The sequence below is a fragment of the Echeneis naucrates genome, chromosome 15, assembly GCF_900963305.1.
Source record: "Echeneis naucrates chromosome 15, fEcheNa1.1, whole genome shotgun sequence".
NCBI lineage: Eukaryota > Metazoa > Chordata > Actinopteri > Carangiformes > Echeneidae > Echeneis > Echeneis naucrates.
Genome location: NC_042525.1, coordinates 16,669,430 through 16,813,608, shown reverse-complemented (window position 1 = coordinate 16,813,608; position 144,179 = coordinate 16,669,430). Strand labels below are relative to the sequence as shown.

The 144,179-nt window shown below is 40.1% G+C and overlaps 1 protein-coding gene across 4 annotated transcripts; it reads left to right on the top strand.

Moving 5' to 3' along the window:
• Positions 1-63,733: 63,733 nt before the first annotated feature.
• Positions 63,734-141,930, top strand: cdh11 (cadherin 11, type 2, OB-cadherin (osteoblast)). Of its 4 annotated transcripts, none has more exons than XM_029520513.1 (16): positions 63,734-64,217; positions 98,626-98,692; positions 116,044-116,462; positions 117,466-117,605; positions 118,261-118,555; positions 121,338-121,457; positions 122,870-123,037; positions 127,400-127,587; positions 132,555-132,668; positions 132,873-133,012; positions 133,492-133,628; positions 135,540-135,661; positions 135,834-135,951; positions 137,825-138,076; positions 138,656-138,807; positions 139,029-141,930. In XM_029520513.1, exons 3-16 carry the CDS (start codon positions 116,312-116,314, stop codon positions 139,392-139,394), a joined length of 2,463 nt encoding a protein of 820 aa, XP_029376373.1. In that variant the 5' UTR covers positions 63,734-64,217; positions 98,626-98,692; positions 116,044-116,311; the 3' UTR covers positions 139,395-141,930. The 4 variants fall into 4 exon arrangements, with proteins under 4 accessions (XP_029376373.1, XP_029376374.1, XP_029376375.1 ...); XM_029520514.1 differs by having other exon boundaries at positions 63,746-63,801; XM_029520515.1 differs by lacking the exons at positions 63,734-64,217; positions 98,626-98,692 and adding an exon at positions 114,030-114,094.
• The last annotated feature ends 2,249 nt before the right edge of the window (positions 141,931-144,179 follow it).

The following is a 144,179-nucleotide window of genomic DNA, read 5'->3' as shown; positions in this document are numbered from 1 at the left end:
AGAAGTGGAGGTGAAGGAAAGTAAGAGCTTTCTTCCTCCATCAGCCTCTATCATGGTGATGTAATAACATTTATGATAAGTTGATTTTTTCTTCTCTGGTGTTACAGAAGGCAAAAAAATTACTTTAAATCACTAAAATTACTACAGATACCTACTTGTAGACTTCACTCCTCACGTACTTTGTTGTGCACTCCCACGTTGTGGCATGTTTAAAATGACTTGACAATGCCCTTGACAATTCACCAATGGGAAGAGGCATGCCAGTGTTTGAGCGACTCAACAGTTAACACGAGCATCTGACTTCGCTGAGAAAGTGGCTGTCATTTAGAGAATCTGAGTGGCTTCACTCTAAAAAACCCTGTGGTGGCCCAGCGGGCTCAATGCCCTGCAGTGAGTCAAGCTCTCTGCAGTAAGCCATCCTCTCCCTCTTCCTGTATATCTGTCACTACTGAAATAAATAACTTTTAAAAATTGATGAGCCCAAATGGGATGTACTCATATGCATGCATTGTTATAAACGAATCGTAATAAAATACCTCAAAGTCACAAATGATTGAAGGTCCGCATTTACCTCCAGATAAACATATATCTCAAACATAAGAAAGGATAAAGAAATTAATTAAATGAACCATGAAGTTAATAACTGCTTAATAAATCCAACGCAATGCAACGCACATTTCCCAGGTCTAACTAAAATAATTGAACCAATACAGATTTGTCCCTGTTTTCTCAGTAATTAGTGCCAAATTACACAATTGTTTCTGGGACAAAGTCCCTATTAAGACTACCTAAAATAAAGCATGAAGCCTTCATAATTGAATGTGGGCCCGTTCAAGCATTACAAGGTTGTTGAAATGTAATTAGATTTGAAGTTTGCAGTAATATAACAGCAAAAGAGTGGAACAGCTAATGCCCAACTGTTGTCATTTTTTTAATGATCAACATGTCATTGGATTTACCATCGCAGCTACAATGGATATACTAATGCAAACATAGGACTTGGAAATACAGAAAAAGAGAAAGATTTGAGTTGGAGAGGCAGAAATGAATACATGCGTGACGTTTTCCATGAAACTGCTATAAACTGCTTTCATACTTTTGTGGATTTATTGGTAACTCAGATATATTCTAGTTACTCTATTTACAGCTCTGTCTTTTCCTTCCCTCTCACCTCTTCAAATCTTCTCCCCTGCCATCCCACCCCCCCACCCCCCTTTTTCTTTCTACTCTCTATAAATTTTTAACATGAGGAATAGAGGGCCCATTCAGGACATGTAATCTCCATGTTTTAATAATGAGGAGGTTCACAACATACACTTAATTTCAGTATACAGAGAGAAAGAGAGAGTGAGACAGACAGAGGGAGTCAAATACTCAGAGTGACCATGAAATGAACGATTCTTTTAAAATGTCTCCCAGTAACAAACAGATGTCTGCACTGTAGTAAAAAAAATAAATAAATAAAAATAAATAAATAAATACAATGTTGTGGGTCAGATTCTCTGGCCTGGGGCCTGTCTATGTGTAGTCTGCAGGTCCTCCTTGTCTCTGTGGGGGTCCCCCCCGGGTAGTCCCACCCAAATACAGGCATGTTTAGGTGAACGCAGGCGTGAATGTGAATGGCAGTTTGTCTCTCAACATGTCAGCCATGCAGCAGACTGGTGATCTGTCCAGCTCTAGCCCAACGTCAGCTGGGATTGGCTCCAGCCCCCCACAACCCTGATGGATCAATATATGGATGGATGGATTGATGGATGGTTGGATGAATGATGGATGGGCGAATCTTGTAGCAAACTGCATTACAGTACTTACTGCTCCTTCAAATAAAATAATCTCACAACCTCTCACTTGTTCTGACTGCATTACAGGGAGTAGCCTTGTTCCTGAGCCACATCGCTCTGTGATGAAACAGAAGGATGGCAAAAATGTTTCTATCTATCTCATTTCAGCCACCATGGCCACTGGCGGCCTTTGTTGGAGGATGTAGCCTCTAGTCTTCAGTTTAATATCACTATAGTTTAAAAAGGATTCCCTATCCCTATCCCTATCAGCAATTAAAATGTATCATTCACCTTTGGAGGCAGATGATTTCCTTGACTCCTCAGTCAGCGCCTGGGTGTTTTTGTTTTACCCAATTTTGGAAGCATAGCATAGCAGGCAGAGGAAAGGTTGACTCAGTGTATTACAGGTGGAATACATTGCTGTCCTCTACTGCAGCACTGATGTGGCTGCGCAGAGGTGATTTTACATGCTAGTCTGTCCTGGTGCTTCTTCATCTGCATGACTCTTCTCAACAACAGGCAGTGGATACGACAACAGCGGAATGAAAAGTAGTGCTGATAGCAATTATTATCACAGCGGTCCTCTCTTAATCCCTTGTTCTGTCTCTGTTGGTCTTTATCTTCACATCGATATTTCATTCTCCCTCTATTTACCTCAGCCTTACCCAGCATCTCTCCATCATCTGTCCACTGTTTGTTTCTCCTGTATGTGTCTCTCTGCAGACCCCCTGGTACAGCAGAGAGGTTCTCTATCTCTTTGCTCTCAGCTGGACAGAGACACATCAACGCTCCACTGAGCTTCAAGAAAACCCTCTCCTCCCTGGGTCCTGCATTTCTCAGTTTTTCCTCCTTCACCTCCCCTGGTCTCTCTTATAGGTTGTCTCAGTGAGTGGTGTGTCTCAGTGCCCCTGCTGCGGTTACAATCCCCATTCCCGCATGTCTCTTTTTCTCCTCTCTGTGCATCTCTCTGTGTGGCTCTCATTCCTTACATGCGCAATGTGCAAATGGTGACCAAAAGAAGTTAATGCTTTAGCAATCCCATCAAGTAAAAAGGTAAGAAAATCTAATTTAAACAATAACACCTATCAGCTCATCTGTCTGAAGAAGTTGTGAGATATCCACCTCTTAGATATCTTGGGCCACCCAAGTGCAACAGCGGGGAATGCAATTTTATTTGTGGACCTTATGTTAGTGTGAAATTATATTTGAAAGTTCAGCTATTGGAAGAAGGAGATTATCTAAATAACACAATATTAACAAGTCTGGCAGGGATGATTTCTTTAATAGAAAGTAAAAAAAAAAAACAAAAACAAAAAAAAACAATAGGATCAAAACCCAGATTGGATTATTGCCATTATGGATTTTGCTCTGTTTACTGTACTTTATTTATCTTTTTGCCAGGGTTTGGAGTTAATTCTGTTCTGTCCTTGTAACTTCCTGTTTTATTTTGTAGTTCTGGTTCCTTCATGTTCCCCATTACTTTACTTCCTGGTTGTGTCCCATGTTGATTGCCTTCCCTGCCCTAATGTGGATCACCTGTGTCTTGTCTAGCACGGTGTATTTAAGTCCTGTTTTCATTCTAGTCCTTGTCTGATCCTTGTCGCTTATTCCTCGTTGCTTGTCCATGCCCTGTCGTTTTGTCCATGTTTTCTCGTTCAGTTTATGTTGTAGATTTAGTTCAGATTAAAGTCTTTTTCGTCACCTCCCTGGTTTCTGGCTCCTGCAATTGGGTCCTCACCCTGCAAAGCACTTGCACCGCATTTTCCGTCGTGACACTTTTTGATAAAACTTATTTTATATCTGTGTTAATATATACATACCAGGAGTGAATATGGGTTGAACATTTTCATAGCTCAAAGATGAAGCAAATTTGAATGTTTTGGGGTTTTTCAGTTTCATTGAAACTGTGAAAAACTTTCCGAAGTTGATGGGACTGCATGATTAAGATTATTATCATTACTTGTATTTAACAATGTGTCTCCCTCTCTCTACTGTTGTGTGACCGTCCTCCGTGTCCACAAAGAGCCGTATTAGTCAGTCTGAGAGTGTAAGGATGGGGGAGTCAAAGGCAGAGGAAAAGCTAGAGCTCAGTGAAAGGGCTGAGTGACCCTGAAGAAAGGCGAGTAGGAAGATGAAAAAATGAAAGTGGACATCCCATTGTGACAGCTAATATATGTCCAAATATTCATTACATGTTCCTCCCCCTCTCTCCTCACGCCTTGACCGCTCAACCTGGGTGGGATTTAAATTAAATGGTGTGTGCAGGTATGCTTGAGTGAGAAAGACAGCATGAGGGAGAGAAAGAGAATCAAATTTCTGCCTTGTAAAATCCTTATTAAACTTTCTGCTTCATTACACCAGAGCATTTCCACTGACCCATGCATGAGTAACTTTGAGAAACGAGGCTTATACGTATGCATGGAGGCATCGGGGTTGTGTATATTCACATTCCTATGTGAGCAGCTGTAGTTTACATGTTCACCACTGCGTATTTGTTGGATTTGATCCCTGAGAACATGGAGAAACAGCACAATGTTTAGTACTCTGAGGGTTAATACATTTGTAGCATGTTATGTCAGAACAGCTGGAAGTGAAAGTGTGAAAAGAGTGGAAATGTGTTCCTCCACCATAATAACAGAGGGTGGCAACAGGCTACAACTATGGATTAACACATATCAAAGTTATCTGCCAATTTCAGCTGGCAGAGTTTCCTGCTGTGTTTTGATGAATTGAGAGAGTGTTAAGAGTTGAATGTTTAGCAACATATATGATGAGCAAGAAAAAACAATTTGCAGTAAGAGCTTCCCTTCTACTACAAGGTGATAAAAAAAACATAAATGCATTTGCATAAAATAATCTCATTACACTTTCTGCAGCACTGTGTCAATAACAGGACCGAATCTATAGGACCACTACAAGATAGCTGCATAGTGTAAAACCAAATCAAGACAGTATGTAGTCCTTTTAAGTGTTAATCATTCTAAATTTAGTCCTGCACAAGCAGCTCTCCTAGAGCCTATAGATTGTCCGTAAAGCAGCTTATTAGGACTCATAGTAACATTTTAATGTTTTGTGATGTCTAAATGTTGTCTTAATTCTGAGAAATCCCAGGTGAGGAGGAACTGGGGTGGAGAGAAGGGTCAACAAAAACAAATGATCTCACACGGGAAACTGGTTTAACTGTGGTTTATTTTTGCCTGTAAGGATCCAGGGAGTTCAGTTCACCTGATCCTTCTGATTGTGATTTGAATCTACCAGCTAGTACTACCCAGAAAGAGTTAATCTGGATATGGTCTCATTTGGTATCTAAGAGAATTTATCTTTCCAATGGTTGAAAAAAGAAAAGCTGTTGTTTTTCTTTCAAACAGACACAATACTAATGTCCTGGGAGCCCACAACTGTGTTTTCCTTTATCCAGGGAAATATACAGGACTTTGTGACAGCATTTTAAATGGGCCAGTTAATTGAGTTGGATTTTGATCCTAAATGTTAATATTCACATATCCTAAATATTAAATATAGCATTACCACACACACACACACACACACATACACACTGGTAATACTATCCAGTGCTTGGCACAATGCCTTTTCATAGCTAATTACACACAGTGGAGTTACTGTTATGTTTTTAAAAATGAGCATGGAGCAGTGAACCCAAGCCTCTACTTTGATTAGAACAGGCTCCTAAATTTAGAGGCAATAAACAGATATAAAACATTCACAACAAGTACAACGGAAGCTTTTTCAAACTCTGACGCCTCCCTTTCACTCAGTTTGCAGTTGCGAATTAGTTCTTTCTTCACATTCACATTACCCTCATTTCCAATTTCAGATTATAATATATTTGTTCATCAACAGATTACCTTTGCAGTACAGCAGAGGCAGGTGTAAAGCTTAATGTAAGGGAAACCACTTTTCTTCTACTTTCCAGTATACATTCCACTGGCTCACAATGAAAGCTCCAAAAGAGTCTACAACAATGTTTGCTCCACAAACTCAGCAAGTTCAGCTCACATAAAAATCCACCTCACCATCGTTCTTTTGTATTTTATATTGTTTCTAAAACGTAACCAAGCATTACCTGCCTGAATCAGCATGGACAGGGACACAGTTCTCTTACATGTCATGTCTTTAATATCTAAAATCAGGAACTGCAACCAAAGCCGGCGTAAGGAGGGGCTCTATATGATGCATGGTAACAGGATCTCTGTTTAATGGGGCTAGAAACTGCGTCAGTAGCTGGTACTGTGCCATGACCCTATCTTATTGACAATGGCATCAGCACTTTTAAAAACTCATCCTGATTTAAAGTAAACAAGCATAAAAACGGTCCTTGAATGATTCTGTCTGAGTTCACTGCATCTGACTGAAAGCCTCAATAGGACTTTTAGGTTACACTGAGAGAAAACAGTAGGTAAAGGCTTGTTGATCTGAGACTAGGCTCACATTGTCAAAAAGAATGACCTTATATATATGTTTGTAGCAGAGAAGTAAGAGGAAAAAAAAAAAATACCATGCTGTGTGCATCGTGGGCCTTATGCAGTTTAGATAGGAAGCAACCACTTAGACAAGGTTACTGCAGATTCCAGCCTCTTCTTTGTCAAAACTTTGATAATCCTTATCAAGAAATCTGTATCAATAGATAAGCTTTATCCATTGAAAACATCTGGGAACATAATTAAGATAACGGCGTAGTTTGATACATGCCAAATCAAAGTTTAGCTTGATTGCCCATGGTGATATATGATTCCACCCACTGTGGAGAGAGAGAGGGAGGTTTGTGTGTGTTTGAGGCAAGCAGTATGATTCCTTTTCAAAGCCAGGTGGAGAGAGGAACAGAGGAGAGATATGGAGACAGAAAAGTCACAATCACTTTCTACGGAGGAGAGTGAGGGAATGAGATACAAAGGTTGAGAGAGAGCGAGAGAGAGAGAGAGAGGGAGACAAACAGATGAGAGCTTTCCATCCACCGTGTAGTACCTTTAAATCTCTCCTCCTCCTCCATGCTGGTAAATTATTCAGAGATACTGATTTATCACCTCCAACAACAACACATATAACAGTTGTGCGTCTTAATGGGAGCTCCACAGCACAGGAGCTTCTCCAGCCATGGAGACTCTGAAAGCAGTAGGCTCTTAATGCAGCTTAGCAGAGGAAGAGCCACAAACAAAGTACTTTGCAAATGTCTATGATTGATAAATTGTCAGTATTTCAACCGTGGTCTGTTTATACCTGTTGACAGTAAATCTAAATTTAAATCACTTAAGATGATAATATTGATGGTAATAATGAGAAAGAGAGAAAGCAAAAAAAAAAAAAGAAAGAAAGATGGTTTGTTGTGTTGCTGCACAATGTATACATGTATACCTTAATGTTATAGGCTTCAGGGTTTGTTACGCAGAGATGGAACTGGCTGAAAACTCTGGCTATTTTTATCAGTGGGAGACGTTCAACAGTCAACCCTCAAGAGTCAAGTTACTCGACATAGGCCCTGATGTCTAACTGTGAAAGTAGCAGGACAGCCACTTAAGACTGCAGTGGACAACCTGGATTAATGCCTTTTGAATACTAGCATTAGTGGTGAGCCCGGATACTTCGAAAAGAGTACCACTATTAAAATGGCAGTAGGCCTAATAGATCTATTTTTCCTGCTGATTGCTCAGTGTAAGGACCTAATCGCCGCTGAGAAAAAGCTTCAGTTTCAGGCTGTAACAATACTCTGAAGGGTAATATTGTGTACCCATGGATTCTACCCCGAGGAAACCGCAGCTAAATAACTTCGGCCTTAAAAATTTAAAAAGGGCTCAAGGATGTTTTTCCAATTATTAAATAATCACGCTACCCTTCTTTGCTCCAAGAAAGCCAATAATCTATATGATCAAGGCTCAGTATTTATGAGTTTAACTGTATTTAAAATTTCCCCTGTTTGGGTTGCAGAATAGTATATTTTTACCTCTGTCAGACACCTGCAGGGCTAACTGACAATTACAGGACTACAGGGCATAACAGATGACATTGTGCCAGTCTAGTCTGCACAAAGTACTTTTTAGAAATCCCATTCAATGCATCTTGAGCAAGGCCATGTGGGAGTAGTAGTCACTGAGGGCCATTTGGTTCCACACGCAGTGAGTGAGCGCTGCGCTCACATGTTTCGCTCAAGGCCTTGGGTTTTTCAGCATACTCATTAAAGGTATAAATGCACGGCCGAGTCCTGGAGAGCACACACTTCAGAGGAGCAAGGGTGACTTTCTCGTTTACTCATGATATTGTCCTTGTGCAGCACCAGAACTTTACACATTCAGCATTTCTTCCTCGCCTCTGCTTTTTGATTTCTCTGATTGGGCTATGTGTTTTTACATTAGCCTATTATTTCTCACTGCAATACCAACCACTTTTTCCCTTGACTGGTTTTCACTTCCTTTTGCCACCTGATCCTCCTCCCTGCAGGATCAGGGCCCTCTGAGTTGCCCCTCATTAACAATGAGTCTCAGAGGAAATTTATAACTGTGGACTCACTGCCCGACTGAACTATTGCTCTAGTTGTGCCTCTCACTATTGTGGTTCATTGTCTGTTCCATTAGACCATGGGAAATCTCCTTTTCGCTACATTAGACATGTTTGTTGATTAGTATAATTAAATTGGAAGAAGTCTGTCAGATACATACAGTTTGTGTGCTTTCTTGCCTAAACCTTCCTTCTGTGGCTATGCTATAGTTATGGTTTGGCCAGGTATTAGCACAAAAGCAACTGGCCTGGTTTAGGGAAACATTATGGTTCAGGATAAAATGGGGAGAGATCAATTGTTCAATAAGTTGCTGTTGTACTTCTTACATGGGTGACTTTTCCTATAACGATCAAATCAAATCAAATCAAATCAGATTTTTTTGTATAGCACCAAATCATAACAAAGTTACATCAAGGCACTTTACTTCACTTTACATATAGATAGAAAGCTGCCTGACTAACTTGTTTTATGTGAGGGACAAAGGACATGTCCTGGTCAAAAATTACTCCAAGGTTTCTTACAGTGGAGCTGGAAGCCAAAGTGATGCCGTCCAGACTGATGAGATGATTAGATAGTATTTTTCTGAGGTGCTGAGGACCGAGTACAATAACTTCTGTTTTGTCAGAGTTGAGAAGTAAAAAATTTCCAGTCATCCAGACTTTTATGTCTTCAAGACATGCCTGCAGTCTGACTATCTGAGTGACTTCATTTGGCTTCATTGATAGGTACGATACAGCTGAGTATCGTCTGCATAGCAGTGGAAGTTGATGCTGTGTTTCCTGATAATGTTGCCTAGAGGAAGCAGATAAAGCGTAAAGAGGATTGGTCCAAGTACCGAACCCTGTGGGACTCCATGACTGACTACAGTACATGAGGAGGAGCTATTGTTTACATGAACAAACTGATGTCTGTCTGATAAGTAGGATTTGAACCACCTTAGTGCAGTTCCTTTAATTCCAATTTCATGTTCCAGTCTCTGTTGTAAAATATTATGATCTATGGTGTCGAATGCAGCACTGAGATCTAGAAGGAGAAGTATGGAGGCTGACCCATTGTCTGAGGCCATTAGAATGTCATTGTAGACTTTAACCAGCGCTGTTTCTGTGCTATGATGGGCTCTAAATCCTGACTGAAACTCTTCAAACAAACTGTTCCCATCCAGATGCTCGTGTAGTTGTTTTGCTACAGCTTTCTCAATGATTTTAGAAATAAATGGAAGGTTCGATATGGGTCTATAGTTTGATGATGATGATGATGATGATGATGATGAAGCCATGGCCAATTCAGGAAGGTGCCCTACCCCACTTAGCTCTTATAGAGTCTACAGGTCAAAAGACTGATGGGTTTGCCTGACAGTGAAGTGCTGTATGTTGAAATTTAAATGGTACTTTTTCCTGACGCTTATCTACTATCACACGTTTTAAGTAGTGCCCTAAATGGTCTGTATGTTTAAAATGTACAAAATAAAAATGCCATACTACGATTGGTATGATGTTCTCTCTTTTTTTTTTTTTTTTTAAGGTGTTATGTTACCTGAAGTGCATTTACCTTCATTTCATATAAACAACATTCACATGTTTACAGACCTACAGACCTGGAGGCACTCAACAATCTCCAAGGAGTAGAGAAGAGGTCACTATGGAAGCAGAGGTCAAGCTTTCTGGCTTGATGGTAGAAAAACGACAACAACAACTGGACACATAATGGACCAATTTTGTTTTTATCTGTTGGACTCTAGTTTGGTCAGGTGGGTGGACAGTAGCAACACTGCAGGGGTTGCAATTTTGACAAGAGGATTATCCATGAACTGGAGCCAGCTTTTAAGCTTACTCCTCTTTGCTATCTGTGTTGTGTCCTAAAAAGATAATCACTTAATTAAATATTGATGATATTTCAAACCGGAAGCTGGCAATCGGATTTCTGGAAGGGCAGAATGATTAGGCCGCTGTTTACTGAGTCATAGCTGGTGCTTCAAAAGATGATAGAGAGGTGCACATAGGGAGCAATGCCACAGTGGATGAGAAAGGGGCAAACAAACAAAAAGGGTGTAAGATAAAGGTAAAGATATAAATCAAAGAATAAAGAGTGAAACGGCAGACAAATAGGAAAGCTGAGAAAGGGATGGAGAGTAAATGAGAGCTAACTCTCCCATGAAAAGCACTAAACTAGTAAGTAAAAGGAAAAAAAGACACTGACAAAAAAAATTTAAAGCCACTGGCAGACTTATTGAATTCGTTTAAAACCAAATTATTAATTCACAACTGTGTAGATATGGGTTGTGCTTTGTATCATATCCTATCATGCATTTTTCATACAGCAGCAATACCACGATGGGACGACTGACTTTCTCCCCATGGACACATGGGAGCCTGTTGGTCCATTAAAGTGTGTGTGTGTGTGTGTGTGTGTGTGTGTGCGCGAAAGGGATATTTGCTTTTAGGAAGGAAATCCAGGGAGAGAGGGAGGTGCATGGTGCAGAATAAGTTAAAGAAAACAGAGAGGGAGTGAGAGGAAGCAAAATATGACTTACAATACACATAAACACCACACACACACACACACACACACACACACACACACACTGAATAAGTCCATTTCCATCTGGTGATGTTTGTTTTAGACAGTGAGAGCGTCTGCTCCTGCAAGAGCGGAGGCAGGATGTAGGGAGGAATCGGCGGCAGAGGGATAGTGATAACAGAGGGATGAAGCAACAGCTTGATGGAAAAGTGAATATTCCTCTGGTACAAATCTTCAGATTACATGCCTGGTTAGATTTCATCACCCCCATAGGTATTTTGCACTCTGAGTCTGTCTGTGTGTCTCCCTATCTCTGTGTGCATGTTCTCAAGTGGTTTCAGGACAACACAACAACTACTTGGAAAATATAGACACTTTGTAACTAACACCTAGTGTTTATTGCATGTTGGCAACACATGTGACGTTTCGATCAGCGGGCGGTGACATCAAACTACCACATTATCTCTTGTCTGCACACAGGGAGAAACCTTCACAGCATCACAGCAAATTCATAGACCCCCTCCTTAACACGGTAGATTTTCTGTAACTGAGCCTAGGTGGCTTTTTTTTTTTTTTTTTTTTTTTACTTTGGACTGCGAGAAATAAGAACCACACAGGATGAAGTTGAGCTGCTGTGAATTTGTTCATTTGTACCCTAAATCGGTGAGACTGCACATCATGACACCACACATGAAGGAACCATACCACAAATCTATGAAAAAACTGCAGCGAATTCTGCTGTAGTTGCATCAATATTGAAATTCATCTTCAACTAACAACAGGTCAACTCAGTATGTACACTCATTTTCAGCGACACCCTGTTGCACATTTACCCATATTTATACTTTATATGGCAGCTCCAGTGTTGGATTGTTCGTTAATGAGCAGCTGAAGATTGGTTGCCTTGTTGTGACATTTCTCATTCTCTGCATTGGCAAAATCTTTTGAGGTTGTTGTGATATTTAACTGCCCGGTCTGTCTGCTTTGTCTGTAACGTCTGTGTCACAAACTGCCTTCCAAAAAGTTCAAACTGTGACTATGCTGAATTGTGTTTTGACTCTTTTGCCTTTAAGAAATCTTTTTTCCATTTCTTTTACATCTCTCCTTGGCAATGTAAACGAATATTAGGCTTCGGGCTCTACATAAAGCATGTGAATCTAAATACTTCAGTGATGCTAAAAACGCACAGGTACAAACTGAAACGCAGTAATGTAGTCAAAACTTAGGTGTTACCAGATTTCTGCTGAATCACCAGTGCAGTGGCCAAATGAGCATTCAGAAATGGAGACTGCGATAGCAAAGGCTGCAGCCCCCATTTTGCCTTTCTGTGCCTGAGGCGAGTTTCCACCCTCTGCAGGCAACAGTGTCATTCACTTCCCCACTGATGCATTTCTCAAGGTGCCAGGTAATGAATTCACATTTGCAGATTTACATTACATGATCTCAGCTGACATTATTGACTTACAATAAAGTGTACACATTTGTAAGTTGTTTGTAAGTCAGTTTGGTCACTGTGTGCTGTGTGCACATGGTATATATAAACACTGCAAGAATCTGTGGTGGGGTTCTTACGATCTAACTATGTGCACAGCAGATGCAGATATCCAACCAAATGGCCTCTTTCGAGTGTCTATCTGTTGCTTTCAGCAACCTCATGATAAAGATGCATATACCACTTATCCATCAGTCATGGGCCATGCTGGAGCCAATTCCAGACAACTTTCTGAGCAATAACGACGTTCACCCTGGACACGTCACCGGTCTAACAGAGGGGAAACATACAGGGATAAACAACCATTCTCACTCACAACTAAAACTAAAAGAGCTTTTTTTTCCCGTGAGGCAACGGCACTAACCAGAGGATAGCATTAACACTGCTAAGAACACTAGGCACCGTAATAAGCCAGCGTTTTTATCATCCAGTCAAAACAAATAGCTTTGAAAGAAAATAGTACAATTTGCAACAAGAGGGATGTGATAAGAATGAGATTACTGAGGTCAATAAGACAATGTTATAGGCAAGAAACTGAATAAAAGCTTGTTGCCTGAATGATAAGAGAAGCTAATCACAAAACAGACAACAGGCATTTGGCCAAAGCACAATGCAGTATCATACCTCACCATACAAGGGGTGGACACTAATGATAAAGCCCGGTTAAGATGTAAGAGGAATACTCATCCCGACATACTCTCTCTTCCTGACACACACACACACACACACATACACTCCACCCTACCCCCAAGATGGTGCTATGAGTAAAAGCATGCTTTTATGAAGATAAGAGAATTCGCTGGGAGCAAAGCAAGATAAAAGGCTGTGTAAGATAACAGCTGTGTAATATGTGTGACTGTTTCTTAATGGATGTGATGAGTCATCAGGGCTGAGGGAGCGAGGGATTACACGTAAAAGGATTATACGAATCTGATTATAAATAATAATAATAATAATAATAATAATAATAATAATAATAAACCAGTAATCTGTTGCAGTTACTGAAATAAGAACAGCAATCAGATTGTAATTATTTGTTGTGACCTTTGTTTGAAACGATTCAGTGGAAATAATGAGTCATCAACACTGGGAGAGTAACAGATTTAATGTGAGAGGATTGTAACTAATCTGTGACAAAACAGCTTCAAAGGCACAAGATGTCTGATGTAGTTTGATGAGTAATGACCCCCCTGCTACACTTTTGTCACAGGCAGTTTGCAGAGGTGCTTAATTACATGAATTTATTTATATTAAATAGCTTAACTGCTAATCATGAGTGTGATGCAGCCAGTTTCCCCAGAGGCGTAATTATTCTTTAATACTTTTGTTATTTTTATATTTTATGTTTTGAAAAAAGAAAAAGAGTTTTATTCAAATGTCCAGTGTAATATATTATGTCTAAGTCGCGATAAGTGGACCACATATTAAAATAACTGGATTAATCATATGAACTAGTTAAAATGTCAAAGTATGCTATTTGATCATTTTACACTTTTCTTACTTGTTTTCAGTGTGTTGTCAGTGGGTCGTCCATAATTCCAAACAGCATAAGGAGAACTGGGTTGTGCATACACTTTGATGAACAGACAAAGCTTTTCTGATAGTGCCAATTATCATGCAAGTGGTCCATGAAAGCAGAAGTCCAACTGACTGCATTTATCTGGCAGCAAACCAATCGAAAAGACAACACAATAGCAAAACAATGCCAAGAACAATTCCACGTTTGCCTCAAAAAGGAGAAAGAGAATGAGGCTGAGAAAAAAACGATAATATTTGTGCGGCAGGATTGGACCTCACTTAATCCCCATCATGAATTGATGTCACTGTGATGGTGTTGTGCACCGCAATTACCTCCCACTCATACATTGTAGAGACAGACAGGGACAAGAGCAGATGCTGCCGCTATGAAGACGGATCGCTGTGTGTTCAGCATGTCCTCCCTGAGTTGTGGCGCAGGAGTGTACGGATACTTCATGTACGTGTGTGTGTGTGTGTGTGTGTGTGTTAGAGGTGTTACTCACGTTGTTAGGATCTAGACCTCACAGTATGGGGACTTGTTTGCCTCACTGGGAGAAACACCAAGTCCCCATAACCGTTACATTGTGAGCTGGATATACATTTAAAAGGTTAGGCTGAGGCTCAGCTAGCTTCAAGACTAGCCAAGTAGTAGTGATGGTTAAGGTTTGAGAACCAAATGTAAGTCAGTGTTGTGGGGTTGTGGGGGTTTGAGTGAGAAAGAGAATGTTTTTGCTATTGATCAGCCAGTCTGTACACCCATGGCTCCCCTCCATCAGGCTGCCTGTCTTCGAGGTAAGAACACCTCTGCCTGGGGAAACTGTGATCCTCAAGTGTTGAAGCCCTGGAGCTCTACATGTAGGGTTCATTCCTGTTCTGGAAGAAGACTTTAGAAAATCCTTTCACTGACAGTCATACAGATTGCATTAGACCAAATACTGGAGTGGGGAGAAAAAGTCGTGGTGAGAATGTTTGATGTTGTAATTAAATTGATGGAAACATTATATGCTAAAAATAACAAATGTTTCAAATGAACCCAGGCAGGATAATCCATCCTTTTAGTTTAAAGAAAAGGAAGTCTACACTATTCAATGGGTTGAAATTGGATGTTCTCAGCATCAAAGTTGAACATGTCACAGGTCCGTTCCGGACACGCACATTATAAGCCATGTCTCATCATATGAAACTTAACTTGCAGTGTCTATAACAAATATCGGATGTCATTCATTCATTCCTCTTCTACTGCTTATCTGTTTCTGGCACGCACAGGATGCTGGAGCCAATCCCAGCTCACACTGTGTTAGGGTCACCCTGGACAGGTCACCAGTCCATCACAGGGCCAACACACAGAGACAGACAGAGACCGACAACCACTCGCACTCACACACAGACCTACAGACAATTTAGAGTCACCAGTTAACCCAAACATGATGTCTTTGGACGGTGGGAGGAAACCGGAGTAACCGGAGGAAACCCACACAGACACGGGGAAAACATGCAAACCGACTCACATGCTGCGAGGCAACAGTGCAACGAACCATTTTGCTGCAGTGCTGCCCATATTGGATATCCTGCTGATAAAAGGAAAGATGAAGTAGGAGCAGTAGGAGTCCAAAAGGTGAGTGGTGCTAATCCGGGGAGTAAATCATATAATTGTTATTAATTTTGCCAGATCAGAGGTGATACAGGAAAAAATAATTTGTTGTGTGTAAGAGAATCAATTTTACACCCAGCATTGTGGCTATACCATCCGCTGATAGGCCAAAGAGTGTCATCAGCGGCTTTAGGAGGTAAGAAAGGTCTTTTTATATATTAAACATGAAACAATTGTCAGCAGCAGAAATGACAGCAGTGTAACACTCTAACACTCTGAGGCATCAGCAGGCTTTGACCCAAAGCAAGCTTTGCCCCGACTGCAGTGCATCCTGAAATGGTGAGTTTCAGTCACCAAATTGTGGTCTTGCATGTCCCTGGTGAACTGCCCTGTCACTCTCTATTTATGGAGATGGGCTTCGTACCCTACCTGCATTTTTGGGAGCGAATATTGAATCATTTCGACAGTGGAAACAAATACAATCAATCATTTATTTAAAATTCCAACCAGCTTGACATCCGATATTCAATGGAAACAGCATTATCTGTTATTATAGTTTTAAAAGCAGTTCAAAATGCATGAGGCTTTATTTCCATTTAACTACACAAGTAAGCAGGATGTCTCAGCAAATATCCTCTCATGTGTGACTGCTGGGTATTTTTTTTCTGTCCCTATTTCACACCCTTTTGCTCTGTTCCAGAGCCCAGCCATATTTAATTTCATTTATTTAAACACACAAGACCCCCACTTCTTTCCCCCTCTTCTGCATCTGTTGCTTCCATCATTCCTCTTTTCCTTCTTTCACCATGAATGCAAATTTGTCAATGGTGTGAAGGTGAATAGACTGCCCCCCTGTCCCATCCGTCAAAAAATGCCAGATTGATAAAAAATAAATAAATGAATAACAAAAGAAAAGGAAACAGCGCTGTATCATCTGGGCGGAACTAATCCAAGCGTATTTCTTTGCTTTTCACAATAAAAAGACAACAGATTATTTTCCCCTTCTACATTGAGTTCAGGTCCCCCCATACCCCATACCATAATGTTTGGGTTAACTGGTGACTCTAAATTGTCTGTAAGTCTGAGTGTGACTGCTTGTTGGTCTCTGTCTGTCTCTGCGTGTTGGCCCTGTGATGGACTGGTGACCTGTCCAGGCTGACTCCACCCTCACCCAGTATAAATTGGGATTGGCTCCAGCACCCGTATGAAGAAACAGGGAGGTAGAAGATGAATGAATCAATATTTTACTCATCAAACACAATGTTCGCATGGAACCTGTACCCGACAGATTCCATGCAAAAATACGCAACTGAAAAATAAAATAAAATACCCAATGAACAAAATTCTGTGGTGGTGCCACAGTTGACTATGGACACACAGACAATGTAGCAAAAATGTGCTGTGTGAGGTGTTTAGCACTGCTGTGTTGAGTAGTACAGTCAACATGTCAGCTGAGGAAAAGACATAGGCTGAATATTTGGGGACATTAAAGACTGCATGAAAACATGATCTGTTTTCAAACCCAACAATCTCAATATGATAATGTGCATTAAATAAACTAAACCACTTGACACCCAGCTATCAGAGTGCCTTACATAGTTGACCTTTGACATTGAAGTAAGTTGGCTGTTTTGTGGTTTATAGAGGCATTGTGAAGGAGATGTTGTATAGATTTTAAACCACAAAAGGTTAAATTGCCAAGAGCATTGGAGTATTGGTGTTTGATACACAACATTATTTCAGGCAGTAGAGCTGAGGGAGTATCGGCAGCAATTTTGAAGCTCTGCATCTTTGATAGTGTGATATAGCTATAAAAAAAACATTTGGGCAAGCATTTGGAACCAAGGTAATTCTTCACTGGCTGAAAAAAAAAAGCTGCATAAACCAAAGTAGGCGTCATATTAGTGGTGTATCGCATACTGTAACACTCAGTCGAAAATGAGCGCCTCATTCGGGTAATTATCTGGGCTGAAGAATATGACACCTCAGAGATGAAACGCAAATTCAAATACAGAGAAAAACAACAAGGCAAGCTTTTCTAAACTTTCCTCCTGTGACATGAAACATGCATTCACATTAACTGCTGATACAAAAGTGTCTCCAACCTGCTGAGAAAGATAAAGGATGTGAGTCTAAAGGCCTTGAGAGTACACTATCCCTGACATTGTAATGGACAGTCCTCCCGCCTCTTATCGGCAATATTATCACTTCTGTTTCCCATTCAGCATTATAGTATTCGCAACAGTATTTGCTCTTTGTGTGAACTCTTGAACAAAGAATCCAACTATTGAGGAATATAGAATGGGAAGAAGACAGAAATTATGTGGCAGCGGGTGGCCAGCGGTGGATCTCAACTTATATAAATTTCTCCTGTCAGTGAATCCCTTTAAACATTTTCCCATTGCACTGAATTGACTAAAGTGACATCAAATTGTACAGATCTAAGATGATTTGAATTGTACCCACACATGGAGAAAAATACTGTACAGCCTCTTTTTCCCATCATAATAATAACCAGAAGTTTCCATTTGCTGTGTGAAGCTGCTGAAAGAGAAGGATGCCATTTTCCACCCATGTGGTTCCCAGGATGGAACAGACTCATGAATCTTACATACTGCACATTAAGGGTCAAATGTATGTCAAAGTATATTACAAATGTGTGTGTGTGTGTGTGTGTGTGTAACTGGAGGTCATAGAATACGTCAGAGGAGCAGAAATAGAAAAAGAAAACAGACATATGAAGTTAATGAGTGAAGAGTTGGCCTTGACAGAAGTGAAAAAAGATGTCAAGATGGGGGCAAATGCAGGAGGTAGGAAGAGGAGAATGAGATTGTTTCAGTAGGCCCATAAGGGAGTAGAGGGGAAAAGTAAATGTGACATGTGAGAAACAAAACAAGAATTAATTTGACCCATTCGGCGTGTAGACCTCACCCTCAAAGGGGTGGACTGCGTGGACTGCCATGCATTTCTGATTTTATCATGAATGAAAATTCAGCAAAAAAAGTTCAATGCGGCTTCATCCAAGAAGATAGCACATTGGCTAACGAAGTTAGCACACACTGCCTGCAGATTACTTTTTAAAGTCAAAGCTGTATTTCTACTGTTGCTGCGATATCGTTCTGCATTTGTAAAATCCTGTCCTGAGTGTTGTTAATAGATCAAATGAATTTGATTTGGTGTAATACATGTGGGGAGGTGTGTGATGCTAAATGAAAATCTTCTTTGTCACCCTGTCTTAACATTTAATCATCCCCTGTAACACTGATGTTACAACTATAAAAAAAAAAAAAAAATCTATTCTACGGGAATGCAACAGCTATGTACCTGCTTGTTTTTATTTTTACCCATTTTATATACTATCAATCACCTCTATCATAACCTAAGGAGGTAGCCGGACAGAGATAGGGAGCAAAGGACTGGAAGGAGAGAGGAGATTCATCTTTGAAATAAAGTTTCAGCTCTCGTAAAAGTTGGCTGGTTGGTGCAGTAAACCTTTCCAAGTCTGGCTGTAGTGGCTGGAAAATGCAATTTGGTTTTGCAATGCCTTATTTGACGTGACCTACGTCTGAGCAAATTTTACCTCCCACCAACCAATTTTGTATCATGGTTGCCTGCATGTCTATCTATCTGTCTGCCTGTCGCAATGTATCTCATTCTTGTCTCTTGAAGTGCGACAACCCTCCGAGCTGAGGTATCCTTTCTCATTCTGTGCGTTTTTGATGTTTGATAAATAGTCCCGGGTGAGTGGCATGAAGCTTGCTGCAGACAGGTACCTGACATCATTTTCTTCTCTAACTTCTTCTCTATCACCCTCTCTTCTTCCCTTTCCCTGTCACACCCTCAATATTTAGCAGAATTCAGCCTTTTCTCTTTCCTCAGTGTGGCAGATGCACTGGTAGATAGGGTTGAAGAAGAAACACCTCTCTATTCTTTTATTTATTCCACCCTTTCTCTTTTACATCATACTCCTTTTTGCATGTCAGCTACTCTATTATTTGACAGTAAAGCCTTTCTTTTAGTGTTCACAACATGTCAGAGAAATTCAGGTGTAATAAGAGAAGATATGGACCTAATGGCATTGGTTCACAGAAAAAAAAAAAAAAAAACGAGACCAAACAACTCAGGACTCTCCGTGTTTTAAAAAAAGAAACATCATGCTGTCAAGCTATGTGGAAAGTGAATTAGGGAACAAGGAAGAAAAAAAAGGAAAAGAAGGAGGGAAGAGAAGTCAGGGCAATGAAACCAAAAAATTATATCAAAAGAACAAAGCAACAGAGACAGAAGCACAAAGACAAAAGTGAGGGAGGAGAGCAGAAGAGGACAGGACAGTAGAGGCATTCCCGGCGGTGCTAACATGGTGAGGCTCAACTGGGCACCTTCCCTACACATACACATACACGTGCAGACACACAGACACACACACACACACACAGCTGTTCTTCCTAACGAGTGAAAACACTTTGAGCAGAAAAACTGTGATGTCTCTGGTGGCAAGTTGCAAAAAGCTTTCTCTATGCCTCTGTCTCACCCTCCTTCCTCCGCTGCCTATGTAACTCCTTAACCCCTTTCTCTCTGCTGCAGTGCGAACTGCTCCCGTCCTTCAATTCAGAATTGTGTGCACATTTCCATCTTTCCCTGTAATCACCTCCTGCATCCCTGCAGCAATCCCCTGTGTTCCCCATCCATTATTTTTGTCAAAATAACTGGAAAGTCGATGCTAGTTCACTGCTGGGAGCGTGAATTCAATATTAGATCTTATAAACGGTCGAGTGGCAGAGGGGGCTAAATGAGGAGAAAGAAGTCATGAGGATAAGGAGTGGAAAGAAGAATTTAAGAAGTAAAGTAAGTGAGAGTTAAAGTAAGGTTTGAAGCAACACAGAACCGGCAGGGGATAAAGTTATGTCCCTAACTGCATGCATAGTATTCCAAAGGAGGTCTCAAACTAAGTAAGGAGAGTGCTCACAAAATAAAAGTGGCTAAAATAAGTATACTCAAAGAAAAATCACACGTGCATGAAATACACCAATTTATGAGTGGGCTAATGAAAGATACAATTGTCCTGTAAAGCAAAATCCAAAGTAACTAGAGGAGCAAGTCAGAGATGCAGAGTACAGAGTAAATTGACAAAAATTGCAGATGGCAATGATATTTCGAGGGTGGATCATGGAAAGCAAAAAACAGAACTATATTTTTTATTTTTAATATTTTTAATCGTAGAACCAACTCCCAATTTATTCCATCTTATGCCAGTCCATGCCACTACATTCTGGATACTTTTGTTCCCAACCACATCCTGAGGAGGACCTTGTTGTGGTCAAAACCGCTCAGTGCCCCTTTGCCTTTTTTGTTAAATATTTTAACTTGATATGCCCATAAAGGGATTTTCTATTGTTTTTAATTTCACCTCCAAGCTTTTGGTGTTGTTGTGTTTTGAGAAAAAAAAAAAAAAAAAAATATATATATATATATATGTTTCTGTTTTTGTTTTTTTTTTTGCTCACATGGTGTGTTCGTGATGTCACAAACAGGGAGGTCCTCACTTAACTGTGTGATTTCCAAAATCTCCTTCATTACCACCTCAGTAGACAGTTACAATGGGGGTGTAAGCTTTGAAATTCCAGAGTGAACTTTTAATCTGATATATAATATACAATTATTTCATATATAACATAACATCTTTCAATTCAAAATATGGTATTATGCCAGCACTATCTGCCATCTGTCCTCATGCTTGTCATTCCACCAAAGGAAAGAAATAAGGAAATATTTGCAGTCACTGCAGATTTTGTCTCTTGATGTCATCACTCGAAGAATGATGGCCAACAAACATAATAGCAATCGATAGTAGTTCATCCATCACTCCATTCTTCCCTCTTCCTACCTGATGTCCTGAGCCTACCCTTCCTTGATCTCACCTCCCCATGACTTCAGTGACAAAAAAAACATATATATTAAAAAAAAAACAAAAAAAAAAAACAAAACCTAACCATCCCACAAACGTCCCAACACAGAGGTAGTCAGCAAAAGAGAGCGGGACACCATTAAAATCCTTACTTTACCTGCACATATATACATGCAAATTATTGCAATGGTCTCTCAGTTTATGTGCAAGTGTGTCTTGCAGACATGGCAGAAAATACCCAGAAGTACTGACTGAGTTTGAATTGAAAGTTGCACATGTGCTCTCCTTTCAATTTTTAAGATGGAATGACTTTATTTTTAGGGAGCATATATTTGGAAAATGTTGAATCCTGTCTCATAAGAGGACATCCCACTTAAGTGCATTTAGAGTTTCGGTGCATGCATGGACTTCAAGCTGCCCGCAGGGAGGTTAAAAGCGTCTGGGTCTGCTGAGTAACTCACAGTTCAGCTGGTATTTGACTTTGTCCACCCCACTGCTGACTATTTACTATCTGGAGGCTGAAGCAGAGGCAGGAGTATTGGAGCCACAGTGGATCATTTAAACTTCCAAAACAAAACAAAGGCATCATAGTGTTTACTTTGAATACATGAGTATCCATAAAGTATTGGGGTTATATATACAGCAAGTTTGGCTTCGATTGTAATAAATGACTATGAGGGAAACTTTTACTGCGCTAACCTGAGCCAGGCAAGACAGGCAGGTGTTGCATTTCACTGTGTTTAACATTTAACGACAGCTTGAGGGTAATAGTATGCAATCCATGTAATTAAGGGTAGCATACATTAAATGCAGACTGTGAAGACATTAACGGAATTCAAATACGCCAAGCAACAAACAGATGTCTCAGCCTGGAGCTTCCATCAATGAAATGTTAGCCTTTGGGCTGAAAGCATGACAATGAAGCATTATTCTTTGTGTGTTTACAAAACAGGAGCAGAGAGAGGTGACACATCAATTGTGAAGCATAGGTGTATGGTCCCCCAGCTGATTTGACTTTCCCCGATACAACTGAAGCATTTCAGTTCATTCAAACCAGTGCATACACATAATATATCAATTAATAACAGGGATCTCTTCTTTTTAAGATGAGGTGTTAAGCCTAAATGATGGGTGTTTTAGAATGGAAACAAAAAATTAAAAAAAGATTTTCACCTCTGCTGGTTAGCTGTCAACAATCAGAGCTCACCCAACCTTGGTGCGACAAAGTTCAGCAGGTCCATTAATGGCACATTCTATCCATTCACAAGTTTAGGACTGACACAAGCCTTGTGAATGTTTAATTAGGGACACTACTTTGTTCATCGCTCCCCGCAAGCCACATCTCCTGGCTCAGATCCAGTTATGTATATCTCCGCATCTGTTTTCCGTTTAAGATCCAAAATATGTTCACTGGTACAGGTCATCCAATCTAGTAATCGAAACATTGCTCTTTTCATTAGATGGGTGAGTTAGTAGGTAATTATCAGGTTACCGTTCATATGAATCTGGCTGCCTGTGTAACTGTTTCCACTTTATTTAATTTTCCATTTATTTCTACTTTTACATGCCAAACTGATTCTGTTCAATGGAGATGACCTAATCTATAATACATCACAGGCTTAATTACAATGAGACAGTGGTTCTTTTTAGGGTATAAATAATTTGTAAGAACAAAAATTGACCGTAGGTGTGAATGCGAGCATGAGTGGTTGTTTGTCTGTGTTTGTCCTTGTGTGGTGGCCCTGTGATGGACTGGTGACCTGTCCAGGGTGCCCCTCGCCCAATGTGTGCTGGGATTGGCTCCAGCAGCCCCGCAACCCGGAAACGGAAAAAGCGGATGAAGATGAGTGAGTGAGTGAGAAATATGAATTGAAGAAAACACAGAAACATAAAGATGAGACCCAATGTTAATATTAAGGAGGAAATTTGATTTCATTTGCAAGTGGCAAAAATATAAATAGTGGACGTATCACTACAATGTTCTCTGAATACCGCGTTTTCCGCACTATAGGGCGCACTGTCAATGGTCTATTTTCAATCTTTTTTCATATATAAGGCCCACTGGACTATAAGGCGCACTAAGAAAAACAAAACAGTCAGATAAGTCTGAAACTCTGTGTGGTCTTCTTTACTTGGTGCAGGTCATCTTCTTGCTTCCTCCACTTCCGTACCATTGATTCATTCATGTTGAATTCTCTCGCATAGAGATTACTCTGTGATGCTCCTGACTACGGTAGCCGTAATGCTCAAGCGGTGCGGCTTTGAGCGCCATGTACGACACAAAATATAAGGCGCTATGGATTATAAGGCGCACTGACGTTTTTTGAGAAAATTAAAGGCTTTTAAGTGTGCCTTATAGTGCGCAAAATACGGTATATATTTTAGTCCTTTCATTGACTGGATAAAGATGCTCCTTCCTGTGACTTTCCTGGAACCAGTGTGGAGGGATGCTGAGCGGCAGATTTGTAGCCTGTTGCATCATTCTCCTTGTTTCCCTCGTGGAGCTCATGATGAATCAGTTAATTAGCTTACTGTCATGGTTGTTAAACATTTTCGGGGCTTTTTCAGAGTACACTACACTGATTGTTCATGCACCATGCCTGAGCAAATCTCTCAAACACTGACAAGTTCTAAAACATGTTAAACACCATTTTCCTTGTGGGCTATGGAAAAACAGTCTGACCTCTGGAAGAGAATGCGTACCGGCTCAGCAAACCAGTGGATTTTGACACATTTGATGTGCGTGCGGTGGTGTTAAAATACAACCCGAGGACTGTTGTATATTTCGCTCATCCTGATTTTTCACACATTGTGAAGTTGAGCTGAAATCCTATTCATATAATATACACGAGCTATACAAACAGCAGCCTGCACGAGCAGTAATGCATAATGTAATATTTAAATATCACAAAGCGTGCACACATACACATGCACTCACACACAAAAAGCCTTCTCAATTCATAATGGTGTCCTTTTGCCCTATCTGCCGAATGCTAACTTAATGGACCTGAGTGATAAACCACTTCCATTTTCTCCCTAAGCCTGTTTAGAGAAGTCTGAGTGGAATGAGCAACAGGGAGGAGAAAAAGAGAGATTGACACCGAGTAAGAGAAGAAAGGAGAGAAGAGGCAGAGAGTTGGGGATCGAAAGAGGTGAGACATGAGGAAGAAAAACGCATCTTTATATTGCTGAGAGGAGAAGGGATATTAGACACAAATTATTCATGTGCTTACGCCAATCCACATCATGAGCACAGTCCATTTATACATTGAAGACAGCATAGGCTCGTATGGAGAAAAAAGGAGCAGAGAGTGACGAGCTTGCAGAGCAGAAATGCATTAATGAAAATCTTGTAACACGGGACCTAGTCAACTTAGATTATACAACTTTAGACATGAAAGTCGTTGAAATGAGTTGAAATGCGTTTAAAAAGAAAAATCCTAAATGAAGGCACTGGTAGGATTTTTCTCGTGTTCTCTGCACAATCAGGTGTGTGTCTGTCCTCTGGGTGTGCGTGTGTGTCTAAACGCAGTATCCTCCAGACTTGTTATTCATCTTGCCATCACAGGACCAGTACAACTCACCATTCTTCACCAGTTGGCTCTGACACATCCAGTTTAATAACTTCAACAGCCAAGCTCTGTTTGCTTATTTGTCCAGTCCAGTTTTGTCTTCCTGGTTTTTCGTTTGTCCGCCCTGCTCAAGTGGATTCCTGTCTTTCTACAAGTACGCACTTGCAGTAGTTTTTACAAAGAACCTTAAACGGATCCAAACATATAAATCCCCTTTGCAGCTCATTGTTAACAGAAAGCAACACGGCATCTGTGCTTAAGTTTCTGTATATAAGCTAATTAAATGGGGCTGCCTGTAGCATTGTTCAGCTCATCAACACACTTCAGTTTTCTCCCATCTGAAAGACCTCAGCCTGAAACACACCATGTACTTGAAGGATCCTTAAATCAGTCACAAAAAGCATTTTCACAAAATGCCTCGGCAGTAAGGAAACGTCTCTGTTGTATTGTGTGTGTGCACAGTGATGTTTTGTGCCTTTGTGTTGCCTTTTGCTCTGTATCTGTGGCTCTCTTCTGTCACTAAAATGTTCCAGAAAAACTATTATCCCTACAGACAGCAACACGAACTCCAGACTGTGTCTTATCTTCAGTGTTACTCCTAAATGAGGCCCGATCACAGTTTCCCGCTCAGAAGTTTTCTTCTCCAAAACGATCAAAACCTTACACAACATCAACCAAACCGCTTTGCTTAAACAATCGCCTCGCGACCTCCCCACTGCGCAGCCATTCATCATGTTACAAGATGACAGCTGAGGCTTGGAAATCTAGATTTTACCACAATACATTGAAAGCATGGCATCCAGACTTAGCCCACCGTTCGTCCTAAATCCCCATGACTTCTGAAGGTGAAATGATCCAACCAGACAACAACATTTCAACATTTCATTTAGGGGAGCAGCGGACTCCCAACCCAACGATGGTGATCCAGCATTTCCATCACAGTGCCGTGGCCTTTGACTGAGAGTACAGCCACATCTTTTCCCTCTTTTTTGAGCCCTCCTTCCAAACTAAAGCTGTGTTTTGTATTGTTTTTTCTTTTTTTTTTTTTTCAAGCTTTTTTCCAAGCAGCCTTGGATTTTTTTAAACACCCCCTTGGTCTGTGTGTCCGGGCCTCAACAGAGCTTTCCCAAAGAAGCTGCCCACTGAAAGGCGAGGACCTACTGCCTGGGAACACGAGAAGGCAACTTTTGCTCACCTCTGACTTCCTCTGTTATCTTTTATTTTCAGTGCATTTGATTAGAGTGGTTGTTACTGATCTGCATTAATGTAGATTGATACCAACTTTAGACTGGCAATAACTGGTCACACTTACATAATCTTTTTCCATTGTTTGACAACTAAAACAGAAACCATATGGAGATTTGAACAAATTTATGTTAAATTTAGCAGCACCACAGATTACAAGTGACCACAGACTACCATAGAGTAGAGTAATTACATTGTGTTTATATCCAAACAGTGCCAATTTCCAGTCCTGTAGTGTACTGGAAACTCTCTAATCACAACTGTATGATAGACAATACCAACACCGTGATTGTTTCAGACTCAAAGCACCCGTTTTTGGTGGAAACTTGTCTTTTCACATGTTGTAATCAACAAAGTATTTATTCGCAGCCTCTCTTAATGTTTTCATATAAGAATAATAATGGCTATGAGTAAAAGCTGTGAGTTCTGGTTGAGAGCAATGGCGAAAGGCAAACAGGCTTGCTTGTTTGACGAATGTGAAACTGAAACCGTGTTAACATCCATGAAATAGGGAGGTGGAGAGATGGAGGGAGAAAGATGGATGGAAAACCTAAGTTAAGCTGGTGTTGAAGGACAAACGCAGCTGGCCTCTGCTCAATGGGAGATGACAAACCAAGACTCTGATCACATGCAGCATATCAATGTGTGTTTGTGTTAGTTTGCACTGAACATGAAGCCGTCCAACCTGCCAGCGAACACATAGTGCACACCCTGTGTTTGTGTGTGTTTAACATAACCTTACACATTCATGCGGTTCTCTCTCATGGCGAATGAGTAGTTGCTTCTGGAGGACACTGGCTGGCTACAGTGAATCCCATGAAGGAGATATTAGAAATATACACACATGTACTGGATTCCCTCCTCACACACGCATAATACAAATGTACATATGCACAAGACCATAGTTCATGTACACACACACACACACACACACACACAGACACACACACAGACAAATACAAGAGGAAGAAGTGCTCCTGTGGTCCTTCTAGCCTTATAGTGAGTTGAATAATTCAGTACAATTAACGCTGGCTAAGGCCCTAACTGTATTCATCTTCCCTCACTCTCTCCTCCAGTCGTCCTTTATTCCCCTATATTTGACTGACTTCGTCAAAGAATGGTATTTCATGCTCTTTACTAGCCGGGAAACACATAAATAAGAATGCTCACTGCTCTAAATTGTTTTGTTACATGTTGAACATGAATAAAATGGATTTATTCTGAAGAGATATCCTGCATAGATTCAAACCTAACCAACGGCAAAATTAAGAACACGGATATTTAACATAGTTCACAAATCAAATGTCAATATGAGTTCATAAGATGGTATAAAAATGTAAAAATCAAAACTAATGATCTTGTGGATTACATCGAATTGTCTGCAGTGCCAAGAGGTAAAGCGCAAACAGATTACAGATCATTAGAGGTGCAGATTTATGCAGGTCATTCTATTTGTGCAATTTGACTTTAGCAAAGAAATCATTCAGCTTCATTTCTTTCAGTGCTAAGCCAAAACCTCAGACCTATTAAGTGCATCTTTTTTCAGCTCTGAGTAGTGTGATTGATGCCAAGGTCTATTTTTTTTTTTTTTTTTTTTATGTTCTTCAATGGCTTGACTTGGTACAGGGGTCGCAAATTGCATTTTGTACAGGTGAGAGCAAAGGCCAGCTGTCAGACTAAAATCCTAAATTGAAGATACAAGTGAACTGTGGATATCCGTGGCATCAGATCTGTGTTTATTCGTTTTGAGTCACCTTCATCTTCTATCCCTTGCTCGCTCTCTCCGTCTCGGTCTCCATATCTACAGTGGCCCTGAAAGGTCGAACTTTGCCAGACTGTAGTGGCTGGCTGACTGGCTGAAGCGTAATCAAGCGTGCCAGACTATTTCCCCAAACTGAGATGCACACACACATACACACACAGGTTCAGCTAAGCTATTTCCTGGTGTTGACACTTTGTCATTTCTTACACAGACATCTCTTCTCCTTCACCAGCCTAGCTGGACTGTTGCCAGACTTGTTTTGTTGTGCCTGCTGGCTGAATAGCAAAAAAAGATAGGGAGACAGAAAAAATTGCAGAAAAGGTGGTTCGGAGTGGGAAGGAGGAGCGGTGGAAACCAGAAGACTTTCGGAAATTCAGTTGCTTCATGATCTCATGAAGTTGTTTGTGTTTAGAACAAAAATGCATTAAAACATAGTTTAAAACTTTGTCCTATTGTATGGTCTCCTTTGCTACTGGAAGTAAAAACGTCTTGGTGTTTTTCACTTTTCCAGTGTTTCATTTAGTGCTGGTACGGATGATAAGATATATTTTGATTTGAAAAACTATCTTAATTTCTTTTATATCCTCTCTCAGTGAAGCGTTACAGACAGCAAATCTGTTAACCAGTGAAGTAAAAATGAAGCAAATTATAAGTATTCTCAGAGAATCTCAATCCTAAAAGGTCGGACCTGGGGGCCTTTTGGCCAAGGCTCGCTGTACGGGTGAGGGTGGTGACTAATTTCACTATATTGATATCGAACCCATATCTGACTTAGAATAGTAATAATAAAAAAAAATGCACAACTGCCTTACTGTCAGTCATATCATATAATAAGTTCAAGTGATGAAGTTACAGCCAACAAGAGGTATGTTACTTACTTTTTGGTATAATTTGGATCTAATTTGGATGAACTAGTTGGAATCTATTTTATAGTTTGACCTTTTTTATGTGGAAATAATGCACAAGTTTATAGGTGTTTGTGTGTAACGGAAATTGCTAAAATTAAATGTTCAACTGGGATGGATGGACAGATGGATGGATGGATGGATGGATGGATGGGTGGATGGGTGGATGGATGGATGGATGGATGGATGTAATCAGAGTACGTAGAGATGGGATTGATGACATCTTTCTCTATTCTCTATTTTCAGCCACACACATAAAGAGAATGTAATGGAAGAGGTTAATGAAGGCAAGATGTGAGTGAAGGAGATAAAATGGAATTTAGGAAAGAAAAGAAGGGAAGAGAGAGATGAGTGGGCAACTGATGCATGCAGTGAGAACTGGAAAAGGTAAAGGGGAGGGATAGAGAAAGAGGGATGGATGGGGCAGATGAAGTAAATGAGGGAGGGAGAGGAGAGAGGACTGTATGGTAGAAAGAGACAGTCCATCATGCAACCTGTCTCGCTCTGAAAAGAGGAAGGACAAAGTTTAACCAGGATTTATCACCGGTGTCTAGTCACTGGAATAAGGCTTGGGATATAGATCATTATAGAGGACACAAATAGACTCACATGCACCTGAGCTGGGGTCAGTACACTCTCTTTTCACACAGTTCAGAACATCCGACCAGTGGACCTGACTTGGGGGAACTGCGTGTGCAAATAGGAGGTAAGTTGTTAGATAAATCAACCAGTGTCAACAATGTGTCATGTGCTGTTGTAAAGTGAGTACTTATTTAAGTCTTTGTGTATGACATGATCTACAATAATGCACTATGTTATTGTATCAGGTTGCTTTAGTCACATTAAGATAAAGTACTTTGTGCTTTATTAGGAGTCATTATGACAATTCTTGTTTTATAAACTTTGGTGTAAGATACCTAAATTATAACTTAAATTTAAATGGGGACGATAACATCAGCAGAAGTATCAAAACACTGAAAAACCCATGATGGTGAGAAGGTTTAGACCTTTAGATGAAGACCTTATCAGACCTCCCACAGTCTCATAGCCCATCAGATATGTAGGCAGCTAAAGGAACAAGTCAGTGTTTAATCCATCGCTCACAATACTCTAGGACAATTGCTATTCTGCTTCTGTTAAATATTCATTAAAACGATGAAGGGATTATCAGTTAATTTATTTTACTAATCAGAATAAAGTAGAAGTAAAATCATACAAGGAAATAACAACAAGACCAGGTGAAAATGGAACAACTCGACACGCTCCAGAAACATCTGAATAGGGATGGTAAAATCTTTATGCAAAAATTTGCTGGACTAGTGCATTAAATTTATGATAATTACAAATGAAAAAACATCCAAATAAAAAAGAATTTGCTTTAAATCAGGCATTTCTTGGAATAAAACGGTTTAATTCTCATCATTAAATTCGCATTCATCTAATACTGCAGAAATGTTCAAATTTGTTGTCTAAAACTGTAGTCGGCGTGCCCCAAGTTAAACTTAACTGCTGAAAACGCCTAAATTGAGTAGTTTCATGAAATATTTAGGATCTATAAAAGTAACTGTAGGGTAAAAACTAGGCCTGTCGGATTCCTCATGCTTTTGTTTGACACCGAGGCAGAAATTCTAACGTTTACAGCTCAGTATATAATCTAAAACCATTACTATCCACATCTAAATCATCCATGCAATATTTCTGAATTCTTTTGGGATGGCTGACATAAGGTTCAAACAAGTCCATGCAGTCATAATTTGTCCTAATATATATGGAGAATTTTAAAGTACTGTGTCAAAAAACTATTTAAAGATACACTTATGTGGGACGACTGAAAAGATGGGTCTGGAATCAAAATAGTGCTTTTACTGCAACTGAGTAAACGTGAACAAGTGAAATTATTGCATAATCTAAATGGGCACATTATTCTCTTGGTGAACGTGTTGTACTTCATTGCATGGGCAGAAAACGAATCCACAATAGTTGTCACACTCATTGACTGCTGCCCTCCCTCTTATACATATAAGCAGGAGCTTGATTTTGCCATCACCTGCAATCACAAAGTACAACTCGAAATGTCTGATGCTATATATCTCAGTTTTATAGCATCCATTCACTTAAAGCTGATAATATACGGGATGTTTTCGAGGGAAAACTCGTGTTTAATCCAAGAAATCTGTTGCATACTATGTACGTGCGGACTAGATTTAAAAACCAACAATAACTGCACTGTAATCACTTTCCTGCAGCCAACATTGCGCTGCACATTTGCATAAAATTGAATGATCCTCAGCTTTCACGTCCCGTCCCTTGAGTTACTTTAATGTTTGAATTCAATATACTGCAAAGCTGGAAGGTAAACATGATAAGAGACACTAAGGTTTTGCAGAGAAATCCCTTCTTTGGTGACAGAGAAAGCAAGACCTGGTCGAGTGGCACCAAAGCCGAGAGCGCGTGGCAATTTCAGGTGGATGAGGGCCAGTGAATTAAAGAGTAGAAGCCACTGGCTATGAGTTCAATATGTTAAGGAGCGCACATCACACTCTACTTTCATTATGGTGATTCACAACAGATGGCGGGAGTAGAGAAAAGCAGAGAGAGGAGGGACATGCACGGAGACAGAAGAAACATGGAAGTTAAGCAGACACACACAGAGAGAGCCAGAGAGATGAAGGGAAATAGGGGAAACTACAGGGAGTGTGTTTGAGAGAAAGAGGATGCTGAGACTGCAGAGAGTGTGTGTTGTCTCTGTGGGTGGTTTTCTGATTGTAATGACTGCAGCAAGGTTACAGGTCTAATTCGTGGAAGGGCTACACAATCAGATCTCATTGCTGTACAAATGCTTTACTAAGTCAGGAAGGTTAAAAAGTTCTATGTGCCTGACTTGAACTTGAACATTTGAGTGTGGTTTTCATTACGTCTCATTATATTGCTCAGTTTGCTGCTGTGACTGCATGCGTAGAGAGAGACAAAACTTTGCCATATTATATTGGTAAGATCTTACCGTATTTGAGATGTTTGCATGGAATCTGATACCCTGTAAGCAACAATTTGAATAACCCATTTCTGTAAATAAACTAATTAGTAGCTCTCACTTTGAGAAGTCTGTAAGGTTGGTTGAGCATTGAAGGCAAAGAGAAGGGGCCTTTAATCTCTCCACCAGTCAAAGTTTGTTATTTTTCCCCCGTTTTTCCTTTTTGCAGCAGTGGATTAGTGCAGAGTTTTCACAGTGCAGATCACCTTGGCCAAAAACAAACTAAGTCAAACTGAAGAAAAATAAAAAATAACTAAGAACTCTCACACTGACAATAAGAAGGGGGGGGGGGGTAATGAAATGAAGAGAATAAAGTAGAAAATGACTCTGTATGGGTCTTTGGCCCAGTCCAGTTTTGCACCACTGCTTGTTCCAGCACGGACTAACAAAAAATCATTGGAGAATATAAAACTCCCATTTATTTTACTTTTACTCCAGGAAATAACAATTAGACAGTAAAATTACTTTTCACTGATTTATCCAGTCCACAATAGATAGTTGTTGGATATTTACCGTGGAAATGCATGACTACACATAATGTCTAAGGGCCCGAAATCAACATATCCCAAATCTCCCGCTCATTTGTACCACACTTTGGCACAAACTCACTATAAAGGGATTGCTAATGGGCAGGGACTGGTTTGGCAATTCCTGAGTACAAACTAGCAGGTGGACAAGTGCAGTGAGGTGGACAAACACTGTGTTTGGTTTTATTACAGCATGATGATGATGATGATCACACTGATTATCTCAACAGCAATCTTGCAATCCCTGCAACCGATTAACCTCCAATCACCCAAAACAGCATGAATTAAAAAAAAAAAAAAATGAAAAAGACATCAAGATGTGAACTACCTTTGGTTATTCGACGATCTTCATGACTGTCAAATTTTTAATGGTGAACCTGGAAGGAGGTCCTACTGTTTCATGTGCTATAGTTGAGTCCCTTTTATGCAGGGTTATTTGTAGCACTACGAAATGACTAGTAGCGTTTTTTTTGTTTTTTTTTTTATGCAATTATCGGTTTTGTGGTTGAATATCAATTTAGAGAAAATCCATCAATCCACCAAATTTCCCTACTCAATATTAAACAATCTCCGACTTACACCAACTTAAATGTCCTCTTAAATTAGGAATTATTTTTCATCCTGTGCCTGCTGCTGATTTACCACAACACAAAGACCACAAAGAAAACATTCACAGAGGAGGGAGATCCAGTTTGCATTTCTGACAAAAGTTGTCAGTGTTTGAAACATACAAAAATGGCAGTTAGCACAAGTAGCTACAGTTATTGACAAACAATTCAAAAGCATAACGCCACCATAAACTGCTCAATATTCTATTTAGGGTGCACTGCAAAACCGCAGCAATGACTGCTACCAGTGCTTTGGATCACAGCGCCAGGAGGAGTCTCCCAGATTATTAGTTTATGAACAGAAATCTCCAGTGAATGTAAACCCATCCTCTGAGCCTGTGTCTAATTCCTGTATTTCTCTCCCTCTCTCCCTTCCTGTCTTTTTTTTCTCTGCTCCTGCCTCTGCCCTAGTAACCCAACAATCAATCTGAGATTTTTTCAGACAGCCTTTTCTACAAAATTACAGCCTTTCAGGGCAGACAGAGAGGCCCAAGTAATTCCTGCCAAATGAGATGGCCACAGCTGCACATCCTTGGCCCGATTCCCCTTCTGCGCAGGTGAACTCCATTTTGACCGAGGTTACGACCGGCGACCGTAATCGTACATCACTCAGTGGATGTGGGCTGTTTTCAGGGACGCTTGATCGGGGTCATTAGGTCACTGCTGAGAAGTTTAATGAATGCCAAATTATCCCTTCTGCCACCACTACCCTCAGGGAGACAAAAAGTGACCCAAGTTAACAAAGAGACACAGAACACACACCCTCCTGCACGCATACGGGAATGGTAACAATGGCCGTTCCTCGTTGTCCTCTCTGTTCTTTGCCCCGTGGGTGCAAACCTGGTTGCAGCATCCCTGTTTCTAGTTAGAAAGGCTTTGTGTGCTTTTGCGTCTGGTTTTGGTTAGGAAGGGCTCCTGCTCCTGGGTTAGACAGGGTAGGAAGAAGAGCTGCTCTGCATTATGGACAAATCCTAGGAGGTTGAACACATCATGGATATGATAGAATTATATGTTATCACGTGATATAACCATAACATGATCTATAGTTCATAATTTACATGAAAAATAACTCCACAAGCTCTAAAGGGCACTGCCTGTTGTTTTAGTTTAGACATGTTAAAAAGCAACTGCGAGATGGGAGGGGCTGACACAAAATGAAGCATTTTACATGATTAGCTAGATAAGTAAACTACTGTTGGCTTGAAAATGAAGTTTGATAGATTTTTCTGAATCAAATATAATCTGACACTGCAGTGGAAAACCTTTTAATCACTACTGACTTTAATTACTACTACTATTAAATGTATGGAGAAATTAGCTGAAACAAAGGTCTTGTGAACAGAAGTTGCCAGTTACAGAATACAATTATTCATTGATTATATGGAAACCAGCTAATATTGTTATATTGTTCATATGTTGTCGACACGTTTGTCTTATGATAAAAGTTACATTCTACAATGTGGCAAATTATTCCAGTGAAGCTTTACACTGTAAATTAAATGCTTTGCCTGTTTCTTAAATGCATTATAAACAGCCACAGACACTTTTTTTTTTTTTGCACTTGTTGATTCAGATTTTTTGTGCAGTAGATGTGTTAAAAGGGAATGGGGCCCACTTAGGCTGCATACATATCTCAGGAAGTTGCATCATGATCAATCCAAAAAATAAAATTCACTGATACTCTCTTATCATGTGTACGTCTTTGAAAAAATAATTGAAAATCAGAGGATTTTTTTTTTTTTTTTTTTTTTTATGTTCCAGATTTCCTGTTTTTATTCTGAACTGATTATGAATCAAAGCATTCGGCTGGAGAGCAAGGTGGGGATGGTGCGACTTGATCGAATACAGGGATTTGCTGATGATGTAACATGATGTCTGTAGCATGGGAGGAATGAAACAGCGTCCAGGCTAGCTCAGCATATTTCATTATTCACTTCTTATTTCATCATTTTATATTTCAGGAGATTTCAGCAGCAGCAGCACAACAACCATTTCTCTCTGAACAGAAAGCTGTAATACACATCTTTTGGTTTCGTCTCTGTCAGTCGTAGTCTTGTGAGCCAGCATAAATTTGCATTTATTCTTTGTTTTTTTTTTTTTTGGTTTTTTTTTGTTTGTTAGTTTGTTTGTTTTTTGCTCTTGAATCATTTGTACTGTTTGAAATACCAACCTGGAATTTATTTGGTAGTATAAATGTTTTAGTGTATTTGTTATTTTCAAATATGTCCTTGGGGTAGTTTCAGCTTCTAGTCCTGCATAACTCACTAGAGAGGTATGTTTCATTTAAACATTAGAAATGAACACAACTCAGCCTCAAACTAACAAGAACACAGACAAACTAAAGTCACTGAACTCTATTCTGTCAAAATTTGAGACTGGCATAAATCTGTGGGATCCAGACCTATGCACATGATGGTCTGAACCTTAGATCAAACAAATGTGATGCAGATGCAAAGTAATTTACGATTATCTTTAAAAGCCTTGATCACATCTTGAGGGGTTTAAAACAAGTGGACAAAAAAATATCCAGTGGCCTTTTCAGGAGAAAATTTAATCCATAATCGCATAGCTCTTTGTCTAAAAACACAAAAACACCCCCCCCCCCAAAAAAAAACAAAACAAAACAATGGGATCTGTAGTAGCTTTTTAGTTGAAGAGACTTGTTCATCTAGAAGGATCAGTTTATCTATTTTTATGTGTAACCGTCGTTTTCGTTTGAATGTTTCAGGAGGCAGAATATCAATCATCTGCTTTTCATTCTGTATTGATCTGCAACCTTCCACACCTGCTAAGAGCAAAATTGTCCATCACAGAAACCTTAGCCTGGCAAACGCAGTTCACAGACCCAGGACAATTAATTACCTCGCAACTGTGTCTCAGAGAGGAAAACAAAAAATTACAACACTATGAAAAGAGGCACATCTGACCTTTAAAAAAAATTATTTAATTTACTCTCTGCTGCTCTGCTTCACAATTTTTGATTTCATCATGTCACCAAGGCTTTATGAGACATTTCCATTAAGAAGCCACGATACTGGATGTCAGTTGTTGCTAATCGCTGTGCCGCATTCGAAAGTTTCTCCAGGCTGTTAGCAAAGCGCTCGCAGTAAGACGGGTAATTAGATAAGCAGGTGACTTCGCGACAACAGTGTGAACAGGTGCTGTCGTGTCCTGGGCACAGATGTAAGCAGTTAATGACATTCGGATGTCAGATGGGCTCTGTGAGATGTGTAGGGTTCATGCTGAGTATAATCCACAGCTTCTCATTTCCAGGCATTGCAACAGTGCAAACTAAAACCAGCACCTCCAGAGAGTTTGCTAAAGATGATGCAATCAATTAAGAAAAAAAAAGAAAAAAGGCTTGAGAAAGTTGACAAGATTACAGTGTTCATACATGCAAGAGAAATGTCTAAGGACATTACACATGTATTTGTCTGTGAGAACAGGGCACAGTGTTTCCTTCACCTTCAGTGTTGACCACAGGAATTATACAACCCCCATTTTCGATTGTTTGGCTCGTCGGGAAATGCCCAAAAAAAAACACAAAGTGATAGTAAACTGGACTTTTTGTGGTGATTGTTTTTACAATTTCAACATTTTGAAGTAATTTGCGAGTCAAACCTAATAATATGTCATAACACCAACCATGTCTCAGTTTTATTTCATTTTGTGGTCTCATTTCTTTTGAACTGTCAATGAACTGACATTCAAAATAGCATTTCAGCTGCATGTTGTAAAATGGTTGTTAGGAAACCAAATTGTTCTTGTTAAGTCATTCTCCACAACATGACTGTGCCTTCAGCAACCCAGTTCTTCCAGTAATATCGCATGATTCAACTACTTTCTTAGATTTCAGCAAAATAGCCCACGGTTTTCATTTGTAATGGATCTGATGGATAAATGTGTTGTTGTGGGTACAGTCGGGGAATGTCACCGGTGCTGTTGAGCTGACTGGACACCAGTCATTACCACCATCAGGTCAAGTTTCGCCTCGAATTAAGTAATTGGTCAAATCCAGCCTATTCAGGCTTCTTCACAGCTGTTAGGTTGACTGGCATATTGGCTGATTAGTGATGGACTGCAATGGAAGAAAGCTGTAAAATATTTCTGAGCTCCTAACTTGGCTAAATCACCCCTACTGCACAGAATATAACTTTGTTACTTTAGTTAGATGCTTGATTTACATCACTGGAAAACAGCTGAAGGCAACACTATATTCTCCTGACAAATCACCGATATTAACTAGACTTGTTGGAAGAAGAGGGCATGCATGTCAGAGATGCAATTCACGGATAGAAGACAGAAATCCCCATTCAGTCACTCTGACCATTCAATGACGGCCTCACATACCTGCATTTTTAATGTTTCCTGAATTTAAAAACAAATAAATAAATAAACCACCAGTACATTTCCAAATTTGTTATCTTTTATAGTAAAGCTGACATCCCGCATAAGCTGCTCTGGTCAGATCCAGGCTAATCACCATTAAAAGATCATATCAGATCATATGTTTATAGTGATTACAACCGTGCATTTTCCGATAACATGCGCATTATGAAGAAAGACAAAAGAGAAGTCCAATGAGACTGTTTACTGCTGTCTGCACATGTGATTGCAACACAACACACACAAGTAGGGAGGGAGGGAGGGAGGGCTGTCTGTTTGAGTCTGTCCTTCTCCTCCTCCTCCACAGCCACCACGTCTCTTTGTGTCATATTTCTGTGTGTTTCCAATGTGAACAGACAGCCTGGTAGCAAACAGTGGCTTGGTCTAAGCATACCTGCTGCTGCTACCAGCTATTTAACATGACAGCAGGACACAAAGAACAAAAGGTCTTTGTATGCATGTATGCGTGTGTGTGTGTGTGTGTGCGCGTGTGCCTGAAAAGCTACAAGGAGAAGTGTTGGCCTTCAAGGGTAGAATTGTGAGATAAAAGCAGAAGAAAATTGTGTTAAAAGAGTAAATGTTCATGTTTATGAGGGGATGGTGAGCAGTGTGTTTGTGTGTGTGTAGACGGGTGCTTGGTTATAAGCATCTTGAGGCAATTCACATTCAAGCAACTCTTTGTATTGCACATATCATTAAACTTTCTGTGTGTTTGAGCTCTTCAAAGCAGCTTGATTTTCCAGTTAATGACTGTTCACTTCAAAGCCACACACTCACACACACACACACACACACACCGCTGTCAATGTCCCCATCTGTGTTGCATCTCCTGCGCCTTGAAAAGCCACCACGCACTGTTCAACTATCCAAAATCAAAGGTTTTTGTTTACATCTATATTACTGATGTGTGTGTGTGCATGCTGAGCAAACAAGTTAGCGTATGTCATCCCATATATATGTGTGTGCGTGTGTGTGTGTGCTTGTGCGTGTCCAAGCTAAAACGTCAGAGCAAGCAAGACAACTGTGGATGTTGTAAGTCTGCTGAATCCGCAAGCCACGCACACCAACACAAACGCACACACACACACTATTCAAGGAAAACGGTTAGTCATTCAAGGGGACAAAACAGATGTATGGGTGTGTGCGGCTGGTGTGTGTTTAAGTTCATATGTGTTTGAGAGAATACTATGAGCTTCTTTCTGGAGTTTAAACTGTAAATATCCTCATGAGGAATAGTCTCACACACATATATATGGGCACTAGTGCAACTCTCTTCATGATCACGGAATGAGTTACTAACTAAATGTTCTGATTACATCAATGGCATGTGATGCTGCATGTGTCTAGCTTGTTGTCGGGCTAACGTTGCTGCATCAAAGAAGTCTTGAAATTCAATGATGAGCTCACACTCTCTTTGTAGCCTCCCAGTTCCATCTTCAACCTAAAAAAACAGATGCTTTCATGCATGCGAACACATCGGTTTAATGTGAGAAAAAACTATGCTTGAATGCATCAGATTGGAAAAAAAAAAAAGAGGAGAAAATGAATGGTGGGATCTGTCACATCTGAGAGAGGCCGTTCATTTATGATTCTGATAGAAAGAAATTTAGAGAAAACACAAGAAACTTGTGCGACAAAAAATGGACCAGAGTCAGTGATTACCTTCCTAGCAACAAACTTTCGCCCTGCTCTGTGTGCCCTACAGATAATATCCAACTAGGCCGGTAACTATCATGTCTTTGGGGTCGTCAGGTGGGAACCTCCCTTCGTCGGTGTTTCGTCTAGTTCTAGTTCTAGTTCGTCTAATTACCACTTCCGTGTAAACTTGGTTTTGCTTATTATTTTTCCATATAGCAAGCAAATCCGCATGAAATGGTTCCTTCTAGGACTGCAACTAATGATTATTTTATTTTTCAATATTTAAATTTTTTTTTTTATGTATTTCATCCATAACACTACAGTAACTGGAATAAATGAGTGTTAAAGTTTTCCATAGTCCGAGGTGGCATCTTAAAAAATACCATTCCATCTCATCAGTTGGCTGCAATCGAAATATATCCCATTCATTACCTCATATGAAAGAGAACAGCCTCATATGCTCACATCTGAGGACGTGAAATACTTGACGTTTTCACGTTATATAATTAGAAAAGGTAAATGTTTTCCACTGGGTAATCCTCTTGGCAGTTGTACACTTACAGGGGAATGAAGTTGTCCTTCCAGGTCACATGTACATCACCGGTGTCTCTCATTGGCTGTTTCTGCAGAATTAAGTTCCACTACCTGCAGCAAAGCCCATTACGGATATCATTGATGGCCTGCAGGACTCACTTCTGCGAGGGCTGCTTAACTGTTTTACTCATTATCAGTTCAGTGACTTATTAGGTAATCTGATGGGACAGTTAAAGTACCCCCAGAAATGGGAATTAAAGAAGTGGTAAAAGATCTAAAATATTTTGTGATTATATATACGGTAATAATGGTGAACTTTGGATTTCATCTGAAGCATGAATGAATCACATAAACAACTTTTGTCTGCTTTTCTCTCCCAACTGAATCCTGGCTCATTTAGCGAAATATCTATCTCAATATTTGTCCGGCTCAGCTGCGCAGTCACAGTTTTAATAGGCCTATAATATCCGGTCTGTGTATGTACTTACAGTACATTCTTCCACTACATAAAATTATTCAGCAAATTTGACATCCCCTGCTGTTACCAGTGAGACGAGCGAAGGTACAAGTAGGAGATATCAGTACAGGAGCTCGGGGCATCCTCCGCCTGTCCAGCCTCACTGATCCTCCTTGGCTGGGATCTCAGAGTATCCTGGTTCCTCCTTATGAAAAATCCTGTCTGCACTTTCTTTCAGTGGCAGAGTCAGGTTTAAGTACATAAAGTAGACTGCCAAGTGTAGGCCCAAAGACCAGTTCAGGTCTGAGGACATGGCTGATGAGCCATGGCAAGACTCACGACACTTTTAGCTGAGGTTGGCATGTACTTCCCATTTCCCTCATATAGCTGCTCCAACACGTGTCCGGTCTCTAATAATACATTTTGGCTCCCTATATATCTGAGCAGCCAACCTGACGTAAAATGTTTTAGACTGTAATAGTGTATCAGTCACTGGGAGCAATGGATTACTTATTATTAAACTAACTCCACTTCTACCAACACGCAGAGATGACTTTTCTGTCCAAGGGCATGAAGAAACTAAATGCTAAACTATAAAAAACGATTCCTCTGACTGAGTTTTAGTGAAACAAAGATGTGGTTCAGAAAAAGAGAGGAAAGTTCCCTAACAGCAAACAGCTGATTAAGACTCATCGGTGGCCAAGTTTTGATTGATCAGCTGGTTGCCCTTCCACAATATCACAAATATCAAAACAAATGGGACAGTCTGTTCAAGTTATAAAATGTGTCAAGGCAGGAAATCCAACATGTGGGATCATTTCTTGGCCATCAAGGTTAGTTGACCAATGGCTTTGATGCGTAGAAAAAAATACGGAGACTAAAGGTCAAGGGTGAGAGCATGAAGTGCAGGAAACTTGACTGAGGTCTTCGGCTGGACAGTGATTCTACTTCCAAATCACATCACACTAGATCTTAATTTCTTGTACAACTTCCCAGTAAAAGTTAAATAAAATTATATTAATAAGATTGCCAGCCAATGACTGGATCCCATGAGCAGACTCATTAACCCAGCACCCTAGATGATTTTATCGTCTGTCCAGTCTCCTCTTAAGTAACCTGCACTTTTTCTCTCCATTCAGGGGGGCTCTGTGGTTGTTCTTACATCCCACTCTGCATGGAATCATCGAATATCGTCTGCACAGACACTTTGAGCAGAAGATTTAGGCAGAAGTATTCTTGAATACATTGTTCCTTACAGCCCCACTGATTATTTCTATCAGCTGATCAGCTTATGAGTATATAAAAAAAAAAAAAGAAAACCATACACATCTACAGGTCTCTGCTTTCCTCCTCTCCAAACCTCTGTTCTTTCTGCATTCCCTTCTCCTCTGTCTGCCAGACTTTTCATGCATAACAATGAGAGACTGCATTTCTGTTCCCACCACTAGCTCCTTTCTAAAATGTATTCAGACCTTTTTTTTTTTTTTTTCTCCTCGCATCTCATTCACCAAGTCCCCACACTGTATGGGTATTAAAAAATGCAGGGCAAAAGGGGGAGAGGAAAGAGCAAGGGAGAGTTGGTGGGTAAAAGAAAGATGGGGAATGACACAAGAATGTGTGAGTGTATACAAGGGAGACGGAAGATGTTAGTCTGGAAAGGGAGACAGCGTTAGTGTGTGTGTCTGTGTGTGTGTGTGTGTGTGTGTGTGTGTGTGTGTGCTTGTTAGTTTAAGACAACACGTTAGAGAGACAGGATGTTCAAGTGGGGAAGCAAAGGCAGAAGAGGCAGGGAGCAGAATCGAACCGAGCTCAGCATTCCCTGACTTGACATTTGAAAGCCTCCTGCCCTCTCTCCCCCTCCTCCTCCCCCATCAACCAGTATACCCCCCCATCCCCCAGTCACAGTGCACTGATGTGTGTAAATCCAGTGCCACCGCTGAACAGCCTAAACTTCTCCTTGGCTCTAAATCCTTTCTGAAACCTGGCACGGCAACTATTTCTCAGTGGTAATGCTCACCTTGAACAAATGGCTCAGGCTTTACATAGAGGCTATAATACTGTAATAGGGCAAATTATTGGCAATGATATGCAGGTCATTTTTGGACATGAGCAGCGTTGCCTTCCAGCCGAGTGTCCCTTGGAGTTACATTCATCTTGTGGTCTCTGTAGGTAGCTGGGCAGAATAAAATGCTGTGGAAATCAGGGTGGTGGGTGAGAATGTAAGCCATTAACTTTCATTTGTTACAGACCAATAGTTGACTTTATTATTATTATTATTATTATTATTTGCTAATTTTAACATTTTCACATGTATTTCTGAAACCAACAAACCACTTACATTTACATTTACTTACAAACCAACAAACATTTACGCTTACCACTTAGTCACCACCATCCTGACTTCAATCCCACTGCACTGAGTCTGTCCGTCACCGTTTTTGTTTCCACATTCCACACTAACCCTGAATTGATGAAAGTAAGATTTTTCTTTTTGGGTCCAAGGGCAGACAGTTTGTCAGACGATGCCCATGTTAACTTATATTGAACTGCAAGAGGAAGTGAGAAATTGTTATGAGTGCTGTTGAGGCTGCGCATTTCTTCAAAATTATATTTATACACATTACATTTTTTATTTACATTTGTTAATTCATGTATCTGACATCAAAGGTGGTAAAATGTTAATACATCAGTTAAATATTCATTTGCACATTTCATCTTTTCACATACTATATACATCCATCTCGGAGCACGGTTTGTTCTCATAGTGACTACATCATATAGCATTATTAAACCTTTTTCATGGTTATTTTCACCCTCCCACAACACGTGATTAAGGTCAGAGGAAGGTTGTGGTATGGTTCAACAAAAACGTGTCTTCAGACAAACTTTGAACTGTGATTCTTGTATCATTTCCATTACAAGCACATAGAGAAACAAAAGAAAGTTACAGTCGTTCTGGTGTTTAAAAGGGCACCTGCCTATTGTTTTACTAAAGGAAACCACTGACAAATTTGTGAAACTATCCTTTAAGGTTTTAAAAATAAATTTTGTGACTGTGTCTTGGTCTGAGGATGATAAAAACATTTTTATATGTCTATGTCTATGTCTATGTCTTTTTATATGTGGAAGACTATATTGGTTTTCTGTGCCAATACAAACACAATACTGGTATACTAAATTGAAAGTGTGAACTTTGTGCAGAGCTCACATGATGCATTTTCAAGATACACCATAAGTCATCTATGTGGGAAAAAGCAGGAAGGGTTTGTAGGTGAATAGAATTTAAAGAATAGTTGATCAGGATTCAGCTGTAGATTCAATCAGCTCAAAGCTATAAAGTGTTATAAGAAGTGGCAGTCAGATCAAATTGATTCCATAGGGTGTATCTCAGACACTGCAGGTGTCTGTGTGTGTCACTGTGTGTGTGTGTGTGTGTATGTACCACTATTTGATCTTCAACTCACAATGGCCTGGTTACATAACCAAAATAATGATGACTACGGCTGTAGGAAAAACAGACTGAATGTACAGTCCACTCAACTGCAAACACTTGATTGGCTATGTGCATTCACACACACACACACACACACACACACACACACACACACACACACACACACACACGCAGACACACAACAGAGATATGTCAGGTGAAGGACTCTGGACTTCAATCTGTTGCTGAGAAGTCAATCACGTATGGTTGTGGTGTTTTTGAGGGCACCACTCTCTCGTTTTACAGTTGTTTGACAGTATTTGAGGAAAAAGTTTGATTGTGTCAGGTCAAGGATGCCTCCTCTTGCATTTTCCCAGTGAGCAAATATGGGGAAACATGCTCTTCCGTGGCCTGGAGCACTCTTTGTCTTTAGTTTGGCTGTCAGATATGATGTATGAATTGACATTCCTTTTCAGCACCTATCGATTGGAGAGCAACTACTAAGAACACTAACAAAGAACATTGCCCTGTTTTAAAAAAGCTAGAAATCAGTCCATAAATCACATGCATGCTGAACCTGAGTGGTCACAATGCTGATCTTAAGGTTTTTTATGTTCCATTAGTCCATAAACTGAGCTCATCAAATTTGACGTCTTTGGCCACCCTTGGTTTTGTTGTTCATATATATATCAATACTTAACACACTTCAGCATGCCAACAAGTCCATCCTCTATATTTAACAATGGGGAGAAATTCAAACACAAAATAATTTCAGCACCAGTAATGCTGATATTCAGTCACTGCGCAAGTTTCCTTGTCCAAGTATGTGTGTGGTTTATATCTAAGGGAGCTGGATGTTAACTGTCAATCATACAGATAACTGAGCTGATGAGTGACACAAGTACACACACACACGCACACACAAGCACACAAGACCACTCGAGGCAAATCTATGTGTAGGTGAGTGTGTGTGTGAGAGCGAGAGAGAGAAACTAGTTGTTTCTCAACCAGTATACTGTAAGTCACTGGCCCTCACCCTGAACCATCCATCACTGCGCACAGAGAGCCAAACAGAAAAGGGAGAGAGCTGAAGGCTACTAAATGGTTGTGCAGAGGGAGACAGTAACGGACGGGGGAGCAGAGGGGTGTGGGAAGCATGAGGGCGGCAAAGAGTAAGAGCAAGAGTAAGTTAGAGTAAATTAATGTTTAGACAAAGTAAAGTAAAACAAGATATTGATACTGACAGACAGAAAACACTTTGTTAACTCCATCCTCCTTCATTTTCAGGACACACATTTCTTCTAAGGATCATTGTTAGAAAATTGGGCAGCAGAAATGTTTGTGCCAGAGTAAAGATTTAAAATATGAAAAGCCCTTCCAAGGCCAGACTGTAAAACATGCCTTATTTGTGTACTATTTTCCAGTTGGCAGGGAAAAACATGTGATGCTGTAAAAGAGCAAAAACAAACTGTCAACAGCATTTGCAACAATGTGTTACATTTGTTTTCTCGTTTCGCAAGTCATTAACAGTCACTATTTCCATTTCCTGCAAAGAAAACTTAGTTGCGTATCCTTTTCTCACCTACCCTGTATGTCAAAGCTGTTGCCCATAGCCATTGCAACACATCACAAAATCACAGATTTGAATTCAGAGCTCAGACAGATAGCTGGATGACCCTTACGTGACTGTGTTTTTGGTCTCAGATTGGCATATGGCTGGCTGGCTAATAATCTCATTCAAACTCAGCTCAGTTCAACGTGGATCCGATCAGCACGGTAAAAAAACAAGGAATGCTGCGGAAGCCCATGTTTTCAAAATGGACTTGGAGTGTTTGGGTTAAGGAAGACTTCATGCTTGTGAGAAAATGCCTTTCCATGCTTTGGGTTTCTTCCCCAACTATATAAGGTTTTAATGTTCGGAAAGCCAGCAGATGTTTTGTATGTTGTTGTTGTTGTTGTTTTGTTTTGTTTTTTTTGCCTTAATTTCATTTATTGGCATTTCATTTGCAATGGTAGGATTTCTGGTTTTGCTGAATCCAGTCACTCACAATGAAGCATCTTAAAATGCCAGCATGATCATTTAAACATATAGAGAAATTATTAGATAATTTCTTTCTAAATATTGGCGTTTATGAATATGTCTCTATCCATGGTGCTGAAAGGCCAATCTCATTCATACGTTAAAATAGCAGTAACCTCTTGCTGGGTTGTGCATCATCCCAACCCCCAAGTACACGCATGAGGAAAGGACCAGGATTAAGCGGTCACGTTTTATTATATATTATGTAAAAAACTATATTTCCCTCAAAGGCTTGCTGAATGATTTGCTGGATGTTTGCTGATGAGCTGTTCAAGTCATCGGCCCTTCGGCAAAGTAAAGTATGCAATTTCAGTGTCGGATTTTCTTCACCTGCCTGTTGATTGTAAATCTGACAGGTGTGGTTTGAGCAGCATTCAGAAAACTGCTTGCTAAACAGAAACATGAAGCTCATCAGACAAACGCTGATTTCAAATACATGTAATCATAGCAGTTTCCTCTCACCTCAAGAAGCTTGAAAACAATATCAGCCTCTGATTCAATTTTCCAATTGACACCCATGCAATTCTGGCATTTTACCTTTAGCAGTGCCTTTCTGACATTTTCTCACAATCACTGACTGCAGCAAGAGGAATGAATGCTAATCGTTTCAACACAGAGCTGGATTATTCTACGTGCAGAAATTATCTCCACAAAGAGGAATTTTAATGGGATATGAGAAAAAACGGGTGAATTGTTCCTACACACCATTTCTTTTTCACTTTTAATATTTAATTTAGCATTCTAGTGGGTCCAGGCCTTTGTACAGAGGAGGGCTCTAATGATTTTACATTGGCCTGTCATCCGATCAGTCGCCTGTAGCAGGCTCATGTATTCAGCTTCGACATTTTAATTTATATACTTATTTGTCTACACATGCGTGTCAGAGAGAGTGTCCACTTATGGGGATCTACATGGCAGCTTCATAACTCAATCCATTCCACAGTGGGTGGTTGTCTTATGCTGTTGTGTTGCAAACATGACAAATCACTAACTCACTGCTCGCTAATTGTCTCTTGAGCCTCGAATGCAAGGGCTTGTTGTGAGCTAATTGTCACCCACAGGGACTGCACAAATGCACTGATGTGAGCTGAAACAATATGCACACGTTGAAACAGTTATTAAGAGGAAATCCATAATAGATTACTGATCAACTGAAAATTGGAACTCCACAAGGGAGCTAATAAATGTGTTCATAATGTTAGCATATTATTGTGATTTTCTGACCCTCAAAAATATATTCAAGTTGAGGTCAGTTAAACATTAATCCATTCATTCATCTTCTACCGTTTATCTGTTTCCGGGTCGTGGCGGGTGAGAAGCTAATACCAGCTCAATAAGCAGCATCTAAAATAAAAAACAAAAAAAAAAAAAACCCACTTCTTTTCAAGTATTTAATCATTCAGAAACTTTGTTAGCTCAGAGTTGGTTGACAGGAACCAACCAACCCCTCAACTATTTACATGATTATCATTCATTCATTCATCTTCTACCGCTTATCTGTTTCTGGCTCACAGTGGGTGGTGGAGCCAATCCCAGCTCACACTGGGTGAGGGCGGGGTCACCCAGGACAGGTCACCAGTCCATCACAGGGCCAACACACAGAGACAGACAGAGACCAACAATCAGTCACACTCACACTCAGACCTACGGACAATTTAGAGTCATCAGTTAACCCAAACATGATGTCTTTGGACGGTGGGAGGAAACCAGAGCACCCAGAGGAAACCCACGCAGGCACAGGGAGAACATGTTAATTCCAGGGAACTGAACTCGCAACCTTCTTATTGTGGGACAGCAGAGCTAACCACTATGCCGCCGTGCTGCCGGACCAGCTAAATAGTTTCATCTAATTTGTGCTCATTTAAGTTTTTTAAAGTGGCAATTAATTACTTCCCACTGGGACCTGCCTTACTGGGAGTGGGAAAACTTGACTTTTCCACTTTGTAAGCGCCTTACAAACAGAACAGATGCATTTTGTCCTGATCATAACCCTCAATATGATAGGAACATGCATAAATCAGCATATATTCCATTTTGTCCACATCAAATAATAGACTTAATTTAAATTGTATGCAAATGCACAGAATTGAAATTCTTTCACTCATTTAATGCCTTACATAGTTTTGTTATATGATGCTTTGAGTAAAATGACCTATTCCAGGAAACAATGCAAGCGAAATAGTTGCAGCCATTAATATTTCATTAAATCATTTTCATTGCTAAAATATAATGTACTGTAAACTATTTAAGACTTGGAACTTAACTGAAGTTAGACATAAGTTCAAAATTATTTTTAAAATTTTGAAAATATAAAACTGACTAAATTAAATTAACGTCTGTGATTATAGACATACTTTGCGACTGCTCTGTCATTTAATGAGAAGAACGTAAAACTGTAGCTTAGCGTTGCCAGAATGGGAGGGTTTCAGCCCAAATTGGCTCCTTTCGATTAAGTTTGCCAGGGGAGATGAAAATTGGGCTCTTTTTGAAAATATCGTGAGAGCACTTTTACTAAGCAAGCATTACGGTCAATAAACAAATGTTTGATTGACTTGAGTTCTATCCAGTGTTGTTAGCTATTACATAGGGAAGGGAAGGGAGCCAGATCTTGAATAGTCGTTCCTTTCAAAAAGACATTTAAAAGACTGACTCGTTGTTATATTTATTTATATTTATAAAGTCAACAAGTAATATCTAATTATTTAGTCCAGGTAGCAATTATAAGGTAAGATTTGTATTTTAATTTTTTTTTTCCAACTCAGAAACTCAACGACTCGTCGAACGTCACATCTCTCTGGAAGTTGGCTAACATCGTTTCGAAGTGGGGAAATACAAAACAGTGTGAGAGAAGGAATAAGAGAAAGAACCTGAGCCACGAATGTGGATCGCCCCGGTCCCAGAAGATGGCTCTAAAAAGCTCGTTGCATGGTTTGGAACACAGAAACCTGACCGCAATGCAACGATTTGAAATAACATGGTGCCACGAATGAACAAACAAACAAACACAAGTCATGGCGTGTGCAAAGTTCAAGTTAAGGTGACAGGTAAAGGAGTGTCTATAATTTGACTACTGCACTGCGGTTAATTTATTTAATTGTGGCCGATTGCCATCTGCTGATTAATATACACAAAAATGAGTGTGGATGCTATGAGCTTTACAAGCTTCCAAAATTAGGAATAAAAATAAAAGATTAGAGACTTAAATTAGTAATAAATTAATGAATTTGCTATTAAAAGCACTTATTGTAGCCTATTATCTATGCTTGTTTTTAACATTTATGATGCATTTATTCCAATTTTAATTTGTTTATTGAGTAATTACATTCCTTCATTTTTATTTGAGGCACTTTTGATGGTACCTAATCCTGTTGTTGATCAGCGCGTTTTCTGTAGCTCTTATTTCATTTCTTGTGGTCGTCCTGCAGATTAGGTTATCTGACTGTACTTTGTGTTAGTGATGCAGTTAAAAAGCTTTGTGGACTGTTGACATGTTTCCTGTTATGTATGTTGTGGTCTCACTCAGTTTTTGGCCAGTTTAAGATCTGGGCTGGTTATTATTGAATTGGGTGGGTTTTAAATTGTGATTGGGCTGGAAACTGTCAGGCCCATCTGGCAACACTGCTGTTGCTGCTGAAGGCATTTTCTACCAAAGTCAATGCTTAAAAACAACATCCAAGGCAGCTTCCAGTATCTTTGACTTTTAAGTTTAGGCAGTAACTGATTTCAACACTAACTTTTACAAACTAAAAGATAAGAAAAGACAAAACCTTCAAATGTATTAAAGACACACTGCAAGTTTTTTTTTTTTTTTTTCAAACTGCAACTTTGGAGAGTTAAAACTCTACACAAGCATTTCCTAGTTTATACATTCAACTCATCGCTTCAGTTCAAAAAACGGCCTTGTGTTTGTACAACTAAAGTTTGAGAGTAGACAGAAAATTTAAATTAGTCACGAAGTTGAATGAAGTTCAAATTAAAAAAGGGACATATTTACATTCACTTAATGGGAAACGATGGGTTCCCTTCTCTCCTGTAGACCTGGGCTCCAAATGTGGTTAATCTTGGAGATGGCACCTTTCCCACCTTTTCTTTGACTGTTTGCTGATTTGTATTCGCTCGCTTTATCAAAGACGGACAAACTGTCAAATCCACATATTAAATTTTAATCTTCCAATTTTTCCTTGGATGCACCTGATTGGCCACGAGTCACCTTTCTGCACTGAATTATGCATCTATTGGGATTAAAACATGCGTCACATTCAAACATATGAACGACCGCAAGCACCAACTTGTATCAAAAGTAAAATTAAAAATACATTTTATTTATGATGTTTAGATCACTTTAAACAAAAGAATCTTCTTTTTCATTGAATCTTGAAAGTTTTGTTTTTTGTTTTTTTTTTTTATTTCTGTCTCAGTGTTTTCTTCTTCCTCACACTGTCTCTCTCAAACTCGACTTCTCTTTCCCATGAGTGTAAATGTTTATTCTGACCCTGAGATATCTTGCTGTTTGTTATTCTTCATTAGGGCATGCATCCTGCTCTGTGTGTGTGTGTACAAAACGATGGTGTCTTGCTGGTATTTGCTCTAAATGTGCACATAGGAGGATCCATCTGATTCATCACCTCATTAATTATTTGCCTCCATGGCATACCTCTCATGCCAAAGCCCTTCTTGATAAAGGCACAATGTTCTAATTAAAACAAAACCACAGGAATCGTATCGCAGGGATTTTTTTGTTTTTGTTTTCCGTTTGTCTTCTCAACACAAATTCATCCTATTTTCTTAAGCTCAAAGAGATTTTTTTTTCATTATCATTAATCCCCACCTCAACCACCAATGTGCAATCAGTCTCTGATGGTGATGAATCACAATGCTGAGAACATTAAATCCCACTTCCTTTCACTTCGGCTTCACACCTCCTGTAAATGGTTTGTGATGCCCGTGCAGAACCTCTCTGTGATCCAATATCTTCACTGGAGCTCAAGATGGAGCAACGGCAGTGAAAATAAGATGAATAGACTGAATAGTGTTTCCTCTCTCATGCTTGCATGATCAGACTGTAACAGATAGCAACCCGATATGCTCTCCTGTAAGACTGTTATCAGCAATAATGTCATCATGGCTCAGTATGGCACTGAGTTGCTTAAGGGGCCTGAAAATGTATTTTCTCAATCAGCCATTTACTATCATGGTGCAAACTCAAACACATCATCCATTGCCAAAGTCTGTCTCCACTGGTCTGAATTGCAGCCTATGCGCTTGCTCTATTTAGTTTTCATCAACAAATGAATAATGATGGGGCACCATGGTGGTATAGTGGTTAGTGCTGTTAGTGCACCACAATATGAAGATCACAGGTTTGATTCCTGGCCTGGAGTCTTTCTATGTGGAGTTAACATGTTCTCCCCATGCCTGCGTGGGTTTCCTCCAGGTACTCCGGTTTCCTCCCACCGTCCAAAGACATCATGTTTGGGTTAATATGTGACTCTAAATTGCCCATAGGTTTGAGTGTGAGTGTGAGTGGTTGTTGGTCTCTGTCTGTCTCTGTGTGTTGGCCCTGTGATGGACTGGTGACCTGTCCTGGGTGACCCCGCCCTCACCCAGTGTGAGCTGGGATTGGCTCCACCACCCACTGTGAGCCAGAAACAGATAAGCGGTAGAAGATGAATGAATGAATGATAATCATGTAAATAGTTGAGGGGTTGGTTGGTTCCTGTCAACCAACTCTGAGCTAATAAAGTTTCTGAATGATTCAATACTTGAAAAGAAGTGTATATTTTTTTTAGTTTAGATGCTGCTTATTTAGGCTGGTACCGAAATGCAGACATTTTATCTTTTGAATTTAAGATTTCTTGTGCTTTGAAACACTGAAAGCACAGTTTAATCATCCTCAGATCAGTACTGTGATGGATTCTTCAGCAAGATGGAATTTGTGGTTTTCAGTTACAAATGAGATCTAACTGAAATCCTGGAGATTTAAACAGAATGGATGTGGGCACGGATTAGAGAATCCAGCCCCAGACACAGCTGTAGAGAGATAAACTGAGCTACAATGAAAAGCTAAAAAGGTTCTGCTCCAGAAGAAAATTTTACTCAAATTTCCTCTGACAATCACAGCTTTGCTAAGAAATGAGAAACGTACCTTGAAAAAGAATCTCCTGAGGATATTTAGATATCTGTCTGCCCTTATGGATAACTTTTTGCAAAAGTTAAGAGAAGTGTCCTCAGCTATAAATATTAGCCAAGCTTGGAAAATGTGGCTGAGAGTACGGCTGGTTGTTGTGCAGACCTTTGCAATTCAATTCAGTTCTTTAGGTCACTTTCATATTGATTCCTAAATTTTGTGAGACCAGTCATTTATATTCTGTATATCTGTTTTTGCTTACATTTTTATTGTGTTCTCTTCCCTCCTGCTCTTGTTCTCCCTCCGTCTCTCTTTCTCGACCCAACCTGCCGAGGCAGATGGCCATCCACCCATCCACGTTTTCTGCTTCTTAAGGGAAGTTTTTCCCGCTACCATGCGCTTGATCAGGGATTTGTTGGGAATCTTTAAATAGTTCTAGGAAGAGCTTGCTTCAGACCTGCTCTATATCTATATTGCCTCAAAACAGCTGTTATAATATGGTGCTATATAAATTGATTTGATTACCTTTGTTAAATAATTTGTGCATTAGGCTCTTGGTTCAGAGGAGCGGGATTCCAAAATGTATTTTCCATTTTTATTTTATTTTTTTACAATATTACGAATTTTATTATTGTTTAATGAACAGGAAGTAAAACATAAATGGTAAAGTGGGGTTAGGGGTTATAACTACATGGCTACATGGTTCATTGTATTTCTTTTTTGCTGACTAGAAAAAATGTAAACGCAAAATAACTTCTGTCACTTCCCTCTGTACCACTTCACCTGAATCGAAAATGCGTCCAACCATTGGCTTTTAAGGTTTTTGCTGACAACTATAATGAGCTATACTACTACCCATTTCTATTGCCATTGTTTTGAATGAACAGCACATGTTGTATGGTTGAGCGTGTCCTCTGGATAACGTGAATCACACTACAATGGTGCCTAAAATGCTCCCACAGGTGAGGGGATTCATTACAATGGAACTAAACTATTCAAGGATTTTCTGAATGAATATTGAATGAGAAAACAAAATTATACAGCAATGCATTGACAATTTTTTTAACACGGCCCAAGTGGGGATTGTGAACAATTTAAAGTACCTTTTGAGCAAAGCAACAGCAGAGGTAGGAGGTTGTTGTGCAAGAGATGCCAGAGAGAAGAAAATTGCTATTTTCGCCCAATAAACGGCCTTGTAAAAAGGCAAGATATAACCGTACCACAAATTAAAGGTTGATAAAATGACTCTGTAAAGAGAGGAGACAAACAAAGGAGCTGAATGTGTGAAGTGCAGCCATTGTAGTAAGCATTAATGGGGAAAGGGACCAGAATGCCTGCGTTGGCTCACTTATTTTCTTTTGCAGACATCATCAGTTAGGGATAAGATAATGACAAGAGATGGACAAACAGGCATCCTGCTGAGAGAGGAGATGCAGGGAAAACAGTGTGTGTATCTGTGTGTAGGTGGGTGTGTGCGTGTCCTATTTGGCCACAGCTCAGCAGGGCTTACAGCTGAAGAAAAAGTGGTGATTTTCACACATTAGCTGGTAAAATATAGCATACACAGGAAAACATGAGGCTTTCGCACATTAACCAGCCTGATGGAAAACCTGATTAATACCTGATTTAAAGGGATAGTCAGCCAGGTTAAAAAAAAAAAAAAAAGAAGGCTTTCCATTTTTTTAAACACATCACACAATCTTTTGAAAAAAAAAAAAAAAATGTCAGTTATAATCATGATTAAAATCCACCCAAAAAGAACAATTGCATTAGTTCACATTGGTGTGTTTACAGGTGGAAACCAGATTGTCTTTAATTACCTTTAGTGTTTTTAAAAGGGATGTGAAATCTCTTAAAAAAGCAGAACAGTTCACCCCCCACTGAAAACCAAAATACACCTTTCACCCTTTTAATTGATTGACTGAAAGCTTGACACCAGACCTGTGGGTGTGTGGCAGCTGAAATGAGGATCTGCAAGGTTTCAAAGTTGACTTTCCAGTGGATAGAAGAAAAGCTTGAATTTAGCTGCTTATTATTTATTGATGAAGGTAAAATGTGTTTCTTGAAGGGAAAAGTGTCAAGGTCTTAGCCTGAACCTCTTTGTCTCCAGGCTATTTGTGAGGTTGGGGTTCATAAATACTGACTTGCACTTATCTGGAGTGATCTCTTTTGTCAGCTGAATGCCTGAAAAGTGCATTTGCGTAGCATCAGCTGGACTAAAGCACATTCTTAGTAAGAATAGCGTGTGTTTGGTTTGGAGAGTATGGTATGCTGATGCCCAGAAAGCTGCTTTAACGCCACTGAAGAGTGACACAAAATTGTGTAAAATCAGATGGACTGTTTTTTATGACAACATTGCTAGGGCTGTCAAAATGAACGCATTAACTCAGATAAATTCATTTGCATTTTTGATTAATGTGATAACATTTTTTAACGCAGTTCACACATCCCGAAATCCCAAAGTAAAACCCGTCTCTGGTGTTGCATTCCGGGCAGTGCGCTAATCAAGTTTGTCCAAGTGCAGTTGCTGGAAGTCGTTGTCCAAGATGGTTGCTCGCAGTACAGAGCAAAGCCAAGCATTAATATGCAGGACTGTCCCTTTGAGAGGGTGCAACACCCTGGAGTAAGTTACAATAAAAGATTCCACAGTGACACATGCGCTTTTATTTTGCATTTATTAATTGGTATCAATACTTTTATTAGAGTAAACAAGATTCAAATGAGTTGTGTGTATGTATCAAGATATCCATGCCACAGAAACGATACCTCCATCACCAGTGGTCGGCTCTCCTCTCCAAAAAACGAGTAAACAAGTGAGTCTGTCTGAGCAGCTTGCTAAAAGATGAATAGCAGGGCCGCATTAATGTGGATTTTTATTGGTTTACAAAGAAGAAAGAGAGAAACTAAAAGTCTTAAAAAAGCTGATGGTTTATGATGCAGTAGTTTTTTAAGTTTTGTTTTATTTTTTACAAATATATTGCAATCTGGTCACCCCATCTGCCTTTTAGTTTAAATGAACATGTTAAATATTTATATATTGCCTTCTTTAATGATTTTTTTTTTGCCCCCACAAAATGAAAGACAATTGATAATGAATGAATATTAATCATGATTAATCTAAATGAACACAAACTGGCCATGAGATTAATCTGATTAAAAATTGTAATGATTTGACAGCGCATTAGATTGCACACATTCTTCTCACCTTTTGAAAATATAGGTAAAATAAGTTGATTGCTTCCACCTACTATTTTCCAAAAATCAATGGAACACCAGTAACTCCAATACATCATAGCATTCCATTGTTGCCTCCCACCTAGAATGACATTTGCCACATGTACCCTGTGGTGTTTTTATCACCCACTATGGTGATAGAGAGGTGGTGTGATTGAGCGGGGATGTGTCATGCTGCCAGAGCCCCTATTTGGAATCAAATCAGCCATTCTGTTGCAGTAATGGAGTCCTGTGTTGATTAGGGGCGGCAAGACACGAGTGTTTCATTTGCACAAGAGAGAAAAAGGAACAAGTAGCACATCACAGTCATCGCATCACAGTTTTTAGCACTTTTTTGTGTGCTTCTTTCCGATATCCGTTTCCATGCAAAGCAGAATGAATATTCGCGTTTTTATTTATAGGGATAGCCACGCCTTGCAAATGCACTGTGGTGTGTGTTTAGTTGAACGTCATATTAAATGAAGGGAAAAATTATTTGTGCTGACGTATTCGCGTAACAGACATGGGTTTGTGTCTAAGGCTAGCACATCAGCAGGAATTATGAAGCGTCAACTGTGACCCAACCGTTTTGGAAAAAAAAATTTACATCTAGTTTGTAAAAATGTTTTTGGATCCCCATTGACTTGCACCAGAAAAAATACTGGTCTCCTGCAGAAACCCAATGGCTTCAAAATAAGTTAACCTTTGTTAAAGTAATGGAACAATTTAAGAGAAACTAAAGAGCCTAAATTAATCAGCTTGCATGTGGTTTTAAGAGTGAAATATTTTGGTTCCCCACTGACCATGACGACCGAATACAAATGCCACACGGCTGCAAATTTCTTTGCAGGTACAACAGCATGAAAACATTTTGAATGTCTCGAAGAATACTGTGGTTTTATTGATGGAAAAAAAGTGATCATAGTTAGGGTATTTTTCTTATTATTATTGTTTATTTTGTCAGGGCCTTCTAAAGATTCCCCAACCCATTCCTTAACTGCAGTGTGTAGCAGCAAGCCTCTGTCAATATTTTCTAATTTGAATGAATTGAGATAGAAAGCGGTAAAGGGCATGCTGTGTGAGCTCGGAGAACATGCCAAAGACAGTTAGATGGAGAGAAGGACAGAACAAGACAAGTAGGGGAGAGAGAGATTAAAGGAACAGAAAGAGAGTGAGAGAGAGTCTATGCACAGAATGATACTTACACTGTGAAATCCAATAGTCAATATTTTGTCAGAAGTCTAATCTCCTATGTCTGGTGAGAGTGTGAGAATGCCATTTTGTACGATGTGGTGGGTGGTGTGCTTGCTGTGTGTATTTTGTCTTTGCGTGTGTGTGTGTGTTTTGTGCATCCCTCTCCTCTTTGTCTTAGATGTCAGCTGTGTTGCAAGAAAGCCAAAGCTGGTCAGGAAATTTTATGAAACAGTTTGACATCCCTGCAAGAAATTATGTCATTTTGAATAATTAGGCCTCCAAAGTGTTGCGTGTGGTAAATGATGGAAGAGTTGCAAAATACTTTCATCTGTGCTTATATGTGTTTGTGTTATGGTACATTATGGAGATGACTCCTGCTGTTTAAATCAGAAATGTTGGCCTAATCTGCCATAACTTGCTATCAGAGATAGGACGAAGGGAGGGAAGAGAAAAAAAGACGAAAAATGGATTGAGGTGGAAGGGCGGGGGCAAAACAATGAAACATAGCAAGAAACAGTTTTACTGAAAAAAAAAAAAAAAACCCTCTGGAAGCCAGAAGCAGTCTAGTTTGAAGTACTTCTTGCTTTTTACTACCGTTTTAATGAACGAGACATGAAGACAATTTTCAGGCATCCGTTAAGTATCTGAGAGATAGTATGAGGAATGCATACCAGAGTGCAAATTTACAAATTGGACACAGCTTAATTAGTTTAGGGATGTTTTAGATCTTTCCACAAAGAGGGAGGTAGTCTCACTAAGCCATGCTCTCAGTGGCACCATGGAGTGTTTCAGCACTAACAACTTGTTTACCCGGCTGAAGATCGGTTGGAGGTTTGCTAGTAGGCCTACTACATGTAGCACTTAATATCTACACAGCCCTGTAATATCAAAATGGACAACACATAGCATGCCACCACTTCACCAATGGAAAGATTTTAAAGTGAGGCAGAAAGAGCATGAAATGTCCAATTTAGATTTGAGACCAAATGACTCTAGTTATGAAGTAGCTCAGGGTTAGCTGGCACAGCCATGATCTGTAGATACTTGTACTAGTGTGACTAATAAGAAGGCTGTATGATACCGAAGGATGGAGCATATGGGTAGCAGACAACCTTTGTCTGAAAACCAGCCTTAAAACATCTTGAGCTGAGAGTCACAGTGTCTGTGAGTGCAACCAACGGTTTGTCTATTATGAAGTTTAATGAATTATCTAAAACTGGGTCTAACCACTCCTGCTGCGTCCTCTTTCTTTTTGTTTGTTTATTTATTTTTTTGCTTCCTTGGCTTCAAAATCCCAAACAAACAACCCTCACATCTGTTTTCTTTATCTCCACTGCCCCACAACAAGCTGCCCGTCCTTTCTCTTGATTTCCACCTCCCTCTCCTTGTATTGATGGACACGTCTTAATAAAAGGGGGTAGAAGTCAAGCTCCCTTTTTCTCTCACGATCTCTGTGCTTTCTTTCTCAAATCTACAAATTGAAAGCCTACTTCTCCCCCATCCCACCACTGCTGCAGACTATATATAAAAAGGAAACTAATGCACAGAGTTAGGCTTCTGATTAAATGAGCGTGTAGGAGGCAAGCTAATGTTTAGCGTTGTCTGGCTGATTAAAGCATAGCACACAAGTGATTGCTATGCAGCTCTGCTCCTCACTGCTAACTCATACACAAGGCTGCTCTCTGTTCTCTCTCCACGTCTCTTTATCTGTAGATCTCTCTTTACTTCTCTGTCTTTGCCCCTTTGCTTCACCAATTCTCTCCTCTCCATGTCACTCTGGTTTTTCTCCCCTCTCATTTCTAACCTTCCACTCTTGCTTTCCTTTGCTCCGACGACTTCTTGTTCCAGGACGTGGTTTAGCCTCCCATTCAGCATGAAATAGAATAAAAAAGCATGGATGGATGAATGGTCTTTCATCCTCTCCTTTTTGTCAAGCCTTCCAGGCATAATTTCTCTAATTTTCAGTTTCTCCCTGTATATCTGCTTATCTGCATTTCCACAGTCTATCTCCAGAAACCCAATCCGGCTGCCATTCTCTTCCCCTCTGAGATGGTCCCAGGTTCGCTGACATCCCCCTGCTCAGTTACAGTGCCAACAGCCGAAATTCAATTACTGAAGACTGTGATAACCTCAGGCCATTGATTGGTCACTGCAGCCATACAGTCAGTGAACACAGCGGGAGAGGACAGCGGACAGAGAGGGTTAATACGTAAAAATAATAAGGTAAAATGTTAAGTATGATGGAGAATGAAAGAAGGACAAAATGAGAAAGTTAAGACATAGGTTAAAGACCTAAAATGAAGCACATGCCCCTATCTTTTCATCCCCTTAAAGCCCCTGGTAGCCTTCAGGCTCAAGCTAAAACAAACAACCTTGGCCTTAAAAGCCCGGTCCATAATCCCTGTGTAATCATTCAGGCAGCCTCACCGCACATAACCAAAACAGTGTACTAAACAAAGAATGTAGGAAGAGATGTGTGCATGTTTTTTTTCTTTTCTTTTTCTTTTTATTTAAAACTAATTGGTTAAATTCCACATCAAATAACCAAAGCTTGACCTCGTATATTATCCTATAGCATCCGATGACAACATGGCTTGAAAGCTAGTAGTTTGTTTCTCTCTACAGCGTTTGCAGAAATCAAAGGAGAACTGATCTGGAACAGATTGTTTAAACTCTGACAATTTAGGAGAACTCCATAAAAGCTTATTTTCTGTCTTGTGGAAAACCTAACCGATAGTATAGCAGATCATTTGAGGTCACATGATGAAGTGAGCCTGTGTCATTCGCAACCATCAGGAGCTGGTCATCCTTCACACAACAGAACATTGACCTATTAGGTTTTTATCAAAAACACAAACTGTGAAAAAGACAACCACCATGGTGTCAATGGAGGACAGACAGCTTTCTCACCTTGTGTCCTATGGGCTGAAAACTGAGCACATGTGAATTGTGAGTGTGAGGGCAATATATTGCAATGATGTGTCTGAAAACTGTATATTCAAGATTCTTGTCTTTCTAGTCTGTCTCTTTGAATCTCTTCAAAGGGCACAGCAGTAAGGTTGTATACAAATTCCTTTTTCACCAATGAATAAATGCAATTTTCTCATATTTTCAAAAGGAAAACATCAGTGCTTTCAAAGCTCTTTAAATGCCTTTTGTAAACAACAACGGCCCATTGAGCATTTTGTGTGTACATTTTATTTCTCTTATGATGAAAAGATCATTTTGCCGTGAAACTTAGGTTGCTTGTTTTATGAACCACTAATCATTGTTCTGCCTTCCTCATTGGATGGCGGGCTCTTTAAGCAAATAAACCAGAAAGACACCAACTTCTGAAACAGTAATCAGCCCAGGAAAAAAAAAAGGGTGGGGGTAGAAAACAACCAGTGAATCAAAGAGATAAAATTGCCCTTACACTCCAAGGAGAGACATCATTCAAGAGACGTCAAAGTTAAATGACAAATTCAAACATAAATCCGCAGCTTGATGGGACTATTGAACAAGCAGCCAATTGATTGGAATCAATTGGATTCCAATCAGTGTTCAACATCTTTTGTGGTCAATAGGTCACAAGATCAACAGATCAACAGCTATGATGCTGTTCAGTCACATTAGGATAACTCTCAGTTCAATTCAAAAGTGCAAACAGGTTCAGTTGCATGGCAAAAAAAAAAAAAATCTGCATTCTGAGTTATCCCAATGTAAATATATGCATATATATGCCAATGCACACACATACTTGTGTACATTCATATGTTTACAAAATTAGAGGATAAAGAGCACTCAGTGTGGTTGTACAGGAGTATTTCTGTGAATCGGCTGGGTGTTCTGTCACTCTTGTAATAATCATCAGTAAGACAGTTAATTCCAGGCTGCCAGACTTAAATATGTTTTGTCGAGTCTGAAACATTTCTACAACACACCTACACACATATACATTCACACAAGGAAATGGGGACAAAATATCAGTTTTTTAAATTGATGGCTTTTTATGATCTCTCTGAACATTTGCATTGATTTTTTTTTGGCTTCTGTTTCTGCTGTTTTCAACCTGTGCCTCTGTTTGTGTCTACTTTGCGTCCTTGTGTCCATATATACTGCGTATGTATGTGCAGCCTGTGGGTGGCCCGGCCTGTGGCTGTGTATGTCCTTTCTGTTCATGGGTTTGTGGGTCATCATGTACAGCAATAGAATCGTCTTTCATCGCCAGACCTCTCTGGGCTGCTGTCTCAGCCAACAATGTGAGATTGCAGGCTCTTGTTGTGGTCACCACATACAGCAGTACAGAACTTCTCTCCAATGTGCCATGTTTCAGTTTCAAACGGTTTTCTTGACATATATTAGTAAGCACGTTTACATGCACAGTTAGGCCGAGCTATGGTTGTAGCTCGATGAAAGCCATCTCATCAGACTTCTGTCCTTGTCCCAGTATACATGCACTGGAGTGAAAAAAATGTATTAGTTGAAATCGTGTCGCCTCCGCTACGATAGGTGGCGATATGCACTCTTTCGGCATGTGGGTAATGGGCCACTACCTAGTGACCTATGACGTCACAGACCAGAACAGGGGTGGAAAGAAAAAAAGACTGGTGAGCTAGCGAGTTAGCCTCTGCATCCGTCCAAAAATGAGCTTTTGCTGCAGACTGCTGTTTGACGCGTTAGCAGTTAGCAGGTCTTTTTGTCTGACCTCCTACGTTTCCATTTTAAATGCCGTTCGACTTCTGGGTCATAGCTTGGTGGGAAACTAGCACATGCGCAGATCACCCCCTCCAGCCCCAGTCTGACTGTCACAGCAGTAGGCCGACTTTCAAATGCATTATCTGGGTGTGTTAGTCCGACAACTTTAAGTTCGATTTCAGTCAAGCTAACATGCTTACATGTACTTAAAAACTCCAGTTTTGGTCGGACTAAAACAGTAATTTGTTTTTTGCTGTGTCACGTGAATGTGCTTAGTGTAAATGCCACGCCTGCTTTGAGCCAATGATCACTAAATGGTTTAAGGAGGAAACTCATGGTCTCAAGAGAAATCAGAACAGTGATGCCCTGTTGTTTCATTTCATTCATTCAGGTTACCCATGACTAAGTCTCATTGAAGGCAGACTTTCAGCAGTTTGTGAAAGGCATGACACCATTTCACATACATGTCTCGTGGCAGGGTGAACATGTGTGCTTAAAAATTGATTAATCAGTGATTGTGACCAATGATTTTGATGGATAGGGACCGTTGGAAATAGCCACGGCTAAAAATACATGGAATGACATTTTAAGTTCCTTTGATCATATCAATCCCTGAAAACCTAAACCACCAAAAGATTAAAAAGAATGTCCCTCAGTTGTCGTGTACATTCAACTGGTCAACTTTACATGCTCTCTTTGACCAGAGTGACATCTCAGCTCATTTCATTGTCACACTCCAAGACCTCTGGCTATGGACCTTTCTGTACCAAACAAACCATTTACTGGTTTATTTGAGAGAATCAAGATGCCCCAGACCATTTCAGGAGCTTTGCACAGCAATTAAACTCAAACATAGTTTCAGAATGGTTCTGCGGGGATGCTAAAGTGACTGTTTGGTGTGGTCCAGAGAAACTGATATCCCTTCAGTTTTGGTTTACTCGTCTTTTCCTCTTCCAATGAGTTCGACTACAAACAGTGCAGCTGCTCACTTGACATTAAAGCTAAATAATAATACACAAACGGGAGTGCCTGGAGCTGCTGTCATCTAACAGAAGAGCAGAGTAGTCTTCTGGCCTATTATAAGTTTTATTAGATGTTGAACCGATTATTCAGAATTTGAAAGAAACAAAAGAAGCTTTGGAATTGTGTTGATATATGTATTCCCATCTAAAGAAACAAAAAATCTAAATAAATACAGGGTCTCAAAAAGGATATTTTCAAATCTAGATGTTTTCTGAGGTTAAAATTGGTGGGCCAGTCAACACAGAGAAAGGTGGGTATACCTATAACCTTTAAAATAATGATTTTGTTGGTTCTAATGTATGTATGTATATACAGTATGTATGTATGCTTAAATACATACATAAATAAGAAAGGACCTAATTACAGACTTTGAGACTGTGTGCATTAAAAATGCATGTGTTTAAACATATGCAAATGGACACTAATTCATTGAAATACAGTTTTTTAACTGTCTGCAAACTGAAATAAAATGACTGTGCACCTGTTCATTCATTATGGCCTAATATAGTTTGTATATTTTATCATGTACTGTTCCCCATTGGATGAAAACCCCTGCCCTCTTGCAAATGAGCACTATTTCAGAGTTTTTAATCTTTGCAATTAACACCTTAAATATACCTGAGAATTTCCGAGAGGTATTTTGTTGGCTTTGAGCCAACTGAAAATGTTTTGGGTTTGAAAATTTGGTTCCCAGAAATTTCTGTGTATCACAGAGTTAAGTTAAGGTTGTTAACAGCAATGCAAAATATAACACTAGTCACGGCACAAGTCAAGCTCCAATGTGTAACTTGACTCACAATTAAAGCACAATACCCAATGCAAAGCTAAGCTAGCATCACCCCAATATTAAATATCGCTCTTGACCGTGCCCATTTTCACAGTCTTTTTATGGTGTTGGTTTGGGTTTGGTCTGGTTTGATCTGGTTTATTAATAAAAACAAGGTTTACAGTAGCAATGTCTTCTCCCCTGAGTTCTGTTGTTGGTGTTGGTGTTATTCCACCTTTGCCTGCTAGAGTATCAGCTACTTCGCTCATTTGTTTAAAAAAAAAAAAAAAAAAAAAAGCTCGAGTTCTCAGGTTGGATAATGTGCACAGGATCGAGTTGTAATGGGATATATTTAGAAATCTTAGATCAGTGAAAAGCAGTGTAACTCAATTGAAAGCATCACTTTGTTACGTGGAAAAATCTGTTTCACCTTTCAGAAGTTTTTTGTTTTTTGTTTTTTTTTTTTTTTCCCAACCTCCCTCTCTTTTTCACTGGCCTGTGGATATTTTAAATGGGACTTGTATTCAGCGAATCACCTCTCAGGAGCAAGGATCCCCTTGCGCTGCCCCTCCCCTCTCACTCTGTTCCTCTGCTCTCACTGGCTGATGGGGAAATTCTAAATCTGCCCAAGGAACAGTTGGAAGCTGCTCTCAACCAATAGCGAAGGAGCAACTGTTGCATTCATTTACAACCCCCCAAACCCCCACCCCACCCACCGCAGGGCTTCCTCTGCTGCAGCCTTCCAGGCTGGATTTTGATATAAAACATCTTGGCAGTGTTGCAAAGGAGAGGAAATAACGTACTACAGAGATTTCCTCTAGTCTCACTCAATACAACTGCTCCTTACAAAAACTATCAGACACATCTGCATGAATGAAAATGTTGTTTGTTTTTGAGCCAATAGTCTCACAACAGATCCCTTCAAGTTGAAAGTAATTCATTCCTCTGACCTGTTGTGCTTGGATTTGTCTTGTGGTGCCTCAGCAGATCCCTGCTGTCCTGCAGCACGCTGTTTAAATTGAATCCTAATAATACAAACACAATATGGCCACCACAGTCAGGCCTAGAAAGTGAGAAGAGAAAGTGAGAAGACAGAGGGGGTTACTCTAGTTTCCAACGCCCTCCATCGGTAGCGACATCTCTCTCTTTCTCTGTCTCTCTCCCTCTCTCTCTTCCCCCCACCTCTCTCTCTCTCTCTCTCTGCTGCGCTACAGATCAGTTCCCCTCACACCGTTTCCGAGGCTCTTGGAGGGAGGACGGATAAACGGCGCCGACGGTACCGGATTCATAACCGAAGGAGGGAGGAATGCTACGGTGATTTCCCTCTTTTCTCTCCCGATACGCACCTCCCTCTCCCCACCACCGCTCATCACTTCACTTTAGGAACCTTGTCAAGACGCACCACTGCTCAGTTTATCATTTTACCATCCTTAGTTTTTTTTAATCCCCAGCTCCATTGGTTTGGCATATTTTCCTCTGCGCACCGGCGGATAAAAAGAACAGAACTGAACAGAACCAGAGCAGTTTTTTTTCTTTTTTTTCAAAATCCCGCTCTGATCCAAGCGCACACTAAAAAAGACAAAGTGGGGTTTTGATCAGGGGATGTGTCGGACATCAGATGTAAGAAGCAATACTAGTTGAGAGAAGTAAGCGTTTTTCCCCTGGCTTGTATGCATTGGAGAAAATTTCCTCAAACGGACGGGCTGCGCACGGAGTCTCCTACCTCCAAGGTAAGGACCCGCACGAGTTTAAACACCCGGACCTGGCCGGTGTCACCCCAGCACAGTCCCGCTCACCCGCATCTCCTCCCGGCGAATCCTCCTCTCCGCGCGTCTCTCTTTCTCCTGAGCGTAAAAACGGGCGGCAGCGAGCGGAACGAAGTGGCTCGGCTCTCGGGATGCTGGGGGAGATTCGGGTTCGTCTCCGGATGAGTCCAAACACCGGATTGTCACACAATCACGGCATATATATGTGGGGCAAAAAGTTCACTGTGAGAAGATGCAGCACTTGGTTATGTGCGGCCAAATGAGGAGTACGCTGCTCAAAGCCCCCTCGGAGCCGTTGCGCATAAGAGGTGGCAACAGAATATGGAGGCTTCTGTGTGTTTTTGTGTTACTGGCTGTGTCAGTGCACACTTTCTTCGGTCCTAGGGGACCATTGCTGGATGACGGTTGCATCTGTGCGGTTTCCTCACAAACACGGCCAGTAATTTTCAGCCCCTCAGCGCAGTCTCTCTCCAGATTTTGGCGACCGTTTGACGTGAGCTTCTGCGAGTGTGTGCCTGAGAGACAGAGAGAGTGTGCGCGTGTGTGCGTGTATGTATGTATGTATATATGTATGTGTGTGTGTGTGTGAGAGAGAGAGAGAGAGAGAGAGAGAGAGAGTCTGGCCACGTATAGTGGCTAATCGCGGTGCTGGCTCCACTTGGCTGTCTCTGTCAGCGGCTCCGCGTAACGGCGACGCACAACTTTTCTTTGGATCACCGTCACAGCAGGTTTAGTGCGTGTGTGTGTTCACCATTGAAATCACATTATGTACTAGGATTAATAATTTAGTCAACCCTTTCAGCAAATCCAAAGATGCGACCAGTTATTTATTTATTTATTTAAATCTTTTTTTATTTTTATTTTGTGTGTGTGTGTGTGTGTGTGTGTGTGTGTGTGTGTGTGTGTGTGTTGGGGGGGGGGGGGGGGGGGGGGGGGGGGGGGGGGTTGGTGTCATTCTGACAATCAAGCCGAAGCGATATTTTACCTGACTTTCTATCTCCCGTTCAGTCATCATAGCTGAGCCGCTCAGCCACAACCACCCTCTCTCTCCCTGCTGCCTCCCTTCCTGCCTTTTCCAAACACCGCTCTCCGCAGCAGGCGTTATAGCTTTGTGGAATTAGATCTCGAGATGTGGAGCCCTCCAGACTCCGCCGACTTTAGTATTCAGTCCATCTGAATACTTCAAGCTGGAGCTGCGTCCTTGCCCTTTTCCGGGAGCGCCGGTGAAACTGCATTAAAATTTTCGCACAGCTCACTTGCCCTTAGGCTCATTCAAGCTCATTCTGCACTCAATTAGGCCCGTGCGTTTTGGCTTATCGCCCCTGTAGGGCCCCATTAGATCATTTTTAATCGTTTCACAGACATCTAGTGGAACCTGGTGAAAATGTTCTCTTGCTGTATGAAGTCTGTGCGCGCTGCTCTGATGTCTGTAATTATGTGCGGCGGAGCACTGGGCCGCTGCTTTAGTCATTTTCAGTGGAGAGTAAGTGAAATATTGGTGTATAATTTGGGGAGCTGCAATTCCACTGCGTTCTCAGTGGGGGAGCTGAGTGGGGAGGGGGGGCGTAGACTCTAGGGCTGTACAGTCTTTGGTATTCATTGCACAGCTCAAGATTGCTACTCTCAAGCAGGCAATAATCTCTCTCCCTCTCTCTCCTCTGTCTCCCACACTGTTGCGCTATGAAACCCCCCTCCCTTCCCCTAGAAACTCCTCTACCTCTCATTCCCTTTTGCATTTCATCTCCCCTCTTTTCTCCCCGGGCCCTTTCATTGCTCCTCATCCCACTCTCCCCGACTCTCTGCACTCTTTTGTCTTGTGGGAGCCATTGAGAAAATTATTTGCTGTTGTATTTTATTCGATAGGGGGTTCTTACCGGCCAGGCTCTGCTGGTACTCAGAGCTGTTTCTTGAGGTGCTGTTTCATAGAAAAAGTCTGAAGCCACCAAAAAGATGCACACAGAGGTCATTTTCACACTAAAAGAAAGGGTTTGCAACCACTGTTACATTCCCACAGGCAAAAAGTCTTGACAATGGAAGTTTCCAGTGCTGCAACAATGTTGTGGTTTTCGTCCATATTTCCGTACTTTTCAGACAGCATTTTCCTGCATGTTTCTGCCCTCTGGCATTTTACTCATTAGCCTAAAGGCTAGTCGACAGAAAAGAAAGCTGAATTTTACTTTTTTTTCTTTTTTTGTTATTCTGAGAGTTTACATATTGTGGTTCAGTGACCACATCACACGGGAAGAATCACCATATATTTATTTTTATTTATTTATTTTTTGAAGCGATTCAGAATTGAATCGCTCCTTATTCCATTTGGTCTAAGACTGGGTTTAACATCACAGCTTTCTCATTGGCATGCCACAAAAGGATTTATGTAAATAGACCCAAAGTATCGCCTGATTTGTCCTTATGCGCGTTTGTTTAATTCCCTAATTAATTCTTCAGCTCTATAGCATATCAGTCACATAGTTATTCACACTGAGTAGGGGAGAGGAAAAGCAGGAGAAAATGAGGGTGAGAGGATGTGTTCTGCAGAGGAGACGTGGTGGAAAGAAACAACAGGGTGTGCAGTTGGAGGAGCGGTGCTTAGGAGAGGAGAGCATGACTTCTATCAGGATGAGGGGGTGCAGGGCAGCATGACTTCCATCGGCAGCGGATTTGGTCTCGCTTCTCATGAGAGCCACTGCTGTCTGAGCTGAAATAAGACCTGCAGCATGCCTTCATTTTGCTATCACAGGAACCAACATGGCTCCCTTTCCAGTTCCCGCAAAAGTGTGGTTTTATGTCTGGGAAAGTGATTGTATACTTTAAAAGCAGGACAGAAGTGCAGAATTCCCTTGTAGCAGTACGTCTTTGTGCTATTTAGGGTGAGCCGCATAAAGAAAAACCTGGCTTGGATGACAGATGAAAGCAGGGTGGGTGAGGTATCAGATTTTTCACTGATGGTTAGCCAAAAAATTAACTCAGAAACTGACACAGAAACGTCGGCAGATTTGTTGTATTCGCTAAAGCTGCTCCAGGACCAGGCAATGGAAGAATCCTTGTTTGTGGCTTTGTTTCTTACAATACGTAAAAATACAATGAAATGTGTGAGTGAATATGTGAGAGCAGCCAGCAGGGAGAAATATACTCTGATCATCTATTGATTTCAGTTATTTTCTAAATGGTCGGACAATGAAGACAAAACAAAAACCATAATCAAGTGAGAGATGCATTTTTTTTATGGGATAATGTGATGAGTTTTACCCAAGAAGCTGACTTTGAATGGCCACGAGCCACATCTAAAGATTTTGTGAGGAGTGGTGCTGATTTTCCCACACTATTAAAATGCATAGTATTAGATTTACAGAAGGCAACCGAGTGCTGATGTAGCTCACGAGGGAGGCAGTTAGATAAAGGGATTAATTTATTACACTGTAATCGTTATATTCATATTTAATTAAGCACCAGCTGCTCATTCTCATAAGTCGTGGTATTGTAAACTAGTTTCTTCCAAACAGTAAAGGGAGGGCAAAAGAGGCTGGAAAGAGACAGAAAGCGGGAGATGTCACTGCAGACAGGAAGACAGACTTGAAAAAGAAAAGCAAAAGAAACACGAAAAGGGGAACCGATGAGAGGTAAAGAGCTTTTCTACATGACGACAGAGGGAGCTGTTGGGCTTTGCTGCAGAAACAACTGCTCTGCTCTGCTCATTTTTTCTCCATTCTGCTCTTTCTAATTCTTTCCAAATCACAGTTTTCCCCTCTCCCTCCCTCCGTCGCTTCTCTCTCTCTCACAAGGACTCTGAAGCAGAAATATGGAGAGGTAGTTAGGCTCCCCAGGGATGCCAGATTCAATCTACACGCCCCCAAACATACACACACAGATGCAGACACGCACACACACACATACACAGTCTAGTCTGGATAAGTATGTCCACTGTGACTGGCTTCTGTTACCTTCAGATTTGCATTACCTCCTGGAGAGAGGGGAGATGGAGGGCAGGAGACCATACAGGAGGGGAGCAGCAGTAAAGAAGGAGTGGCATGTTGAAAGGGGAGTGCACTTAGCTTCTCTGCTTTGCCTCTGCACTATTTTTTGACTGTGTGACTCGCTCTTCAGGAGAGGTGTGATATAAAGTGGAGACAGTGTAGCTGACAACTAGTTACATTTCAGCCTGCTCTCTCTATTTTAACACCGCAACAGTTTTTCTTTTCATCTTCAGCCACCTTTTTCACGGGCTAGTCAAGACAGGGATGTTGTGCCTTTTATCCCACCTGTACTTTCTGCATCAAGATTTGTTGGTGGTGGTGGGGGGGTAAAACGCCATGCCGTCTAAAATCACAAGAAGAGGGGTGAAAAGATGCATTGGGTTTATTGCAAACAAGGTGGCCGAATAAAAGGGCAATACAACAGGATCTCTGTCTGAAGGGGGCTTTTGTTTACCTGTCCTTCTCTCCCTGTCTATTCAAGACAACATAATGGGAAGTAAGGTAGCTGTTATAGTGATTTATTATTTCCTGTGGCAGTGTGATGGGATTATAACTCTAATCTCCGGTCTCTACCAGATGAAATGACAGAGTCGGTAATTAGTGTTTTTGACCTCTAATCCCTTTACTTGCCCTTTAGAGAGGGAAAAAAAGACAGTGGCTGATTTGTCTGCATTTAACGGAGGGGGGGGTGGAGAAATGTTTTCCTGCGTGAGAGGAGGTTTTAGACAGCACAGGTGGTTCACTGTTGTTGACACAGTTTCCTGGCAATGTAATGGCCCAGGTTCAGTTTTCTCTAAGCGTCGGGTTTGTGTGTGAGTTATCTTTGCTCATGTGTTTTTAATTAGTCCTGGAGTGTTTGACTGCGCCGTGACATGAAAGTTAGAGTGTAGCCACTGGAGATGGTAAATCACAGCAAGTTCAACACCTGACAAACGTAAATGAAAAGGCATATATCGTCACTGCCAACAGTACAATTGTTCTTTTAATCTAAATGTAACTGCAGGCTGGTACTTTAAAGTAATTTTTCGCTTTGCAAACTTATTTATTGGAAGCCTTTAACAACTCAACAGCTGGAAACAGTGTTACTGGTATATTTGAGTCCATACTAGTTTGTTACATTCTAGTCTGTTAGACATTTCAATGTCTCCCAACATTTCTCTGTCCATCTGTCTCGGTTGATGGTGTTTTCCACCCTTCATCACAATACATGCTGAGAATGAGACATTAAGTTGAAGTCAGCAACAAAATAACTTTTCATGTTTGGGCACAGAAACAAACCAGAAGCCAGATGATTCATGAATATGTCCCCTGCTTTCATTGTTTTATGAGCAAAGTCGCACTGAAGTCATTTAAGCTGCACAGGTTTAAGCTCTGTGGATACATAAAAAGACTCAGAGACATGAACCAATGCCAAGAATAATAATAGAAAACAGCAAGGGCACCACTTAGAGCTATTAAACAAAAACAAGTGGGCTCCACAAACACTTCAGCATCAATTAATTCTTGACTTTAAAAACTGATTTACTTTTGATGGCCATTCATCCTGCAAACGTAATGCCAGATGCTGCGGCTGAAATGTGTTGCTTTTTAAAATGAAAGCTTTGCCAGTTGTTCTCCTGGAGTAGTTCTATGCTGCTCTTCAGTTTGTGTGACCTTTTTGTCACAAACGCGAGCGTACGAGGAGCGCATGTGGATTTACGGCCTGACGATGACACTGTGATGTAAATGTGATCGCAGTGGAGTCTGGATCATTGCTGATTCAGGATTAATGAGTGATTTCATCGATATCAATATTGATGATCAGAATACAGCGTTGACAGTGCTATTGATAGGATTAGAATTAGAATTGATTGCTCCAGATAGAGTGATATTGATCAGAGAACTTCATGTTTTTGTGGGAGTGTGTGTGCCCGGCCAAAGCTTTTCAGTTCCATAAACGCAAGGCATGCTTTTATGTCAAAGGAAATGGACTGTTAATGTGATTTTGCAGGTATTAAGTGCATATTTTTATATGTGCATGTGTGCTTGTCAGACAGGACGCATATTTGTGTAATTCAGGGAAATTTGTCTTCTGCGACAGTTGTTAGGTGCAGTCTGGTGATTTGTGGTCTCATGACACCGGTCACACAGGAAAAAGAAAGGAGAGGCTGTTTTACAACAGTCGACTTTAACTGCATTTCTGCTTTAGTAGACAGTATTCAGGAGGGAGAGAGGCTGAACAACAGTGAAGTGGAGGAGGAGAGAGAAAATCAAGCGCAATGGAATGAAGGTCAAGAACTAAGTTCGTTTCACACAAGAGTTGGAGTTGATTTACTTTGCATTCTTGCACAAGTTTAGCACAAAAATGACCGGGTTTGGGGTCATTTAGGATTTTTCCTTTTTCCTTTTGCTTGAATATCAATTAATAATTCACAGCTGAAAAGACTGCTAGTCTGACAGCTTTTGTCTGAGGTACAGAAGAGTCAGTGAGAGAGAAAGGAAGTAGGAAAGAGGGGATAGTAGCTGCATGCGGGTCAAGGGGAGATTTAATGAGTCATTTGCTTCTTATTATTCAGGATAATAATTAACTGTGTGTGTGTGTGTGTGTGTGTAAGTGTCTTTTTGGAGCCACCACTCAAACGGTCAATCAACTGTCTCACCTCACTTACTCTCTGTCTTTCTGCAATCTTTGGCCTGCCGTCCTCTTTCCCATTCCTCTCTCTAATTCATATTAGGATTGATTATTATTATAATTGATTATCACCTTCATTAGAATCACACTAATCATTCATATTTTGTTTGATAAATAACCAATTAATACCACGCGGATGATATTTCCTCCCAGTCAATCGGCTATTGTCTTATCTGTTCCTCTTTCCTCCTCTCAGTCACCTTCATCCGTCTCGCCCCCACTATCGTTTCTTGCCAGTTTCTGCCTCATGCACATTAACACACACGCACACACAGGTTTTAGTGCGCATTTGCAGACGGTGTTCTCGATTTCCATAATTAACATAGTTATGTTAATTGTAGTGCGTTAATTTTGCTGATGAAACACATTTGTAAAGGTGAACTCCGACAGACAGCTATGGCCTCAAGTTTCAATGTGTGTGTGTGCGTGAGAGGGATTATTTTTGTGTGTGTATATGCACAAAATTATACTGCATGTGTGAATATTCGTTTTCTTGTGTGCCTGTGTCTGTGTGAGTTTGGTTTATGTGTGTGTATGTGTGTTGTGTGCATGTTAGCAGGCTGTCAAATCTGTTCCAAACAGGTGTGTATCGCCTGCTAACAGAATTTATTTTACATCACGTGTTAACACACACACACACACACAGATGCCAAAACCAGGAGCTGAGCGCTCTGCAAACTCTGAAAAACGCACACACTCACACATGCACACACACGGCCTTAGTGCACAGCCAGCCAAACACAAATATGGCATGAAGCTTATCTGATTATGAACAGGGTTAGGTAGAGGACTCTGCATCATAGGGGTGGATGAAGAGATATGTAGATAAACAGAGTGATAAATAGCTGAACTGAAGAAGTGGCATCCTGGTGGCTAATAGCCATGTAACTGTGACCCTGTCTGCCCAAGAACATTTTTCATACATCCTTCCCAGCACATTTTTCTTTAGATTTGCCACACTTTAGATCTACATCAAAGTGGGAGAGACTACTGTTAAAGAATAGCCGAGCAACCGCTAAAACTCATGGCTTGGTGGAAGTTGTTATATTATGTGCGGTGTCCCCAGTTGTGGTAAGAAGTGGTGCTCCAGCGCCAATCGGTATAAACCTCTCTGGTAATTAGCATTCTAATTAGACATGCTATTGTCTCCACTTTTTACCTCGCTACATTATTTATGGCGTTATCTGTCGTGTCTATGAAATCCCATTGTGTTGCGTTTCATTTCCTCGCTCCTGGAAGTGATTGCTTTGTCACCATCAGTGTGTTCTGTAATTCTCTCCAATGGAGACACTTATGGCGAAGCGTTTGGACTGGTTTACCGTTACACTCATTTTGCATGTTGAATTATTTTAAGCAATGACACAAAATTCGTGTCACTGCAACAGATTTCCCAAGCAGGAGAATGGCCGTTTATTAGATCCATTGGTGTATGGAGTAGGTCATCAGACTGACTAAGAGCAGTAAAAGCTCAATTCATTAACTTACACCGTGGAATGTTATGGGTGGGAGTCGGGTAATTGGATTTTCAGCCATGATTTACCTGTATTTAATGCAAATGAAAGCCATTGGAAACATGCAATCACAGATCCTGTTTAGACAGCAAGGAGCTCAAACCGGAAGGCGTTAAAAATTCTTACGGTTTATGTCAGTATAACTTGGACACTTATGACTAGCACCTTCTCAGACTCACATATTCTAATGTTTCAAAGTGAGTATCTGCATTTCTAGCACTAACCAGTCAGCAAGGCCTGCTCTTGATGTCAAAGTAACGCTTTGATCAAACTGGGACTTATCTAGTAGTTGTCCTCTCCTGTCTCTTCTTCTCTCATCCTCTCCTTCCCACCATGGCTCCCATTTCCTTGACTTTCCTCCTTGCCTCCCTCCCCTATCGTCTCTTCTAATCTCCCCTCTTTTCTCCTCCTGTCCTCTTCAATATGCCTCTCTTCTTTTCGCCTTTTCTCCCTCTCCTCTGAATTCATCCCAACAGTGCAATAAAAGAATGTTATTTGAAAAAGATCCAAAATAAAAGTACTTTTTTTCTTACTCACAAACATAGATGACATTGATATGAATAGATGCTTTTGTAATATTTTCTATGCACGCCTGATGCTGGCATCCATTCCCCCAAAATGCACATCCTTGCTAATGAGCAGCTTCCTTTAAAACTTTGAACTTTTTGAGTCGTTATTGACTCAACTCTGCGAATATGAAGGTGTGTCAGGAAGATAATGGTGTTTGTCTTCTGTGTACCTTCACACAGAAGATGTCTTGAGTTTATATAACCACACACACACACTTTAAAGCTGTGATGTGATGGCGTTGTGACAGATGACGGCTCCCTCATATACATGCAGATAGGAATAAGCCAACGGTGCACGTGGGAGTCTGACACATAATTCACACACAAAAACACTGTTTTCTGTTCTACAAGACAGAGCATTACTGCAAGCTTGACCTCTTTACCATAATAACCCCCCCCCCCATTTGTCTCCCCCTGTCTCTTACTATTTGTTTGTCAGTGTTTGTTTGCATTTCTTTATTTTTCTCTCTCTCTCCCTCGTTATTACTGTCATTGCCTCCCACACTCCCTTTTTCTGCCCCTCTGACTCCTTTTTCCAATCTTCCTTTCTCTCTGTCCCTTCTCTCTATCCATGCTTCATTGACCGTGACGCTTAAAATTGTGTAATATGATTGAATGTGACTGCTCTTTTTCATTGGACAGTATTAATTTCTCTTTGTTCCCTTCAAATAGCTTGATTCCATGATATTTCTTTGCAGGCTCTCTGCCTCTATCCCCAACATAAGTCAGAGACTTATATAAAACATCTCTTATTATTTTTTTGTTTGTTGTGTCATTTGTCCTCTAAGGTACTGTTAGTATATCTGCTTCTTGCTCTCTTCTCTATCCTTAATCTGTGTCACCATTTCTCATTCTCATTTCACTCTGGTTTTATCTCCCTCTTCCACTGCCTCTTCAGGTTTCAGTTGCAGCTGTGACTGCATTGACCTTTTCAGTGACAAGAGAGGCAATGAATGACAGATATAGCCTCTTCTTGGAGTGGGTAATTGTTATTTCACTGTAGAGGCGCACATGTATATATTAAGAAAGGTGGGAGGAGTCATACAAGGTAGATCATTCACTGTCTACTTCCTCAGACTTGTATTAAAAATAATTAACATGTGAAATTTAAAAAAAGAAACTTCATTATGAGATGCCAGTCGCTTTGTGTTGCAAATACATTTTTTGTCTCATAATGGAAAGTAGTACCATATTGAGCTGATCAGTTAATTTTTTGTTGATGCTTAAAATATTTTAACGACTATAAACAACATAATTTTTATTTAGAGTGCTTATCACCAGATATTGGATATATAGCATATTTCTAATGCACAACAACATTTTCTGTGGCTGTCATTGCTTTTCATATTAAATGTGCAAAGATAATCCGTTGAAGGTTATTTTTAAATCCACTGAAGGAGCAGTAGCTTTGAGCCATTTTCATACATTGTATGTGTTTTCACTGTTTATGTAGAATGACATCAAATTTGTCACAGCCATGTTTATTTTTATTGTGATGTTATGAAAAGCAAGTCCCATCACTGTTATTTATATTCTAGTGGCAAGGTTGAACAACCAAGGTTATGGTTATGTGTGTGTGTGTGTGTGTGTGTCCTTTCCTCTGTCACATACTACTACTAAAGCTGACCATGCAAGATCATTGTGGATTGTGTGTCAGATTGCACATCTCCATTCACCTGATCACGAGCAGCACCAGAACAACAAATAAAAGTCTTTCCACTTAGCCTGTCTGTGTGCGTTTGTTTCACCTAATGGTAAGATATGCAAAGTCACCCCAGGCTTTGTGTGTCTTTGTGTGTGCATGTTTGGGATTCTGAGTCTGTGTGAACACAAGTTTAAGCATCTTATCCAGTGTCCTTATCTTTATGAGAACCAGCTGTCTCTATGAGCACAAAAAGACCTAGGACAACATCCATTGCAGTAAAGACAAAGCTCTACTTTTATATGTGATTCATCTGAGTTATTTTTATTTATTGATTTTTTTTATTTTTTTTTTCACGGTAGATGCATTATGTTGAGTTAAGGTTTGCTGCTGAAGGCTACAGCACGGATCAGGAGTTTTCCAAGTAGATCTTATCTGTGGAAAGCCCTTACAAGTACACTATAAAAACAGAACAAAGATGTATGTATACAAGTGCAGTTATGTGTGCGCATGGGGGCAGGTATAAAGAGGTAAATAGATCATCGCTTGTCTAGACCTTTGACCTTTTCATATCAGAAAATAGCCCTGATGTTTTATTCACAGAGCATGCTAATATTTTATTCAGCAATGCAACGGAACAATCGTTAAGAGTAATTTATAGCAATAAGAGCTGCACGTCACAAGATTTCACTCTCAGGATGAAAAGAAATATGTCAAAGAAAATATCTTGTTGTGACATTAGGAGGTGCAAAAAACTCCTCATTTATGAGAATTTACATGTTGTATTCATCTTTTAGATATAGTATTTATTTGATGCACTTATTCAAAGCAAAGCAAGCCAAGTGGGCAAAAAGCTGCTTGCAGACACTCACTTTTTGTTGACACTGTTGAGTAGTAGTCTAAGATATTTTAAATCTCAATGACAAGCTTCTTTAAGGAGGCTGGAAGTTCTCGCAAAGAGGTTTTGGGCTCCAGAAGGATGTGATGGATCTCCTTAGATCATGAAAAATTAACTATTTCCAAACCAATGCAAACATTTAAACATCAGTTAAATAGAGAAATAATGTTGTGATTTACAGGCATATGATTTATATATGGGTCTTGGGCTATACAGGAAGGCTTGAGAGCCAACGGTGCAGGCTTATTGAAGCATGGGGTTGCTGTTCGTAACAAAGGGCTCTCTGTGTCAACCTGGAGAAAGAAGAGGGGGTACTTGGTTTCAACAACCATGTGGGGGTGAAGGGGGGAGGGCAATTATTATAAAGAACCCAGGGTGTTCATGCATTGGTTTGGAAAACAGAAAATGGAGAGGGAGATGAGAATGGAGGGCAAAGCAGAAGGGATCATTTAGCAGGGGTGGATGTTTTGGCACAATGATCGCTGTGTCCTCCAGCTTCTTAAAAAGTTGAGTGTTTGTTGTTTAGTTTGTGGGTGAGGGGTGGGAGAGGGATATTTAGAGGGGTGATTAGGGTCATTACACATGCATGGTAGGTGTAATGGTCCGAAACACTGCTGATCAATTCCTCCCTCTTACCTCAGTGCCCGCCCCATTCCTGTCAATTCACCATAACCCATTCATCTTCATTGTGCTCATTTCAAATTCAGTCCTTTGACATTTGAAAGAAAGACAACAAACAAAACATCGAGATGCTCAAAAGCGTGTATATTTTCAAGCCAACCCCTCACATACAAATCAATAACATGTTGAAATGAAGCCCTCGACCATTTATTCTACAATGTGTTGTATTTGGATTATAGGCGACAGGATCAAAGTGCAAATCCATTGAGATTTCACAGCAAGAAAAAAAAAAAAAAAAGCCCTCGTAAAAAAAACACAAAATATATTAGCCCCTGTTGGTTTTCCATTTCATTTTAGGTCAACTTCATGGCTGCAGTCCTTATGTTCTCCAGTGTCAGTCCATGCATTTTTGTGAATGTAATATCTCAATAAGATGTTTAGGTAACATCTTCAAATCTAACACCACGTTGTGCACATTTCAAGGAAAAAACTAATAGGATTGTAGTGGTCAAAGGTCAAAGTCACTGCGACCTCAATAGACGCTTAAGTGACGAAACCGTAACCGTATGATGCAATTTAATACAAATGTATAATTTTCCTAATTGCTAGTTTAATATTCAGCACCATGTTAAGGTGTCCAATACTGAACAGCTGTCATGAGAGAGGCGCTCAGTATTAAATATTAATGAAGCTACTAGCTATCCTGAGGCCTTCACTTACAAAGGAATAAAATGTTTGATGACACACTAGCTGCTTTGGAATAAAAACTATCATTGCACTTCATCATCATTATGAATAAAAAGCACTTCAAAGCTATAAAATGGCTTCTTGGGGAATAGATCATGACCTGCCTTTGAGCCTGAATGTTGGGCCTGTAAGGTCCCCCTGGGTTAATGTGAATGTAAACTGTGAGTGTCGGTAACTGGATAAATGGGATGGTGGGGGTGTACATCCAAGGCTGAAGGGTGGTCTTTAAAGGCTTAGTGGCATCTACTAAGGCCTTGTGTTCTGCCCCTTGCCTCCTCAATAGAGCAAAGCTAATCTGGATCTGCTTAGGGGTGCTTCTTTCGTCTCATGGGCGACTGTCTCCATCCCTCCGTCTGTCTCTTTTTCTCTCTCTTTTCCGTCCCAACTTAGGCATCTCACTGTCTCGCTCAAGGACACGCTTGCTGATGCACATTTATTTCAGAGAAAAAAAAAAGAGGTGACCTTTCAGCTAGATATTTGTCCACTTGAAGCAAGCCTGCTGCCAGTATCTCCATGTCAGTGATCTCCATGCAACTCCATTTATCTGAATGTAACCTAAGTGCCTAAGTGTCTCTACATTTTTTTTTTCCAATGCAACAAAGCCAAAGCGTGTTTCCTTGAAATTATACCTTCTTTTAAGTGTTTCCACTTGAATTGAGTATAGGTTAATCTAAACAAATACATTTTGTGTCTCCATCTCACTATCTCTTTTTTTCAGCAAACTCACTGGCTCCCAAGGGTCATGGTGTCAGCTGTTGGACAGTGGGACAGCTGTATCCAGATCAGTCAAAGACCTACAAACCCCCAGGGGTGGGATTAAGCCAATTAGTAGCTGTCAGTCACTGTGACATATCATGGACAGCTAGATCGATACTTGGAGGGATGGGTGAGAGAGAAGGTGGGACAAATAGATGGAGGCTGACAGTGAGAAAGAATTGGCAACAAAGACAGATTGAGCAGCAAGTGTGGCAAGAATAAAGGATAAAAAATATGGTTAAAAAAAAAAGACGAATGGTTGAAGTGGAAAAGGAAGAGAACACACATGGGCAAAGATCACGTACTGATAAACGGATGCAGGAAATTTCACTTTGCCAAACCAATGCTGAATGACTTTTTTCCAGCTTGAACTGATGATTCTGAAAAAAAAAGAGAGATGTTAAAATACAGCATAAGTCAGTTCTTGTCATGACATAGTGGCTATGAAGTACTGTGAAGGAATAAAATAGTCCGGAGAAATGCAAAAGTGAAAGAAAAAAAATTGACTCGGAAGGGGAAAATGCGCCCTTCACTCTCTTCCCCATTTCACTTTCGTGATCGTCTTTCTCTGTCTCCCATCTGTTTCGTATTTGTGCACATGTGGGTGTAGGTTCTCTATCTCAAAGACTCTAGCAGGAGGAAAAAAATGTCTATCAGGGTTGGGCACATCAGAAGATCCCATCTCCAACTGACAGCTGAGAGTGGGGGAAAAAACCCCAGCAGAATCAATAGGCCTCAGAGAGAATGGCATTGGGGGCGCAGGAGGAGGATGTTGGAGACTTTGGAGCGAAGGGAAGAAAGAAACGATGCAGAAAAAAGGGAGGAAATGAGAAAAACGAAGGGGGGATGGGGGACAAATGGTAAATAAAGAAACACGTCACCAATTCCAAGTAAGCAAGATAGATAGGGTTGGAAAAAGATGTGAAAGCTGCAATAAAGTCTGAAGTCACTTAAACTTAAGACTGCAAAAATAACAAAAGATTGAATAGTAAGAAGGGTTTGACATTGAGTAGAGTGGAAAGGGAAGGATGAAGAGTTTAAAAAAACGGAACATCTGGCATATCCAGATTATTAGGAAATATTTGGGAATGAATATGTCTCCAATAGCCAAAAGCTACTGTTCCTTTTAATGATTTTTGAGATGCTTGAGCTGATAGGGAACGTATGCAGAGCCACACCGGCAGCAAAGAAATGGGGTGAGAGAAGAAGGGGAGGGGAAGTGAGGAGAAGAGGGAAAGGGAAGGGGAAAGTGAAAAGAAAGGAGAGGAAGAGATGATTGAGAATGAATATCCACACAAATGAAGAGAAGAGGAGAAAGGGGAAGGATGTGATTGACAGAGTATAAAATCAGAAATGGAACAAAATGGCAGGGGGATAAATAAGACGGAAAAAATGTTTTAAAAGAATAAAGTTGAATAAAAGACTCAGAGAGGGAAATTGTGAAATGATGAGGAGGGAAGAGGACTCTATAAAAATTGACAAAATGAATAAAAGACGAGCAAGAAAAAAGGAGGAAATTGAAGAAAACACCAGAAAATGGAGACGGAGACGAAAAATGAGAAGGAGGTTGTTGCAGGAATTTGAAGTTTGGAACATCTGGCGTGACTCTTGAAAGGTTTGGCCTTTTAAATTTGGATATTTGTGTGTGCGTAATGAGGGGATAAGGGTGAGGGTTTGTTAGACTAAAGCAGTGATGCACAAAGACACACCATCCAGGCCTGCCACACTCACTTGTATACGCCTGGATGGATACGGAAAGAGAGATCGAAGGTTTGAGGAAGAGAGGGATCGAGACAAAAAGGATGGAGAGAGGCTAGGAGAAAGACAGATTGAGGGGAGGGGTGGGGAGAATGCAAGAGCGAAACATGGAGGGAAGGAGTCGGAGGAGAGATTTGTTTTTGATTGATTTACCTCATTCTCCAAGGCCACTGAGTCATGTAATCATCAGGAGGATTTTTGATCTGCACTCTTTATGGAAGGGATGTGTCATTTCTTCAGCTCATTTATGTCTGCTTGGAGACGGCACACATGAAGTAGAATTTCTCTCTTGTAAATAGTAATCATGATTCTCAGATATAAATAGAAATACTTCTTTGTATTTCTGACTTTCTTTTAATTTTTTTTTTCGTCACCCCTGTCATTAAGGACATGTGGGTTCTTTAAATCTAAAAGAAATTGACCCTTTAAGGGTCCCTTTAGTTTTTTGCTGCTGTTCTTTCAAAAACTCACAATTTTCCTTCCTTTTTGACTCTCAGCATCTTAGAATAATTATTTTCTTATTTTGCTGCAATCTCTTTAAAACTTTAAATCTGTATCCATCACAGACATTCCAATCAATATATTTACTTTGACTGATGAGAGAAAACTTTTAATATTTAATACTTCCATGTTCCTCTCTCCTATATTGTTGTGTTTTATCTTTTTTTCTCTGTATAAGTTTATTCTGTCTGCTCTTTGAGATCTTAGCAAGCATATTTTCTGCCTGTTTTAACCCTTAAGGAGGCCCTGAATAATTCATTGGGGTGTGCTCCCACTAGTTTGGCTAATGGGTCAGTCACAAAGCCATACATTTGTAAATGAGGGTAATCCACCTTTATTAGCCCTGTGTATATTGGCTGGTGTGTGTGTCTACGTGTGGTTTGTGTTTTGTGTGTATAGACCTGTTAGTCCTCAGGTTTTAAGACAAAGAACATTTTGTCCAACAAGAATTCTGTGTTTTCTGTGTGTGTGTGTGTGTGTTTGTGTGTGTGTGTGTGTGTATGTGTTAACTGTCGAGTGCTGAGTGCTGCCAGGATTTGTAGCTGTGGTAGCACAATGACCCTTTCATGCTAAGAACCATCTGATTGTGTGCATGGGTGTGCACACATCCACGTGTGTCTATGTGCCTCCATGTGTGTGTAAGTGATTTTGTGGACCTCCTTTCTGTGAGACCAAATCTCTTTATCTGTCCAGGACAATAAGAGATGGAGGCCTAAAGGCATAGACGCAAACGGATGGACACAAAGACGGAGACAGACAGCAGAGGGACACTCACACATAGACAAACAGCTGTATAATTCAGGTCAGCTTTTTGAGCCTCCAGATGGACTGTATGTCCTGCTGAATACTCAAAAACTGATCCCTTGTCCAAATGGGTATGTCTGCCTTTTATACATGCACACTGACACTCTTATAGCAATGGCAGAATATGGTAAAATTCCTAGATTACAAACATCAGCAGCATGCTGAAGTGAGAAACTGGCAGGCAGAGCCGGTGGAGAAAAATGATAGCAAAGCACTGAAGTAGAAAAGCTTTTTAGCTGCAAGATAACAGCATATTAAGCCAAGTACAGGTGGGAAAAGACAGGGGGAGACCTGAAACACTTTCTATTAGTTTTTGATGAGAAAGGTTTTCAGCCACCAAGAATGTATAATGAAGACTAGAGTGAATAGATGGGTTTTGAATTTGAAAGCTTGTTTCCAGGTCAAAGACAAACCAGATTTTGATAATGCACAGACGTGTTGGAGCTTTAGTCAGTGCTTCTTCTGTGACAGTAGTCAGCATTTTACCGACTTCTGTAATCACTGAATATAGCACGCGAGAAAAAGATTTAAGGGGAAGAGGATGAGAAACAATAATGGAGACGAGATGAGGAAGGAAACATTGAGGAGTAAGATGAGGAAGGAAAGATAGGGGAGTACAAAAATGGAGATGGAAAAGATAAAGAATAGAAAGAAAATATGAGGCAAAAGAGGAAGAAGAAATGGAAAATGTGTTGCTCGGTTACTTGTTCATAGCAGTAGAGACATCTGATGATGACGGTTCCCCAGCTGTTAAAATCTCTGAGACAATCCTAGTTTGACAGCAAACGTACATGCACTCAAAAATACCTGCTTTGAGGCGATTGCCATTTCATTTTCTTTCTTTCTGTCTTTACTTCTTCACAGATGTGTTTTTTGGCCTCTTCAGGCTCCTAATTTGATGACTTTTCCATAGCTGGGGCCCTTGGTCCTTCAGTGTGCAGGAGCTTGCGTGTGGTTTTGGCAAAAGCTTTGAGTTATTTCTGGCCTTCGTGATTGGTTGGACACGCTAAGCAAAACCTGGCTTTATTTCCCACCACCATTTCTCATATTACGCACACATTCTCTTGAAAAATAATGTACCCCGAGAAGAAACCTTCTTTCTTTTGCTCATGTACACTTAAAATCTCTCTTGCCTCATTCCAACTGTGTTCACTGTGTGACACTCACCAGTTCGTGGACTCACCTGTTTCTCAAATACGTTTGTTTTGTCACAAGTAGAATGGTCATACTGTTTGCACTGCAGTGAAAGAAGTTTCCTCTGTTGAACAGAGCCCAACACAGTCTGATGAGAGCTAAAATGTTTTGGCATGAAGGACTAATGAGGGATTAGGGCTACTTTAAATTCATATAAGATGTTGTCAAATAATTTCCATTACAAATCCACAAACTGTATACTTATAGGTTTCCTTGGTTAGCTGGTACTAGTATCAAAAGTCCCATCATGCAATGTTATGAAGAGAAGGAGGAGCTTTCATTAATGTTTGGAGTGAAATTAAAGTCTGGGTGGTCCTTGGGGTGTGGGACGAGGCCGTTGTTACAGAAACAATAGTTGGTAAAAACTTTCTACCTTACTTTTCAGTGGATGTCACAAGATAATGTGGCAAAGCAGTAAAAAGTGGTGAGAGAAAGAACCTCTGTAATATCAGTCATTTACATAACAGTGAAGTGAATTCCCGTAAAAGGGACACTTATTTAAATGGAGTGTGTGCCAGACCTGCAGGGAGACACAGTAGGAGGTTTGAAAACACACACACACATACACACACACGCACACACCCACACACACAGTAAATGGCTTACAAATTGAGCTGAATGTGATGTAAATGGTTAGTCCTTTCATGTCTGTTGTTTGTTCCTGTTAACAGTCAAAGGCAGCTCCCACTGCTCCCTCTGCCATTCGACCTTTTCACCCTTAACTTTAAACTGCAGTGGAATAAGTGTCTAAATATGAATAGTCTTTGCTGCCTGTTTTAATTTGCTTCCTGTTTACTTCGCATGATGTGGCACATCAGGAAATTCTTCATCTTGGTCTGTCACAATGCATACAAATGCTAATTTGAATGGAGGTGGACTGAGTCAGAGCAAATCCAGAAAAGTACACAGTTGCTAGACAGCAGACACATCGCTACATCAGCCTACAAAGGCCTACCTCCAGTCTGTTAAGAGCTGAATCTCAAGCAGTTCATGTTCTTGTGTCTGCTCATGATTTTCTGTTAAACAACGAACAAACTCACCTGATGATCGACAAATCCTCTTAGTGTTCTTGGCTTTTTTTTAAAGGCAGATTTATATGCTCTCAATATATAAATTACTATTCAATGTAGAGATGGAGCTCAGGCGAGAGGCAGCCAGCGGGATAGGTTGGATTTTGAATGTCTAGATGTTGCAAACGGATGTCATCATACAGTCTTGTGCTTGCAGGTAATGATGCCTCTCCCTTTATCTTTTCCTTTGTGTAGCGGTGTCTCTGCGTGTCAGGGAAATACGAGAGGCAGACAAAGTAGCCTTGTGCTACACATATTAAAAAACATTTCATAAAGTGATTTGAATCATATAAAAAAGTAAATGTCTCATTACTGCGCCCTTGAAAGGCCAGTTTATATCTCTCTATGTCTCACTTCCCTCCAGCTTTCCATACATGTATCGCACCTGGTTTTATAGTAGCCAACAAAACAGGAGGTTAGCTTTAAGTTCCAGTTGTTTCTCATCTCAAGTTCAAAAGATGTTGAAAACAAGGAAGAAAATATTAGCAATGAAATCAAATTTAGGAAATGTTCACTGTTACTCATTCCCCAGTGGTTGAATCAGTTTGGTATAAGGTAATTGTAGCCTGGGAAGTTTAAAAAAAAAAGGTTTCATATTATGGAAAGATTGACTCTAGGTGGATTTGTTTTGTATTTGGTTTTTCTCAATTTTCTCACACACTACACAGATCCAACACAAGTCTGAAACACTGGGCATGATCTGACGTTGTTCGCTATCACGGAGCCAAAAAGCTGTCCACTTGCTGGATTGGTAAAGCCAGAGGAGGACCGCCCTCAGCTCTGGATTTCAAAGCAATTGCCAGATTTCCCAGGAAACTGTGGGCTTGGTGAAAAAAAAAGGGGGCTCGAAGTCTGAGAATCTCCAACAATTGCAAACTAAAATCTTCTCCTGAAGACATACCACAAGACCCACTGAGTCAAGTTTTCTTCCTGTTGTTCTAATGGCACTGAAACCATTTTCCTCCCATGGATTTGCATTTCTTTCTGACATTTCTTTTAGGGCACTGCTATTTGTGTTTTATCTGTTATCAGAACTATCCTTCTGAAAGGGTTGGCATATTCAGGGATTATGTGAACAAAAGTTATATTGCTTACAGCAGCAATATTTCCAACACAGAATGCAGCTCTCATGTAAAACAGTCCTCTGATTTGTCCTCAGCTGACCAATTTAAGTTAGCTGAATGGATCAAAGCCTTAATTTCACGGTGCACACTCAAAATGCCCTAACAAGCTTGAACTTCGGTTAGATTGGGTTGACCTCCAGTCATGTCTCTAATCATCCTCCAACACCTCACCTCCTCCAACTGTTAGACAGGCGTCATTTCAAAAGGCTGCAGAGCCACACAAATATTCAGACAGCCGAGAAGCCACTGATAACTCACTAATAGCCTCACGTGTGTCTCCTAAGTCCTGTTGGCTTCACAAATTATTCAGTCTATAGCCAGTTAGTGCTGCAACTGGCTGACAAAAGCACAAAAGAGCTTTGAGATTTGTTTAGATGCATTCTAAAAATAGCAGATTTGCCTGAAAATCTGGGCAAACAGGTGTTTACCCTCCTAGTGTGCTTTGTCCTGCTTTTCATTTCCTCATCATACCCTCTCTATGCTTATCTACAGCCCAGGACACACCTTGCATTTCTGCTGTCTCTCTTTCCCTCTCTCTCCCTTTATCTTTCTCTCCCGGTCCATCCCTGGTTCCCCTGAGGCTGTTTAGAGGGGATCTGTGACAGATTCTGCTGTGTATGTGCATGTAGCACCGGTAGCTCTGGTCGTAATGAAGATGGGAGATGGGGTTATTCATCAGCAGCCGTGTCTTTGCAAGCAAAGCAGCCGCCACCTCCCTAGTCCATCTATTTATGTCCGTCTGCCTTATCTAAATGATGCATCTGAATAATAATAGATAAAACAAAGTCCTCTTTACTACTCTCCTAAGATGTTTATATTCTTTTTCTCCTTTTTCTCTCTTAAATGACCTTCTGCATTGTCAGCCATATTGTCATTTCACCAAAGCTTTTGTCCATTACATTTTGTAATTTGTTGATTGTAATGTTAATTATAAATGAATTAAATATCCCTCAGCTGTTCTCTCATTATAAGTCATTTTGCTAGGAATGGAAAACTGTAAATGAATTAGACCATATGGAAATCCAAATGGTGAGACATTAAGACCTGTTATAGCCTTATTACAGTTCACACTTTTTACATGTTTGCACATGTACATCGACACTCACAGCCACAATTATACTGTCCCTCTCTGTTTCTCACTGTCAAACACACAAACATGGTGCATCCACAAACGTTGTCATCGTTGTAAATAGGTCAAATCTCTTTCAACCATGCAGAGATCCATTTATGCAACGCACCTTAAAGACTACAGCCATGCACACATTATCCTACACAAACTCATATGAAAACACACTGTCCCACACATATGAAGACACACACGGGCATGCTTTGGGGGTTCTACAACTCCATTATATTTCTCTGAAGTGGCTTTTCACTTCCATTGCCTAAGCTTGAGGGTGTGTCTGTCTGTCTGTGCACGTGTGTGTGTGCACATGTGTGTATAATTGTGTGATATTGTGATGGGTGGGGGTGCTTGACAAAGATTGTGACATAAACCATTTATAAGGCTGCCCTGGTGTTTGAGTGCAAGTGTGTGTGTGTGTGTGTGTGTGTGTGTGTGTGTGTGTGTGTGTGTGCGCGTGCGTGCGTGTGAGTGAGATTGCTGCTGACATCAAATACTCCGGTCACACAAGGCACGTGTAATGATGAGAAAAGCTTCTAGTGGAATTGATGGAAAATTATGATTGGTTTGGAACAAGAAACTGAGATGTGAACTGTTTTGCTCTGGACAGCAAAAAAGTGTTTGGCCCATATTTGTTCTTTGGTTTTGTTTTTTTGTAGACACTGAATCTTTTGAGTTACCGATTTCCTGACAAAAAAATCCATTGAAGAATAAAATTACCCAATGAAGAAAATTACACAGCTGTTAAACTATCCCATGACAAAAACAACCACTTTGCATTTTTAATACACAAACAAGTCATGAGCCGAATCAGCTCTGACGTGAAGAGATGAGATGTGAGGTTTTTATGCTCACGCTCACTTATTTAAACACAAATGTCGATTCCACATCTGTTGTGTCAACACAAGGACAAGGCTTCAAGTTTCCATTGAAGGTACTAGTGGTAGCTAAACATCTGGAAAGCAGAGAAACACGACAAAAAGTGTGCGAGAAGAGGCTACGTGTAGACACTGCATAGCAGGCAGCTTGTTAGGCAGAGAAATATGCGACATTTGCGGTGTGTTTGGAACCAGCTTGTAGCTTTGTGATTGCAAATAAGGCAAATCAGAGAAAACAATTAGAAGCAGGGCAGCATAAAAATGAAGGGCACAGAAATGGTGAAGGATTTTACTTTGGACGCAAAGCTTCAATATGCGCCTGGGGCAGTCAAAATGTACAACTATGAATCACTGCCGAGGTTCCACAGTACAAAACGTGTCAGCTGGATAATTGGGTGCAGTAAAAGTGCTCACTGGAATTCATATAATTAAAAAGCAGATTACAAGCTAAAAAGAAAAATTTTAGAAGGCATGAGAGGTGAGAATAGTCAAAAAAAAGTTGTTCAGAGAAAAATGGGTGAAAGACCTAAAATATATATATATATTAATAATAATAAGCATTAAAAAATACAGGGTTAAAGAAAAAAGTTAGTGTGTAAGAGGAAGGGACAGACATTCTCCATCAGCTGTTGTTTGACCATTCAAGCAGCAGTTAAGAGTCTAATTGATTACGACGACCCCTATTTTCTAACTGCAGTCTCCTCATTGATCCGGTTACTGCTGCTGCTGTGTAGTTCTCTTCAAGTGACTCTCCTAGTCATTACTGCCAGGAAGAGGTGGACGTCCCCTGTGGCCTCAAAAATGAATTTTATGCAAAAACTCAGTCAACTCCTCTCCCATTCTGAGTGGTCGACATATACATTAAGATCTGTGGATAGTCTTTAGGTTCAGTTTTAAAGCCAAGCGGCAATTCAACTTAAATCTATTTTTCTAAAACCGACATCATAACCCTTTTTTTCTTTCCTTAAGATACACAAATGTGCAATACAGAAGTCGCACGGTCCACCAGTCACAGCCTCATACGTTCTGCTACTTTACCTTGAAATCAATTTCACGTTAGTTAGTGCGTGTGTGTGTATGTGTGTGAGTCCTCTGGCGGAGGTCATAACCTTTACCTGCTGACTGTGTCTCCTTTACTAAATTAAAAGACTGCATCACATTACCCATAGCACGTACACACATATACACAAAAGCCATGAACACACTAAGCTCAGACACGCACGCACCCACCCATAGCACATCGTATTACCTATATAAGGACAAAGCTATTGCAGCTAGTGCTAAGAAACCCAATAGGCCTTTAACATTCATTTGCCTGGACAGCAAGGCTGACTGTACCTCTACCAAACTACATCTAAAAGCACATGCAGAGAGAGAGAGCGAGTGAGGTGATGGAGACCGATAGAGACTGACTTAACAGCACAGTCCTGTGATGGCATCACGAGAGATGGAGAAAATGCTGATAGTGAGAGAGAGGGATGTAAGCATGGGCAGAGAGAGAGTAAAGGTAGAGAGAAAAGGAGAGTGGAGAAATGGCTAAATATATAACGTGTAGGCTAAAAAAATATAGACTTGAAAAGAGTAGTTGTGTTGTTGGTGTAGATCAATTCAACACTCAGAGCCAAGAAAAGCAGCACTGAGAGGGTCTGACGGCGTAGATTTGTTTCCAGGTTTACTGTATTGTGACACACAGTAAATTGTCTTGTTTAAGGCTTCAGTGGCTGCAGTGTGGGCAGGCCAACTAGCTTAAGTTTTTCTTTTTTCTTTTTCACAGCCTCTTTTAGCGTCTCGCGCTACATCCTCAGTGAAGAGGGGTGTACATGGTATATACTGCAGTAGGTTATTACTTTGTTTTGTTTATGTTTTATTTTATTTTATTTTTTTTTGAGGTCTCACAAAATTATTCTCACTGACTCATATGCGTTTATACAGAACTGGCAAGTAATTTTTGCCCCTGCTGCAACTCCCAAGCTGCTTCATATGGCACAGACGTTATTATTTGGAGATCTGGAGTCAAGATGAAGAGACTGGTCTCCGCCTTACGGCCCTGTATTTGATGGCAGTTTAAGAACATGGCCAATTCAATTTTGTTTGGCATTTACTGTCTGCCCCAGGTAAGGAGAAAGAGAGGGGGGCAGTCACAAAGTTGTGCTGGGGAGGGACGCAGGAAACGGGAGAAAGTAATCGAATCGGGGGAGATAAATGAACGTTCATAAATGCCCCACCAACTCAGGTGTGCTGAAGGACCTCTCATTTCTACTCCTCCAGAAATACATGTGTGTCTGTGTGTGTCAGATCGTAAAGCAATCTTTAACAATTTTACTCGCAAAGAGTTAAGCACAAATTAGAAGATGAGTGAGGAACAAAAGGTTATGTATACATTATAGATGGACACGAAACTATGTGATGGAAATATAAATCGTACTTGGCACGTGCTCAGAACACCATCAGTCAGAGGGCAGCATTACTTTGTCATTACTTTATCTTTCACTTTTCTAATATCGCTGTGATTATGGTTACTGTGGTGAACAGTTCATTTTATTACAATTTAAAACTGCCATGTATCCAGTCACACCTATATCTGTAACCTCTACATCTCCTCTGATGTTATGCAATATTACTATTTATGGATACTCATAGAATGAAAATCTAACAGGATCATCTATTCGGGGGTCACCTCTGTTTTGAGGAAAGCCCCAAGGATCACAAATGTGCACTGTCATCCTCCGAAGGATAATATATGGGGTATCCTGGGTGATAAAAGGAAACATTAAATATTAAAAATTCTTCAGTGTTGCATACCGCTAGAGTATTGAACATTTTATCCCTGGCTTTAAGATGGAAACATGCAAGCGAAACAACACAAACAGGACATTAAAATCGACTAAGCCAAAAAAGATAATTTTTCTCCATCAAAATGACAAGGGTGAAAAAAAGATACAAATTCCCTCTTTCATTGATAGCATTAATACTGCTTACTGTTGCTCAGCTTAGCTTTCCATTACTCAGGCATAAGGTGGATATTTTTTTGCTGATTTATCATGGCCACAGGCTTTCAGTGGATCTTAAAATAAACGGTTAAGACTCTGTGAGCCTTGAAAATCACCAGATGTACAGTAACTTTCATATCAAGCTACTTATTAAGTCTGCATGGTTTTCCACAGTGCCAGCTTAAAACAGAAATCCATATAGTGCTTCTCTCTTCCTCCCATTTACTCTGCTATCCCCAGATGCCTTTTAGAGCTGTCATTGGAGAGTGACCTGTATTATCTATCTCTGACTCACTCTCCCTCAGCTTTGTCTCTTCCTCTGTCTGACCGGAGATTTAGATAAGAGAGTCTGAGCTGCAAGAGAGCAGTCGGCAAATACCAAGAGACAAGCCAAAAGGAAGAGAGAGAGGCCAGAGATGAGCAGGGACTCAGGGCCAGATTTACTGAGCCATTTGTACCTTGTTTCAGACTCTGGAGGTTCCTGCAGCTCCTGTTATTCATTATAGGTGCACAGGGCTCAGAGTGGTCTCTCTCATCTACATCTTCCTTGTCATGAGTGAGCTTCACCTTTCGCCTTTTAACATTTGCTTTTGAGGGAGGATCATGCAAATAACAGGAGGATGTATGACACATGTCATTGTTTCTTCCAGCTGCCTTCTCAAAGGTTAATGAAATTTGTGATGGCCACTACTGCATTAGAATTTCTCCACATCCAAAATGCAAGTAGGTATAAATCACTGTTAAAATGAAGCCATTTAGTAACTCTGTAACTTGCATAAGTATCATTGGCAGTGAGTTGAGTGCACTACAATAAAGTATGCAAAGGAGCTCCTCTGATTTACTTCAAAGGCAAAAACCATCTTATTTGAAGGAGAATAGAGAAGCATTAATACATGAACGCAATATCTCAAGTTTTCATAATAGAGAAGGGGATGGGGAGTTGTAGCTTTATGGTTTAATAAACTTGTTAAAAATAAAAAGTTATAACTTTGTAGCCTCCTGTTCATTCCCTTTGTGTGTACGTGCATATCAGTGTTTCAAATGTCCGTATCTTCTGTTGTTGTTTTTCTTTATGCTTGCATTTGGTATTCTGTGTATGTATGTGTTTCCGAGTGGGAGCTGTTTTAATCTACCAGATTCGGCATGATACAGACACACTCACAAACACACAAACGCACATACACACACACAGTCCACCATTTAAAATGTCCCCAAGGTGATCGATGAGGTGGTGATGGAAATGTCATCTGGTGCTAATACATTTATCACAGCTCATCCAGCCTCATGAATTTCTCCTTTTGGTTTTCAATCATTTTTGCTCTTTTACCACAAGACCATTTGAATTCGATGAATCACTGGATTGCCGGTGGTTTTCTCTGAGGAGGCAGAATGACTGTGTAGACATCCAGCACTCAGGACTCATTAATTAATAGGCAGGACAATGATACCCTATGTTTACATGAGTTTGTGTGATGCGGCGGTAAATACAGAGATGGGCCTGAAATCATATGTACGTAACCTGCATAACCGCAAATCTGTTACACGTCAATCTTTTTGGGCCACAAGATGAAATCCAGATCAAGTTCAGCTACACGTTATGCTATTTGTTACGGGCTGTACTTTAAAAATAGTTGTTTCACTGTAATAAAAGACACTGTAGGGCAGTAATGTAATACATTATTGATCTTTGGAGGGAATGTCTTTTTTCTTGTCCCTTTGCCAAAAAGGTGACAACACTGGGTCAGCAATAGAAAAGGAGTTTCTCAATATTTAGGCCACCGCCCCTCAGAGGGTCACCGGGCCCTTATGTAACTGTTGTCTATGACAACTGAATGATAAATGAAATTCAAACTGTTTTTCAGGCCTCTAAACAGGAGTGTATTGCTGGAGGACAAAATCTACACTTTTGACTTTCCAGACTTTGAATTCTTAATGTGTCCTCCAGTTGAAGGACTTTCTAACTCCTTAACCAACCGGGAGTGCATAAAAATGGAAAGCAACATTTCAAGGTTATTATTCCTCAGATCATAATGATATGTTCTCCTCAATGTGGAATTGATGTTCAGGGAAGTGTCTGTATTGTATATTAATGTGTATGTGATGTGGTGTCGGCAGCAGCTGCAAACTCTAATCTGTTCATTTCCAAGTCAGATGTGAAGTTGGATTTATGCTTTTAAGAGACTTAAAGGAGTAAAGTCACACTGCAAGTGGGGTGATACAGTTTTGAGAGATCATTGCGTGGTGAGTGTACTGCCATGAGTGAGAGAATGTGTCATACAATAACAAACTATGGAAATGAAAATCATCAACAAGTGAGAGGCAACTCATAACTGAGTGTGCATGTACACACGTAAGCAGCCCAGCCATGCAGAACTGAATATGTAAAAAGCATATTTATTTTCTCTCCTCCTCCCGTGTCTCTTGCTCCCTCCTCCTCTCTATCCATCATCTATGTCTCTCCTCGCTCTTTATCCCTCCTCTCCACCCTGTCAGGTAAATGATTGTGGCTCGTTTCTCTCTGTCTCTCTCAGTCACTATGTCAAGTGGAATATATCTCCTCACTGTCCGCTCTTTGACTCTCCGCAAACCTTCACCTGTGACACACATAATCTCTGTTGCTGGTTCCCTTCATTGCTTCTTGCTGCTATACACTAGGTTACATTACCTGTAGAGGCAAATGATGACATGATGCAGTGTGATCATTATGAGGTACGCTAATGGAAGTGTATAAGAACTTGACTTGCTGTCTTCTGGAAACAATCCTAGCAGATGAAAATTTGCCCTGTTACCCCACGAACATTGAATTAGTTTGCCCAAAAAACCTCCTGGCAAGCTGTGCACTGCATCCATCCTTTTTTTTTTTTTTTTTTTTTTTAAGTGGAAGTTAAGTTTTTGGCTTCCTTACTTTATTTGCACAGTGATAACAAGGGAAGCAGGAATTACCGATACAATTGAATGTGAAGAAACAATGAATACACAAGATGCAGACAATGTGTTTGTGCGGATAAGAACCTCAAGGGGCTAATAAAAGCTTCTCGCCTTAAAGCAATAAAGAAGTCTGTGGCTGAGGGAAGGCTGAGGGTGCAGTCTTAAGAGTTTTAAATTACCTCACTAATTTCAAAACATGGGCTGCTTTTTGTAAATGAGCAACACACCTTTCCCCAGGGACAGACCTAATTTAGGAAGAAATCCATGCAGGAAATATGAGCTTCTATTTGTAATAGCATCACTAAAAGACAGCACTGATGGCTCACAGATTTCAGCTACATTTGCTCATCTGCAGTGCGTTATTTTGAAATTCCTAGTGCTCCGTGGACCTGAGATGTAATTACAAAGTCAAGACAATAGAATGAGCTCACACAATCATCCTGCTCGACACGTTAATGTACGACACCGTTCAGCCAGATGACTAAACATCGAGCCACGACTGTTGATTTTGGGATCGTTTCATCTGGCAAAAGAAAAAAAGCATAGTTAAAAAACAAAAAGAAGAATCTAACTCTTCCATCTTGCCACAGCTTTTCAAATCAAAACCTGTTTTAAAAAGGCAAATGGACTCCACATGTCAGCTGTGACCTTCCATCCACACCCACTGCAGACCGCAAACTTAGTTATTGTGTAAATTTATGCCATTCAGTGGATCTAGTTATCTCAAGAGTGAGACAGTACAATTAGTGCGTTCATTAGATAGATTTAGTTGTTGTCTGTCAATTAGTTGAGAAGCTGACACACAGTGATGGAGATATCTGTTCGTTCTGGACGGTCGGTCAAACAAAACAAGCTTTTTGCAGCACTAATCTTCACTTGATGTTCTCCAGCCAGAGAAAGAGCAGAGTCATCAGCAGTGTCAGAATTGCTTTGGCTTTAATTCTTTTGAGTTTTCCATGTCTTCAAGTTGGCCAGCATCGAAACTTGTTGAAGTGAAACCTTCCTTGGGAGTGTTGATAAGTGAGAGGTTTATTTCTCATAGCTGTTTGTGGTCTCATACTAAAAGAAAATAACACATTTCTAAATAGAAGAAAGATTTAAAAGACGCCAGAAAGTTTTTGCTGGCCACTGGGGGGGGGGGGAGCAACCTGTCTTTCATGGTTATCTAACCTTGGTGTGCTATTTCAGAGAATCTGACAGAAAATCAGGGTTATATGTTTAGACGAGGAAGTGGAAAAATACTCAGCTGTCTAGGGCAAATATTCTAGGAATAGCACTATTGTGGGTGCAGGATATGTATGCTCATGGATAAGAAAAAATAAGCCTATAGTTACCAGCCAAGCTGCTGTAAATAAACTGTCCGCCACTTACACCTGCATCTACTGTGTAGCATTTTATTTTAAACTGGGCAATGAGTCAGAGAAGAAATGGAGGGGGGGTGAGAGGAAGACAAAGAGGAGGAGGACTGTTGAAGGAGGATGTTTGCCTGAAGATAAAACATAGGAAAGGAATTGCGCACCAAAAATAAGCTTAAAGAGTTGTAGATAAAGAGGAGTTCATTTGGCATACAGGGGCCAGAGATTCCTGACGCCCTGCAGGGCTCATTCTCAGGTGCCCACTGTCTTTTTTTCCACAGCGCTACGCAGCGCTGTGATTGTGGATGTGAAAGTCATGCAAGGAAACAACTAAACAATGTGTGTGTGTGCAAGTATATGTGCGCATAGAGCACTATATGGTAACACTTTCCAGCTGTTTGTATGTATTCACACAGTATGATGCACTGGTGTCTGTGCATGCTGGCACCAGTTAAGGCATACTGGCTCATGGATACTGCTGACACAGCCAGGGTCTACCAGTGCCTGTCAGCCAAAGTATGTGTGCGTCCATGAGTGTGCATGGACATACATGTTTGTGAGGACCAGCATGTGCTGTAGACCTTACAGAGTGAGGACATATTGACTGGTTGAATTCTAAAGTCCTGTTTGAGCATTAGAACTAGGTTTAGGCTCAACATTCAGCTGTGATGATTTTGTGTTTCGAGAATGTGAATGTGTCTCCACAAAGATAGAACTGTGTGTGTGTGTGTGTGCGCGCGCGAGCATGTGCGCATGCGTCCGTGCGTGTAGCTACCAGCTGTGCCAACTGTGCTGATCCTCAAAGCTGCTATCAAATTCTGCTTGCATGATTTCACCACAGTCATACCGAGAGCATCAAACTCACGAACACGTGCTTACAGTTACACGCCCATATTCACGCATATAATCACTTCCCCAGTTAAACACCAATTCAGTGACATGAGACATTATTATTATTATTATTCCACATCTTGGTTGTTTTCAGGCCGCTTGCAATTAAACATATGATGTAGAAATTTGTACCACATGGCACTCCAGAAAGCTGCAACCAATTGTCATCTGTTAAAAGGAGACATAAAAATAAGCTTTTCTCATCTGCAAAGGCTCATATTAAACTGTCAGATGGTTCATATTGAACTGCTGTGGTCAAATAGTGCTGGGAGGGCTTTTTAGCCCTCAGTGACAGGCACCACCCTATAACCATCTATTATTGTCAAGAAGGGCTGAACAGGCCAAAATGTCTCTTCAAGGATGACTTGAGGGCCCTTGGATGTAGTTCATCAATGAAAAGGTCACGTGTTGTAGTACCCTCAAGCCAGATAGCAGCAGCAATCCAAAGAGCCAAGCTGGAAATTAAAAAAAAAAAAAAAAAACTTCAGGATTGGCAAAATATGAACAACTCCTTTGCTTGTATGGGACTGGAAAAAAAACACTTTAGGTTAATTTGAAGCAGTAATGTTGATATTACAGTTGGCAGCTATCATGGAATTAATCCGGGCATCTTGCTTTACCAACTAGATAAAACATCAGATTTTAATCTAAGAGAGCATAATGTACTTGGATAGAACTGAGCTAGAGGGGTATAATCAGAATAATCATTCTGGTCTCACTCCAGCTTCCGGCCTTTTAGCTAATGACCAACACAAAACTAATGGCTGGATGTGAAGCTGTCTATTTGCATGTGCTCTTTAAATGTATGTGCGAATATCGCGCACGTGTCTGTCTATGTATCTGAGCAGGTTCAAGAGAAATCTGAAAACTTTTCCTCATTTTTCCGCAGGGATGGATATGTAAAGCCAGTTTGTATCCTTAAACGACCTTGTTCCTGGCAGCTGCAGGCCGTATTATTGTGTACCTGCTTTGATACTCCTGTCGAACAGAAGAGCACTCATACAACAGGGTATCACAGTACAACAGAAATATTCAATTTCTTGCATCATGAAATGAAAGCTGAACACTAAGTGCTGTAATGTTTTGCCTCTGGTTGCTTGTTGTGCAGTGAAAGAGAGCAGAATTAAAAAAGAAAAAAAAAAAAAAAAAAGCCTGTGGGGCACTTCTATTCTACCGATTCAATAGTCAATATATTCTGATGCACCTAACATTTCTATCTAGAAGCACACCATTTTGTTTATGTTCATTGTTGCAGTCCACATGTCCAGGACAATGATGGAGTGAAGTCATACATCACATATATCATATTTATTGCTAAAACAAAGCAAGAGCTGCAGGCCCTTCCCATGTTTACAGAGAGGAAAACCACTCTCCACATATGAATTTAAATCATCAAAATAAATCAATGCAAAATATTATCGCTTTGTAAGTCTGTGCGCATGCATTGAAGACATGTAACCAACAGAGGTGTTGAAAGTGGCCAACCAATCAATAAGGGCTTTACTCATGCATTGCACATTTTATATCACGACCAATTTGGACAGTGCTTTATGGTATTGACAGCATTGTCTCAGGGTCCCCTCTTGCAATACCACAACACAGTGAAATCCATTTTCTCTAACATAACAAGCTGTCATTTTGCGGTTGGAATAAGCTCAATCGTCTCTGCATACAAAGTAGACAGATTTACAGTAGCCGTGCAATGATAATGACAATGGCACAATAGTGGCTGGTGTAATTCCATAACATCATTGCTAATATCACAGAATAATGATTGGCGGTGGGTTTAAAAAAAAAAAAAGAAAGAGGAAAATAGGCTTCCTTTTTCAGAAACGTCTGAAGTGTAGTTACTGGCAACACAATGATCTGTTGCTATTCACACCATGTGCTGTGTCAGCACGTAATGCTACAGATACGCTGAAGAGAATCCATTTTTTCTTCTATTTTCCTCAGTTTTAGGAGATTGTGTTCCCTGCATACAAATCAGACTAATGTGCGGCATGATGAGAATGATAGCGTGGTGTTGATCGGTAATGTACAAGGGAGATGTTACCAACACTGAATAATGATGGCTTGGTATAATGTTTTGCTGATGAGGGACTCTTTGGCAATTTCCGTTGTGTTGAAAACCATGACAATGTTGACGGGGCTCTAAGTGTGATTGCACTGCTGGTGTAATACAAACAAGTATAATATGTAACATCCTGGTTAAAATGTCGAACATTTTGTGGAGTTGTGTACTACTATGATTGTTTCTATTAATATCTGTGATATTAGTGATAGTGATAAGCTATTTAATTTGGTTTTATATCAGTGCCATAGTATCCCTGTTGCACATATGTCTGCCAGAGAATCACGCTGAACAAGTGTTAGTGCAGCATTTTTTATGTTTGAATTAATTCAGTGTGTTTCCTCTCTTTGAGTTCTCTATGTTGTGAGGTTTTGTCTAAATCTCTTAGATACACTAAACATATCACACTTGTGAAAAGTGTGAATGTTAAAAACATCTCTATTCTGGTTGTGTGGATGAAAAAAAATTGCACATGAAAGCAGACCCATTAGATGTCTCACAAAATTCTTGCTAAAAGCACTTTTGCTCTTTCGTTGCTGTAAAAGAAAAAAAAAAAAAAAGGTTAATTATTGCAGACTCTTGGTCCTTGACACTGTGTGATATTTCACTGAACATTTAAGATGTGAAGTGAGAAATATAGTACCAAACATAAAGTCAGCTTTTGGCCTTTTGATATTTAGCCATTACAATGTGTTTAAAATATCTGTCTCACAGTATTTTTTTCATCTTGTGTGTGCCATGACACCAACATAATTACTAGATAATCTTTCTTCAACATTCTTCTAGAAAACCTAACGTTGCCAGACTGCCTTGTTCTGTTGTCACACTGTGAAGCCTTGCAAAAATCCCAAATTTCCAGGAGTGCACTGCTCCACACTCACACAGGGGAGCTGCTCTGCACAGCCAACAGCAGCAACACTGAGAGCTGCTCCTCTGGGACAGGCCGCGGATAAGTGGCTTGCTTAAGGGCTTCTGACTGGTAGTTACTGATGGAGGTGCGAACGTGTCCTGTTCATTTTTTCCTGCCCTGATATCACCTCAGGTGATCTGGGGATGTGAGGGAAACACAAAGACAGGGAAAGAAGGTTCTGTTTCTAAAATCCCTTCATGATTTTCCTTCTTCCCGCATTTGATTTCTGACCCAGACGATGACAGGAGCTTTACAGTTGGCTCAACTGCTATCAATCAATCCTGAGTCAGTTTTAAGAACCTGGTCTGCTGCAGATATTGTTACACCATCATAACAGCGGTTACGTGATCATTATGCAATAGTTACTAGTGATTTAAAATTGAGATTTACATGGAATATAACCCGCCCCAATACAATACAGTTTTTATATGTTTATAACCTGTGATTTAGGTTTAATTGGGCTGTTGCTACACAGACAATGTATCATGATATTTGTTAGCTTCAGTTCTATTTTTGAATTTTCAGTAATAAATGAAATGGCGCCACGTTCTTAATACCAAAAGCAATGCCTCATTGTAACATTTAATTTTAATTTATATTTAAAGCTTGAAAGCAACCTGAGACAGCCGTGTGCTCATTGGCCTCAAAGACCTTAGTCCTGACAAAAAGTAATAAAAAAAAATAATAATTAAAAAATGCCAGGAAACTTTGAGGAAAACACTTGGTGAATTTCAAACTGCACTGGCGAAGTCAACGCATGAATTACAGATCTTTTCTTATATTTTACTTGTTCCAATCGTGCCAAACATCACCACAGCAGTTTTGATGTGAGCGAGTGAAATGCAATATATTTTGAAGGCGATATGAACACAGTTTGAAGATCTTGAGCACTTGCAGTATCTCTGTTTGAATGCCATCAGTCTTCTGCTGCCTTTGTTGATGCGCTTATTTAGTGGATTAAAAAAAAAAAAATAAACTCAGATATTCATTATCAGAGCTTAAGAAAGAGGATTAGAGAGAGTATCTGACAGTCTTAGTGAGCATTTGAAGGTTACAAGGGGGTGTTTGTGCAGTTGTGCGTGTTTAGATTTTAAAAAATTTGCATAAGAGTCTCTTAAGTCTTCTGTGTTATGCTTTCTCTGATTCTAAAGCTTAATTTTTATCTACAAGAACAACACCAAACCATTTGTTATAAATATTCCAACATAAAGTGAGTCACACGTGTATCATCTTACTATCTCCTACATAATTGCATGCACACCATTATGAGATCTGCGGTACATTTAATTAACATATGAATAAATACAAAAAGTGAAATGTCATTGAACCCTTTTCTCCTCAATAAATGGCAATGCTAATGAAAATTCACTCTCTTTTTTTCCCCAGGCAGATCTGTCTCACTATACTGAGGAGAAAACCCTCATCATACCAAACCATCAGCAATGAGCTAAAGGTGCGTTGTCTTTTTTTTTTTTTTTTTTCCCCCTATGGCGTGTGCGTGTGTGTGTGTGTGTGCCTGTGTAATCAAAAGGCCTGTGAATTGGCTCTGACACATCAAGCCCCACTAGGCTGTTTAGCATTCTGTTAAACTCGCTCCCTCTTTCAGAAATATACACAGCAAGTGAGAGTGATGGGCAAAAGCACAGCTTTATCTCCATTTCTTTATTTCTGTCTTCAAGTCATTGTTCTGTTCTCACCTCGGTGTTTCACAGTAATGATCTGTCCCTCTGTCCTTTATGGTTAATAGAAAATAATTCAGAATTGTTTAGCTTGTTTTTGCCTACAGCAGCTTGTTGAGGAAGACTTGTGAAAATGCATATTTAATATTATCTTGTGCCTGAAAATATGGCTACAATGCAATTGCCCTCTAGACACGTGTTCTCAAAGTCACCATATCACGAACCTCACATCTACCATACTAGGCATTTTTTTTCCTTTCGCCTGGAAAAAAGTTGAATAGATTAAACGCAGATCTAATCGATCCTGAGTGTGCTTATCAGTAGCTGGCAGGCTGACGAGCAGATTTCAGAACAGCGTAGTGTAATCCTTCAAATGCAGCCTGGAAACTGGGAAAGAGACAAACAGGTAGAGACCTACAGACAGTATATATATTTTGATTGGACCAGGCTCTGGAGTTTAAAATTACTTATAACCCTCATTTAAAGTTTTCTGCAAACTGTGCCACAGTACAATCTGTAGGTCTGCTTATTTAGACCAGATGGGATAGTATTTATTTCTTTAACGCAGTGATGACATACCACTGCTGACCAGGAGCTCCCCAAAACCCTCACAGTCTATGAGAGGCCACCCAGTCAACTGGTCATAGTGACCCGGCCTTTGTCAAAATAATTTTGGGTTTCAATTTTCTTTTCTATTTTTTTTTTTTCTCAGTCCGACACACATACTCCAACAATCGACGGTTCATTTTCTCAAACATATCCGGCTGACACAAAATAATCATTGTCATTCATTTCCTTTGTGAGGAGACTTAATTTTTGAAAACAAATTTACTACAATGCATTTTTACCAAGATTGGATCAATACATAGGTTACCCTGTTTGGACACTATCTGGTACAAAAATCAAACACTTGCCATTCGCACGTAATGCAACAACGTTATGTGATGTTTTTCATAATCAACTCACCAAATTACATGTTATCAATATACAGTTTCAGTAAATGAAAGTTATGGACATTGTAATTACTCTGTTTTCAGCACCACCTATATACATCCATCCACACATCTGTGTGTATCCAATTAACCGCAGCTGCCAGCACGCAATGGCTCAAGGTGAAAATGTTAATTTCCAGCTCTTGCCATCAAAATCTAATTGTTGTTAGGATGTTTATATTTACAGATAGAGAATGCAAAAAAGCATCAGTAATTGCAGGCTTAGATGTTGTCCTCGAAAAAGTCCTATCAGTCAGACATAAATGAAGACTTAAGCTCTTCCTCCATCTGGTTTTGCCTGGATTATGCTTTGTGGGTTGCCTGTGAAATATGTCTTGATTGACTTCTATTGATTCCTCTGATAACCGACTATGATTCATAGATTTAAAGGGTTTTGCTACACTGTGTGCTGATTGGATGTTTAACCTTTTGACCACCACAAACAGGGTTCTGAGCACATATCCCATAATAGCAGGCATTCGTCCAGATGACCTCTTCTGTCAGTGTGACAACTCAATGGCAGGCAAAAACAAAAAGAAATTTGCCGTGCCTGTGATTGGTTGTATTTTAGCTTTGTGGAAAAAGACAAGGAACATAAATGCTTATTTGAACCAGTACCAGGTCACATTTCTGCCTCGCTCTCTCAGATTAGTGGCATCTCCTTCAGGCCAAATGATGCTAAAGGAAAGCAAGAGAGTTATTGTGCTGTGTGTGTTTAAGTGGCACTATGTGAATGCATGCCAGCGTCACACACATTGACAACAAAAGGACATTGGGAAGAGCACTCATTCTCTCCACTCACTTGCTGTATTGTTTTTCATATCCTAAATTATGCTTCAGTTCAGTTTAAAGGCACTTCAGCCACAGAGCTCTTCCTCAGCCAGAGGCTTGAGGCTTGGTAGATTTAATCTTGCCTGGTAGACAAAACTGCAAATTTTATTCAGTATTTGGGCGGCGGGAGACACACACTTGTAACTACTGCAGTCAACACAAAATGCTAAACGTTAGTCCACCCCTCTATTCAGCGTAGGCTAACGACACATGAAAAGCTCTGCTGCAGCTGTCGCGTCGTTTGCATGCAGATCGTGTATATAGCGAATTTACTTGACTAGCATGCTGATTTTGCATTTATTAAGTACAACAAGAGTAATGCTTAGAGCAGCATTATTGCAGATTAAGTGGACCTGCAGTCTGACGATTCGTAAATGAGATACTGAAGTGAGAATTCCCCCGAAACTACACTGTGCCTCTGCTAAACCAACTCACATCAACAAGACAACTCAAAATCCTCAATTTTTTCATTGACTAATGATCTGATTAGTTGTGTATAGGACACTTGTGCCTCAAAAAGGTCAGGTCAAAATAGTTACTCTGTGTATCTGCACTTTATTGCTTTTGTCGTTCATGGATGATCATAATTATTGGTTGATTGTGTTAGCCACTTAAGGAATGACAACAATATAATTTCAACATGCAGGATCATCATAAAAATCAGGTTTTATTTATACAGCAAGTTACTTCAAGGCGCTTAATGTATAGGACAGATTAAGACGGAAGGGCCAAAAGGGCCAAAAGGGGCAAGTAGTGAGATATCAGGTGCTTTTGAAACTAAATGGAAGTCTTGAAGTGTTGTTGTTGTTGCTGTTTAATGTCACACTGTCAGAAAGGATGTCTTTAACCTGCAGCAAAATTACATTTGAAAAACATTATCCACTGAAACGCAACAGTGAAGATCAACACAATGTGCAGTAAACATAAAATGCAGCAGTCTCGTACGTTTTTAACGCATAAAATCAGTGGAGGGTACAACACAGCGCTGATGAACCTTTCTCAGAAGTGTAGATTAAAACAAATGCTGTTAAAACTCATTAACTATCTGGCTAATATATCTTTAAACATGTGACACTGAGAGGTGTCTGGTAGGATAGATAAGGAGGAATGAGGGAGAAGATTCGTTCTCCAGGCGTTTACACAAATACACACTGAGTGAGTTTTAATGCCCTCTACCAGCATTGATCACACAGAAGTCTGACTGATTGAGAGTTAGATATAGAAGAGCGCACATCAATAAAATAATTTTGTTTTAAAGACACTGCCATTTCTACTCATGAACCGAACAAAAACAACCACCATGATGATTCCATAGAGCCAATGGGCTGCATCAGTGACAGCTTGAGATGCAAAAAAAATTAAATAAAATAAACATAAAAGCTTTTCAGATGGTTCAAGGTGTTTCTTGGATACTGGCACTAATGCACACATGCACACATCATCAGCTGAAGGCCTTTGGACAAAAACTAAATGAAGAAAAAAAAAGCAAAAAAAAAAACCAACCTCACTGTCTCTCACAAAGCAAAGATTAGTCTTTTTTAAGAGTCATCCATTTTGTAGTTCAATTATGGATTTTACTCCACTCCCATCAATGTTTGTCTGGCTGCAGAGGCAGTCCATTGTGTGGCCCTTCAAGAATACCAAAAAGGGTTTTAAATTTTATTTTAAACTGGAGATTGGAGGTTTAGTTAGTGATGATCATGGCAGTTGAATGAAAATGACAGTGACAATAGGCAACATACCGACCAACTTTGAAACATCAGTCTTATCATGAAAGCTCCATGGATAAAAACGACTGTGTTTTTTCTTACTGGCTCGCATGCCATCACGTCTTTGGCATCATTCAACAGTAACAAAAGCACGTCACTACGAATGTTGTCTCAACACTGGCGATGGCTTTTCATGTTTTTCGCCCTTTTCTTTAGATTTGTCGTTTTCAATGTCTGGGATGAAGCGGTTTTAAGATGATCGCACTTTTGCATTCAGCCGTTCTCCATTCTCCATGAGCGCAATGTCTAAAAATGAGTGAGAGGTACTGTATGCCAGACCTGAATCAGCTCTTTCAGCTTCAGATCAGTTTCAATGGAACAGAGCGATTCTGAGTCAGGGGGCTCTTTGATTTTACAGGTGTCAGAGGGATGATATAACACAACACGACAGGATCTGTCCAGCAAAGCTAGCGCTCCTTTTTACACAGATGTTCACAGCAATCCAATGTGTATGTAATTCTGCTGCCAAGGTGGAAGGGATACATCCCTCATTCCATGTTCGTGCCTTTTATACAGAAAAGCAAGGTAGCAAAAAGATGCAAAGTTCCTGCCATGACACAACATTGAGAGCCACTTGATGTGGAAGCCCAGCTTTCTCTGAATGGATTTGTGATGGGATGATGTTTACAGATGCAGTTTTGTTGCGCAGTCAAAGTTTCTTATTTTGTTCAGGCAGAGAAGCAAAGATGATTTGACAAACAGGGTGACCATGGAAAGTTGTCAGTTATGTCAAAGATGTTTTCTTAAAAAAAAGAAAGGGAACGATGACAGATGCAATCACCAAAGCTTCAGGAACATTGAATGAGTGAAAAATATTTCATTGTGTATTGTCATTTAAAATCTTTGGAGGTCTCTACTCTCAGGATAAAATGGCATCTCAGAATGGATGGAAATTGCATTTTGGGAATCAAAATGATGCCAGCTGTCCCTCAAAATGAGATTACATGCTTGGCTTGATCAACCAAGCCTGCGCTGCCACAAAGCCACCTGCACTGGATTTCTACAAGAAGTAGAGAAACAATAGTTGCTGACCCAAATTAGATCCTTTTGTTGCTTTTCAAGTGGAAAGAAGGACAGAATGACAGACTGATTGATTTGTAGTTATTTTAAAGGTCAAACAGGACTTTTTCCTTGTCTGTGCATCCAGGCCTCAGATGGATTTCATTGGAATTCTGCTCTGCATTGGCCTTTATGTGTAGTCTTGTGCTCTGAATTTGTATTCACTGCTCTGTTTCGATCCTCCAGTTTCCTTCCTTACTCTGGTCTGTTCTGCATTTGAGTGCTCTGTTTCGTTCTGTTATCACTTCTTCTACTCTTTTGTCAATACATCTCACTCTCCACCCTATGCACCAATCAAATGTAAATATCCTACAAGCATCATCACACAGCTCCAAGCCCTGCTGAGCGAAATGAAAAACTGAAGGCGGAAAGAAAGGAAAAGAATGTAGAGAAATGTGTATGTGGTGAGATTACCATGCCTCGTAAACCCATAAACCCTGCAAGGAATCAAAGGGATGGAGGGGAGCGATGGGGATTCGGGACAGAGGCAACTCAACAAGAGACGGACATGGGGGAGTGGGGGCGGGGGGGTGCAAATATGAATGATGGTTAACAGCAGAGCGACAGATAAAAAACAGAAAAGGAGAAAGATAGGGAGGAAAGTGAATCTCAGGAGGGAGCAGAGAAAATGTCAAAAAGGCAGAGATAGTGAAACACAGACTGATAGACAGAGAAAAAAACAAAACAAAAGAAATGTAAACCCCTGAGATTAACTCTCTCATTTCTTTATGGGGAAGAATGGCAACAAAGAGGATTTCCACCTCCTATCCTCTCAGCATCCCTTTGATATGCCCCCCCCCCCTCTCTTTCTGTCTCATATTCTAATATCTTCCGACTCTATTCATCATGGCTGAGCTCACTAAAGCATGAACACACATAGCTAACCTAGCTGGACACAAATCGCTCTCTGTTGCTCTCTTTCTTCCTCTTTTCTGCCGCCTGCTTCGCAAAATCAGTTGATATCTTCATCGCCTCTGAAAATCAGCCGTCTCATATATTCACTTGTCTTTTGTGGACCTGAAGGTGCCATACATTCTCCTTTACCTGCCTTGTCCTCCTCCATCTGTGGCGGTCTGGCAGCTGTATAACTGTTGCACAGGGCCAATAAGAACACAACAATGCTCATCATTGTTGTGGTCCGTTTAACGAGCTCCGCTAATAAGACGAACAAGCTTCCCACTGATGGGTTAATGGTACATTCTCTGGCCCTCGGCAGCCTCGTAATTCACAGTTTTCACAGCTTACAATGCAGAGACATTCAACTGAAAGTTGAGTGGAGTGTTTACTATTATGGATTGTGACTTGGAAAAAAAAAAAAAAAAAAATCATGCAAAACCCTCGTGCACACCCACAGCCACAATAAAGTTATTAGATTTTTCCAATAAAACACCTGCATTGGGCACACATGGATTTCATGATGCGTCTTTATGTTTGTTTGTTTTTTTGTTTTTTTTGTTACTTTTAAAAGAAAAACATTCCTTACAAATATGTATATCCTTTATATGCAGTCGCATACAATATAAAACAATGGCTATGTCTGAAGGATGGACAGAAGCTTCTTTATTTTTGCCCTGCTACTTTAGCCTTCTTCATGAACAGGACTTCGACCTTCATGCAACGTGCTAATTTAAGGAGTAAACAAATGAAATGTTTCGGGTGGTTCAGAAACCAGCTCTTGTGCAAGAACCACAGTAGCAGTCACAGTTCAAACTTGAATGCTGCTGTTTAAACGTTGGAGAAAACAAACAGTTCTACAGCTGCATTGTGACACACGTTTTAAAGTGAATCCCAGTCCACTGCAGCACAATCTGAAGTTACTATCCATACCTCTTCTCCCTTTTTCCTCATCTCCCCTTCACTCCAGCTGGCCACTGTAGCAGCTGCACTTTCTTTTATTATTCCCTCTCTTTTATTCTTATATCTTTTCTTACCGTCCCTTTTGATTTTTTCCTTCATTCTTTTCTTCCTTCCTTGTCTGAACCTGAATTTTACTTCCGCATGCTGATGCAGCTGTTCTGCAGGAAGTAACTTTAACAAAATGACTAATTAATATTCTTGCATATGGTTCCTTTCATGAAGTCACACCGCCGCAAAACTGGCGCCCAGCTGTTATTTTGGACAACCTCCTGCTTTGAATATAAAGTCCGCTGGTCCCTGGAATCAGTCATCAAATGCTGCTCTCTCTCGGCCAGCAGTCTATGTTCAACACTGAACACGAAGAAAAGGCACACTGACCTAAGGGACTCATCATTTCAGCTAACCTTAGTAGGTCTTTCGGTTGTTGCATTGATGAAGGAGTGCACATAAGACGTAAGACAGACTTTCATGCAACAGTATAAATCCTTTAGCTTTATAGGTTCATTTGTCTTTTCTTTTCTTTTTTTTAATTATTCTTGTGGTTATGTGGCCTCTCTCATTCTCTTTCAGGCCTAACTTTTTTCATTTCTTTGTGGTTGTCTGTCCCTGCTCCCTGAGCCTTCAAGAATCTGAAGTATTTTATTTTTCCTTTAGCCTCAAATCAATTCCAGACGCCACCGTTTCCTGCACCCCCCCCCCCCCCCCAGCTCCATCTTTCTGCACCTCCCTCAGGGGCTATAGACCAAAACCACACACACACAAATGGAGTGAGGGAGACAGAGTGTGCATTAGGTAAAGAGAGTCTCAAGTTTTGCTTGCTTTTCCATACCATAAATTCCTCTAACTTTTTTCCCTCCCATATTTCTATTCCAGGAATTGTGTATTTTTGTGTCTATTTTTATGATTGAACTATGCCATGTCCCAGTGACTATCCCCCTTTTCCCCTTAGGGTTTGTCATGGCAGATCTCTTATCACTGTCATCTGTCTTTCACATTAAAAGGTGCCTCTGCAGATGTCCCCAAAGAGTTATTTTTTGAAGAAGATGATTAGGTGACTGATTGTAAACATATTTGAAGGCACGGCAAAAAAACAAACAAACAAACAAAAAAACGTATTTCTCTTTCAGATGGTCATTACCACTTTTCCAATTTCAGACAAGAAGTGGAAAATGATGAACAAGAATAAAAAAAAAAAAAAATCCGTGATTTTATTTATTTATTTTCTTGCAGCACCATGTGATTATCCATATTCATTTTCAGTCTTGCGCAGTAATTATAGTGTCTCTCTAACTTGTAATGCAAAGCTATAATTGCTGTGAAGGATACTACTGGACTGTGACAGAAAAGAAAGAGAAAAAGGAAAAAGCGGAGGGAAAGAGGAAGACAGTGAAAGCACAAAATGTACAACAACAAATGAGAAATGGAATGACCGTGCAAAATAGAAAGGGCTTTAAATTAAGCGCTGGTTAATTAAAGATACCCTTCAACACTGTGTTCATGAGGTTTCTATTTAAGTCAATAACAAGTCAATTTGAACATGCCCATTAGTGCAAGACTGGGCTGCTTGTTTTTTCTTTTTCTTTCTTTCTTTTTTTTTTTTTTTTTTTTTTTCACAGTTTAAATTCGAGTGCTGGTCATTTTGGAGATTACACATTGCATTTAACTGCTAACATCCCTTATGTGTAGCTCCTCTTTCCAATTGTCAGGAGCGAGCAGCCAAAGAGCTCCAAAATTAAACCCCGTGAACAGGGAACTCCCATGCAAACCAATAACCAATAAACAGCAGTCAGCAGGCTAATTGAAGCTGCGTTGTATTGCCTCAAGCCTACTGTAACTGTGTCTCCTATTGTTTTACTGTTTATTTCTGCTGCTCATTTGGAAGAACACAAAGAGCGGATTGGTTTGGTCATCAACTTGTTTTCAGCCCAGAGCACTTCCTTACAATTTTTAAAGGCCAAATTAGGAACAGCGCAGTGATGCATTCTGCTGAAACATTCTCCCCATTACTAAAATTCTTTTGTGTTTCCAATATGATTCAATCCACTGAACATATATTTTTCTGCCCCAGATTCATTAACTGAGCTTTTAGAAACGGTGCACATTTTTTTGGAGAATGCTACAATTTTGTAGAGCTTTACTTTGTCTTCAATTGGTTTCACGGCATCCTCTAAAACATTCAATATTTAAGCTCTGTGAAATTATAGTTGACTGAAAGATGAAGGTAAACATCTAACCAAGAAAAAACTATAACCACACGATTTTGGCGAGAAATACTGGGTCTATCTTTATGCAAGCTGAGCATTGATGAATACATTATATGAAATTATGAGGCAGCTGTCTGTACTGAAGTGAGCCAAAGCGATATAAAACAGTCTTGGAGGCTGGTCTTGCCTCCAAGTCTAATAGAAGGTGTGACACATGCTTGCTAAATGATTTTAAAAACACATATCTGTCTAATTAGCAGCACAAAAAAAAGTTATGATTGCACATAATTTGCTGCATATTTTCAGTAAATGGGCATCCTACCAATATTGAAATGAGCAAAACAAAAATGTTCTCAAAATACACTTGTGAACGGAATTTGAAACACTTTATTCTGTAAAACTAAACAGAATAATTTAGCTCTGCGTGTGAACAATGGCACAGTTAATTAGGTGCTGGTTATTAGAACGCAATTAATGTTTGTATGCTGTCAGCACATCGGCTGTCTTCCCCATTAAAATATTTTGTTTATCTAGCATTCTTTTCATACAGATTAACAACAGGAAATTTTGTTTGTTGATTGTTGAGAATCACTTGTTCATTTCTTCTTCTAAAATAATGTTACTGCGCTAATAATTACTCGGTAGAAGGTCATTATTTTACCAGTTACTTTTTCATTACACAGATTGGTCTGTATCAACCTTTTTTTTTTTTCTTTTTTTTTTTAAACTGATGACCAGTGAAAAGAGTTGTGATATATAAAGGAGGCAGCCTCCAACAAATATGTGTATATTTATCTATCTATAAAACACGACCTGTGCACAGACATAGACAGGAGCACCGAGCAGGTGTCTGTACTTATTCTCCTCAATGATTGACTCTAAGATCTGTCTCAGCGATACTTTTACACACATATGGCTGTGATGTGACCGGCATCCAGAGCAGAACTGTTACTGAGCCATAAAACAAGGTGAGCAGAGGACACTTCTTCTCCAGATGACAAAGCATTACCTCGTCCTGTCGCTGGACTCATCCTGCATCCAAACATGTATTCAGCTCCTTCCCTGAAATCAGTGGCCTGCTTCCTGCATGTGTTTTCTACTCTCCAAGGCCCGAAGAAACATGCTATTCACCAACTGTGCTCACTCCTTCCAGGCTAAGTGAATCTCATATTCAGGCGCACTTACGCTGCCCCTTCCACACAAGGGAGATGCCTTTGTGCCTCCCATGAGGCAACCGCTCTGCTTCACGCAGGAAACATCCTTTTTAGAGTTCTTGCCATCAAAAACGTATCCAATCAAAGCTCTGTAACACAAAGCGCATTACCTTTGGAGCGATGGATAACAGGCGATTGATGCTCGTCCCTATCAAATCCACTGTTGATGTATGCCTGCACGTTCACTGTGCCATGACTGTGGTGTTGTCACAGTCAGTGATTATGGTCTATCCAGTTGTACCATATGCTTTTGACCGGGCTTTGTACTGTGCCACCTATTCAAGAAAGAAGCATCAAATCCAAATTGATGCAGTTTGTCCCCCCCCCTTTTCATTTTCAGCACATCATTGTCACAGTCAACTGGTTGGCAGAGCCAAAATGAAGGGAAACAAGTAACAACGTGCGTATCAACAGGTTACATAACATCTACATTTCATTAGACCTATTAATTAGCTCCTCATGTTCAGGACCTTAAACTGTAGTCCTTCATTTAGAACTCCACGTAAAACAATACTAATGGAATTAAAGTAAGGTTGATTAGAGATAATAGTACATGAAGAAATTGTGTGTGTGTGTGTGTGTGTGTGTGTGTGTGTGTGTGTGTGTGTGTGTGTGTGTGCATAAACAGCAGATGTGGGGTCTTGTGGGTGGTAATTAGCACTTGAATATCAGTAATCACTTAACAGGAATCAGCAACCTTTACACACAGACACACACACAAACGCTAACACATTTAAGGCACACATAGCAGACACAGATATACAAATGCATTCATATGCACACACACACACACACACACAACCACATATACTGCAAAGGCTAACTTTTCAGTAACTGTGTGACTGGGTTGGAAGGTGAGTCTGTTGGTGTTCCAATAAGCCTCTCATTAATACCCATTTTCACAAATGCTGAGATAGCATTGCTGTTCTTTCTTTGTAATCGCTTCACCACAGACACACACACACACACACTCGCACACAAGTCTATTAGTTCCTCTAATTGAAAGGCAATTAAGCCTCAGGTTTCATGGTGTGAGCTAAACGCTGGGTGTCTGTTTTCAGCACCACTCTGTTTTTAAGCTTTTAACAAACCACAAAGAGGCAGCCACCGAAACAAGGCACTCAAAGTGAACATTAATACACTGACTTTCCTTTCTGTCGATACAGCGTTCTGGGTCCCACTCTGACTTCTGAGTCCATCACTCCTTCGTCCTCCATGTTTTATGTAACCATACTTCCACAATTATGGCTACATTTTATCAGTTATGGTGATTAATTCTTATAAAATTCTTTTACTTTCTCTGATTTTCAAATTGAATCAGACGATGGAAACGAGCACAATTTATAGTTAAGTATTTGCAACATCTTGAGTCTGTAGGAAAAGACTTTCCAGTTGTCTGTGTTAAGTATGAGCACTGTTTCTACAGTTGGGCTTTCCTCTCCTTCTTGCTGTCTTATTGGTTCATTTCAGCAGTTATCATGAAATCTCTCCCTGCAGCACATGAAGAAACCTGATGTATAAAAAAGGGGAAAAAGTACAGTCCACAGCAGAATAGTTCGGGGATTTGTTTGTCAGAGTTGGAGTGTTTTTTTTTTTTTTTTGTTTTAAACCTCAGATGACCCCCTTTCTCTTCCAAGCATAAACAGACAAAGAAAAGTATCACATCTGGTTCAAATAGTTTGTAGGGTTGCAGAAGGGTCCGGTGGTTGCAGACTCTCGTGTGAGTGAACGGTTACAGGTTTTGGCCGGCCAATAGCCAGTCACTTGGTCTCCACAGGCAAGGAGTGAAATTTCAGTTTACTGTAAATAACTGCAGCAAAGAATATTTTAACATCAGAACACAAAAGCACGAAGCAGGGTAAGCAGCCACGCCAATCTTAGAAAAATTATAATCTAATATTTTGAAAAGCTTAAGTTGAGTTGAAGAGTCCATCATCTTTGCCATGCTTTCAAAATATACTGACAGTTTTTCGCCTGAGCTTTGTTATTTCTCTGCTATACCACCATGTAGGTTCATGTCAGAGCAGGTGCCACCATGTTGCCATCATGCCAAATATACATCAATGTGGCAAGAGCAAACGATGCAACAGTAGCAGTGAGAACACAGAAGGGACAAATACTGCCTTCAGGCGGCACCCTGGGAACAAACAACACATTCTCCATCCAATTTCTTGTTCAAGTTAGCCAGCTAACTAAATCTGACATAATCTTTTAGTTTCGTTGCTTGGGGACAGTTGATGTTCACTGTGGGCTGTCCAGGAAAGGAAGAGCAAACTGTTAATTCTGACAGTCTTAGAAGTGTAGGAAGAAAAGTCTCAATTTGTTAAGACTGTGATCATAAATGATCTTTATACTTTTGAAAGTACACCTCAGAGCCATGCTGCCTTTAAAAATCTACGCAAACAACACATAGCCAAATGATGTTTAAAAAGCGTTGTACAATGGGACAGCGGAGGTGTGTGTGTGTTGGGGGGGTGGGGGTAAGACTATCCCTATCTAACTTCCTTTGGCATTTCAATTTTTTGTCTACATAGTGTTTGCCCACAAATTCCTGACAAAAGCGATATGTGGAGACAGAGAAGCGGATTGGGTTGTGAGGGTTATCACACGCACAGGCACTTCCATACTTTAGATAGAAGGGGGTATATATCACATTCATACACGTATGAATCACCTTTATTACTACTGAACCCCCAGAGAGAGAGGCAGAAGGAGAAAGTTAGAACAGAGTGGGACAAAAGTGGGGTCAAGTCAGTTTTTTCTCCTCCAGCTGCATATTTTCCATGTTGTTTTAATGGCTCCCACAAGGACAGAGATAGAGAATGAGTAAAATGAATCATACTAAGAGAAATCATAATCCCAGCTACATGTAGCAAATAGTGTTAAACCAAGTACCACTCTGTGCTGATGTGTCAAAAACTACCACAATGCTCTATTTTCCTAGCAATGATGTCATCAGGATGCGTCTTCTTTTTGAGAAAACACTTTGGGTTTCTTAGAACAGATGGTGTTGAATAGACTTTAATTTTTTCATATTTTTTTTTACACTTTCTGTTGCTGATGATGTGCAGCAAGTTTCAGATTTCAACATAGCTGCAGAAATTCAAACAACAACCTTGGGTAGTGTGAGCTTAAAGGGAAATAATGCGGATGGTCACATGAAAAAATGCATTAGAAATTTCTCTGTTTTCAGCCACAGTTGGGGAAACAATCAGATATGCTTTGGTTTGGTTGTGACGATAATTACTGTGATTGGAGCTGGGCAGCCATTAGAGCTATTCTGACTGAGGAGGCGCAGTATAACACAGGCAAAGAGGGAGGGGAGGAAAGAGAGAAAATCATAATGCAGAACGGCATTCTCTATCCACCATTGATTAACCTGCTCAAACAATATTTCGCTCTAGACCAAGAATTTCTGTGTAACTTGATTAGAGCCACTATTTGCTGAATGTTTTGTTGGATATTGCGATGGATGGTGCTGCAAAGTCAAGGAGTGCAGCGATGACAGATCACAGGACTGACTGAAATGTTCAATCAATCAATGTCACAAATGACCTTTCAACAACACAAACAAAAACAGCCTTTGTTCCATTTGTCACTTTACACAATAAAGGAAGACAAACCATCACACATAAGCACATCCAGACCCTCAAATGGATAGGCAAAGCTGTTGCCTAGAACAAGGACCTTATGTTTCCATGTTTCTGGTTTTGTCAGCAGGATATCTGGAAAGTACTGAGTTTACAAAATTCAGTGAACCTGGTGAAATTATGCTTGCCAGGGAGGGGTATATTCAGTTCTGGCACTGATCCAGTTAAGAAGGAAAAGCTCCAGGAATCACTTGCCTTACCTCTGCGAGGGCATTTTCCAGAATTTTCCCAGGACCTAATGGAACTAATGGAGCTTGATGTAAAAAAAAAACCTACAAAAAAAAAAAAAACAACATAATTGCATTAATGACAAGTTGGAGCAGATCTTGATATAATCTGGCTCTGACAGACATGTGTAGGACTGTTTGGCCTTGGCAAAGGTATGGGCTCTACCAAGTGGCATTCTGCTTCATTTAATCAAATCAAATACGCAGGTGTATTTGGTGAGTTGGTGATGATATGTCAGCCAACGGTGCTTGTCGCGCCACATTTTGATCCAACTGCTCCGACCTCGATGTGACACACACAAACAATGTGTCTCTAATGTTAGATAATGAATCACAGTAGTCCCTTTAGTCATGGATTCACAGCAGCGCTACAAACCCAGGGGAATGTCGCAGGTGTGCATGTACACACGCACAAAGAGGTGTGCTGTTCACTAGTTTAATGTGACTTTTGACTCATGTAGTCAGATGGAGGAAGTGCCCTGGCCAAAAGGCATGCTGGCCCTGGTGAGTCATTATCAGTGTGTTTCTGTGTTGCATTTTTCTCTCCTTTTTTCTTGCTCTCACTGTGTACTTCGCTCAAACAAAGAAATATCGGACATGAATAATGCGTACGATTCCAGATCCATACATACTGATGAGGCTCTTATACGTCTCCTTTCAGTGTTTAAAAAGAACGTGAATGGACAGGAAATGTGACTTATTTGAATTTGACAGCAGGGGCATTTCATTATCATCAAGCATGTCTCATATAATAATATTCATAGTCACATTGAGTATTTCAGAGTGGTCACTGTGCACTGCTATCAATCACTTTCATTATTGTTGTTATTTATGTGTTGGACTTGACACATATCTGACAGCTTTTGAGAAAAATAACACGACTAGCTGCGGGGAATCAGGCTGTTAGTGAAAGCTGTTTCTTTTGGATTAGTTTTATTTTTTACTTGTTAAATAAACCTGACATTTAATTTGACACATAAATGACAGTTTGAGGGTCTGTTAATAAGTTCTGAAGAGAGGATGTCAGATTCATGTACAACAAGTGCACACCTGAGTTTGTAATTGTGTTAGTGTTGTTCTCCATAGTTCTTTCAGGCTGTAACAATTTTTTTCCACCTGCAGGCGACAACTTCCAAGAATAGATCCGCCAGATTTATTTATTTTTGTTGCCCTATTATACATAGTTGACTTTTTTCCAACTCACATTTGGCACGGGACATACAAACACCGAACAGCTCTTCAAAATAATGTATATATCGCATATTCTGTTTTGAAATAACTATAAAGGCTTTTTTATGCCTTTATTTTAGTTAGAAGCCCAAGAGGAAGCAAGAGAGCCTGGACAGGCCAAGCCAGAGACACTCGATTACATGGTATGCACTCTAAATCACTCCATGAAATGACTTTTTTGTTTGTTTGTTTGTTTGTTTTATTTCATGTTTTCAATTTAAGTTTTTGTTCTATCATAAATTTGTAGAGGGGGTCAAAAAAATCACTTTTAGTCCCAGTACATCACATGGAGCAGCCATCTTGCTATAGCAGTGGTGAACATGAAACAGCTTTGAGGCGGATACAAATACATGATAGTCAGGCACAGAAACACATCCACGTACAGATACACACAGAGATCTACACATCCATCATAAGACTCAAGCATAATTAGCCAGATGATGAGCTGCTATGGGATTAGCTGTCAACGCTTCCTGGTTGGCTGATCATTTGGTCAACATGAGCCAATGGGCCTAGAGGGAATTTTCTATCTGCTAACCTACTGAATATTAAACAAACACTCACACAACATCTATTCATATGCTCCAATGAACTTTAAAAAAAAAAAAAAGGAATTGTCTACAAAAATAAATTTATCATTTCAGCTTATGAAGTATAATCAGACCACATTGGCATTGCCCAGATGTCTTGAATGAGCAGCATTAGAGGTCTATGTGGACTACAACATGGAGGATCTGCAGTTACGTTCTAAATCTCCCTTCAACCATGTTGGGTGCCATAATGGGTGTTCACTGGAGAGTCACTTGGGCGGAAATGAAGCGGCAACATGTAATCACTAAAAGGAAAGAAATGTGTGGCCCGTGCGGTGTTATTGTGGATAAATGAATTGATTTTATTTTCTTACATGAAGCACAATTTAAGTGTGTCACTTCCACAATTAGAATCGGTGCAATACAGTTAGCTTTCTTGTCTTTCATCTGACCTAGAATTAGTTTAAAGAGGTGTTTAGTTTAAGAACAACAGCTCATGGATGTCCTGGTGGTCTGGCCTAAGATTGAATTTAGCCAAACACTTTATTACTTGACTTTTCTTTGTTTCGTTTACATCTAAACATCTAAACGTTAGCATAACATAGTCATAAGTACAACAAACAGCTGACTTGAGACTTATTTGTACTAAAAGCTGAACGCAGATGCCAAGAGTGGCTGATCTGTTCCGTTGAAACAGTCAAATTGTTTAGAAAAGCAGCAGATCAGAGCTTACGACCTCCCATATGGCCACTGGAGGCTTAATCATCTTCAGTCCTTTATCTACTGGATCTTGACAACATTTGATTCATTTCTTCATCGCGCTCATCAAATTCATTTTACTACATGCTCAAATGCCAGGACTTCTCATTAAAATTGCACTTAAGGCATTTCACTGACATTGATCTCGAGTTCCATGCAGTGAGCAAGAAATTTCTTGCTTCACAGTGCAGGGCTGTTGATGAACATGTTTGATTTGTGCAAATGAATTTTAGTCTTCTTTCCTGCTGATTCATCCACTTCAGATACATAGATGCTGGAATCACTGTCTGTGCGCTGATCAGTGTGCCGTGAAACAGATTAAACTGAACCGCATGGAAAGGGGGGCTTGTAATTCTAACTCAGTCTTTCATCACTTTCATACATTTCTCAACTTGCTTTAGATTGGTTTCATTACGTTGGAAAAGGCTGGAAATGCGGCAGTGCAGCAACCAAGTGTTGAACATGAGCTGTGCCTTCCACACTGAGTTAGTCTGTGTATAATTGAATTAAAGCTAATGAGTTTACAGACAGCATTGTCTGAGTAATTAGGACAATGTCCTAATCAAGACAACGACCAATTAAGAAGTCAGACATCCAACTGCAGTCAATTAACATTACCCTCTATAACAAATGGGGACAAATGCTTACTAAACTCTGCGTGTTTTTGCTATCTATATTAATTTTGGCAGTTCTATTGAAATGGATGTATTTAGTTAAGTAAATGAAACTTTGGAAAAATGTTACGTTTTCAGTTTCATGATGACAATTACTGACCAAGCTAATTTCGCCTCTCTTTGTTTTAGGCTCAATGATCGGAGGAGAGCGGGAATGAACAAAGTGTGAAGAAGGAAGAAGAAGAAAAAGAACAAATAGGAGAAGAACAGTAGTGACGTGAAAGTTGGTGATGAGTATCAGGAGCAAAAGGCCCCGTCTTAGCTAATGAACTAGAAGTTAATCAACAGCATTTTGTTAGCAAAAACAGGATATCACCTCAGTGGGAGCGGAGCTCCGCTGAGAGGAACCAGAAGGTAGGGGGCAGAGTGAAGTGCACGATTGCTCAGGTTGGACAAAATGGGGATGCTGATGATGAAACGGCAGGGCCTTGGGCTGCTGAGGACCTTTCTGGTGTTGGTGGGAGTCTCCGCACTCTGTAGCGTTGCATTAGGAACCCAGAAAGAAAGCGCTTCCTTGGATCAAAGGAGCCACAGACACAGACATCCAGGTGAGATGAAAGCAGCAATGTTTCTTTTTTTTTTTTTTTTTTTTTTGGCTTTAACATTTAATAGTTTGTTTTGTTTTTTTTTTTATTTGGCTGGATCATAGTCACAGCTATAAACGGTAATGGTAATGCTCTCTAAAATCCAATTTTGCTCTCACCTAACAAGACACGTTGCCTTTTGCTCAGGGTATTTCCACTTTAAAACTGATGGTGATGCCATCTCTGAATGTTACACCTTTATAACCATGACTCATTTTGTTCTCTCCGTAAAGCCCATTCTTTCTCCTGGAACACAACCATTCAAGCCATGAACCAAACATTAACTTTGACATATCTTCTGATGAACATTTGCAAAGAGAAACCACACTTCATGGACATTAATTCACCTTTTTTTGTCAGTAATGTGGTCTCTTACATAAAATACTTTCTTTATAATTAGGTCCCTTAAAAAACCTATTAACACCCCATTTGTATGCATTATATTTCATCTAATAGTGCTTTCATTTTATTTTATTTTTTCTTTTTATTTGTTTATTTTGATCTTTACCCAGCATAATATTTTTTCCCAACAAAACACTGTTCAAAAATGGTGCTGTTCTATACAACCACAGTCTGCTCCTGTTGACCTCCAAGCAGCTGCAGTGAGACATCAGAGGTTAAGTGCCTCCCCACCTAAAGCATTACCAGTAATGCCAGAGCAGGGTAGTTAGTGTATGTGTGGCTCCCGCTGCCCACCCACATTTTCTCAGCTGAGATTTGAACCTGTGATCCCCAATTCAAAAGTGGACCATTCTGTTTAGGAGATGATTACCTCCCACACACTCTTGAGTTCAGTCGCCAGAAAATATTCTTCGAAAATGAGCTGTTGTTGTGGTAATTAATTTGCTCAAAAAGAGTGATCTGAATAAACAATTTATTAATAATTGTTTTATAGATTGTATTGAAAAAAATAATAATTTGGCATTGATTTAAAGCAACATATTGATCTTTGTTTTGGGGCTTGCAGGTCACTTGTCCGTACATAGACACAAACAGAGGGCAGGGAAGGAAGGGCAAGTACTCCACAGGTCCAAACGAGGATGGGTCTGGAATCAGTTCTTCGTCATTGAGGAATACACTGGACCTGATCCAGTTCTGGTGGGCCGGGTGAGTAACATATAGAGTGAGAGAATAAAACACTCTTCCATCAACTCTTCTTCACTTGTCTTTTCTTGAATCAAACACAATTGCTACCCAAAGAAGACTAAAATTGTAGTCGCTGTTTAAGTAAGACCCACACTGCCCTCCAGTACCAGTCAGGGCGGGGGGGATGGAGGGTGGCAGCTACAGCATTTAAACGTGCTTTTGTAATATATCAAGACAAAAGAGAGAGGTCATGTTGATGATTAGTGGCACTGCTCCACAACAGCAACATCACTCAACAAAAGAAACAAATGATGTTTACAATGCATTATATATATTTTTTTTTTTTTTTTTTGGGGGGGGGTAATAAAGGAAGACCAACAGTTTAATTCAGTGTTTTGTTTTGTTTTTTAATGATGGCATTTTAAATCTCTTACATATTACAGCACAGCTACTAGCCTGTCTTGTATTTCTACTCCTTTCATTTGTAAAACTGAGGAAAAGAAGCATGTTACATGTTATGATAACTACCTGTCACTCTGTGTAACCACTATTAGGCCTCTAATACTCTTCAGCTTCAAAAACATCTGAAATCCTGATGCTGTCAGCACCGAAAACGCACTTTATTTGCAATTGTCTTTGTCTCACATTCTTCAACCTTCTTCTCTTGTCTCTTCAGCTCCACTCAGACGTCGACTCAGGCGATGGCAACATCAAATATATCCTTTCTGGAGAAGGTGCAGGAACGATCTTTGTTATTGATGACAAGACTGGCAACATCCATGCCACAAAAACCCTGGACCGTGAGGAGCAGGCCCAGTACACTTTAACAGCCCAGGCAGTGGCCCGAGACACTAATAAACCTCTGGAGCCTCCATCAGAGTTCATTGTCAAAGTTCAGGACATCAATGATAATCCCCCTGAGTTTCTACATGGGCCGTACTATGCCAGGGTGCCTGAGATGTCTAATGTGGGTGAGTAATGAAAAAAAGAGTTAGGGAGGAGGGGAAGCCATGTTTGGTGATGGGGAAAAAAGAAAGTCACCTGTTGAGGAGGTTTTTGATTCAATTATTTATGATGACACTGTAGAAGAATAAAATATTATCTTGAAAGGTGAGATATATCAGCTAATGTCAGCTTACAAGTGTTCTCCACCCGATGTGTAACGCAACTTAGAGATTTTAGAACTTATAGAAATTGAAACTGAAATGCATGCTGAAATTGCCCAACTGCGTTGCTTTCTTTCCAAATAATTGGATAGTAACAGTATGAGTGTAGACATAATGAAATGCCATCTATTTTTATTATTGAAAAGGTCTCCACTGTATGCTGAGTGACATTTGTTAATGGAGTCACTTATGGAGTTGACGTTTCTGTTAAACAGCCTTTTCCATACATTATTGATTAAGCTTGAAATCTGAACATAGGATATGTGACAGAAGTAGACATCAGACAATACCTTCCCCTGATGTACTCTGTCGCAAAAAAGGTAGTTTCATTTCTTTCCCCTCTTTATTTTGTATTATATGTGCATGAAATGAAAAGGTTTCTCAACCAAAAGTAAGTATTTTATATATTTAGCCGTATGTTGGCATGGACAAGAGCGCCTACCATCTCCTTGGAGCCACCTTACTTAGAGCTTATGATCTTGATAGATTTTCCTCCCAAATATTATGTGGTCTTGGAATATATTCAAACCATGAATGCTGACCTGACATGAACCACCCTAGCGGTGGTATTGCCAGGAACTCTGACAGCCAGATAAATTCTCTGAATGGACTGGCCTTCCAAAGAAAGAACTTCTGAAAGGACTTCTGAATGAGCTCAGTTCAGGTTTTTTCTCACATCCGTTTCTAGAGCTGGAACCTGAATACAGAAGTCTTGTAGGGTAGCAGACACAGACAGACATTGGCAGAAGTGGAACACAAAGGAATGGTTTAAATTGACAAACTAGCTCCACGTTCCCTTGTGGATTTCAGAATTAGAACAGATAAAGAAGACAGCCTTTTTCAAATTAACATTCTTGCTAATTTGTCCTCTGCACTTAAGGTAGCTGCCATATTGAGACAAGGCCTGAATTAAACTTGATTACAGTTCAATACACAATAGGTTTCATTTGGAGTAGGACAGCGGTGCTCACATTGGTGCCACTGCAAACTGTCCAGTCATCACATGTGCAACCGAAAATCAACAACCTAATGCTGAGGTCACAAAACTAAAGTGCCAGTCAATACCATGCGGTTACAAAGTCATCACAAGTAGCTTTGGCGTTTAGCCTTTTAGATGTTTTAGTTTTAATCAAATTCTTTTTAACTGAATGCAAAGTGCACAGTTCATACCTGAGTTTTACTGGTTTCCTTGCTTTACACAAAACCTTGAGCTCTACCCAGATTTCATCTGCAAATGAAAAAGAGGGAATCTGAGCTGAAAGCTGAATTGGGGTAAATTAAAAATTTAGCAACATGGACTGACTTTTGAGCAGGTCTGTGAGATACTGTATGCTAAGAAAACTGACAGATACATTCACTAATTCTTTAAAAGTTAGCATGATGATGGCTTCTTTCAGTCACAGCCGAAAAATAATTTAGATATTGACCAACAAACGCTGTGCTTTGTAGGCACAGAATACAATCAACACAGAAACTTTCCATAAATAGTGAAAGTGCAGCAGTAACATTCACTGACTGCAGCTGGTGCACGTTTCAGAGGATGCTATTACTTCTGCTGTGTATATAAGCAACGGCGTGAAAGAGTGAACAGCAAGAGAGGTTAGTTTTGAAAAGGAGAGAGGGATTTGATAAGAGAAGCCGATGTCATGAAATGACACTGGTTAGGTAGTGGGAAGGATTTGGACAGAGCAATCTAATCTAATCCAAGCCAAGTTTGATTTTTGACTGGCTCAAATCCATTGCTCACGTTACTAATTGATTTGGAGATTACCAGTTACACACACACACACTTGACATTTGACAGTAGAAAGCGTCTGGGACACGCCAGGTAAAAGAGAGAGGCGAACAAAGGGCTACTACATGCAGATTTGCCTGCAGATCTTCAGGGCTAACTCTTGACTCCCTTTTCTTTCAAAGAGGCTACTCGTCCAAGACTTCTCCAAATAATAGAGAAGTCATTTTTTTGCTTTTTTCGGGTTAGTTTTATTAGTTGTGTCACATGAAGAAATGCATTTTTAGCCATTGTACAGAGTTGATCAAAATGTATTTGTACACTTGTGCAAATTTAATTCATTTGGCCTATTTGTTCAGTTTAACTGTGTCAAGCTCAGTTAAGTGAGATTTACTAGAAGTAGATTGCTGTTGTCGGTTCAAAAACACCACATCTTCAACATGTCAATTTCTGGCAACTAAGATGAACTGCCTTGGTTTTGAGCCTGCAAGCATATATTTTTCAAATTATCAAATGGGTTTTGAATGGACACAAAAGTCTAAGGGATGTGGGAGTGTCAACGCATTGAGGAAATAAAATGTATTTAAAATATGAAAATCAACAAAATTAGAGCGTGGTTGTTTCAACCCAACAATGATGAAATACAGAGAAATGATAATAAGAGCGGCACAGCGGCAGTGCAGCTGCAGTGCGAGAGAAGGGAGAGTATTTCTCACTCCATTTTCCCACCCAGCCAAAGCAGGCAGGTGAATCTCACACTCTCTGACAAGCTGATTTGTCAAACCATTCTTGAACTGAATCACTGAGGTGCAGTTCTCCTGACTTGTCTGTCATGTCTGTTTGTCTGTCCCATAGGTACATCAGTGATGCAGGTGACAGCTACAGATGCTGATGACCCTACCTACGGCAACAGTGCCAGACTGGTGTACAGCATTCTGCAAGGACAACCGTATTTCTCTGTGGAGCCTCAGACAGGTGAGGCTGAAAACCAAACCTGGTTCTATAACCATCGACTACGCAACCAAATAAAGGCTCATAGCCCCTTCGTGTTGTATCATCCCAATACTGCACACAGAAAGGCCTACAAGATTAATGTAATACACAGAACTAAACTGCACAACCTCCAACAAAGTATGCAGTCACAGGAGGCACAACTGAACATCCACACTTTGGTAGGTGTATGCTCAACGAGCCAGATAGCTGCACCTTACAGGATCTTAAAATAAGTGTTGCAAATTGCATTGCCAATTTAAGTTTTAACAACTAATAATCATCACAGCAAAATCTTAAAAACTTCTAATATGAAATTTTTCAGACCACACGCCTTAACTGGCTGGTGCAGACATCCTGCTGAAATTCCTTGTTGCTTAGACCAAGCTGAACGTTTTGGGATAATATTTTTATCCTCCCCCACTCTTAATAGGAAAAGCTGAGTACGCACTGCTCACTTGAAGAGGAAAATAAGGCAATGCTGTAAAAAAAAAAAAAAAAGAGGTCTCCAGAGGACACTTGGCCTGTTCTGTACAGAGACCAGGTCTAATGTTTGGGTTTGTATTAAATGGAGAAATTGGATGACAGGAGAGAGGTTGGGGCAGACACAGAGCTATGTTGGGTCAGACATCAGAGTGAAGAAGAGCAATGAGAGAGCAGGAAGGGCAGAGAGAGAAAGGGCCTGGTTGAGAGAGTTGATAGAAAGAGAGAGGCTAGGGCATGGAGAGGGGGAGAGATTTGGGCCGAGTAAATCTGGCTAATCAAACCAGTGTTGGGTATTTGACTGGCTCAGATCCATTGCTCATATATCTAATTGGTTTGGAGATTACCAGCTTTTCATGCTGTCACAACACACACACACGCACAAACACATAAACAGAGAAAGAGAGACACACACTTGGCATAATATGACAGTAGAAAGCCCGATACTGCAGCTAGACATCTGGGGAAAGACAGAGCAATGAAAAGAGAGTGGGGGGTGAAAAATTAAACAGAAATAAAATATTACTGGACCATGAAATGGAGAAAAATAAGACTTCACACATGTTTAACTTTAGTTCTTACTCATACAAACCATGAATTATGATTTTCTCCCAAAATTAAATATCCTAAAAATAATGACACCTACACTTGGGAGGCAAATCACACTGTACTTTTTTTGCTTATTAGCTGGTTCTGCTTTGCTAAGAGAGGACATTTTCAAAATTACAATTTAACTTCAATGCACATAGAATTACTTCTTACCTGCATGTCATTTTGATAAAGAAAAAATGCAGAGACATTGTGAATATTATAAGATAACACTTACACATAAATACATGTACATAGATAAAGGATGCAGCAATATTAGTGATAATGTGAACATTAATAATTGATGGTGATATCTCTACATTTAGGTATAATTCGTACTGCCTTGCCAAACATGGACCGCGAGGCACGCCAGGAGTATGATGTCGTCATCCAGGCAAAAGACATGGGTGGTCATATGGGTGGATTGTCTGGAACCACTGAGGTTAAGATCACCCTCACTGACGTCAACGACAACCCCCCAAAGTTCCCACAGAGTGAGTACAAGCACCTTCCGTGTTTATCAATCCATTTTAACATCTACTACATGACTGTCGTTGTCCTCTGGTGTGACATTTTTGTTCAGGTGTGAAGGTCACTCCTTCCAGCAAATGGCACATCAGTATCATCCTTAAGAACAATGCTGTCAAGTAAATAAATAGTGTTTTCCTAGAGTGTCCTCATTGGACTGTAAGACTTAAAAAAAGAATATGTTTTTTTCCCTTTTCTCTTTTTGAAGTCGGTGATGCTTCTGTAATATTTCAAAATGGTTTGAAACCTTCACATTGCCATTATGGCTTCAGTAGCTCTGCCTAGAGACCTAATGATCAGCCAAAGTTTCACCCCTTCTGTTTACCTGAGCAGTGATTTGTACCACAGTATTTTCTTCTTAGTCTCCAGTCAGCCTCTATGACAAATACAGATCTCCCTTTCACTCAGTCTGTCACTTTGCCCTTCCCACTTCAGTTTCTTTTTTTTTTTTTTTTTTTGTCTTTTTGTATTTTTGTTCTTTCCCGTCCTTCTCTCCCTCCCCTCATGTAGCTCTGAGCAGAGGGACTCCTGGCAGAGATTCAGGAGAGTAGCTGCAAGAACGGATGGAGAGAAGAAGAGACAAGGGCTTATGATTTAGCCTGTGGGGAAGCGGAATAGGCGAGAAAATAGAGGGACATGAGCAGAAGCCGTAAGGGGGAGAATATAAAAGACAGAAAGCTGCAGAGAGCGAGAGAAAGGCATTGCCTAAACCAGCTCTCCGGCTCCCGTGTATTCCAACAAGCCAACTGTCTGTCAGTGTCACCATCTTGCAATGGAAGACTTATAACTGATTCTGAAGGCTACTGTATGACAACAGACGATATTTTGAAGGAGTTGGATGGAGCACCAACTCTTCTCAGTGACATCCATACTCTTAAAATGCCTTGTGTTCATACACATACTATGAATAGCATAAGGTGAAAGCATATACACAGTCTAATGCAATCTGAAGTAGCAGCTTTTACTTAAATTACTTCATTACTTTATATTACTTTAATTAATACTCAGTTGATCATTTTGATTAAAACTGAACATTATTGTGTTTTTAAATGTCTGACTTTTTCCGGAGAGTATTACATCTTTTATGTGTACTTGGACTCTAAATGTGGGTTCTCTAACAACTGGCCACTCCTCCATATCCAGTTCCTAATAGATATATATCTGTTGAAATTCAGTCCACAAGAACAGAAATCTACTTTTACAATTGAACATGATCAGACATGAGTGGAAACAAAGTACTCTCTATTTGCATCACTTTCAGCTTTAAAGCTGTGATAGAAGAAAATGTGCCAAAGAGCAAAATGTAGTTGGTAGAGGAAAAAAAAAAAGAAAGAAAGAAAAGAGTAGTAGCAATAGAAGCAGCATAAACGCCTACAAGATGTCTCCCAGATGGTGTGAATGAGGACAGTGATTACTTATTTATTAGATGGGTAGAGAGAGAGAGAGAGCCGGGAGAGAGTGAAAGAATTGGAAATGAGATAAGCAAGTCAGGAAATAAAAACATAGGCAAAGCAAGAGGCATAGAGAAGGCTAAACAGATTCAAAGAGAGGAGAAAAAATTAAAAAGATTTTTTAAAAGAAGCAGCCAGAAAAGAGATAGAGTGAGACCGCTTTCCCTGAATGGAACCCCACTGCTTATAGCACCTAACTCACTCTCATGTGTTCCAGCAGCATTTTTTCAGTTTCCATTCAAGCTGTTGTATTTTTTCTTTTCTTTACTCCTCGACTTGATCTCTCTGTTTCTCACAGACTTTCTGTCCCTGTAGCTCTCTCATTTTCACCTCTTTATCAAGCATTTCTCGTTTGCCGCCCTCAAAATCCGTCAGAGCACGGAGAGAAGGAGCTGGAAAAACCAAAGCCAAATGACAAGCAACTGTGTCTGTAACTCTCTAATAAGAGTTGAAATGACATGACAGAGGTTTCATTATATAGAGTTAATATATCAGGTGCAGTCTATCACTGTTTAAGCATGAAAAAGACAGAGCAAGCAGAACACAAAAAGGACTAAAGCTATTCAAGATAAATAAATATTCGTTAGCTTTTATTTGTATAAAATATTTTTTGGACGCTGTAATGAAACATTTCGTTGTCAGATACTTACAAAAACCCGACTGCACCAGCAGCATATGAGCACGTTGGCTTATGCATTTACAGCACGTAGCCTATGAAGCTAAATACTCCCAAAACTGAATTATGTTTAAATCAATGTGTTGTTAAACAGTTTTGTTTCTTTAGTTTCAACAGTATTTCAACAATATCTTATTTGACCATGTTGTGTGATCAAACTAAGAATCAGTTTAGTGCGACCAACCACAAAGCACAAATTGCAGACATATTTTAACTCTATGAATAAACTATTCCCCAGCCAACTTCAAATTATCATTACATTCGTTAGTATGGCTTCTATTAAAACAAATCAAACTCACATATAGTGACGAATTATGCAATGCAAGATATAATTTTAAATCTTGTAATTATATTGAAATGCCTGAGCTAAAAGGCTGTGGTCATTACATTAGCTGAATTTGTTTGTTTCCATCTAAATGTAGATGGCTTACCGAGATTTTCCTTCTAAGAACAGGCTGAAGACTGAATATTCATTTATTCATTCATTCATCTTCAACCGCTTATGCATTTCCGGCTCGTGGGTGTCCCAGCTCACATTGGGTGAGAGCCGGGTACACCCTGGACAGTTCACCAGTCCACCAGGCCAACACACAAAGACACACAGAGGCCAACAACCACTCACATATAGACCTATGGACAACTAATTAACCACTTAACCTAAATGTGACATCTTTGGACGGTGGGAGGAAACCCACGCAGGCACGGGGAGAACACGTGAACTCCAGACAGAAAGGAACCGAGCCCATAACCTTCTTATTGTGGGGCGATAGCTCTAACCACTATGCCGCTGTGCTTGGCTGAATATAAATGTCAGCAAAAGCATCTGAAAGCGAAATCATTTTTTCTTTTCTCCAAAAGGAAGCTACGATGGCTAACTTATAAGTGCATGGCCTTTTCAGTCAAGACTTCACTGAAACTCAAATTTGCTTCAACTCTGGTCTGTGAATGTAAATGTACATTTCCTGTATGCACTGCACTTCGTTTTAGCTTGCAGCCAGGTATTCCAGGCTTCCTGTGTGTTCTGTCTTGCAATGTTTAACCCAGCTGCCAGGAGCCATTTAAGTTAAGCTACTTAGGAAAAGCAAGAATAGAACGACAGGAGAAGAGAGGGAGGTAAAGTGCAAAGGAAGGGCAAGGATGAAATGAGCTTTTAGCCAGAATGGCCTGCAGGACAGAGAGAGACAGAGTGAGAAATCGGAGCAGGAGATGGGCATGAAAGAAATTGGGTGGAGACAGGGAGGAGAGGTGAGGATGAATAGAGGGCTTTAGATAGATGGAGTGGAAAAGGGAGAAGCAATTGAGAGCTGAGAGATGAAGAGGGAGGCAAAGATGTTGGCCAACATTATGGAGAGGAGTTTAAGAAGCACGGACAGGGATGAAGAGGAAAGACAGGCAAGAGGGATTTTGTGACGATCAATGGAGATGTGGTGGAAAAACAGGAGAGGCCCAGGGGGTGAAAGGGGGGATTTGGGCAGGCTGGATCAATCCCTGTGATCCATCTTCCTCTTATATTTGCTTGGAAACAACATGGCCAAATGAGTTTCATGAGTCACAGGACTGCTACACCTGGACAAGCAGGATAAACATGCTAATGGCGTACAACCCATAAAATGATCAGTTATTTCTGCTCAGTGCCTGATTCATCACGGGGGAGAAGGAGGCAAGAATGGAGGCGTTTGGGAAGGAGAGACAAGTTAGAAAGAGAAATGACAGTGAAAATGACAAACTTTGGAAGAGAGGGGGGGGGAAAATGATCAATGGATATTTTATGATAAAATGAATGGAGAATGGAAGATAGATGAAACAAAGTAGGGAGAAAAAAAGGGTCAGTGAAGATGATGGTCAGAAACAGTATATCAGAGATAAGAGAGAGCGAAAGATTAAAGAGGAGTGAGAGTAGACATATGGTCCTGCCGCTCTCATTCTGCAAGCCAGGTGTCTACTCCCTCTGACGCACCCACCTGACGCTATAGGAGATATTAATGTCCTTTGGGCCGTAAGAGACAGATGGAATAGTTCATGTTAATCCCTCTCTGCCCTCCAAAACTGACCCTACTTCAGATAGTAAACACAGTGGCAACCAGCCAGGAATTGTCCACAGACCCTCCAGAGAATGTTGAATACCAAAGCATGCTGGGACCATTGGTTGATACTAACATCAGTCGACCAAAGTGAATTTTCTGCCTTTGTTTTTCACCCAGGTGTGTATTCCATGACCGTATCAGAGGACAAAGTGCCTGGAGAGGAGGTGGGCCGACTTCATGCTAAAGACCCCGACCTCGGAGACAATGGACTGGTGAATTATCGCCTAATAGATGGGGATGGAATAACCATGTTTGAACTGAGCACTGACTCCGAGACCAGAGAGGCTGTTGTTAAACTGAAGAAGGTAAGGAACGAAAGAAAAGCATCCATGCATTTATTGGTAGCGGAAACACTAGCCTACAATCACAGTGTGCATTTCAATGACATTTGTGTCATGACACAAATTTGTGTCATGACAAATGTGTTTGACATTTGACACATTGAGTAATTACAGGGAAACATTGTAATTAATTTTCTCTCATTGGTCTGGCCACATGATAATGTTGCTACTTCTGCTGTTTGGTCAACAGTTAGTGTACAGTGGGATTTTAGAGTTTTGGATGAACAATGGCTGGGATGTTAAAGGTCTGACAGCTTAACAATGAGCTGTAACTCACTATAAAGCCAAAAGTCAATGCTAGTTCAGGTAATAACTTTCAGTAGGTGCATCATTATAAGTCAGTTTTTTATTTCACATTTCACTTCCATCAAATTGATACAAAGGGAGTAGAGACGTTAGTTGTTCTTCAACTTTCTGGTCATAAGGATTCAGTATACAGAACATTAATTTAGCTGTGTCAGTTAAAGTATGTTGGTCAAAAGTTCTGTTGCGACAGCTAGCTCTTAAGGAAACTATGTGTGCGTCATTGCCCACATTTTTAATTTGCCAGCACTGAAATGTAGTTGAGATGGGACTTTTTCTATGACACACACATGCACACGTACACTCACACACATACACACACACACACGCTGTAACTAAAGCTTTCAGTGAACCAGCTCAGCACACACAATTATTTTTTCTCCCTCTCTCTCCAATGCACGCGCAAATGCGCCCTTACTTTCTCAAACACACAGTTTCTCCATCTCAAACCCACACAGTGCTCTTTGACATACACAGAAAGACATATGCACACACAAACACACAGTTGCATGTGTGGCTGCAGGTCAGGATTATGAGCTGAGTCTTCCAGTGAGCTGTGGCAGCCTGCTTTTCCCTCCCGGGGCGTCCAAACCCTGAGTCTCTCTGTTAAAAAGTAATAGCGTTCCCAGCCGACCTGTCAACATGTGAGGGGAAATAAGAATGAAATGTAACCCAGAATCAGTCTCTCGGTGGATTCTCTTCTTTTATTATCTTTTGGACAGATATCCTTGATATGAAAAGACATTTTGTTAAAGTGGTTTGTCAGCCATTCAACCCACATAATCTTACAGGGGGGATCACCCCCCTACCACCAATTTTCCAAACCATGTCCTTATTTCACTTCAAATCTGTAATTATGTGCTTAAAAGTATGATCACATTTTTTTGGCAAGTTGCATTTTTTGACCAGACATCAATGATGTTTCTTAAAAAAGCAGCCAGCCTTGACCTACAGCTCGCTTTTACTGGTGTGATGGTGACATTCCTAATCAGTGAAATAAGTAATTTTTTTATGTGTTTTCTAACAAGTATCTGCATGAGTGATGAGTGATTCCTGGAGCTTATGACTGGGGAATGGCACAGTTGGGGGTTATCCTCCCTATGGCATCACCAGGAATGAGCAGGGAAATGGGTGAATGATACCAGGTGATTTAATCTCTCTTTTCTTGGTGATTGCTATTTGAGGGCACTTCAACAAAGCAGTTGACATACAGATCATGCGTCAGCCAACAGCAGAAGATGGAATTTCTGACTTTAATCAGATCTCAAGAAGGCCTGAAATACAAAATTACTTCCACTTCCCCTTTCCTCTTGTCCTTTTGTAAAAAAAAAAAAAAAAAACACACATGGGAATGATTAAATGTTTAGATTTGTAAGGAAGAGCCTTCAAAGAACTTGTTAGAATCCACTGATTGAATGTACTGATGACCAAAGCAGAATAGGCCAATCACAAAAATGGGAGCAAGTGATTACACTCAAGCGGGACAGTGTTTGGGTGTTTTTGTCTGGACCGCAGGCTAAAAAGCCAGAAACTGGGCTTGAGAAATGTTCAATGCTTGTGTAAACATTTTATGCTAAACTCAATATAGCTAAAATGAGCCAGGACTGTGAGCTCATTGTAAAAATAGTCTGGCATGCAGACACACAGACAGACACACACACACACACACACACACACACACACACACACACACACGCACACACTGTCGTGTGCAGGCAAACTCAGCGAAATGAAGTCACATATACATGCTGACATTCAGTTCCATTTCAGTCTTCATGGACAGTAATGACAGTTTAAAACAATGAGCATGGTAATTTTCTAATAGTCAGAGCCACAAGCTCCACTATGTTTTCTTAACTTGTAATTAAAGACAACCTGGTTACTTCTTAAGTAGCAACAACTTTTTTTTCTGGCAGGTAAGAAAGCAGTTGAGGCTGATTTTGAAATGTGTCTGTATGTGTAATTGTACTGATTGATAGCAGGAGGCATAAAACGACAATCCTTCATCTCTTGGAATAATAGTTTAATAGTCTGATTTTAATTTGAAGAGTAAATGAAGTGAGAAGGCGGTTGGAGCTGATTTTAAGATGTGTGTGTGTGTGTGTGTGTGTGTGTGTGTTCATGAGCAGACAATGAGATACCATATAACCCCACTTTTGCTGCACTCAGTCTGATTACAGCATCTCAATGGTTGTGGGTCTATGCATGAGTGTAGATGTGCCTGTCTGTGTGCACGTGAGTGCATGTATGCGATTATTGCATCGTAATACCTCTCTAGGGAAATCAACACCTTTTGCCCCCTGAAGGCAGTGCCACGCAAAAACCAAATGGATCTACACACATCCAGATTCATGCCTAAACACACTTTCAAATCAGCGTTGAGAGAAGCCTTCACTAATCTCTATTCTCTCTCTCTTCATCTCACAAACACACACACAAGCGCACACACACACACACACACGGGGATGAGCTTTAATCAGCTATTCTCTTTCAACTGCGTCCTGACGAAAGCAGTCCACAGAATATTAAGGAGATGTGAGCGTGTGTGAGTGCATGTGCGTTCGCGTGTATGTGTGAGAGAGAGCAGGTGGAAGGTGTTATTGCGAATATTATTATCTCACATTGATTACACAATGAAAGAGAGAATGAAGACAGAGGGAGGTCTATAGGCAGAATGAATGTTGGGGGGGAGGCAAAGGAGACAGTGAAAGACCTAGAGACAGAGGGAGTGTAATAAAAAGGAGAAATGGAATAACTGGGTCACATCTATCCTATTAGTATTGTACCTGTCATCAACACGTTAAACACCTGCACTGCCACAATGGAGCTGCATTGCTGCCATGCCTGAATTGGAGTGGGACAATCCATTGAGAGAGGAACTGCCACTCTGGCATTGAGCCCTTTGACTGAAAACAGTTCTGAATGTGACAGATTAAAGAGCTACTGCAAGCCAAATTCAGAGGCATTACCTGGAGATAATAGATTCTGGCATACAGCACAAGGAAACAATCATAGAATATTCTGGCCCTCACCTCACCTGGCCTTTACCTTTGCTCTTCAGTAATAATAATAATAATACTCTAATAATCCAAAATCCTGTTAAGCGGCACTCTCATTCTACAATATTTGTTATCGGTTATTTCTGTGACAACCATAATCACTGGTAACTGCTGGTAAATCTTATGTGTCAACCTCATAAGTCTGTAGTAGTTTCATGCTGCTTTTTATAACACTTCACACAGGGCTTATGAGCCATCTTTCTTCCCACTGGGATTTCATTAAGTGATGGTAGCCTGGAGATGAAAAGATTAAGTTAGCTCGTGGGATTTTGCCAGTCCACCGTCCCCATACCAGTTAGGAAAATAGTGACGGGGGAACGTGGTTATTATCTGGGTTAATAATATAGTGATGATACCCAGAAGAGCGTTATTTGCTGTGATTATGGCTATAATGGAGCGTCCAGTGATCACAAGTCGCAGCCAGGTGCTGTTGGCATTTTTCAAGTCTTTCTAATCATAGCAGAGACCATCTCTTGAGTATTGTATCCGTTCTACAATAACTATCAATGTCTTTGTTGATTTAAAAGTTTTCCCTTCATTAGTATACACTCAGTGCATAAAAATAGAAGTCAGAAGAAAGAAGAAGATGCATAAGATGTACAGTGCAGAAGAGAGTACAGTGCTGAGGGCCACTGCTTTGTAATTTCTGTGCTACTTATTTTGTGATGGATAAAAAACATAATATTAATGTCATGATGGGTGTTTTTTTTTTGGGGGGTTATTTTATTTATTTATTCATTTATTTATTTCAATTTTGGCACTAAACAGCGTCTGAAACACTGCAGTTTAATTCAATATCATGGTTTTTATAAGTCAAAGGGCTTTCTTTCAACAAAGTGTAATGGAACAGTTCTGTTAAATATTAGTGAAATTACTCTCATGAATATTTAAATCCATGCCAGGGATTTATAATGAATTAGGAACAATATATTTAGATGTAAAGAAAGAAAGAAAGTCAATGTAGTTGTCAGCACGCTGTTGTACTTATTATTGGAAATTGAAATGTCACCACATTGTAACCCAAAGCACTCTTTAGACTTTTTTATTAAGTGGTGTCCCAAGCTCCCAAACTTAATCTTGGCTCATTAAAAACAAATGTTTATTGTTTTCATGTGATGATTAAAACAGCCAGTGATGCATTTTGGCCTGTAATAGTCACATCATATCACGTGATATCATGCATTACAATTTTCTTTGAAATTGAAGTCAGTATATGGGTCACTCACACACTGGTTTTTGTTGGTTAGTAAAAGCAGTGGTAATAGTTGGAGTGCTGCTGTCAATACAGCTGATAAGATGCCAGTTTTCATTCATGCAGCCACAGCTCCCCCTACCAGACGACAAGGATAGAGCACTGGTCACTCACTGCTTCTCACAAAGTCAACACAACCTCTGCAGTAGGATACATTTCTTTAGCATTACACGGCAAAAACACAGATCATTTTCTGTGTTTGTAGTTAATATTTAATCAGACATGGGTGGCTGTTCAAGTTATTGACTGCTGAAATGAGATTTACTCTTTAAGTGACTTGTATTCACTCCATCTCCATCTCTCTGTCTCTCCACCAGCCAGTGGACTTTGAGACTAAGAGGTCCTACACTTTGAAGGTGGAGGGATCCAACCCTCATGTTGATCCTCAGTTCCTCGCTTGGGGGCCTTATAAGGATGAAGCTACAATAAAGGTACACATTTGTCTGTAACATTATGCGTGTTGAGAAAAGTGTGTGCACAGTGCATGCGATTGTGTACAAGAAAGCATACATGCATTTCTGGTGTCCCAATGCTTAGAGCTTGTGTGCATTAATGTGTATGACTAGACAAATATCACAAAGGCATTTTATCAATTTTGCATGTTTGTGTGTGTGTCTGTGTGTCTGTGTATGTAGATTTCAGTGGAGGATGCAGATGAGCCTCCTGTGTTTGTAGCTCCCAGTTATACTTTTGAGGTAGAAGAAAATGCACCTGAAGGAACCCTGGTGGGACGAGTCCACGCCAAGGACACTGATGTTGCCAACAATCCTGTCAGGTAGCACAAACACACATTCGCTAGGCTTGTAGTGGTGGGAGAATATGAATCTCCACACGAGTGTAAAGTCCCTTGAATGACTGCCAAAAGCAACAATTTAAAACTAAAGTAAACCATCCTTCAGCTACACTGAACACACAATATGACTCAGAGAGGCTTGGCTTTACATTTGCATTTTTACTCAGACACAGTCTACACATACACAAGTTTTGAAAAGAAGACAGATTAAAAAAATAAATGAAAAAGCAATCACTGAATCATTCAACAAAGTTCAACATAAGACTCAGCACTTTGTGTGTATGAGCATAAAACAGATGCAGCACAAAGGGCAGCTAAGTTTGGATAAACCGAGGGGAAGTAACATACCAATTAAATGTTTGTGCTATTTGCTATAATTTATAATAAATATAATTTGCTATTAATTTGCCAATCTTAGATATATTAGCACGACTACAGATATGTGTCTGTTTTCTATACAGGTACATGATCCCTCGGTACACAGATGTCGAGCAGTTCTTCAGCATTAACTCAGAAGACGGTATGATTACTACCACAAGGCCGCTGGACAGAGAAGCACAGCCGTGGCATAACATCTCTGTGTCAGCCACAGAGATAGGTATGTATGGATGCTCAGATAAACTAAATATGATGTGTCTGAGCATGTTTATCTCTCCCGCACATCCTTTGTATTGCAATCATTTTACAAGCCAAAAGAAAGTATTAGGAATTATTGCTGTTCTTACTCCACACTCATACCAATAGTGATTGAATGTGAAGTGACACAATGGCTATGAAGCTGTCGGCACTAATTTACTAATATTTCAGCCATTCCAAGAGAGCAGTTAGTTAAAGAGCAACAGGTTGTCAAGAATTTCATCTTGGCTGTTGTGTAATTTGTAAAACAATCTCCAGCATATACTAACATATAACGGTGAGACAAAGTCAAAGATGAACAGTTGGAAAAATCCCAGAGAGTCACTAGGCCGTGCATTCGTTGGAATCCAACGAATCAAGAGCCCAACCTGTCATTCTGTGGTGCTGGATACACTCCATGACATCTTATGGATAGACTAAGTAGATTCGAGCTGCTGCCTTGAATTCTTTTTTACCCAGTTCGGTTTAAACTAAGTATATATTCAGCATCAGCCAGGAATAACTGGCTTTATGCAGATGGTTATTTCGTAAATGCTTGGTGGTATTATTTTTGTTGAGTGGATCCAATTGTTACCCCAGTAAGTGCTCAGTGTCTTGTGTCTAAGATTTACTCATCCACGCATCTTGCAATTTTCATGTGACCCTTTCCAAAAATGGACACAAACATAGATCTGCTGTCTTCAGTTGGCAGTTGATAGATATCCAAGCTTATTCTCTGGATGCTCAAAAGAAGTACCCAGGGAGATGCAGATAAAAATTATTTAACAAAGGGAAAGAAAATCTGAAGGTACAAACTGTTAATAAGCGAGTTACTGAGATTCTTACAGCACAAAAGTTTGGTTAATATGAAACAGTCAACCTTTGATTCAGTGGAAGAGTTGTGGAAAAATGAGGGATGAGGCAGCACTGAAACTTTTAACTGTCCATCTCCACCTCAAACACTCATGCTAACGACACAGAGAGAGAGTGGGGATAACACAGGGGAATGCCAGTTGACCAACAGGGCCTCCAGAGTTTTCTCTCCCTAGCTTCAGCCCCACAAACCCGCCAGCCAGTGAGCCTCAGCGGCCCCACCTTGGTATTCTGTGGTAAGGCCTCAAACTAGCAAAGCGCCGTGTGGTTTCCCTGTGGCGTGCTTGACGCCAGACAGCCAGATGGAAACGGGCTCGCCGCCCACAAAGCTATGACCATTGCAGGCTAAGGTAACCGCTAACAGGCCCTGGGAATCTAAATAAATGCCTTGTAATGACAGGGTAGTCGAAAAATCATATGGACTAAAATTACAAATATGCAAGGCAGTAGAGTGTAGATTTTAGTTTTTTGTTTTTTGTAGGTTTTCTTTTTTTTTTTTTTAAGCTCAATGGATGGATAGAAAAATTCTTTCTTCGTTAATACTCTGGATAAATCGGAAGTTGACTTTATGATCAGATTGTCAACTTTTGCTCTCCAGACATTATGGCTGATTCACACAATTCTTTTTTTTAACCTCCAGCAGACAAAACTTGACATTTGTCACTTTGTCATACTAAAGCGGTTTGCATAAAAGTAAGCTAACGGAGTGGCAGACTGTCTGACTGGATACTCTGATGTCTCACAAACCCACGTCTGTAACTTTTCAAATCAAAATAACAAATGAGTGGCTGAGTGGCTTGCTGACTGACAGGCAATTTTGCTGGAATATATTCAGTTAGACAAACTGAATGTTACAAGTAACGTGAATTAGAATCAAGACACAAAAAAAAAAAAACAACATAAAAAAAACAGTACATAAAAAACCCTTGACATTTTGTCTGACTTTCATGCAAAAGCGTTAATGCAGCAGGAGACTGATGATTTTGCCTTCCTCTCTCTCTGTATGTGTGTGCGTCTAAAGGAGGCCACCACCAGGACACCAAAGTGCGTGTTAACATCAAAGTGAAAGATGTGAATGACAACCCCCCAGAGTTTGCTACCAACAACGAAGTCCTCATGTGTGAAACTGTGGCACCAGGGAAGGTGTGTTTTCGTGCATTTGTGTGCATGTCTGAGTACAAATCTGTGCATGTATCTTGTATGATTATCGTGAAATTAATAATATTTCCAACGGCCAGTATTTTATCTTATCACATTTCTAATGTGTTTTTGCATTCCCTTTGTTTGTGTGTGTGTGTGTATGTGTGTGCTTTAGGTTATTGAAACAGTGAGCGCAGTCGACAAAGATGAGATGGCTCACAGACAGCATTTCACATTCAGCCTCGCTCCAGAAGTTGCCCACAACCACAACTTCTCCCTTAAAGACAACCGAGGTAAAGGACTTTAAAAATCATTCTTCATTTCACTTATTTTTCTTCTTTTTTCTTCTTTCTTATTTTCTGTTTCTTGTCTTTCCCAGTAGCAGATCTCTGTCTTCCTTTATCTTTGGTCTTTTTCCATATCCCTCCTCCCTTCCACTCAGATTAGATCAAAGCATAACCAGATGGAGGCTTACAGTACCTTGTAGAACGCAGCAGGTGCTCTGAAACTCTCTCTCTCCCTATCACAGACACACATACAAATGCACACATGTCCTGTGGGCTGTATTAATTGCAGAGAGGTCCCTGTCCGTCTGTACATACATCTTGGGGAGGCAACTGATTGAATTAAGTTTTGTGAGAACTGGGAGAGAAACTAAAAGGGAAGAGATAACAGAGAGCAAGAGGGGAAGAGACAGAAGGAGTATATGTGCAGAAGAGAAGAAAAACTCCTCAGAAAAACAAGACAAAGGTGAAAATATGTTGTAGTTCACATGATCAGTATTGACGAATGTACAAGATTTGGGGGTTTCAGTAGCAACTCTCCTTACAGACGGAGACAGACAGACAGAGAAAGAAAGATGGACCTAGAGAGACAGACAGGCAGAGTAAGACATATACGGAAATGAGAGACAGAGAAAGACAATGAAACGACTCAGACAGACACAGGGACAGACAAAGACAGAAACGCAGCGTGAAAAAGACAGATGGGGAGTCTCTTTCTATTAGTCCAAATACCCTCAGATGCAGCAGATCTTCATTAATGCAACACACACAGGCAAAATCACACTGCTCACTCACACACACACGTACATATGCACTCACTCACGGCTGTCAGAGCGTGTTAGCATGAGGCTGATAGCAATAGATGATGTTGTAACATCAGTACCAGAGAGGGCAGAGGTGTACCATCACCTTCTTTTTGAGTTTTATTGAACCCCTTTAACCATCTTGTTGTTTGTTTATTTGTTGAGAGTGAGGTCAGGAGAAAGCTCTGTGCTAGATTAATGAAATGCAATTATTAAAATAATATTCTCTATCTAAAAGAGCAAAACTCATTCCACTGTTGAGTGTGTGTGCACATGTGCAGTTGTGCTGGATCCCTCCATCATTAACACCTGCGTCACACAAATAAGAAATTACACTGACAAGGGTTTAAAGATTAAAAAAAAAGAAGGCAGAATTGAGGAAAGTAAAGTTAATGCAATGACAAAAAACAAAGGAGAGAGAATGAAAAATCTTTCAGCAAGCACATATTTATAGAAGTAGATGAAATGACTAAACTAAAATAACTAAAATTGCCAACAAATTAACTGGGTGAGTTAGAATATATCAGAAACCTTATTTTGCAAAGAGAAATGTTTTTAAATGTATTGTAAATGTAATCTTAAACACAATTAGCTTGGTGGTGGAGCTTGTGAAATGTCTCTGAAGACATTCAGCACACACATTGTTTGCAATATAGTTCATGTGACTTTCCAAAATTGGATTCAGTGGTTCGGAAAGGAAGGAGGAGACAGGAGCATTTTTGTGGGGTACTGTAGTGGCAGAGTCAGTTCTTAGTCCGGTCATAGGAACACTAACAATGGTTAAACTTTCTCCTGACCTGATGAATGTCCCCGCTATTCATTTTATTTTATTGAATTTTATCTCCACAAAGTCACACCTCATTTGTTCTGTCAGCGTTTGTTTTGTGTTTCTGTGTGTGTGGGTGGTGAATGCTGCACATGTTCGGACAATGATAACCAAGGAAGAAAGTGCACGGTGTGTGTTTTTGCACATGAATGTCGGAGTGAGTTTCTTAAACTCAGCATTGATCTAAAACATGCTTCCTTTTATATATCCATTTTCTTTTTCTATTTGAACTCTTGTCTATGTGTCCCCACAGACAGCACAGCCAGTATCTATGTGCTCCGGAAAGGATTCAGCCGTCTCACCCAAGATGTTTACTACCTTCCCATTGAGATAAATGACAACGGTTTCCCTGCTATGAGTAGCACCAACACCCTGACCATCAGAGTGTGCTCCTGTGACAGCAAGGACACCATCCTCTCCTGTAACGTGGAGCCCTACGTCCTGCCTGCTGGTCTCAGCACGGGGGCACTGATAGCTATCCTGGCATGTATTGTTATCCTGCTGGGTAAGGAGCTAAAATTTGGATTAAAGTCTCATATTTGTCAGGTTGGGAACATGATAATGGATTACTGATTTAAATAAGATTTCCTTGTGACAACATGAAATTTCGATTGGTGGTTCCTTACATATTATTAGACTATCAAGCAGGATGTTTGCACAATGAGTCGTTCGGCCAGTCTGCTCTGGTCCCAGCAGGACTAAATACAGCTCATATTTACTTTACACTGAGGTGACACAAAGGGGACTGGGTTATCGTGTCCTCTATGTCTTCAAATGAACTGTGCTTTTTCACGTCGTGAAATGTACTTGTTTTCTGTACCTTCAGAGTACAAGATTATAGAGTGTTTTGTTTTTTGTTTTTTTTTTCGAACACTTTGTTGATAACCACCTGTGACTAAAATAGCATGCATACACAATACAGTGATTATATTAATTAAACTGTCTGCGGTCTAATTGGACTAACTCCCACAGTGCATACTAATTATCTAAAGCTCACTTTTCTACTTTTTTCACAGAGACTATGTGAAGATTGTTAATTACTAAATACAGAGCAATTTCTGAATAGTATGTTTCTCTTTGGCAGCAATAGTGGTGCTGTTTGTTGCACTGAGGCGTCAGAAAAAGGAGCCATTGATTGTCTTTGAGGAGGAAGACATCAGAGAGAATATTATCACTTATGACGACGAAGGAGGCGGCGAGGAGGACACTGAGGCTTTTGACATCGCTACACTGCAGGTATGTAGAGGGACAGGGTTACAGTGAACACCACAAAGTTTTTTTTTTTTTATGCTTAAATTCTTCTGTTGAAGATATAAGGAGTCACTGTACATACAGGTAAAATACCATTTGTACCTGCCTAATGAAATTAGGCCATTCTCATTCCCCACAACGTTTAGCTTTCACAGCCTCATCTGACTTGAATTCTAAAGCAAAGTGCTCTCTGTGAAAATTTTTAGAACCCAGATGGAGCCAATGGTTTCCTGCCACGGAAGGACATCAAACCAGAGCTCCAGTATCCCATCAGGCCCGGTATTGGTCGTCCAGCAGCCAACAGTGTCGATGTCGATGACTTCATCAAGACTCGCATCGCAGAAGCTGACAGCGACCCGACTGCACCTCCGTACGACTCTATTCAGATCTACGGCTATGAAGGCAGAGGATCATTGGCTGGTTCATTGAGCTCCCTCGAGTCTGTCACAACTGAGTCTGACTTGGATTATGACTATCTGCAGAGTTGGGGGCCGAGGTTTAAGAAGCTGGCAGATTTGTATGGGACCAAAGACTGCTCCATTAATGATGCTGATGATGGTGAAGACTCTTAACAGTGGTCTTATTGAGTGGACGCCCCTGATTTCTGATTTATTGATTCCTTGAGATTTTGTTAACTGAGGGTTTAACACTCTCCAGTTCCCAATTGTTACCAACTACCAACTGATCAAATCATGCCAATTTGTCAACGAACTTTAACAGCTCTTCCTTCCCTGGCACCTCCCTGGTCCTCCAAGACGATTTGTTAATGAACACATAAAGAACTCTTGGACTCAAATCGCTCCCAGGCTTTCCTAAACTATCATTTCCCTCCTATATCTCTTCCCCTCTCTCTATTTCTACAGACTTGAGCATTGTAGGGCTGGGAGATTTGTTAAGTCAACCATTTGTCTGTTTGGAAGTAAATTGCTGGAAAAAAAATATGTTGCTGTATGATCAAAAGGACTTGCTTATAGCAAACTGTTTAGTTTATTAGCGGCTCAATATACTTTTGTGGACTGGATTCACCTACTTCCTCAAGGGTTCCTGACAGAGATTTTATTCCTTTAATAGGTTCCTGAACGGTCTTAACAGGTCATATCGTAGCTCTCTTTGTGATATATGTAAAAGACCCACTAGAAAGAGAGTAAGAGAGAAACAGTTACTTGTAATGGATCCAGCAGCTGCCTGATTTCATGGAAAAGAAATGACAGGTCAAAATTTGTCAGTAGGGTCAAACAGTTGAAACAAACACTTTTTTTTCACATTTGTTGTTGTGTGTGTGCAGAATTCAGCAGGTACTGTGGTTTGGATGGCGTGAGAGACTCTGGGTTGTTGATACTTTGAAGACGCTCAAAGCATCTTTACAGTATGGTGGCCTTATAATAAATAAACAACAACTCCAGGGGTAAACACAACAAGAGTAACAATGGAGACCAGTCGCTTCAGTAGCTACACACAGAGAAATGACAACACACAAGGATTGAGTATCTGTGGAGATGCTACAAAATACCATTTTTGTACTCCCAAAAAGAGACAAACTAAACATGGATTAAATTTTAAAACTGTGGATGACTCGTTGTTTTCATTCTTCACTGCAAAGAAGACATGAAGCCCCACCCCTGACCACGCCCTGTGTTCCCATTCCTCCCATCAATAATCACTTCCCATATCAAGTCCACCATGCCAATGAATGATCACTTCCTCATTTGGAGTCCACCAATGATGATCAATCACGAGTAAAAACCTGTGAGCTCTAAAAATCGCCTTAAACTCTACGGACACTCTTGCAAACGCAGTGCATTCTCTTTTTTTTTTTTCTCTCTTTTTGTTTCTTTTTGTAACTTGAAAACTATATTCAGAAAGCAAACTATTCTCCATGTTAGGTATGTACAGAGCAATGTGCGTGATAAATCACTTTGAGGATCCAAACTGGCGCCTCAAACACTCTTAAAATAGAATGTACTGTTTCTGCTAGCACGGTAAATGTAGTCCGAGAAAATGTACGTCGTGTTTTTTTCCAACACCAGCTATGTTAGTAGCAACACTTGTTGTATCAACATGTGATGCTGCTTAAAGGATCAGTGTGTAGGATTTATATCTGCTGGACTATTATATTCACACTTGTGTTTTCAGGAGTGTACGATCACCTGTTCATATCAACACAGGATGGGGGTCCTCCTCCACAAAGCCTTCCATATTGCACCACCAAGTTTTCCATTAGCCAAGAATTAACAAAGTAACCACCACCCTCAGAGGGGGTGATTGGGATTTTTTTAAATCACCCAAATGCCACTGTAGTTTCTCCTACACACTTATCAAGGGTGTGCGGAGGGGATGAGTTAGCTGTTATATACAATCTCAGTGCCAGATGCCACTAAATCCTACATGTTGGTTCTTTAAACATAAAATGTGGACATTGGAAAATACCACAAGGTGTGTTTTCTTAGCCACATATACAAAGAGGCTGAAACTAGAACATCCTTTTTTTAAGTGTGTAGTTTCTCGTTCAATTTTTTTAATGTTATTATATTATTATGATTATTATTGTTGTTTTTTTATTATTATTCTCATTATTATGACAATAATTGTTCTTTCTTTGGCTGCAGCTACACAGGAGCAAGTTATGGTTAACTTTTTGCAGTTCTTATCGTTGTCTAAACATGGAGAGGCTACATTGTACTCAATTTTCTGTTTTGTACAGCTATAAGAAAGTTCCTGCCAAAAGTTAAATATCCGCTTTGATTTATGCCTGTGTGAATACAACCCCTCTCTCTTTCTTTGTTTTGTTTGTTTGTTTGTTTGGTTGTTTTTTTGCTTTTGTTTTGTTTTGTTTTTCCATTATTTGGCGTTTTGTCGTTCTTTCTCCCTGTTCAAGAGGAAAACTAGCAATCTGTGTTTGTTGCAGTGAGAGAACGCCTCGTTTTTATTCTCTGTCAAGTTTTATGGTACCAATTTGTACAATTTTAAAAGTTCTTATTTTAGTATACATGCAGAATATTCCAGTATTACAACAAAAACATGTTAAGAAGATAAGATTAAAAAAAAAAAGTTACAGCATCACACTTATATTTTCTGAACATTGTACTGTTGCTTTACTATGTGCTTCAATCTCCGAAGCGAAAAAAAAAACTTTGAAATAAATGCTCTTTTTATAAAAATGACATTGAATTGTGTGTGCGAGTAAGCTTTGTTTTATCTTTGACAATTATTTTGCTCATATTTTTTACTGAAAGGAAATGTTGTGGCAGTGAGGTGGTTTATTTAGACCAATGTATGACAGATCCAACAGCACTAAGTACAAGAAAAAAAGCTAAATAAGTACATGTAAATGTAAGGCTGCTCGTGGAATAAAATGTATGACAGAACAGCAGTCTGGCATCTGTGGAATTAGGTTCAATCATTACCTTTTAAATCTGACTTTACCTTTGTCATCTTATGCATGGGACAGTTGGGTAATAAAGGAAATTGAAATTGAAATAAGCTCTCATCCAGACCAACCTCTCCAACACAGGCCCTATAATACCATCTGAAGGAGGCCCGTCTGGCAACACCCTATTTCATACCTCTAACTACTGTACCCTTTAATTTGCATCTGATAACCATTCAAACTCGGTTGTCTTGCTAAAAACTTCCATTCCCTCAAACAACATGTTTCCATCAACACAGCACCTTGAGTTGTTTTGAAGTTTCAGACTGTTCTGGTCAAAGCACAGATTTCAGCTCTTTGCTCTCACCTTCATGACATCATCATCACTGGAGCCATATGACAGAATACTTTTTAATTAATTGATTTATTGTTAGTTGCTTCTATTAGTAGACAGAAGAACACACACTATCTAAAATGCAGCATGTATTAGAAACTTATTTTGGCTTGTCTGGTTCCAAAGAACATGATGACAAATTCTTAAGGCACTGTGTTTTTCAGTGATCGTATTGAAGTCCAGCACAGTACCAATTTATTGCCATGAAAAAAAGCCTCATACATGCACACAATGCATACAAACACGCACACACACACACACACACACATTTCACTCACTCCTTGGAAAGCAATGCTGAGAAAGGTCAGACTCCACTTTAAAGAAACAAGAAAAAAAGGAGCTAAAGAAAGCACAACAGCAAGAAGGCAAGCAGGAGGAAGAGAAAGGAAAGAAGAAATAGCGCAGGCTGTGACAGCACTGGTGCAGCAAAGCTATACCCTCAACCATGTTGCAAATATGTAAGTGAGATTTAAATATTTGGTAGCAGTTAGTAGCAATATGAGGACTTGACATTGTTCTTTCTAATGATCTCTAACAATCTTTCATTCGATAAAAATGTACAAATAAAGATTTCACGAGGCTAAGCTTTTTTGTTTTCACAAAAAACGGTACACCTGTGATTTATCTACAGTCAAATCTTCTAAACAACAGCTAAATAACAACAGCAAGAATTTCAGATTTACTCTAGGGCGATTGTTCATTCATTCATTCATTCATTCATTCATCTTTAACTGCTTATCTGTTTGGGATTGTCTCCAGCTCGTCTCCTGCAATCCGGAAAAGGAAAAGCGGTAGAAGACGAATGAATGAATGACCGCGAGAGGAGCCGTGAATCATCATCAAAGTTGACTCTTCTTGCAAGAGGATTGAATCAGTCTGCAGAAATTACATCTGTGATTAAATAAGTGTCATTTTAAAGATGAATCTGCTTTTGGGCTCCGTGGTAACGTCACATTAGGACCTGCCTGAGGTGATGTTAGTGAATGAACAGTAGTGTGTTGTGATTAGAATAAGGATTGTATTAATTATTGTATTAAGAGCGCCATGTTTAATGTATGTCTATGTTATTGCTGGTACTGAGACAACCCTCCTGCCAGATGTTCACCTGTACTTTAGCAGCTATGAGGATTGAAGTCATTGAAAATCTCTCCCTATCTTATTCTCTGTTTTTGTACTCTCGCATAAATATCGTACAGTGTTGTATTTATTGTACCTCTTTAATTGGTTTAAAATTTCACAACTTCAGCTTTCTTGTTGTGTCTCACACCACCACTTTTTAGAAGATTGTATTTTCCAAACATATACTGTAGTGTAAAATGAAGTCATGAAAACAATAAATTATCTTGTTTATTTTGTTTATTTTGTAATTTTTTTTTTCAATGGAGAAAGAGAAGGTAGAGGTAGTTGCCAGTTTCCATAATGCCAAGATGGATCATCGTGCACGTCAGTGATAACAGCAGGGTGTGAATTATCTTCATGAATCTTGTCATCACCTGGTTCCTCCGACTTTTCCAGCAGGGAGACGCTCATCAGCTGAAGGGCATCCTCTGTATATGAGCTGGCTGCCAGATCATCCCTGAGGTGTGCCATTGTCAC

Bases quoted from the DNA above. Each gene is read 5' to 3' on its own strand.
- cdh11 (XM_029520513.1), top strand. From the start codon at position 116,312: ATGGGGATGCTGATGATGAAACGGCAGGGCCTTGGGCTGCTGAGGACC. The intron at 121,458-122,869 runs GTGAGGCTGAAA...CTCTACATTTAG, and splicing joins CTCTGTGGAGCCTCAGACAG to GTATAATTCGTACTGCCTTG. The intron at 138,077-138,655 runs GTAAGGAGCTAA...TCTCTTTGGCAG, and splicing joins ATGTATTGTTATCCTGCTGG to CAATAGTGGTGCTGTTTGTT.